The sequence below is a fragment of the Netta rufina genome (genome assembly GCF_964035555.1).
Source record: "Netta rufina genome assembly, chromosome: 22".
NCBI lineage: Eukaryota > Metazoa > Chordata > Aves > Anseriformes > Anatidae > Netta > Netta rufina.
In genome coordinates this window covers 3,373,804-3,514,849 of record NC_140146.1, presented here as the reverse complement: position 1 = coordinate 3,514,849, position 141,046 = coordinate 3,373,804, and the positions used below count along the sequence as shown (strand labels likewise).

General features: G+C 50.8%; 1 protein-coding gene across 1 annotated transcript; it reads left to right on the top strand.

Annotated features, from left to right (window-relative positions):
* Positions 1-75,929: 75,929 nt before the first annotated feature.
* Positions 75,930-138,329, top strand: KAZN (kazrin, periplakin interacting protein). The gene is made up of 8 exons (XM_084300359.1): positions 75,930-76,098; positions 128,821-129,012; positions 133,984-134,120; positions 134,983-135,153; positions 135,647-135,836; positions 136,647-136,777; positions 136,874-136,924; positions 137,581-138,329. Exons 1-8 carry the CDS (start codon positions 75,945-75,947, stop codon positions 137,746-137,748), a joined length of 1,194 nt encoding a protein of 397 aa, XP_084156485.1. The 5' UTR covers positions 75,930-75,944; the 3' UTR covers positions 137,749-138,329.
* Positions 138,330-141,046: the final 2,717 nt, after the last annotated feature.

Below are 141,046 nucleotides of genomic sequence, written 5' to 3'. Positions count from 1 at the left end.
AAGTTGAGACATTAAAGATTTTGTAGGACTGCAGCTTGTGTTACTTGTTCTCGCTGTATGGAAATCCACTCGAGCTGAGTTTGAAGCTGTGCATACAGACATAGTTGATCACAGGATAATATTCTTTACAGAGGATACTCTCTTGCTACGTTTTATAGACATAGTTAAGAGAAAGAATAAGTTTAAATACCAGTCTGAAAAATCTGCTTTGTTTTAGGAGGAGTTTATTCAGGTCTGTGCTCATGAAAATCAATGGCACTGAAGAAGTGTCTTGAATGTGAAGCTTTTGCTCCAAAGATACAATTGTGACAGGACTATTAAGTACTGAATATAGTCTCATTTTAACTCTGATTGTATGAATATATTTCTAGATGCTTATTTTTATTCCACATAAATATGTTTGGTGTTACTGGCCGTAGTGGATTGATGGCTCCCAGTTAGAATTAGGCAGTAGTTGACCACAGTAATGTCAAAATAACATAAATTACAAATAAGCCCAAACATCTGTGGCATGGTACATCCACAGATGACATTCTGACATGAATTGAGTGTTTTAAACATAGAAAAAAAAAAAGGCCTGGATTTCTCAGTCTGTAAAACAAGGTAATAGTGCTTGTGTGCTTCATGGAGTACGGGTCTGGAATGCAAAGGGAATGCTGTAGGAAACACTGAGCAGGGCAGGAATTGATGGTGGGTGCCTCTGCTGGCAGCATCAGTACAGATGCAGCATCTGGTGTGGTCCTTGGTGTCACCTTTATCTGCAGGGGAACCAGAGCCCCCTCCCAGGCTCGCTGAGACAGCTGCTTTTGTGTGAGCGCCTGATAAAACTTGACCATCTGATTTACTGTACTCAGCTTGTGCTGTGCGCTTCCAGTGGTTGAATTTTAGCGTTTTAGAATGCTGTACAAATGAATTTTAGCTTTTTATAATGCTATGCCAGTAAATTTTAGCTTTTTATAATGCTATGCTACTATAGTTTTTTTTTTTTTTTTTTTTAGGATGGAATTGCTAAACCCAGCATTTTGCTAGTGTCACTTCTTAAGGTTTTCAGCAGCTCAAGAAGTCTTCCAAGGAAAGTTACATACTTACTTTAACAGTATCCTCCATCCCTTTTTTCATCTATGAACAGTGAACACAGATACTTTCAAAGAGAGATTTGCAGGTTGCCAAGTTTCATGACTTTATCGCAAGCGTCATAATCATTGCTATTTTTCACATGCAGCAAATACATATTTTTTTAAATTATATTTTAAGTTTCTAACCATCAGGTTAAGAGAAGTGAAATCTTAAGAGCTAAAGGAGAATCTCAGAAGCATCAGCAAAAATACCCAGTTTGGCTGTTTATTTTTTATATCTTGTGATTTTTTAAGGCAGTCTCAGGACTTCTGGTGACCTTCTCTGATTATTGCAACCCCAGTAGATTGGCAAGACGATATTCATTAGTCTCTCAACACTCACAAGGGCACTGCTTCACACACTTCCAGATGTTCGGTGGGAAACAAATCCAGCTCAGTTGTCTTCTAACAATTTCATTTTATTCAAAACCCAGAAAAGCCCTGCGATTTATTAAATTCCCTTCAGGAAGTGTTTTCTTCCACCTTTGACACCGAGGAGATGGAGCATCCTGTTTACGCCAGGAGCTGCTTGTTAAACCAGAACAATTCATAACTCGCAGTTGAACGGTAGGGAAAAGCCCCGCGAGTCCCTCACCCGCGGTGGCATCTCGTGTTTGCGTTTTGTGATGTTTGTGTGCTCCAGTCCTTGTATTTACGGATGGGAGGGGAGCACTGAGGTTTAGGTGACCTATCCAAGGCGGTGGAGTCAGTTTTGGGCACAGTGGCTGCTGTAGGCTCTGCAGAGCCCGGCACCACCATCCCTCTTGCAAGCACAGCTGGGCCTCGCTCCTCTCAAGTCAATTCGGAGCAGCTGGGTGTCTGGCCCGTGCTGCCGTTGTGTTGGCGTGCAGCATTTTTGTCGGCCGCTTCCTTTTTGTCTAAATAAAGTAGCTATTGTTTAGGAAATATAATAGCTGCACAATTAGCTAAAGAGATGACAAGGAAATGGTTACCCGGCAGAAACACGAGAGCAGCAGCTCTGAAGCCGGGTGCCACCGCGTCGTCCGGCTTTGGAAAGGGCTTTTTGGTTCTAGGCGAATTGGAAGTGAGTTTCTCCTGCAGGAGTTAGATTTACCAGTTTGGCATCGTGCCTGCCGCTTTTCTCCGAGCCTGACAATGTTCCTGGCATGGCAGCTTGCAGCTCTCTGGGGAGTTAAGCATCTCAAATATTTCTGAGAACAACAATAGGCAGGCTGACAAAGTTTGGTGGGGTCCAAATTTGCTGGAGGAGCCGTGGGCTCCTTCTGTTCAAAGCACCGCAGGAGCAGCAGGACCCCTCACCGGCTGCTTTGTTCCCTGCTCTCCCTGTCATAAGCATAAACACAGCAGAGGAATTTATCTTCATTTTGGGTCTTTCTTTTGGAGTGAGCGGCAGTGTGTTATTTATTAGTGTAGCTAATAGAGCTTGGGGAGGGAAAGGCAAGTTTTCAGGCATGGGAGCACTTCTTCAGCTCTCTGATACTCTCACAGCTCTGGCAGGACTGTTGCCAGAATAGAAACTTATTGCTGGTTTTCTACGTGACCCCAGGCAGTATTTTAACTAGAGTAAACACCAAGTTTTTTAATTTTTAAAAATTTAGCCAAACTCTACTGAGCTTCACCTCACTCTTCTGGGGCGTTAGCCCTGATTTAGAGAGAAAGAAACTGAGGCAAAACGCAGTGCTTTCCAGAGGACTGATAAAAAAGCAGAAAGCCACAGCAAAATGCAAGAGCTTTTATCTCCCTGTTCAGTGCAGACCTTTGAGGATACAAAATCTCTGGAGTTTTTGAGCATCAGATGGAAATCACATCTACCTGGTGCTCAGATAGGACATTTGGAAGACTTTTAAAGCAAACAACTGCATAAATTGTGACTTTGGTGGGAGCACTCTTTAGTTCCATGAGGTGTTTGTGCGATATGTACAGGACTCGGACAGAAGCCATTTCTCTCACAATGATTCTTCATTTTTGTGGCTGTTGTCATTCAGACAGCACCAGGAGCAGGCAGGTTCCGATCCAGTGTCTAATACAGGAAGATTTGGACCTGTGGTGGTTATATCACCACTACATAACCACCCTCAATACGTAACCACCCTCACCCTCTTCTCCAAAACCCCCAGGCTCTCTGTCTTCTAGCAGAGGACAATTTCTGTTCTGTGCTGGGAGTCCTGAGCTGCCACCCTAGCTGGGAGCCAAATGTCCATGTGTCAGCGTGTCCATGCAGATGGGCACGGATTAAGGAAAGGTCAATTTCCGAATGTGCCCAAGCTTCTACATCTGGCCTTGTGTTCTCTAAGGGGAACACGGACATCTGTCCTTGAAACGTGGCTCCAAAATTCTCATCCTTTTTCTGCTTTGTACTAGGATATATGCTTTTCAAGGCAGGGGCAGTGTCATGAGAAATTTCATAAATCTGATTCCAGATCGCTGGATTCAGAATATACCTGCGTATTTATGGACAGTTTAAAACTGACATTTTAATGGAAATAGTTAAAAATCCAACTTTGAAAGAAGCTCCCACAACATTAAAACAACAACAAGCAAAGCCCCAAGGTCTGAATAAAACACTTCGATTATTAAAGAGCTGTCGCAACCCCACAAAGCTCCACTTCTTGATGTCATTTTTCATTTCCAAAAAGGTCAGATTGGTAAGGAGAAACTAATAAGCTGAAAAAAATGACCAGCTTCATTTCTGGGCATGTTTTCCTCAGGAGCTGCAGGGCCATTTATTGGTCTGATGGCTTTCTTCTGCATCTGGGAAGCTGTGAATGCAGCTCTTTGCCAGTTACATAGAAAATATTTACAGCCCAGAGAGGCCAGCTCATTAGTAATTACTGTAATGAGTTCTTCACAGTGTTTCTCTGAAAGGTGATTGAGCCCCTAATGTAGACACCAGATATTTTTTCTTCAGTTAATGGGGTGGTAAATTATTCCTGCGAGGGGGCTCATTGAATGCCTCCTTTGCAACAAGTTAAAGACTACAATGGAGAGAAAAATCTGTAGGACTCTTCATACCAGCTCCAGGAGAAAATATTTATGGAGCGTTTCAGAGCTGGGTCTTCCTGACGATTCTGCACACAGCAAGAGCGAAAGGTTGGGTCGTGTAAATAGTGATATCACAAGCGAATGGATGGAGCAGATGCTGCAAAGCGTGTTTTCCAGCTGTCAAGGTGCATGGCAGCTCGGGGAAAGGAGAACGGGCTCGATTTGCTCAGATGCTGCCTTGGGATCGTGATGGCCGTGGGGTTTGCAGGTCAGCTTCTCATCGCACTGAGTGCGAGGTGTGCAACCAGTGCCTTACTGGTACTGGAAGGGGGAACACTTGTCTTGAGCTTCGCTTTCATGAAAGCAGATTTCTTCTACTAGCAGATCAATAAATTCATTGATGTGTCCAAGTGCAATTAGCAAATGCTACATGGGGATGCTTCCTAATCAGAATCGTTTACCAGGCAAAACCAAAATGTTGCACATCTTGCACGTTGGGATTTTTTTGGATCCAGCAAAAGACCCATTAACCAACCTCAGAAACATATATAAGGCCAGGCATCAGTTACAGCCGAGCTCTGTAAAGATCTTTTCATACACTGTACGCAGCTGGCACGCTGCCACGTGCCATAACCCCAACGTGCCTTCAGGGTCGGCGCCTGCACCTGCAGGGCTCTGGGGTGGTCCCAGGCCGGGGGCTGCAGCTTTCACAAGAAGGGTCCCAGTTTCTTCTCAGAGCTGTGCAGAGGGATGCAGTCATTGCCGAGGCTCTGAGAGAAGGTTTGGGAACCGGCTGGGATTCCTCATATGGCTTTGGTGAGAAGCAGGTGTATCTGGAGAACATCTTTGTGGTGAGCGGGGTCGTTCTTCTTGGTGCTCACATCACAGAGAAAGTTGGTCTTTGACCGTAAAAAAAAAAATAAAAAATTAAGAGGGTGACCAAATCAGTTTTACCTTCCTTTCCAAAGGAGGTATCGGCTGAGATGGGTCCTGTGGGATGAGGAGGCTCCCACCTGAACACGGTTTTGCTTTGGGGGACCTGAGCCTTGTGGACATCTGTGGGCGACCGGCGTGGCGGTGTGGGTGGAGTGGGGAGGGTGGCAAAGGAAAGGCCCAAAGCGCCTGGAATATTTCTTCCTCTCCGCAAACCCAACCCCGTAGCTGTTACTCGAGAAGCTGTTTTGTAATATTGGGCCATAATGAATTGCACAATTTGCCCACACACATCAGTGCCTTTCGCTGGGTAGTCAGAAACCCTCATTAGAGGCAGGCTTTCCCTGGCAGCCCACACATTAAAGACTTCTCTGTGCTCGGTGGGACAGATTTTCAAAGGATCGGTGCACTCCGTGTGCCTTTTGCCTTTTCTCTCAGAGGGAGCACGTCTCCAGCCGCGGTGACAAGTGCTGACTGCTTGCAGAAAAGTCTGGCTTGAACATCTTCTTGAGTTTTTTTGCTGCAGAGTCAGGTGAAGAGCCCAGGGATCCTTACTCCGCGTCCCTTGTTAAAATTATTACCGTGTGTGTCGTCTTTCATTTAGTCAGTCCCGCTAGCGAGAATTAATTTTAGACTTTGCTGGCTTTTGTCCGTAGATCTCAGGATGTATCATCTACAGTTTATTTTGCACTCATCTGGGCAGTAGCTGGAGAGTGTAAAATGGGACCTCCTGCAACAACTTAATTGCTTCAGCCTCTTTCTCAAAGCAGCTGTTGGCGTGAATGTGCGTGGATACATAGACACGTGTGCGTGTTTTTTCCCTCATCTCTGACAAAAAGCAATAAAGAATTTATTTTCTCCCCTTCACATCCTTTGGGGATTTGTGCCCTAAAGTGTCCTGCAAAAAAAAACAGCACAGCATTGATGACCCACTCTGGCTTCTGGGGGTGGCAAATGGTCCTTGCCTAAAAACCCGCGCCGTGCAGTGCCTCGGATGGCAGCGGCCACAAAAAGCAGCCCTCCCGGAATATGTCATCTCCTATCTCGTAGGTGATGTCGAAGCAGTAACGGAGAGTTGTTACGGTTTCTTCACCTCTTGAAATTGGTCCTCACAGCGAGGAAACATCAAAATTGGAGTGGGAGAAGCTGGGAAGCTGATGGGGCTTTGATAGCTGTAAATTTACTTGGCTGCTTGTCTTGCTCATGGCGTTACTGATGTATTATCAACCTGAAGCCACGAGGACTGATACGGGGAGGGAAAATAGTGATTTTTTTTTTTAAAGGCATCAAGAAGTACCTTTGAAACTGAGCAGAACATACCCATGCTTGTACTTAGGTCCATAGTCAGATTTTTTTTTAATTTTGTGTTATGTATTTGCAAAGAAATTGCCAGGTTTGGTGAAGTGCTGCTCAGCAGAAATAGTTACAGCCTCGCATCGAGGGGGATGCAAAGTCTGCCTCGTTAGCCTTATTGCTTAGATTGTGTGTACGAGGCAGGGAGTTCCTCTTGATTTGAATGAGGAGCATCAAATCTCTCTGCATATGTGATAGGGATCATGGGAGGCTGTGACACAGGACTCCCAGAACACGTGTCGGAAGTTGACATTTATTTATATTATTCTGGTTTTGCTTTGGTAGCCGGAGGTTCAGAAACTCCTGTTTTACTTCCCCGAAGAAGCCTCAGACTGCTTTGTTTTCAGATACAGTTTTCCATTGTCTGCATGTTTTGGTAAGCAAAGTTTAAACATAGCACACAGGCAGATGCTTATAAAATCAGCCCAAGTCAACATGTCAGAATCAGCACAAGTCACTGTTTTTTCCGCATTCATTCTGGGAAATATTTCTTCGGGTATCTGTGGCATCTCTCTAGACTTGGAGAATTGCCAGTGAGAGCAGCATTTGCCCCCCAGGCAAATGGAGCTCAATGCGCCCCAGGCTGCACAAACAGCACTGAACTTCCCAAAGGGTAAAAGGGAAGATAACGGGGATCACGGAGCTGTCGCTTCAGACAAGGAGGTTAAAATAACTTTAGATAAAACAATCTGTCCTCAGGAGGCCAGGAGGGATGGGACGGGCTCAGTGCTCGTGCGTTGGTGCTGGGACGATGGCTTTCAGGACTCGGTGTCTGGCAGAGCTGGGGGACTGCCTAAGAGTGCTGGGGATAAACCCCAATAATAATCTAAATTATTATTTACCGAAGGAAAATGCACATTTTTGCTCAAAGGCCACCTGATTTTTGGTAAAACAGCAGTTTTGGAAAGTTGTACGGCACTGGAGCAATCCTTGTGTGCACATGAATAGAGGAATGCTGCACCCTGATGTTCTCCCTCTCAAGAAATAAAACTTCTCTAAGAAAGCTAAAGCTCCGTGTGGCTTTTATTTCCCTACTTCCATTTTTGTTGGAGGAAAAAAAAAATCACACCAGCACCTTTTGGTGGCATGAATCCTGCCCGATGTGCAGAGGTTTGTAGCATTTGTGCTGGCAAACCCTCATTTCTAGCAGTATGGACAGAGCACAGCAGTTGTCCTTGGGAAGGAGAAAACACAGGCTGAGTACAGACAGTGTACACGGGGAATTTCCAGGGGATTTTGGTCAGAAAAATGAAAATACTGTGCTGGGTTTTGGTGCAGAACTTGTGCCTTGTGGAAGGAGACCAGGAACCAAAGGGCAGCACGCAGACCTCGCTGGACACGCTGCAAACCCTTGTTGCAGTTCCCTTTGCTTTAATCTCAGGGCAGCAAAGCAAGAAAAATGTTCTTGTTGTGCAGGAGGAAGACGTTGTTTTGGGGCATTCAGTCCTTCCAAAGCAAACGCTGTTGGTGAGGATGCTTCTGTGCCTTCACCCCTGCATTGTGCAGACATACCTGCTCTGTTACGGACCCTCTGGGCAAGCTTTGCTCCTGAATAGGTTTCTGATCAATCCTTGCTACTCTGAATTTCATGGTAAGATCTTCCTTGGACAGAACTAGGTTGAATGCATTCCAGTTGCCCGGTGTTCTTGAAACCAGTCTGTCAGGGAGACCTAAATAACGCCCTGCCTTATGCAGAAGCAGCTGGAGCAGAGCAGGGTCTGCGATCTGAGGCACGGCTCAGCTTGCTGGCAGCCACAAGCTTATCGAGGGCTTTTGCTGCGCGAGACACCGGCAGAAAGAAAATACTCTGAAGAGTTACTTGAGCCTCATTTGTTTAATGAGCCTCCAGTAAAGATGAAAGCTCCCCACTTGCGATGGTTTGAAAGCAGGTTGTGTCACGGACTTTTCAAATGGGCAGAAATGCAAAGGTTTGCATTGTGCAGAGATAAATTTTGTCATTAGTTCGTGTCGTTAGAGCCCGTATAAATTGCAGCATCATAAAAGGCATAAAATTGCTGGGGGACTTGTGTGGAACATGGCGATTCTGATTTCTGATGTGCTGCCACATGACTGGGGGCAGAATCCCATACAGGATACCTGGGGTTTGACCCTGGGAGGGAGAATTTTAAAGATTAACAGGGTTTCAAGCACTGATAATCACACAGAGATAAAATAAATGCTATTGTAGGTGATAGTCTTGCTCTGTGGTACCCTGACTAATAAATAAAAAGCCACTTTTACCTGGTTGTGCCTTTTGTGTGGTCTGAAGATCTGGGACCCAGCACATGCAGGGAGCAGGTCTCTGAGCTGGGAGCCAGGAGACTAATTTTTTCGTATTTTTATTCTAGCAGTGACCTGCTACCTGACCTTGAGCAATTTGCTTTCTTCATGGCTATGCAATGCTGCTCTTTAGATTTGCCAGATCTTAGGGGAGAAAGCTTACGGGCTTGTTTCGTAACAGAAGCTTCAGCTGGGGTTTTGTGAATGCTAATATCAGATGAATTTATGAAGAGTAATATTTGCAGCTAACGCTTCCATGTCAACGTATTTAAGTGCATCTTGTTCCCATCCTTATCTCAAAGAGAGAAAATGGCCTGGGCTGCCCCAGCATTTTTCATCCCCTTTCTGCTCTCTGTCTCCCCAGCTGTGGAGTCACTGCACTCCTTGAACGACCAGATCTCCCATTTTATCGTGAACAAGTCAAAAACGCTGGACGAAGACGAAGATGCCTTTCTGCCCAGCGAGAAGGAATCTCTGAAAAGTGCCATGATGCTGATGAGGCACCTCTTAATGGACGCACAGGTACGAAATCAATGCACTCCCACCTGGTACAACAACAAAGGTGCTTTTCTCAGACCCAGAGGCAGCAGTTCCTTTGTAGGGATGGTTTTAGCAGTGCAAAGCAGTCCCTGAGACGTGTTTAAAACAGACTTGGGCTTCCAGAACACACAGCTGCAGCAAGGCCATCTCAGTGCAGGGAGCAGCTTTTGATGGGCTAGTGTTAAATTTAGGGCTGGAGATAGATATACCTGTGGATGGGAATCCAGTGTCAGCCCAAGCAAAAGAAAATCGTTTTGCCACTATGCATCTGTGCTGATGCCACTTTTAGACGTGCCAGACACGCAGCTGAGCTGTCGGTTTAGCCCGGCTCCAAAATGTCAGTTAAAAGTCAGGAAATCTTGCGCAGATGTTGCTTCGTGTCTTTGCTGCTTCTACACAAAATCTCTCCCTCTGTAGGTTTATTATGTTGGAGTGTTTCCTTCAACCTATAAAAAAAGACCCTTTGAAATATTTATTTTATATATATTTATTTTTTATACTGCCCTGTAGTCTTTATTTGCAAAGCCTAGATGGAAAATGGCAGCTGGTGGGGGAGGCAGGGTGGCCAGCCCTCCAGCAGGGCTCACGCTGCCCTCGCACTCACAGCTCTCCAGGGTCAAGAGCTCCACTCCTGGGCCCCTTTCATGGGGGATTTTTCTTGTTCTGCATATTGCAGCTTGTGCCCATCACCTCTCATGAGAAGCCTAACAAGAAAATAAAAGCAGAGGAGATTATTGCTGGAAGGATTAGCTGTGCTGTGTGCACAGTAATCTTACCCAGGGTTTTTCCTGATCACTATCCCATGCCAACCCCAGTTTGCCCTTGTAGTTACCAGCCCGGCTTGGTGCTGATGGCATCACCACAATTAGCCACACCCCCGCTAACCAGATGGTCCCCAGGGCTCGGTTTTCTGCGACTCCCTGCCAGCTCTTTGCAAGTACCTAAATGGGAAATGCAAACAGAGAAAACCACACATTTTCATGTTTTATTCCCATATTCTCCCAGGTGGAGCCTGGTGGTTATCTTACCCATCTCTCTCACTTTCAAGGCCCTTTGGTCCTAATTACTTTAGCTAGTAGGCCTTTTGTTGCATGCAAGAAGTGAGCTGGGAATCCCTGGTGTTAGTGACACGTAGTTTAACTTCGGGTATTCTTGCATATGGAGTGGGGGAAATGTATTTAGGTGTGCTGAAGTTTTAGGATGCTCAGTGCTTACAGTCCAGTAGGACAGATGGACGGGAGAGGCAGTCGACCCCAAAGACCAGAGACACCACCTTAGCAGATGTCCACTCAGGCTTTGTAGGCTACAGAGCTCATCTCTCTTCTCTGTGTCTTTAGCCAAATCACCTCTGTTTTTTTCCCAAATCACGCTTGGGGCATTGCTGCAAGGACGTGGAGAAGATGAAGGGTTAAACTGTGCATTTGGATTTGCACACGCAGCCTGTGCTGCAGGTGGGAATACCTTTGGGGAGTCAGGCGTGAGAGCAGGCAGATGCTGACAGGCGTCTGCATGCTGCAGATGAAATAAATATGGGGCAAAAAGTGCCTATGGAAGAATTCCTTATGCAGGAATTATTTTTTTAGCTCCTGAGAAGTGCTTTAGTGCTTGTTAGCTGTCCTAAATGCATACAAAGCACCGCCTGTATGACTGGTGAAGGAAATGCCAACAGCAGTGGGAATTGCCATGGCATCCCCGTGGGGCACCTGGGTCTGCTCCGAGGCAGGACTGAGCCTTGTTGGGGCTGGGATTTTGGAGCTGGAGGGATGACAAGGTGGGCAGTAGCAACAATGAGCAAGAGGATGGAACTGAACAGGTGACAACTGAACAGGTGACAACATCAGGTACCAAAAAACCCAATGAAATAAATATCTTGGGGAACGGGAGGAACACAAGGCTGGCAGCAAGCTGCCCAAAGAGGAGCATCACACAGGGCTGTGCGTGGAGAGCACGTGCTCGTCGCCCTGGGGCTCTAAGTACAAAGCAGGAAAAACTGTCACCAGCACAGTTGTTTCCTTCCATTTTCCCATTATCCCAGCCCACGAGGATGGGCATTAAACCAGGCTGGGCGAGGCTCTGCACAAAGATAAGCTGCAATCCAGGGTTTGGCCCTTCTGCTTCCTCTCCAGCTCTCCCTTGGCATGGGCCTGGTTCTGGCTGGCAGGTGGTTTGGGGAGAGAACATCCAGCTGAATTTCAGGGTAGGAATTAGCTGGATTGCTAACCCAGCAGAATCGGCTGATGCAGGGGCTGGTGGTTAATGGGCAATCCTTGCTTCTGTGGTGCTGATTTTAAAACACACCCTTGGGGGTGACTGCCTCAAAGTGCTGCATTTCTGATGTGGAGAGAGATCGTACAGATCTTGTAACTCCAAACACCAGCAGGCCAGGAGTCCACCAAGGGTCTAGCTTTGCTCTTGGGTAGGTGTTTTTGGTTTTTTATTTTTTTATTTTTTAAAAGTGAATCACAAAACTGATCAGTGGCCAGTGGTCTTCCACTTTGGACAAATGCTCAGAGTAATTTTCGGTGGGGCTGTGCTGCGGGCTGTGTGCATCCATCCGTGATGACGAGGAGACAAAGCTCCCCAGTGGGGAGCAGAGAAGCCACAGCAGAGCCATGGGCAGTTTGCTCAAGGATTCACAGCTGTGTGATCTCAGAGCCAGAATTTGGGCTCCCTTCTGCTGAGTGTCAGCCCAGTCCCCTAATTAGACCATATTTATTTCTCTGTTGGACTCTCAGAAGAACTGTCTTCCCTGTCTGTCTTGTCACTTGGAGGTCACTTGTTGGCAAAGGCAGAACAGAGAAACAGCCCCTACAGAAAGCCATCTCCTCCCATATGCAGCGGGGCATCCTCACGTGGAGATCTGGCACTGCCTTGAACGTTTTGCATCGATCCTACCCAATGTCACTGCAGAGCAGCGTGGGCGAGTGGAGCACAGAGCTGCTGCTGGGGCTGGCCAAGAGGATGGGATGTGGAGAGGATCCCCCAGCAGCGTTTGGGGACAGGTAATAAGCTCAGTGGAGGCCGTCAGCTCAGATTCTGCCCAGGGAAGACAGAAATTTAATGAAAGTCATTGCAGTCTGCGGGGATCTTGACCCCGGAGGTCTCCATCCAGCCCGGGGAGGGTTTTCTCATCACGAAAACACCCCGCGGGAGGGATTGCTCGCTGCCAGCCACGGAGCATCACCCTCCCTTCGGCGGGGGCTGCAGCTTTGCCTCCAGATTGCTCATTTCTGCTGTTTGTGTCGGGATTTTGGCAGTGCCGGCGCGGGGGTGTCGAGGCGCCGTGTTCCCTCAGAGCACTCAGCGTGCAGTCTGCTCGGAGGGCACGAGAGGGGAGAAACCCAGGGGGGAAACAGAGTAATGCTACGTGAACTAAAAGCTGTACCTAGATAACGCTGCTGTGTAAAAGCAGATCGGGAGGAAAGGTACATTTACGCTCTCTGACATGTTCCAGCCCCCGCACAGTATAGGGATGAATAAACAATTTCGTTTCTGCCAGCCAGCCCCGTGCAGGATGCTATTGCACGGGTACGGCCTTCTATGATAGATTGTCATTGCTGTCAATCACTTCTGACAGTCCTATTATGCCTGGGAAGGATGTTTGCTCTGTGCATGGTGTTTTATAATCCTCAGAGGTAGAATTTTATAGCTGAGCGGTGTTTTTTCCTCCAACGTTTCCCTCAGCAGGATTTATTGCTTCTGAGAGACACGTGACTAGAATCCATTACACCTCCCAACTTTAAATCTTCCTTCAGCAATGCCTAAATTACTTTTTTTTTTTTTTTCTTTTACTTTCTGTTTCTAATTGCTATTGTGAGAGACGTGCCTGGTGTGGAGCAGAAGGTACCCAACAGCTAAGGGCTGCGTCACAGGCAGCAGATCTAATCCAGCGGTTTGCTGAAGGTATTTGTCTAATGAATTGACAAGGTGCACCCAGGCACCAGCAGCAGCCTCGGGTAGGTTAATATTCTCCCTTATAGGAAAGTACGTGTGTTAAAAAAAGCAGACTGTTTCATATTCCCGGAGGCCTGACCTTAAAAGCCAAGCTTTCAGGAAGTTCTGAACATTTAGCTACTTCCATAAAGCGTTGAATTGACTTCAAGTGGATTTAAAATTCTTTGGGAGAACTGCCGTCTTTTCACTCATTTCCTTTCTCGACAAGGTGCGATTGTCATCGGGGCCCACTTGGGCACTGCTGCAGCGGGGATGAATACTCAGAGATGCAATCTTTTGGTGTGGACTGGACTTTTCAGATGTGGACGTACCGTGAATGATGAGTTAAGATAGGATTAGCCTAGTGTGGAGCAGCCGGCTTAGATTTAATTGGATTTCAGTGGCGGACCAGGTGTAATTCAGCGAGCATGAGGATGTAGAGATATTTGACTGCATCCCTGCTGAGGGGCTCATTACATTCTTACATAAAGAAAGAAAATAAACCAGGTGGTAGTGCTGGATGAATTTGTTAACAGAATACTACAGATGTTGCCCCAAAATTTTATCAGGAAGAAGCTTTTCATTTACAGGTGGAAGGTTTTTTGTTGTTGTTGTTGCTTAAAATCACCACCATGAGCCCTTGAAGTTTGACACCGGGGTCCTGCGATTTAATGATTTAAGGTGAGAGGAGGCCTTTCAGTTTTTGCAAAAAGGAGACACCTCCTTCATATGAGTGACTTCTAACCATTCGATATCCCACCAGCTATTTATATATATATATATATTAGCCTCCAACCAGAAAAAAACAAACAAACACATAATTTCTTGAGCTCTTTTCTTCAGCAGTCTCCGTCATCTTTCCCAGACAGACTGTTACCGACACGGCGGCGATAGTAGCTGCAAGACGGGTAGCAGTGGTGCTATTGCATCAGCTGACCTTTAAAAATAATTCTCATTTTCTACAGAGGCCTATTGTACAAACCCAACCGTGTTGTTGCAATATTGTGCTTGCTAGTTAAATGCTTTCCACCATCTGCTCTTCAGACTTGTACCAGACCAAGCTTTAGGAACAAAACACCGTGACCTTTATTTTCATGTGAGTGGGCTGTATTAGTACCTGCAGTAAGAAATGGGAAGGCAGAATTTACCCTTTGTTTCAATAAACTTGAATTGTTTTGAGTTCTGAAAGCATACTTGCCACACTGATGTGTTGTGGGGGATGCAGAAGTCGATGCGACATTAATTCCCCTCTATCGAATAATATAAAGTACAATTTTAACCTGGTGTTCACACATGGCAGTGTTCACAGTTTGTAAGCAGGTTCAGCTTGGAAAAAAGCATCAGATAAAATCAGGACAGGGGAAAGTGAAAAATAAACCTGCTGTTGCACACGCTGTATTTTTTAAATTAATCTTGTCATCCCATTTCCATAAGCAGAAATCTTCTGAGCCCCTTCCAAGCCAGCAACCCGTCTTCTAATGATCGTGCTAGGGCTAGCCTGAAAAGGAGCACAAAGGACTCCCACTTCTCTTGAAGGAGAAGATAAAACGCGGCATCTAGCAAGCTCCATCAAGGCCCGTGTTGTCTCTAATGGCATCATTAGCATGTGTTACACGAACCCGGTCTGTGGCGCCTCTCCCTAAACGTGTACCTGACAACCCGCTGCCTCTTTTCATGGTCTGGGAGAAGAGAAATTGATTTGTGGATTGCTTCTGGTAGCTCAATCTATTAGGAGAATGATGTGCTGTATAATGAAGGGAGATCAAAGGTATCCTTAAAATACTGGGCGCGCAGCAACGTGGATGCTGCTGCCTTTGCCAACACAACCCCACACATCGTTAGGTATCCACAAACGGCCAGGCCTGCAGGAGCCACGATCCCTTTGAACGTCACACCTTGCCTTTGCTTATTATTCATCGCTTGTTTTGAACTGCCTGCAATTTATCGGGTCGTATGGGTTTGGTTTCTCGAGGCTGATTTTCTCTGTCCCTCTGTTTTAGTGGAAGGGAGAGACTTCCCAAAATGTCTGATGCCATTTAGTTAGTGGGGTGGTTTCCTTCCCCCGTCTGGACGGAGGAAAATACAGGGTTTGTGCAGCTCCTGGTGCTTGTCTGAGGAGGCCAAAAGCCCGTCTGGTTCACACCAACCCCTCGCATGTCATCTGCCAGTTAATAATGCAAAGCTAATACAGATCTGAAGATAGTTTTTCTCTGAGTATTTAAAACTGGGAAATTTGCACATGGATGTCTGGTTGCATTTGTTTAAAGTTTTAAGGCAGGCAAAGTAGGAGTCACCAGTTATTTGTGCACATCACTGCCAAGGGCCTGCTTTATGTGGCATTTTACGTAGTTCTAATGCAAAATCCGTCGGGAAGCTTTACAACACGGCCAGCTGCTTGAATATTTGGCTTCCTCGGGATGCTGAAGTCTGCGGCTTGGGGGTGATGCTGCCTGCAGGAAGCCCACCCAGCGTTTCACTCTTGCCGACCCCAACCTGTGCCATCAGCCTGCTGAGTCAGAGCAGATGTGGCTGCACCTTTGTCCTCAGCAGCTTTGTCACCCCAGGGTCACTGTGGTCATTTAGGCACTGCTGTACCCTGGCCAGCCTCCACTTCCATCTTCCCTTGGGGCTGGAGAAAAAAAAAAAAGACATTCTGAATTTGTTTAATCCTTCTCCATACCGAACATGGAGGGAACCTAAATTCAGCTGGTCTGCCCTGCACGGATGGGTGCTGCTGAGGCTGCTGCCGTCCCTTTGCTGCGGTGCTGCAGTGTGCAAACTGGGGAGGAATCCTGCAAGAAAGCCAGCACGTGTCAGGTTTGTTGCAAAGGGAATGGGAATCAAAGAGTGGCCAGTGATAATGTGATCCCATCCTACTCTCCTCTTTTTGCCTGCCTTTTCTGTGAATTGGGCACAGATTTATTTCCTTGACATTTGGGTAAGCTCTCACTAAGGTTTCTGCTTGGGACCATAAGTCAGGGACTTGGCTTTCATTTGCTTCTGCCTTCTCCGTGTTATTGCTATGCAATGGATGGATTCTCCTGCTTGCAATCACTGCAAGAAAATATTTATATCGCTGGGTAACAGTACTGAAAAGCAATATTACATTTGCCATCACCTAAGTGCTGCAAGAGCAGGACTGTTAGTAATGCATTAGGTAAAAGATACTTCAGTACAGTGTCATCGGGCTGCCTCTGATTTCCTTTCCTCTCTCTTATTTTGCTCTCCTTTGGTACTGGAATATGCTCATTATTCAGAGTTAGGTTTGATATCAGTGAAAGCTCAGAGATACTTTCAATATTTGCAACCCTGCAAGAGTGAAAGACTCAAAAAAAAGAATCCCTTCTACAAACAGGAAGATGCAGCCTTGTGTTTAAAGAGTGCAGCAGGGAGTTTCTCCACAGATCTGTTTTTCAATTAATTGCTTATAAATTAATGGAGACTTTTATGTTTTCATTGTTGTCTGGAGGTCATGCCAGGGGAGAGGGTCGAACCTGGACGTTGTGTAGCAACCCAGCACTGTGCTTCATGGGGAATAACATACATATGTGTGTGTGTCTGTAACAGAGAGGGGGTTGGAGCAAGGTAGATGCCTTTCTTGAAGTTATGGGGAACCGAGACAAGTTGAAAGAGGAAGTTCACAGGGAATCCAGATCCCTGAAGACAGTGGGCATTGCAAATCCAGGCTGCACCCAGACAACTCCAAAATCCCCATTTGCCCAACTCTTTCACTCACCAAAGGCTCTCCCACCTAGGAGCAGTTGGCCAAAGACAGCTTTTCAGCCACAGAGACCTGGTAAATGCGGAAGAAAAGACGATGGCAATCCCGTGTCACTTAAGAAGTGATGTATATTCATGACTGGGGGTGGGGGGTGCATGCATGAGCGTGTGTGTAAAACCTCTGCAAGCGTTAATTAGAGTTCATGAGAGATAAATGAAAAGTATCCTCATAAATGTGGAAGGAGCAATTAGGGAGGCTAGAGTGTATCTGCTATCGCAGCGGTTTATCAGCAATGCAGATTTCCAGCTAATAAGCAAAGAAAACACCAATTGCGGAGCAAACAAATGGAACAGAAAATCCTGCCTAGCTTTCTGTCCCCTGCTCTGTTTTCCGAATGAGTCAAGGAAGTGAAAACTCGGGGAAAACGTGTTCTCTTCTCTCCAAACACCACTCGGTAGCTGGGTGCGAGAAGCCTGTAGGAAGGCAGAGATAAGAGGGGGACAGCCCGCGGCGATAAGGCGTCGTCATCCTTATCTGCCTCGAGATGGGCATGGATGGAGCTGGTGTAAAGCAGGCAGCAGACATTCATGCTGCACGGCATGCTGCTAGCATCCCTGCTGACATGGTCCTGCTGTGCCCTGTGCAACCGGGGAGGTGAGATGGGGGCTCCCCTGGGAGCTGGGCTCTCCCCAAATTCAGGGGGCTCGCCTGGCTGCATCGAGCCTGCCTCCTCTGATAGCTTTTGCTTGGGATCCTTTTTTTTTCTTTTTTTGATACTGCTTGCCCCCAAAGGGAGCTCTGTCAGAGCTGCACCGTGGTAATAAGGTGCTGGGATGCCCACAAGCTCCATCCCAAAGCAGTTCCCCCAGAGCCGAAGCCACAAGCTCGCTGCCTGCCTGAGCCCACCCGGGCTGCACACGCAGCCAGCCAAGCTCTACGCTGGTATTTGTGTCTCCAAAAGGCTGATAAATATTTAACGGCTCTGCGAGATGGAGCGTTTGCATTCTTTCCCCATGTATCAACAGTTGCTCTGAGTTCTCGCTTGAGAAAGATGAAGTTCCTTCTCCAGATCTGTGCCTCGGATGCTGGATAGCGAGCTGATTTTGCAAGCAAAAGCCCCTTTGTTTCTGAAAGCTAATGCTGATAGAAGAGCTGGTTTTTAGAAGAGAATGCTGGCCTGCTATTGATACTGGAAAGAGGCAAAAATATTCAAAACAGCCCTGGAAGTTAACCCTGGCAGCAGATCTTGTCCAGATGTTGCAGGCCCCTATACTTTAACTCCTTCCAGGCCCTAGGCGAAGCTGCTCTGCAAAGAAAGCATCAGCACACGTAAGCTCTGGTTTCACTTGCACCAGGATTTGACAGACTCCCTCGATTTTCTCTGCTCTCCAATTGCCAGAGCAAGGCGATGGATTTGCTCGTTGTGAGACCCCATTGCCACTTTTCTGTTTCCCCTGTTGGGAAAAGGTGTCTGCTATTTGTTATGTAAATGTGAGGGTGTAATTTAATTCCCATTATCCTCGTTTTTCCGTGAGTTGGGAATAATACGAACTTCACAGTGGTGGTGTGAGACTCTTCATTAGTTAATGTGTGTAAAAGCTCGGGGATCCTTCGGATGAAAAGTGCTTTACAAGATGCTGTTAATAATAAATATCAAGTAATGCACCTTGGTACCTCTTAGCAATTAATTGGTGCTATCATTTTGCCCAACTCTTCCCCGAATTAGAAGACTTTGAGTGGGACTAAAACAGGGAATGGAGTTGGGACCAATTACCGCGGAACCGGACGTCAGTTTGCGCATCCTTGATTCTCCTGTCATGGGGGCCTCAGGGAAATCTCCATGGATTTTAATGGTGCAGTGTCAGAATTCAGCCCCCGACGTGTCCGTGGGACTGCTGCTGAATAGCCTGCCTTCCCCTGCTTCCTTGGTTGCTTGGTGATTAAGTGAAAAGCAAAACCATGCCAGTTTAATATTAACGTCAATGGAATCATTCGCTCTTTTTGCAAGTTAAATGTTACATGAAAATTTTTGTTATAAGCGAAGCGTAATTTATTTATTTTTTCCTGTTGATATTTGAATTTAATTAACTCTTTTGTTGGAGGTTGATAGCTGGTGACCTGCGCTTTCTGCTTAACCTCCTCGCTGGCGAGCAGCGCCTGGCTCTTATGGAAAATCCAATAATTTGCTGCTCAGTCACCCAGCTCAAACTTTTATTAGATTTCAAGCACACAGCACCTCTAAACGTGGAGGCTCTGAATATGTGTCCCACGTAAATAAAGAGCTCGCAGGGAGAGGTTACCAGGTCTGTCAGAGATATCGGCTCTCCTTTGCTGGGACGCGCGCTGCTACTGCCATGAAAGGTGAAACCACTGAACCCTGGCATGGGAGGCAGGGCAGAGCAACGGTGTTAACTAAGACCTTGCGAAATAACGAATACAAAAGTTGGTGCTCGGCAAGGGGTGAATTTACAGCAAAAGCCGTGGTTTGGGTTGCAGAGGATGGGCTGCGCTGCGGAAAGCGAGCGGTGGTGCCACTGGGGGGAGATGCTGAAGAAGAGCTGGATGGCTCCGTCCTGCACTCCCAGAGCAGCCCAGAGCCTAATTCCTTTTAATTTTCCTCTAATAACATAAGCATTTAACTGTCCCTTGTAAAAGGGGTCTGTTGCAAGCCATCTTTAAACTGATCCCCATTGACCTGAGAGTGCGTGCAGCACCTTCTGGTTGCTGCAGGTGCTTTCTTTAAGCAAGACCACGGAGCAATGAAGCAAGATAAAATAACGAGTGGTGGGGTCTGAGCGCTGAACCTCTTTGTGCTGACACATCACCTGGTTTTTCATCGGGGCGTTGCTGTTTTTATGTCTGATTTGGGAGGGTTTGGCTGGGGCAGGGGGGGCGGGCTGGTGGCTGGTGCTCTTAGCGTGATTTCTTGCTGCCGTTCCCTAATTTGCAAAAAGTAACGAGAGTCCTGTACAAGTGGCTGGTGATGGATGTGAGCCCGGTGGCCGTCTTTCTGGTTTCTTCTTAAAACAATACTTCCTGCACTGCCTGCGAATTAGTGGTTAATGTTTGTTTATGCAAGAGAAATCTCCCCAGAAGTGGCTTCAGGGAAAGAGAATATATGTACTATGTGAAAGCCAAAAAAGTAAGGTTTCCTTTTTGAAATATCTTTCTAATCTCCCTTCTTTCCTGCAATAGTTTAAAAAGACGTTTGCTCTAGGACTCTTACAATAGCCTAGCAGCGACGTTAACAGTTAGAAGCAAGCACATTTGTAAAAGGAACAAACGCAGAGAGAGGTAGCCTGGGGGAAGTCAAGATCTCTTAATTTTCCAGCTTAAAAGAAAAGAAAGGTACAAACTGAATGCATCCCCCCTAAGCCAGGGAGTGCTGCCCCCTTTGAAATTTTGCTCCAGCTGACTTCAGGGTAGCTTCTGCTGTACTTTCAAGTGTGACCTTCCCTCTCTGGCTGCAGGCTGCCAGAGGCTGAGCATGCATCGCCTCTGTTTGCTCCGTCTTTCTCCATAGAGGAATGCAGAATCACCATGTGATGTGAGTCTTACTTAATATTCCCCAATTGTTCCCTTTTCCCTTCCAAATGATGTCAGTCTCCATTATTTTTGGCATAATGGTAATAAGAAGAAGGTCTGTTTCTCTATTTCTCTCTTTTTCATGTGTTTAACAATCTTTGCTCATATAAGGATTTACGTTTTCCTTTTTTTTTTCCTTTTTAGCTGTCTGGTTTAGTCTTACATTGCAAATGACCCAAATAAAATAACGAAAACTGTCCTAAACTGTTACTCCCCAGTTTGTACATTATTAATAATGAAGGCAGTGTAATTAGGCTGCAGAATGCACAGTGAGCACAACATTAAGATGTCCTTAACTAACATCTGTGGCTGATGCTTGTCTTATATTGGCAAACACCACCAAGATTTCACATGAAAACAGCATTCTCATCTGACATTGCTTTTACAGAGCACAGTGGATTTATTTTTTGCTAGCTGCCTGATTAAAAAGGAAAAAAAAAAAAAAAAAAAAGGCACAAAATTCATAGCTTCCTCTGCAGTGAATGCTGGGCTCTATTTAAGCCATGCTGAAGGTACAGATCCTGGTCTCGGTGTTGTTGGTGCTTTGCTGAAAACTTCTCTTGTTAGGGAGCAGTGGGGAGAAATCCCTTTCCAAGAGGTGTTTCTGAGCACGTCCTGCCACCCCCTTGCACATCCCTGGCAAACCTCCATAGCCCCCATCACCGTGCTCAAATGCAGCTGTCTGCAAGGAACGACCTGTGACACCTCTCGTCCCTGGATCCACGGGCATCAAAGGTGTACCTGAGATGTTTCGGCTTGTTCCCAAGAAGCTGGCAGGAGATCTCGCTGTTAAAGCTCGCTCAGTGCTGCAGGAACATCGCTGCTGATGTGCCCCATCGCTACCCTCTGTGACAGCTTTGAAAGCTGAAAGACCAAAAAGGGACCTTTGGAAGCAGAGGGACATTTCCCAGGGCAGGTGTAGCAGCCTCGGCATCTTTGGCGAGGGCTGCGGTTCCAAAGCAAGCAGCTTCAGAGTTGTTTTGAACTCAACCAGATGAAATTCTTCAAACAGAAGCCAAGTCTGGGGAATATTTTCAAAACTCAGCCCCTCTGTGATTTCCTAAAGTAATTCTTTCGGCTTGCAAAGTTACATTCACACAAACGACATCCGGTCTGAAACAGGAGCTGAAGCGGTCTTGGATTCTTCCCGTGTGGTTAAAAATCACAGAATCACAGAATTTCTAGGTTGGAAGAGACCTCAAGATCATCGAGTCCAACCTCTGACCTAACGCTAGCAGTCCCCACTAAAATATGGTAAAGGAAGCAGTCCCCATGATTACAGACCTGTTAAAACCCCTATGAATAATGCACTTGAGTTGCTGTAAAAAAAGCTGTGGCAGTGACACTGTTGCTCATCTGAATGCATGGACTTGAAGGCGTAATTATAATTTTTCCGCGTGGCCGCTTGCCTCTGCCGTGGCTGTGACACTGCTGGGTGTGAGCTGGACCAACCCCCCCAGCTCCAGGCTGTCCGCTCCCTGGGCAGGATTCATCAGAGCCCTTTCTTTATTAATAGCTGGAGTGAAAAGGCTATCTGGGAAGTGCTCTGATATCTTCCTCTCCTAATTCTCCTCCTTGGTGAAGGAGCCCTAAATCAAAATAATTGCTGCTCTGTAGGCATTCGCTTCCACAGGCTTTCTTTCTCCAGGTTCACTCTCTGCCACGCTGCTGTCCCAGTAAAGCTGGTGCAGCAGGGAAAGCCAAATTCCTCCTGAGTGCTTGGTTTAAACTTGGAAAAAAAAGGCTTCAAAGCTTTGTTGCAATCAGCAGCCACTGTCCTTGCAGCCAAACCGTGGACCTGCTCTGCCAGCAGTGCCCCGTGGTCAGTTCCTTGCCAAATCCTCCGCACACACCTGGATCTTTTGTCTGGACTGGAGAGGAGGAGTGAGCTCTGCACAGAGCACAGGTGGCCAAACCTTGCTGTGTGCTGCAGGAAAAACAAGCGGGCTTTGGTAGCAGGTACTGCAACAGAGGCTTTGTGTATGTGCTCATCTCAAATGAGAACCGAAGAAGGGATATTTAGAAAGGGCTTAAAGGGGTTTTAAAATAATGTTTACAGCGAAATGCTGCATGGAGTAACTACGCTCTCCTCGCTCATCTTGTTGATGCAACCCTCGCTGTCAAATCCAACATTATTAGCAGACCCAAATCTCACTGCTGCGCTTACATTACTCATGTGATCGGTGATGACTCTGCACAAACAAGAGAAGAAGCCAGTCCTACAGCGATATTAATGTAGCTGCTCCGCTGAAAACAGAGGAAAAATGCAATGTTTGCAAAAGGGGGCAGGGGGATTGATAGTGCAAGGGATTTTGTTGTGGCACATCTGAGAGTAGTGCACACAATGGAGAGTGAATAAAGACCTTATAAAAATACTTGGCAGCAACTCCTTTAAATTTTTCAAGGTATGAGTTTCTTATTTTAGTTGATTTACTGGTCTGACAAAGAAGTAATCATCATTAATCAAAATAACTCACTCCTACTCTGGATCTGAAAGCTGAAGTTAGATGAAGGTCATGGAAAAGAGATGATAAACTATCTTGGGGCGTTTAATGTTTTGAGTTTATTAGGGAGCCCATTCTAGAGGGGAAACAGGTTTTGCAAATGCTGATTATTTTTTTAATGGATTTTTTTTTTTTTAATTTAAAAAAAAGTAAGGTTCATATCTACAGCAGATGCACAGACGTGATGTTCTTAAATATGCATGAAGGGATGATTTCCCAACCGGTTTTAATAGGAACAGCTACTGTACTGGAAAGCATTTTGTGTTCTCCTGGAGGCAGAGAGGGAAGTAGAGATTTGGGTAAGACATTCAGGAGCTGGGAAGCGGTGGGGTTCTGCAGGTGCCAAACCGCATTTTTTGAGGCCACTTGAGCAACTATGGCAGTGACACTTGGGAGAATCTCTGCTGTGCATAAATGAAGTCTCTGCCTTGTGCAGAAGTCTGTTTCTGTTCAGGTAGGAGCCTTGCCTTGTCTTTCGGTGGTGCAGTTTCATTGCTTACCGAGCAGTTTGCTGGGGGCTGAGCCCCACAGGAGGCGAAGCTGAACGGGCAGCAGCCCAAAAAACCTTCCAGATGCTCATGCTAATGGCTCTTAGTGAGTTCCTTGTTTTGCCTTGAAAGACACTCTGATAGCTAAAACATTGCTGGTATCCAGCGTGGCAGTAAGAGGGTAATACCTAAATTCACCCAAAAGCAATTGCCTGGAGCAGTGAGGGCTGCCAGTGCCTGCAGATAACATCAGCCCACGTTTGGGTACCAGAATTATCAGCAGCTGTTTTGCCAGCAGCATTTACTGTTAAGAAACTAACTTGAGAGCTGGGTACTGCGCTGGGGTAACACAGCGTGTGACTTCAGCTGTGAGGAAGGGCCGCTAAGTCCCTCAGAAATTTTATTTAAAGCCAACCACTTTGTGATTGATGAGGTTTATTTTCTGTTCTCTGTTCTTCCTCCCCCCACGGACACATCTGATGAGCCCACAGCTTTTCATTTAAAAGCTTCCGTGAGGTATTTGAAATTTCTGGAGAATACATGTGTACATTTTTTGCTTGCATAACCAGTGCCGGGGACACTCCCGGGGTCTGCAAGCACTCACGGAAAACAAACTGCAGATCAGCTCCCAAATCCTGGGGACCAGGCCAACGTTATGAAAGCTGTAAGTTATCATATAAATAGCACACACCTATGTCAGCTCATGAATTAAGTTATATTTCCAAGAGATCTCTTGTGGCAGCCTACTAAAATAATATATTATGTGCTCAGAGGCAGCGTTTGCCTTATGCACTGAAAGGGGGATAATTAAAGGCTTCGCAGGTCCCCAGCGTGCCGGCAGCTGCGGGGCCGTGCGGGCAGCAGCTCCAGGACCCACACGTGGCCCTCCCGCAAGGACGGAGCCCATTACCCACTGCTTGTGGGGAATAAACCTGGAGGGCGAACAGCTTCTCCGCTCAGGATAAATACGTAGAAGTAATCCGCTGGGAATCACGCAAAGAAGTGGTAGCAGGTGGCAGCACTTCTTTTCGCCCTTCAGAATATACGTTTAGAGGCAAAATGGAGAGGAGGAGCCAATTAGTGGGATTACGGAGCTTCAAGAGGCAGGTGCTGGCATTCCAGCTAGGAAACTGCTGCTTCCTATTCGACGAGGTGCAGGTGCTTTGTATACAACGCAGGCTTTGGCCACCACGTTGGGTTAATTACAGAAGCAGAGGACAAAAAGAAGTAAGACGTGATGGTGCCTTGCTTCGCAGTGAGCGGAGGACCCATCGGACAGCGTCAGAGCTCAGTAAAAATGGCATTGTCAGAAGGGAGCAGTTCTGTGTGTTCAGTGTGGCAGCTGTGGAGGTGATGTGTCCGTGCAGTGGGATACAGGGAGATGCTGAGGGCTTGGGCACTCTAGTTCTGTGGTGTAAGCGATAAAATGGCAAAAGGGCCTTGGCTTTGAGCAGAGGAATAGAGTTGTAGACGTATGTTCCTCTGTAAAATGTAGGAAAACGAACGGCTGAGAACAAACCTGGGGGTTAGCACCAGGCCAGGAGGCTGAAGCAGAAATTCTTTAGCCTTCTGGCTGCAGCTCTTGCTGGATCCCAGCTGCCTTTCCCTGGCTGCGAAGCAGATGGCTGCCCAGGCAGGGTGCTGGGAGCGAGACCCAGGCAGCGCTGGGAGGGCAGGGGGCGCAGAGCCTGGCTCCTGCAGGGTGAGCGGGCTCTGCAGAACTCAGCAGCAAGCTGTCCTGCTTGAAGAGGTGCCCTCAACCGAGGGGCCAAGCAGTGCTTCATGCGGCTGGGTGGCAGGTTAGAGCCTGAAAGCCTTTGCCACGGGGAAGAGGCAGAAGGGTGGGCAGGAGCCGTGCAGGGCGAGGGGAATTTCTGGGAAAAGAAGGATGCTGCGTGCTCGGCTTGCCTCTGGCTGTGCACGCTCTGCAAACGCAGCCAGCGCTGGCCAGGACCTGAGCGTCAGTTTTCAATTACTCTGGGATCAATACAAAGCGAGACAGGGAAATAACTTTGCTGAACTGTATTTTGGGGCATTCGGGCCATGTTTCTGGTTAGCGAGGTGGCAGCGCTGAACACTTTGGAGTTTGTCTGCAGTTACCCATCTGCCTGGCTGGGTTTTGTTTTCTGGTGCGTAAAAGTCCTGTGGCTTTCAGTTCTGCACAGGATGCTCTGCAGCAAGCAGCCTTCTTCCGAGAAAGCAGAGCTCCTGCGGCCTGAGTAAGTGCCTCAAATGTATTAACGGGATTGTTTCTGGCTATTTTAAGACGTGGTCGCTTGGAACTAAGGGAAAATAGAACTGGTGGTCAAATGTGGTTCCAATATAGAAATAGTTGAGTTTCCTGGCATGTTGCTGGAGCAAATCTGAAGTCAATAGTTTCGAAAAGGTTATAGTGTTTGTAAGAGATGGCATTTTGGAGATACGAGACTGAATGGTTACGGTGTATAGGTACATATTTTTTTAATAGAAACACATTTTTTCACGCTAGCATTTACATAGAGCCGTACAGATGTTGAAGACCCAAGTCCAGCCTTTGAAGGCTGCCACAGGCAACTCACAGCGAAGGCAGGTATTGTTAGAAGCTGTGCACGAGCTTGGAAGAAAAGGCAGCAAGGAAGAGAGAAGGGCTTCTGAAGTGAAGGCAAGTCTCTGGAGCTTTGGATGACCTTCGGAAATGAGTGGATGCTTGGGCTTATTATTGTTAGACGGTGACTTGAGTTATTAAAGGTGAACAGATGATGGGCACTGAAAAAGGCTGCATTTGTTCAGCCCCTTGACTTTCTCTGCTTGCTAAACAGCGCTGGTAACTGGGAGCAGGTGACAAAGTCCCTGAGCAGAAGGATGGCTCAGTAAAAAGCTGCACGAGAAAGAAGCCTCCTGGGTACATCAAGGCCGATAACAAGGGTTTTAAACAATGCCTCGCTCTGTAGGTGTCACGAAAAAGAGGGCAGCCAGAAGGCAGTCGTGTTTCTGGCACAGGCTGGTTGCGAAGCACTTGGTGGTATTACAGTTCTCCATCGCCTCGGGCAAAGGAGGTTAACTGCGATGCCTAGGATAGAAATCTCAGTGCTGCGCTCTTTGTAAGAATGCGAGATCTAAGCCATGCATTTTAAAACCAAATCCCCAAACCAGGGAACAGCTGGAGGTACTCGTGAATGAGCCAGGTTGAGGAACTGGCAGGAAAGTTTTTGAGAGTTTCAGAGCCTCTCGTAAGGAGCTGAACCGAGAGCTGAATCTGAAATGAAAAAGCCCAGAGAGCAGCCAGAGTGATGAAAGAGCCATAATTATCTTCTAACAAAGCAATTAAAATCTGACAAGCAAAGGCAGTCTTGGGCAGCGGAGTGAAGCTGATGGAAGTGGACGGGGCTCCGAGTGCGAGTTTCACAGCGAATCCAAAATACGTGGGGGAACAAAGTGCCTGAGGCCAAACCCTGGGTGACATTCAGGGTGAGTTACAACCCATGGAGCTTGACTCAACTCTGAGCACCTCCCAAAACACCCAGGGAAATAAGAAGCAGTCTCCTACTTGGGTCTTCACTGGGCATTTCATGATTTTCCCTTCTAGGGTCTCCAGTGGCCCAAACCAATTTAGCTAAAGACTATTTTTTTTGGTATTATTTTGTTTTTCTTCCTGGTGCCTTGGCCTTGCTTGCACTTTAGGATGGGAGAAGAGCAGGAAAGCCATTTTGCCACTTGCTGTGGTTTAACTAAGCCTTGGTCCAGAAAAGTTGTTTTATTTTGCTCTTGTCTCTCAGCTGTGAGAAGAACGGCACATATATGTGTGCCTGGCTGCTTTTGTTCTATGGCTGAGCCCCACCAACTGGCTAAGGTGCGAAAACCCAAAAAAACAAACTCCCGTACAGCCCGTCAGCCACGTCTGACATGGCACCGTGTGTGAGCTCCACGTTTTCTCACGTTTGCTAAACCTGGCGCGGTTCCTCGCAGCTCTGGAGGAGCCGTACATGCAGGCTGACTGCACAAATGAATTTAATCATTTGCACAAAATCCGTTTTGCTTCTCCACAGAGTAACGACGCTGATCTTATTATTATTTTTCTTTGCTTTAACCGACAAAGTGTATCTCGTTGGGTTTTGAATAATTAATGCTATGGAATTCGGCTTTGATCCAGCTACATGCCAGGAAATGCTGGGCTACCCAACCTACTGCAAAAACAGCGTTTTCTAGTGCATTATTTTTAATCCAGTGCTGTAATGTGGAGAGCCCTGCAGTGCATTGGCTAATGCGGCTTCTTCTGTCTCTTCATCACAGCGGTTGCCTTGTCCCTAACCTGTGCGAGCTACAAATCCCATTAGTTTAAAAGCAACATCATCCTGCTTGCAAACTCCGACCTGTGTTTGGCTATTAGATATCTCTACATTGTCGGCTTGTAATTGGGGTGTTTTAAAACCTGCTGGAGCAGCAAAACACCATCAGGTGGGAAGCTTGTCCACGCCTGGCGCCATGGGTTTCGCCAGGCAGCTTCCCATTTAGCTCGCTGACTGCTCAGGTCTCCGCAGGGAAGGTCATGAGAGCCGAGCAGGACTTACCTGGGGACTGACCACAAGGGAAATCCTGCCTTTATTTTCCAGAGGAGGGAATATTAATGATGATACCATGCTCCTCTGACTGTCTGGGGATGTAGCAAACAGGGAACACAGTCAATAATATCATCAAATCGATCAATGTGATCCATAACATAACCAGCCCCCTCCCCCCCTTTTTCCCTGCTGTTTGTTGTAGTGTCAAGAGCAATGAGCAGCTCGTTATCGAATAAATGCACATATTTTGCTCTCTTTGTTTCCTACAGAGCAGTTAGGTGGGGAACTTTCCTAGCTTACCACCCTTTGACACAAGGAAAATAAATTTGGCTTAGCGCCTTAACAGTTAATTTTTAAAGACATCGTTCATTAGAGCAACTTAAAGAAAATCCAAATCAAATGAGCTAAATAAGAATGGGATCTCTTCTGCGGATTTATAGGTGGCAAACTAAAATATCAGAGGGTCATGTGTTCATCTGTCAATGTATAATGTAATTAGACAAGATAATTGGGCGAACTAAGCTTTTACTGAGGGCTGAAAAATGTATTAACTTTACTTCATTAGCTTGGATAGCAGTGCGCTGTCGTTGGACATGGGTGTGAGCTGCAAAACTGAGTCTGGATTGAGGTTCAAAGCAAGAAATTTTCCAGTGAGGAGCACGCATCCAGGCAGGTCTCAGAATGCCTTAGGCTCAGCTTACAGGAGAACCAGGACCCTAGGTTTGTCTTCTTGGTTGAGGCAGGTTCAATAACTGAACCGGCAGGGGCAGTTGTGAATATGAGCCTGGGAATATCTCCTGATTCAATCAACACTTCACAAAAATCCCAATGAAGTAAATAATCTGTTCACTTCCATAGCAGCTTTCACTGTGGTGAAAACCTGGGCTCTGCTTCTACCTCTTCTACCTCATTTTTTTTTTTCTTCTTCTCTAAGAAGGGTTATGAAAACCACCTAGAGATCATATACAGGGCCCCAAGCAGCATGAAGACATGGAGACTGGGGCACTTGTTTTGTGTCCCTTCTTCTGCATGTTTAACAGCCCACCCCAATGCTTGCATTCCTTGTGTGTGTTCATGGCTTTACGTATTCCCTGTTCTCATTTTTCATAGCTGGCATGTTTCAGGTATTAAAGGTGAAGTGGTGGTCACAGACCACGTAGGCAAAAAGCAAAAGTGAAGTCAGCAGGAAGGTTTCGAACTGCCACAGAAATAAAAAGCGTGCTGCAGTACTCAGCGATCAAATATTAAACGATGTTGTGGCAATTGTGTTAAACTAAAATAAGCCAGCACATTTAATTTACGCTACCCAAGCTTTCTGTTCACCACGCACTGGAAGTCCTGTGGTAGTAATCAGGCAGCTATATTCAGAGGAAATTGTTGCTTTATGGTTTAAAGTAGAAAGACTCTTAGATAACCACATATTGCCTCCAGCAGGACCCTTCTTTAGCACGTTCCGTGTCTGGAGCAGGGAGCAAATAGCAAAAAAAATTAAGGGAGAAATTGAAGAGCAATGGCCTTGAACTGATGTAGGTCCCTAATTCAGCGAAGCACTCAAGCGCATGTTTAACTTCTAATCTCTGTCAGCTTTGATGAAGGGGTTGTGAACCCAAAAGCTTTTCCACTTTTTTTCCAGTTACACCAGCTGGTCTAATGACAGATATCACTGCAGCCTAGAGCTTCGCTTCTTGGATCTGCAGACCATCACCTTGAACAACATTGCTCCTGCCTTGGGCCACGCAACCTGCCAAGACACATTGATTATTGATGCTTATTGCTTGCTGATGCTTATTGATGCTGCCAGCACATGCTCTTCTTGGACCTGATTTCCAGCATCAGGAGCAAGATTGTCTGGGGTCCTTTTTGCTGAAATAACATGAACACCCTGTTTTAATGTTCTAGCTGAGGACAGAGAAGAGTTGTTTCTCATAGCCGTGGGCTTCCAAGTTAATCAGACAGCGGCGTGCATCATCCTAGCAGGTTTGTTACTGCAATTTAAGCATCACGTAGGAACAGCCACCAATGGCAGGAAGAATGAGCCATTGGTATGAGCCTGAATCCCCTCAAGGCTTAGCATTTAAGGTAATTATTGCACTTCCCCTTCATGTTTCATGTTTGGGAAGCTCTTGGGTAATTACAAAGTTCAGAAGGAAAAGCACATGAATAGAAAATTGGTGTTTTTTGAGATGGGCTTAAAGGTGGCTTTTTGTCTGGCGTGAGCCGTTCTATTAAGCTAATAGACAAGAAGGCAGCCTGGTCACTTATAAATATGGCCTGAGCCATTTACAGCCCCTGTGTAAGCTCATGCAACCAGCAGATGAAGGGATGTCGTGCCTCACCCATGCCAAGCTGGTGTGGTGTGGCTGTAGACGATGCCCAGGTAAGGCAGTGGAGAGATGGCACCGCTCAGGGGAATGAGGATGGAAACACAGCCCCATTCCTATGGAAAACCTGGCAGCAGGGTGTCAGGGGTGCTTTGGGACACCCGTCATTATTGATTATGTGTTGGATAACCCCAGGCACCACCACCAACACACATTTCCAACAGACAGGTATCGGGAGCTGTTCCTGATTTCTCCCTGAGAGTGCAGGAGGTTTTGGAAAGCACTGCTTTGGTAAAGCTCTGCAGTAGGAGCTGGATGATGACGTGTGATGCTGTGAAACCTAGAATTTGAACACGCCAGGTTAATAAACACCAGCAAGTTGCTGTAACTCAGAAATTTAAGGCCTTAATTTTCACAGTCGGGCTGCTAGATCTAATTAAGGCTGGTGGTGCAATTCGCTGGTGGGAGAGTAACTGCCTTGTTTAATTTATCAATGGATTTTGCTAACTTTGTTTATAAAAAGTACCTGCCTTTTTTTTTTTTTTGGTAGAAAAGACAACCCCTGACAAACTGGATAATGTGCAGGGGAGCGGGGGATGAGCACTATTGTCTCGCCAGAACTGGAAACCAAGGCAGGAGCTTGGCTGGGGCTCTTCAGCAACAGCAAAGTTTGAGTTTCTCCCTAACAGACCTCTGTTTAGGGTCGGAGAGCCAATGTACCCAACCTGTCCGATCCTACACGCAGGCGCTGTGTGTTAGCTCCTGTATGGCAGCTCCTGGTTGTTCAGCCTCTGTTCCCAGAAAACATAAATCGTTGTGTTGGGAACTTGAAGGCCTTTGTTTGCTAGGATCCCGTGACACCACGTGGGGAAAGCTTTAGAGGAAGAGCCCCTCCTGATCTCCTCACGCAGCAGTCTCCGAGCAGCCTTGCAGATTTCTGCCATCTGTGGTACGGGGGGTGACCCACAGGTTCTTCTGCTCCCCCTCAGGTGGAGGAGCAAGGCCAGCAGCAGCAGAAAAGCTGGCAGGTTTGAAAAGCCAGGCTGTGGGGAGGAGAGCTCACTGATGTCCACAGTGGGTCGTTCACTGTTATAGATAGGAATATTATGAAGTACAACTGGTGCTTGGCTGTTACCTGGGGTACTTCTCCATGTATTTGCAGGCCATCACACCAAATCCCGCAGGCAGGTTACCGACAGCTGCGTGCAGATGGCTGCGGTTGTCAGAGGGTGACTTCTGCAACGCTGCTCCCCCAGCAGAAATACAGGATGCACAGGCAGTGTAAATGGACTCCAGCACTCCTGCGTAGCACTCGTTAACTATAAAAATTTCCAGAACAGCTTCTCTTTGGCATTATCAGCTTTTCTAATCGCCGCCCCTATTAGGAGATCACCTGGGAGAAGAAAATGACCCTAAAGAAAACTTGCCTGAGCTGGTCGGTTAGGTTACAGAGCTGCTCCAATTCAGGAGGCAGATATCATCTCTCTTCCCTTCCTCTCTGCAGAGTTATGTCCACAATAAACCTGTTCTTTTTAGCCTTCAGGTAATCAAATACCTGCCGCTAAGCGAGTCCCCTGCATTCACTGACCTCTCTGCGCGTGCCAACTGCCTGCTCTCAGCTGGCCGATGTTCCTCATACCAGGGTTAGGGCTGGGCAGCCCCTGTTTCTGCAGAAATAGGTTCAACACCGTGCTCAACCCAAACTTTGGCCAGCCACGGTTGCTGTGCTGCACTCACACAAATCGCCTTGGTATCAGCTACACCAGAACAAGAGCCCCGCAAAGGGACCAGGAACCCCTAGCTTTGCCAGGAGAACCTTGCCACGTTGTTATTTGGCTAAAAACCCCATTGCATGGGGAGAAATTTGAGCTGTAGAGCTCCAGTCGCTGCCCTGCTGTGGCCGGTGGACCCGTCCCCGCCTGGATGGGTTTTGGGGGCTGGGGCTCCTCTCCTGCATCCCTCTGGTCGTGCTCCCTTGTCAAGCAGTCTCCTGCTTGGCTGAAATTTGGCTGTGCATATGCTTCAGGGACTTGTTGCGCTGGGTTTCCCTTCAGTAGGAGACCCCCCAGGTCCTCGTTTTTACCCAAGGAGCTAAAAATCGCGCATCCGCTCTCTGAGCACCCGCTGCTCCGGGGGCAGGCAGTGGGGAGCTGTGTGTACTGCAGGTTTCGGAGCCCATTTAGCTTTGATTTGTGTCTGGTATCTAGGGCAAACCCCGAGAAGTGTTGTGTTTCTTCCAGTCTCGCTGATGTCTGTGATTTTATCTGATAGTCTCCTGGTATTTGGCATGTTTTTTTCCTTAACGTTCCAGCTTTGGCTGTCAATTTATCGTGTCAGGACTGAATCATTCGGTTAAAAATAAAAGCCCGTGTCCCCTGAAACGCTGAGCAGCAGCTGAAAAACACAAAAGCTTGGAGGAAGAGGGAAGAGGAATCTCAAGGAAGTGGAGCTTTTGATTGTGAAGCTTTCCCCGAGCCGAAAAGCGGAGGCAGAGCAGGCAGTGCCGAGCAGCTCAGGAGGTGGGTGGGGGTTGTGTAGGGGTTTCTGGATGGTTCCTCGTAGCTTGGAAAGGCCGGATGGCTGGGTTTTGCAACAGGTGAATAAGAAAAATGTGGGGTTTGTAATAGGTAAGTGAGGTTTCAGCGAGGAAGAGAGGAACTGGGAGTTCCCCTGGGTGCACACTGGGAGCACTGGGCCAGCCCCGCAGCAGCGCTGTCTCCGTGTGAGTTTGTTCCTTTGCCAAATCTCTGTACCAAAAGCCTCAAAATGAAGAAACGCGGAATGTCTGAATGAGCTCGAGCGTTTTTCTGTGGGAAGCACCGAGCTGCCTCCCCAGGTGGGAGCACGCTGTGAAACGATGCAAAGCTAACCAGGGCAAGCAGGGTGTAGGAAGCTCCATCGGAGCATTCTGTGGCACTGCTGGGTGAAGGGGAAAAAGCAGCTCTGCACCTGCTCAGGGCTCTTGGGTGCTGTGCTCCCAGCAGCGTACAAGGAGGAGAATTTTCTTGAGAACACGCAGAGCCAGGGAGGGTTTGTGCACAGCCACGATGGCTTCTTCGGGCACGTGGCTTGGGTTAGAGCTGCATCATTGCAATCCTGCACTTGGGTACTGCAATGGGAGACTGCTGCAGGTCCAGCGCAATGGGGAATACCTGGGAACATTTCTTCTCCTCTTTCTTTAGGAGGCAATTTGCCAGCTGCAGATGTCCTTTGGGGTTGCCTTTCCTCCTCCGTTGCATTCCAAATAATCCCAACTATTTGGGAGAGAAGTGGGAGTTTCTGGCATGAGAACGAAAAGTAGATGCTTAGGGCTCCTTGCTGGGAGCAGTCATGTAATTTGCTCGCAGATCTCAAAGCCTTGGAGAAAATAAATTGCCATTTTTTAAAAGGGAGGAGAAGCATCCTCCTAAGTCACAACTCAAGGCCGCTTCTGGCTTTTTCCACTCCCCAGCAATGCCGTAGTGCACTGGTGCTTGGTTTGGGGACTGATCTCACTGCGTGCAACAAAAAACTTTGTCACCCTGTGCAGACCCGGTGAGCATTACATACTTTGCAAGAGGAATGTAAGCCAGAGTTAGCAGTGTTCAGGGGCTCTGCTGTTCCCATGCAGTCTGTTCGTTTGGGTGCTTCCAGTGAGAACCCATAAACTCCGTGAAAGTAAACCAGGCTAAAAAGGTCAGAAGTGATGTTACCAATTCCCTCCATCTTCCTTACGCCAACCGAAATGCCAGGACTCAAGAATGTCATTATGTAAATGCAAAGAGATGATTCTGCAATTAACTGGCTTCATTGCTTGGACAGCTCTTTAAAGCCAAAACCAATGCTTCTGCTCAACTCTTTGCACTTTTAAAATAGTGGGGGAAGACCTGATTTGAGCAGAATTATTTGTCTCCTCTTTCCGTTCATTGAACTGAAAATCTGTTTTCCATCCCTCGTGTTCGGAATAAAACCCCTCTGAGTGCATGGTGGCTTGTGCACAGTGGTTTAGCTCCACTGACTGAATTCCCAATTGCAGGTGTGTGGCCGCAGCAAAGCAGGGAGGTGCTGTTTCGTCTGGGGCTGGATGCCGCACCAGGGGCAGTGTGTCTGAGGAGACTCCGCTGTGTCTGATCCCCTCCTGCCTCTCCTCATTCCAGGCAGGTTTTTGTTGATGGATGCCAGGAACGGTAAATGGCAGGTAGCAGGGCTCTGCTTTGCTCCTTTAATCATTCCTTCCAAAATTGGTGATTATAACTCATTAAAAGCAACAGATGTCTTATTAATGACTGTTTTGTGCCAGCACTCGGGGCTTCACTGTTGCTTTTGCAGACCCAGCTTGGCCGTGAAGCTCTCCAGGAGGAAGCCCCCACCGTAGCCTGTCCTGGCATTTGCCCCTCACCTGGTGCTTTGAGGACTCTTAAATTCTGAGAAGTGTTTCATTTAGAAACAATTCTCTAAATGTATGTATTTTATGTATTCCTTCTCCTTTTTTTTATTTGCATGGCTAATGGCACTAGCACGGCAGATTTTATCCCTACGTGTTTTATCTGCTGCTGACGCTCATGCTCTACCCATGGTTTCCCCTTGGCGTTGGGTGCCGGCTGCTTTCCCTCAGCAGTTTTCGGGAAGGGAAAATGTTGTGGAGCTCCTGGTGAGGAGCTGCAGATAGGTAAGGTCAGAGGCAGGCTGGCTGGGAGGGCTGAAGGGGATGCAGTAATAGTTTGTTTGATCAGAATTGCCTTCCCACCTACAAGCAGTTAACGTGTGCTGGTCCCTGAGCCACGAAAGCTTGTAACTGACTTGTTTATCTGCTCCTTTTCGGGATGTTTTCATTCTCTGCATAATGCTCACATCCTTTTTGCTTAATCCTCCTGCTTTTGTGTGCCTAAAAGCTTGTGGCAATGGCTCTGCTGGATAATTTTTAAAAATAAATTCTAAGATTCAGGGGCTTGTTTTCCCCGAAGCCTAACAGCATCTGCTTGGGGCTTCATTTCTTTTTTCCGAACAAGGTTGCCAAGTAAGTCATGCTTTCATCCTTGTAGGATTAAAGGGGTGCAGCAAGAAGTCAGGGTGCATCATGGCTGTGAAGGGAGCCGGGCTTTGCATTTCTTCCAGCTCGGAGTTTTCCACCACGTTTTGTACCCTCTGAAGGGAAAATCCATCAAACTGTGCAAGACGAGGGGAAAGACTGAAGCTGGGTGTCACAAGCCTCTTTGTCAAGCTGCACCCCCTGAAAATGAAGAATAGGGAAAAAAATGTTCTAAAGTCTGATGTTAACTGATTAAATACTGCAAAATCACCTTAATGCTATTCTAATATTTTATTTACTATTTATTTATTTATTTTAAATTTCTTAATCCCATCTAAACATTATAATGAACGCCCAGACCAGAAGCCTGCAGAGCTGTAAGCTCAGAATCTAACTGGGGCAAAACGGGATGAAACAGGCAGTTTAATAAAATCAGCCGAATTTTTCCGTGCTCAGTTACAATAAACAGGTCATGAAAAAATGAGCCCCTGTGTTTTCCTAACTCTCAAACTCATATGAGACATACCAAAATAACCTATTCCCCAAGCTGAAAACAGAAAAGTAGGCAACATTTATTATTTTTGCATTTTTCCCCATGCTGTATTGCTTACATCACCAGACCCACACTAGCTGTACTGTCCTGGTTACTGAGGAGGATACATAAAAATTTGCTAAATACGCTTTATTGCCAAAACATTTCTAAGCAAAGTTTAATTGTGCACATTCTGTTGCTAATTTCTCTTGTAAATATTGTGTGATGTGTTTATTTTTTTTTTTAATGTGAGCAGCTGTAATGGTCTGGGAGACAGCTCTAATGAACAGATGTGTATGTCAGAAAAAAAAAAACCACAAACTATTATCTGTCTTTTTTTTCCACCCAAACTTGCTATTTTTTGGCAATTCACATTTTAAGATGCAATTTTGCTGTACACCAGGGATAAAACAGGGGCCTTCAGAAGTGTAAATTTTCTCCTTTGTCTTCAGACTGCTTGATGGTCCCACGGTGCATCGCTTGACCGTGGGCAAAACTTTTACGTTTTCCTCTCCCTTTTTTACCCACCCGTAAAATGAAAACCTGGGAATTTTCTGTTCCAACTGAGTTTCCTAATGTTTCCTTTTGGTCTGCAAGAAGCTCGTATAAAATACATGCGGCAAAGTTGGCTGTAATTCAGTGGAAAATGAGGTGTAGCTAATGCATACAGAGTTTCCAGAACCCTAAACAGTTTACATTAACATAATGTATGTAAGGAAACATAATAAGGAAGGAATTTGGCATCTCTGAACTCCATGGCTTTATTTGACTGTGGTCTAATTCTGGCTTCACCTAAATAATAGAAGCTTTTCTTGTGCTGCGGCAGAGGCAGGATTTGCTCTTTTTGTTCGCTGGTGCTCGTGGCCATCATTCCCTAGAAGGTGTTTGGGAATGGCAGGGCTGTGCAGCTCTCAGAAGGAGCCACTGGATCCCTCTGCCTTCCCTGGGGTGGTGGGATCCTCTCCCAGTCTGCTCCCCTGATAGAAAAAAGCCCTGCTGGTTGGTGGGCGTCTCGCACGCCACCATGTCTTGATGCTGGTTTTCCTGCGAGAAGAAAAGGAGAAGATTTAAATCAGTTTGTCATTGTTTGGGTGATTTTTTTTTCTCAAAACCACCTTTGTAGAAGTGAATACCACGGGATTTTTGCTCCTCTCCTTCAACTGCTCTTTCTCAAGCAAATACATGCCTGTGCACATATGGGTGTGTATGTATATAATAAATGCACTTAGCACTTATCACTTTGGGGGTGTATTTCTCCATCCCCAGTCTGAATTTCCCTTTTTCTTTCCCTTTTTCTTTCTCTTGCCTTTGTTCCTAGCTCTGTCCCCGTTCCTCAGCTGCTCCTTGCCCCCACCTCCTTGTCACTGACGTGCTGCGTTTCAGCACGTCCTTCCTCTCATCCGCCCATCGGTCACCTCGCTGTGCTGTACGTCTTAGGGATCTTTTTCAACCTTGCTTGTAATGGAGTGTCCCAGTAACAGGTCGTTTGGGTGGCTTTTCTCCATTCTGAGGTGAAAGTGAAATTATTCCAGGGTCATTTAGGAGCAGCGTGATGTCCTCCCCAACCTGCGACGGGAACCTGTTATTATGCAGCTTGAAACCCCACTGGCAGCTCCTGCACATACCTCATGCTGCAAACTCATATCTTATTTATTGTCCACCATTTAAATTAAGTCACATTTAGTGTGGCTCCAAGGCATCCTTTCCCTCTTGAATCTCTGTTTCCAATTATTTTCCCCCAGATGTCATTAGCTTGTATTTGCCAGGTTGCATCTCATTTTGTTTTCTGTCTTTTTGGTTAATAACAAAAACAAGAGGGGTCACTTTGAGGCAGTGGAACTAATGGGCAATCATGAATATTAGGGAAGCTTGAAAAATTATTAGGGTGATGAAATCTTTCTCATGCTACATGCTAATGAAATCCCAGCGTGTGGCTGTTTCTGATATAAGCCCGTTGCTAGACTGATTGAAATATCATTGTGCACGCTTTCTTCTAAATATATGTATTCTAAATATATATGCGTTTATCTCGCCATGAAATTGGAGCTCCTTATTCTTCTTGCCGTGATCTCTCATGTGAAAGATATTAGGTGGATGTCTGTAAAATCTCTCGGAGTGGCTGCTGCTTAACACTTTGTGCATCGTCTGGAGGGATCGTCTTGGGGAGCCAGCTGAGCACGCGGGTGCTCGGGACGTTACACCTACAGCTGTGCAGCGCGGGGTGGGACTTCGTGGCCTGCTCACCTACAAGAAGCTGGGCAGAAAGGATTTTTTTTAATTTATTTTTTTGCTAATTTGGAAAGTGCACTCCTTGGAGTTGCAATGAGGCAAGCCTGGCGAGATCAGCCCCAAGCAGGGGAAGATGTGGCCTCCTGGGGATGCGCCTCCCTGTTAAACCCCAGTGCCGTGACCCCAGTGCTCTGCCTCTGCACGTTTCTCCAAGAAATGCTGCTTTTAGCCAGAGCGACCGGTTCTCAGGTATTTATGAGATGTGCTGTTTGCTTCTCGCTCTTCATAGCCATATTAAAAAGTGAATTATTTCCTTTTCCCATTGCCAGGACACACTGGTAAGGCGAGCAAAGCCTTACTGGCATGGCTTACAGAGGTAGCGTGCTGCAGGAAGCCAAGCAAACATTTGGTGCAGTTTTCTGCAGTCACCCAACATCACTGAGGCTGTTTTGTGGCAGGTAGGTGCAGTTGCCTGGTCTGAACTCCATACCTCCAATTTTGTCTCTTTTTTTATTGCTTGGGCTAACAGGAAAAAAGACCAGCATGAGCACAGCTCCTTTGCCTGTAGCCATCCCTGTTCTTTTTAGTCTCACCAACAAGTGTGATAAAGATTGCACCCCTTTTATTTTGGCCAAGCCAGTTCATTTCCTCCTCAGTGCTCCAAAAATTTAAATTATTTGCAGGGAGAAGGTGCCTGTAGATGAGTGAGGATTGCATTGCTTGCAAGGAAAATACACTGAGGAGCAGAAATTGGCTCAGCTGCATGAAGTCCCAGTCTGGGCTGGGACTGAAGTAAACATCTGTAGCTGAATAACTGCATTAATGCAGAGAACACATAATAAAAAGTGCGGATTGTGTGCTGGCATTTTTTTTGATTCAGTACAAGCAAAATTCTCTCCCCAGAATGAATGGCAGCTATTCATGTCAGTGAGAGGAGAGAGAAGGAGTCGGGACAATTTTACTAACCTTTAATAAGGCTCTCAATCTATTTATAAATCGCCATCAAAGTGTGGCTACGCATTCAGCAAGTCAGCAAAATAAAGACAGATGGCAATAGTTTAGCTCAAGCACTCTTTCTTTTTTTTTTTTTTTTCTTTCCCTTTAATGCAGTAAAACCGTTAGGGCTTTTGTCGCTGTTTTGGCTTCGGGTAGAGGCTGGTGCGTGCCGGCGCTGCAGCGAGGAGCCCCTGTGCTGCTGGGAGGGCTGGGGGATGCTCCTGCCCTTTCAGCAAAACCCAGTGGCTGCAGTAACCCCTCCGTGCTGCCCGTTTGACCCCCCCATTTCTCTCCTTTAGCTGGAATCGCAGTCTGCAATCACCCTGGGCAGCCTGACCCTGACTTCTCCCAAGGACTTTGGTCTTTTTGGGGGGCCTGCAGGGAGCTTGGAGGAGGTGGTGTCTGCTTTGTCATCCCCCGCCCCCCTGTCCCCGTGTCCCTTGTATAGGTCTCCACCGAGCGCTGGGCTTCGTGCCCATCTCCTCGTCTGTCTCGCAGGCACTTGGGCCTCTGAATTTCTGCAGTTTCTGTAAAATCCCAGCAGAGCAGATCGCTCCTCTCATCGCACCCAGGCAGCGAAGCGGAGGGTTGACTTTCACGCGGCACCTGCCTTTCACCTCCTTTTTAGTGGCTTTTGATCAAAATCGATGCTTTCTGGGAAGAACTTTGATCTTTTCTTGCCTATCTGCGAGGGACAGATGTGAAATAACAGAGAGTAAATGTTTGGTTACTAAAAAGTGGAGAAGATGCCTTTAAAATTCGTTTCCTCTAATAGCATTAATAGCATAAAGGGTATCCCGACAGTCCCTCCAAGCATCTTAATTTGAGGTGCATCTGCTCTCGCTATTGCGAGTATTTTTAGTTAATTATTAATTGCAGTAGGGATTTCTTCTCAGTCTCAACGTTGTTGTAAAGTGCTTTAACATCACATCGGCAGTGAGACATCGCTGGAGCTTGTCTGGGGCTGCGTCCCACGTGCCCTGCTGTCTGTGAGACCACGTTTTGAGCGAAGTGGGTGCCGAAACACCCCACAGCCTTGGACCTTGTGGCTGTGTTTAATCTTTGTCCCCCCTTCCCTGGGTGCACAGGGGTGATGTATGATGTCCCCTGCTGTCCTTGCACACCCCCAGCACAGCAGCAGGCATGTGTACGCGTGTGTAAGTCAAATCAGCATGGTACAGAGCTTTCTGCCTACCCAATTCCTGGTCCCCATGAGGCTGAGATCTGGTTTCTGAACTGCAGACGGTTGACGTGGTTTGGTGGAAGGGGTTTTACAACATTGCAGCGGTCTGCAAGGTCTGAAGTTCACTTTGTTAACAAGGGCAACACAGATCTCCGAGCTTCCGTACCACTTTAAATAATCAATAAAGTACTGCTAAAAAAAAAAAAAAAAAAAAAAAAAAAGCATTAACAAAGCAAACAACAACACATATGAAGCTTGTCTGCTCAGAATCAGACTTTAGCCCAAGAAAAACCCTGTTTTGTCTACGTGCAATGGTTTGATGGTGGTCCCCAGCAGCTGGGGTGGGAGGCAGCGCTGCAGCAGGTCGCCGTCCGCACTCTGCACGTCGATGGGAACCTTTTGTTCCCGACTGGCTATAAATAGGTGCCGGGTTTTTGTGGCACACTGAGCTAGCTTCTCAGAAATCATCAGGTGAGATGTCTGGCCCTTGCTCTGTCTCCGCCAGGCACGACCATCAATTTTGGCCCTAAAAACTGCTGATTGTGCACATTGCTATGCTGCAGTTTACTGGATCCGAAGACCTCATGCTTATTTAATCTTTTTCTGTTTCAACATTCTCTACGGCGCAAAAGATGAGACGGGTACGCTACTAACTCCATACACCAAAACCTCCTTGGGTGGAAGGAGAGGCTGCTCTACCTTCAGCAGACCCTTCCTGGGTCTCTTGATGCTGGTGGGAACTGTCAGGGTGTAGTTTGAGGTACTGTGGGGTAATTTGCAAGAAGGGAAGCTTTCTGCTTAGCCGTTGAGATAATATTCTCTGGAATTATATTCCGGGAGGCTCCTCCTGATTTTTCACATCACATTAAGCTAACCTCTTTGGCTTTGTGGCATGCGTGTCTTGCAAATGTGCTCCCTTCATAAAAGCTTCAGAAATGCTCTGAAGCCCCAGACTGCAAGGGTTGCAGCAAGGAACAAATTCATGCTATGTTGTCATAACAACAAACAATGATTTGAAATGCAGATTTTTCATCTTTACTCTTTATTTGTGATTGAAAGCTGTGGAAAATGGGGGATTTGCTGTACCGAGATGCTGCCTGTTAGAATAAGAACGTGATAATGGGAGTTGGGAGGATGCCCAAGGGATGAAGAGTACAATTTATGAAGCATCTAAGCCAAGAATTATGTATGTTTATGGGGTTGCCCATCCAGCTATTTCCATCGAGCCTGTAAGACTGGTGTCACTGCAGCAGAAGCTCTTGGATCCCTGGGACAAACAAACGTGACTTCTCGTACCGTGGTTAAAGCACGAGCCTCCAAGCTGCTGATACAACCAGCAGAAATTATAAAGCGCTCGGTGCTCATTTCAGAAGTAGAGTTTCTTCCCCTTGGGATGTTTTAATTGAGTTCTCTGTGTTATTAGCAAATAGCTTTTGCTGCTAACGCAGGGCGGTGTGGGGCAGACATCGCTCTGCTCCCCGGTCTGAGGCAAAGCTCCCTCCCAGCTGCTGAACCAGCGAAGGTCTCGTGTGGGTGCTCTCTACCACGGCTCATTTGTGCTCGGTAAATGCCCACCTGCAGTCGTGCCTGTCCTGTCCTGTCATTGCAAACCTCTGGGATGCTCCAGAGCAAACCTGCCTGGGGAAGAAAAGCATTTTTCCTGTGGCCTGGTGCATACCTGGGACGGTCCCCAGATCCTCCTAGAGGAAATCCCATTGCCATGGGGGTGTTTCCACCCCTCCTCCTCCCCAGGGAATGTGGTTTCTAGCAATTTCTTGCTGACCCTGCAGGATTTGCACAAGCACCAAAATTTGGAGACCTGCATTCAGACTGAAGAGTTTGATTTTCAAGAGCAATGCTTAGTTGTGCTCTTTCCACCTCTCGGTTTGCTCTGCATGTGTGGAGGTGAACAAAGTGCCAAGTTAAAGGCAAAGGGAGAGGAGGGTTAATGGAGCAGAAGTGTTTCAGGGAAAGTTTGTGCAGTGCCAAACCAACAGTCGTGTAAACAACAGCTAACACAGAAAACCTGGGTGGCAAGACAACATCACTGCGTACAGGGGTGCTCCAGAACGCATCCCAGTGATGCAATTTGCTTTTACAATGTGCTTTTGCAGTATGGAAAACAACCCGAGCTGTCACCAAAACATGAATGCTGGGCATTCAGGATCAAAAAAAAAAAAAGTGATCTTTGCCCCGTGAATGGGCAGATAAATAATGGAAGAGCAGGAGAAGGTTTCTCTCCTCTCGTTATCCAAGCAGGCATTTGGCATCATAAACACGTCTGCTCGTTATTTTGCTTTGCTGAGCAGCCCTTCTTCCTGAAGTGGATGAATCACTTTTTCCTAAATTATCCTCTCATCAAACGATAGCGTTATAATTGCCCTGCGTTTATGAGCTGCCCTGTCCAGGACCCCACAGCAATGCCATGTTGTCGTCTTCACGTTTCAAGGCTGGGTTGGGCTGGACGGACTCTGCTGTGCTGTGCAGAGCGGTGCTGCAGGGCTGCATCCCGATACGGCAGCCAGCAAAAGTCCAGTTTCCCCAAGGAGAGGTCGAATGGTGAATTCAGAAACGTGTTAGTGCAGCCTCGCCTTGCCCAGGTAACTTCCAGCCCATTCTGCTGGTGATGCCAGCAGTCCCCACGGAGGCATCGTCTGCGTTAACTTCTGCTGGGGTGGCTCCTGTCCATCCCACTGAAAAGTGGGCATCGTGGGGGCAACAGAGGGCTCAGGGATGCTCTCGCCAAAAGCTTGCAGGTTCAGTGGGCAGGACTGAGAACGAGGTCAGGGGAACAGAAGGGGATGCACCCTTGTTTTATCTGCAGGGGAAATTACCCGTACAAAGGTTTGGAGCGCAGGGGGTCTGGGGCAGAGCTGGTGAAACTCGGCCGCTCTGGTCCCCAGCCACTGCCTGTCCCTTTTAATATTTTATGCTCAGATAATGGGTAATCTCATTCTCCACGTGAACTCTCATCTGTTGTTGTTAGCCTTTTGGGCTTGATTCACTCTCCCTTTGTTACTCTTCATGTTTCGTGATGCCTCAAATGCCAGAAACCTTATTTTCGCTGATAGGATTTGTGATTTCCTTAGTCATCCATATCTGTCTTAGCTCTTTTCTTGTACCAATATTTCTGAGAAGCCGACTCATTTCCTGAGCTTTCAAGAAGGGCCTTTTCTTTTCCTTTTTATTTCTAATCTTCATTTCCTTTTTCTGTCTCTGACTATCCTACCTCCGCTCCCTCACCGATGCTTTTCCTCTCACACCTCACTTTTCTCAGCTTGCCTGGGTAAAATCTAGCAAGTTTGATTTCTGTAAAGGAATAACCGTAAATAAAGTGAATATGCTCGGTATGTCAACACAGACGAGATTCGTTCTGAGCAGTGTAAATATTCTCGAGATCTGAGAGCCCTTGAAACAAATCTTTTCACCGTTTGGAAAAGAAGGAGCTGATCAAACGTGCCCGTCTCTGCGGAGCGCTGGCCAGGCAGGCAGCACACATCAGCAGCCTGCCGTCACTCTCAGACGTGTGCTGCTGGCATCACCGATAGAAACAGCTGTTAAAAAAAAAAAAAAGGGAAAAAAATTTGAAAAAAAAAAAAAGACCAGAAGCAAATCTCAGCTCCAATTATTTCTAGTGACAGGTGCAATCTCCAAAGCTGCAGAGATTTCTGCTTGTTTCAGATAACGCCCTCCGTGCTGGATGCCTTCCTCAGAGCCTCTTCCAATTTTGCTTTCCCGGAGAGCAGTGGGGTGGCTGCGTGGCTGTGGGCAGGTGCTGGGGGTCCTCCGGCTGCGCTTTCCTCCCCTGCAATGTTCTGCACTTTGTTTGAAACCTAAGAATATGAATTCTGTACTTTTGCCTCCTTTTTCTTATTTAAAAATAATTCTGGAGTAAATAATTCCTGTTTAATGATAATCCACTGGTTAGGATAAGTCACTGCTCTGGCTGCTGCAGCAAAGGCAATGGCTTCATGTGACAGATTTATTTGCTAAATCACACGGTGCATTTTGTCCCTTGCAGTGGAATTTATTCCCTTCTCCCTCCCCTGTAGGGTCACAGTTTTTCAGCCTCTCTCTTGCCCATCTTTTTTCCAACTACCAAGGCAACACATTCTTAATATTTCAGCAACATCTATTTCTGCTGTCAGCAATCTGATCTCGCCGTATTTTCTGAGGCCCCTTGTGTCTCTTTCAATGATCCTTTTTTTGTATTCCACACTTGGAGAAAAAAAAAAAAAAAAGTTGTTTGTCTTACCCACCAGCGCCATTCCCATTTTCTTTCCCTTGCTCTTCTCCCCCCCCGTGCTCCCTTCACCCCATACGTGGTTTGCTTCTGCCTCAGCCGGGCCAGGGGCTCCTCTCTCCGTGTTGATTATTTCTGCCCCTCCCCGTCCCTGCTCCCTGCTCTGTGATGTATTTATTTATCGCTCGGCAGCTCGCAGCCAATTCCAGGGCACGCAACTCTTTTTCTCAGGCTGTTTTCTCCCCTCTGATGGCCTCGCTTGCTTTCCGCCGCCAGCCTCAGCCCGAAGCCGTTGCCATTTACCGCCCGTGAGGAGCAAATTGCACACCTTGACTAATGGCAGGGGCGTTTCGTTTGCTTTGTACGAGCTGCCGATGCGGTCGGCGGTCCGTGAGCACGCACCGTGCTGGGTTAACTAACACACCCCAGGGAGAGGTGGACGATTCTGCTACAGGCACAAAAATGGGTTTGGATGGACAAGACCGATCAGACGCGGATGAATTAAAGTCTGCCGGGTTTAGGGTTACAGAATACCTGCGCTGCACTTCCTGAGCAGGTTGCAGTTGCAGACAGGCCTCCATCCAGCCATAAATTTGTATTCATGAAGGGAAGTGTCTCCTCCTCCTCGTGAATAAGACATGCAAGCTACCGCAGTCCTTCTTTGAAGGCTTAAACAGCGCGTGGCACAGACGGTGCCCGCCGCAGCGCTACTCCAGCTGCACGAGGGGCGTTCTCCAGCCGAATAAATCGACGGAAAATCCCAACGCAGACAACACAGGTCGAGATGTTTTCACTCGTGTTAGCAGATCAAAGCCAATACGAGGCTTCCCATTAAGGCTGCTTTACACTGAACACGTGCATTCAAACCCTCCCTGCTTTGTTTACAAGAAGGGTGCTAGCACATCCTAAATCACATCCCGCTTTGTACGTCTGTGAGCTGAGGGGCAGGGCTTTTATGGCTGTGCTCCTCCAGCACAGCCAGGATGGGATCGGTGGGTGGCAGGAAAGCTGCTGGGCTGTCACCGGAGGTGGTGGCATGGGGCAAACTGCACCAGCGCTGCAGCGCTGGGGCCACTTGGTTTTCTCTGTGTTCTGCCTTCCTGCCTGGCCACGTGGATGAGAGCAATAACGACGGGGAAATGGAGTTATTTTCCTCCAAAGTGTGGGGATGAGCAGGAGCGGCTCGGCCAGCTCAGGTCACCCTGGCTCTGCGAGGACTGCGAGTGCCGGTGTGCTGGCAGCCAAGTGCATGCGTCCTGTACAGCGGCACCGTTCTCCCAAACCAGGAACATTTGCTCAGGAAAAGGAAGAGCCATGTTCCTGAGACTCACGGCACTGGCAGGCCGTGCCCCGAGGCACAAAATGTCTTTGTAGAGGCCAGAGAATCGGGTTTATGTCCAGGGTTTTTTGTAAGAGCTCGAGGGCTCTCCTCCTGCTGCGGTTTATTGAGTATTCATGCATAAGATCGATGAGATTTGGTTACGTGCAGCTTCTTGAGCTCCTGTTTTATTGCTTCTGGGTGGAGGGGAGCTGTCGCACTGAAGCGTTCTTGTTCTGGTGCAGACCTGGAAGCCGTGGAAGGTCGTTGTCACCTGAAGCTTCCTGAGCAACTTAACAGCTACGAAAAGTTAATTTACTCTAACGAACTCTGGATAAAGACTCAGGTTGCTTCAGTGCTTTGTCAGGGTGAATCTGTGCCTCTTGGGTTTCATCGGCTTCTGGCCAACACCACGCTTGATACTTTGAAAGGCCTTGAAAGGAGAGGGTTTGTAGGATGAGGACAAGGAGCTGTGGAGCAGCTAAGCCATACGAAGGGCCTTGGGATGGAGAGTGAAGTCTAGAAGACATGCCAGCCCTCCAAAGAGCTTCTTATAAAGGGTTAAAACACGCATTGCTATTTTACTTGAACACAGCCTTGTAGATGCTGGGATGGTTTTGCACAGGCAGTATTTTAATTAATTCCTGGGGTAAGAGGTTGTTGGTGGTGTTGTCTTGGAGCGGGACAGCCTGGAGGGGCTCCCACCTCACCATGTGGGCAGCTGGCTTTCAGGTAAGAAACAGGGCTTGAAAAACTGGCTTTTTTCTGCTGAGTTCCAGGAATGCATCAGCATTTTGGTGCTCTATGCTCCAAACAGAGTTAGCGCTGGATTTACTGCCTGGGATGTGTTTGATCACAGCTTGAGGAGCAGCAAGGCACGTGGCAGCTGTTCCTGGCTGCAAGGGATCCCAAATCTGGTTTTCTTTCTCTAGCTCTTAATAGTGCATCGTCCAGTGTTTTGCCCTTTTCCAGTAATCAAATGGTCTGCCTGGAGCTTCTGTAAAATCTGTGGAAGAGTCCAGGTTAGTCGCTCTTAAAACTGGTGGCTTTTAATAGGGGAAGCAGCAGAAGCGTGCCTTTCCTCCTGCCAACCAAGCACGGCGTTTGGAGAGCCAGCCCACTGCGGGGAGATAAGGCAGCTGGCCCAGAAACCACTCGAGTCCTTCAGATTTTCCCTTGAAGTGCTGTGGAGAGCCATCCGCCGGGATCAGAGCCTGGCTTCCCACCTCTGGAACAGCCACCACGGGTAATCCCAGCCGCATCAAAACCCGCGAGCAGAGCCTCCATTCTCCCAGGTGCTCGGTGCCCCGTGGCTAAGCTGCTTTTGTGCACTACCTGCCCTCCCAACGCCTTGCTACGCGCCCCGTGCCGAACAGGTGGCCTTCCACTGGCAAGGAGAGCACACGAAGCGTTTCCTAATCCATTTCCAGCAGCGTCAGAAATCGCTGAGAGCCACTTCACAGCGAGCTGTGAGGAGAATTTTTAATTCTGCCTCTTTGCAGCACAGGATATTTTTGGCCTCTGTGACTCTATTATGATGCTAAGTAGTCTAAAAATGGCTTTTTTTTCCCTGCTTCCGTGACTTTAGATCAAATACGGCGTGTCATCTCTTTGCCAGCAGATCGTGAACGGGGTACGAAGTCCTGATGGCATGTGCAGCAGCAGAGTCGCCCGCAGTTGTCTGAGCGGCGAGGAGCATCTCTGGCGGTGTCAGTAGGTCTTTGGTTTATGCAGTTCAAACAATTCGCTCATCTTTTAAAGCTCCCTTGGGTGTTTCCCTCCAGCCAGGGAGAAAATCCTCTGTCTAGGTGCTCTCAGGTGCAGCTGAGCAGCTAACAAAGTTGGTGGCAATGAACGTGGTTCGCACGTGGCTTGGAGGTGAAGGGTGCAGGGTGCTCATGCCACTCGCTCGTGTCTCCATCAACCAGCCCAGGAGTGCCAATTTCTGTCGGTAATTTTGGCAGCGTCGCAGTTATTTTTAATCAGCTGCTTAAAGACCTGGCGGCTGCTTGCCAAACTCCTGTTGTAGTTTCAATGGAGCAATTTGCTCTTCTGCTTCCCACTGCGCCTGCTTCCATTGCACGACGGTATCTGAAGCGTTGAGCTGTGCAGCCTGGCTGAGGACCCCGATACTGCCAGGCTCATCCCAACACCCACCTACAGGTCTACACTGCCACGGCGTTCTGCAAACCTTTGGTGAGCATCAAATTTTGGCACCTGTTGGAGATGAAGCTCATGCAGGCAGCGTGGAGACTACAAAGGACAGAGTGCATTTCCTCCTTGGATTTCGGTGCCCTCCTGGCTCCTCATGAAGGTGGTTTCCCCACCAGCTGCGCTGGCAAAATGAGGTGCAGAAGCTTCCACAGCACCGCAGGTGCTCTGCTTCCTCTGCAGGGGTGCAGAAAACTTGGTGCTGGTGGATGCGTCCTGAAATCCCTGCAGCCCTGAGCTGCTGCTGGGAGAACCGCCACGTCGTTTTTGTTTTAACTTGATGGGTTTTCGTGGTATTATTGTTATAGCAACCATTAATCATCTTGCAGCCTTTACGTCTCCGTGATGGGGAGGACAAAAGATATGCAAAAGGGCTCATAAAGGGAAAATATATCAGTTTGAGACAAAATTCCCTCTGCTCCCAGAAGATGCCACAGCAAAATGGATTGTCACAGCCAAAGCAAGTGAAAACTACTTTGCTGGTGGTGCTGGAATATTTTTTCCTGCCTGGCCATCAGAGCACTAGTGCACAGTTCCATTAAAAAGCAAGGTCTGGACCCTACTGGGGGTCCAGAAATACAAAAGTAATACTCAGTAGCATTTGGGTGCATGCACCACTGTCCTTTTAATGGGATTTAGCAGATGGGCTTGGTAGCTGCGAATCAGAAATCTTTCTGCAGAGCAGCATGCCCTCACGTAGGAGTGGCAGCAGGGGAATCCAGATTTTTGGAGTCTGTTCCCAGCTCTGTTGCTGGGAATCTCATCCTGCTGAAAAGCCCCTTTGGCTCTCACCTGCACATAGGCTCTTAAATTCCCTGAAAATACGTTTTCTCTAACAGCACCTTTGGAAATAGCTGGGCTTCTATAGCAACTTCTCCCTGGTGAGTTCATGGCACTGAAAGCGCGTTAATGAATAGGGAACCTGCAACCTGTCTGCTTCTGTGTGCACGCTGGAGCCTCAGGAGCACTCAAACCAGTGCTGCTGGGCAGAGGGACCTGCAACGGGTGCAGGGACAGTGTGGGAAGCTGCTTGTATCCCAGCAGGGTGCTCCATCCCCTGCTTTTCCTCCTGGAGAAGTGTGTCTTCTCTTCTGATTTGAATTTCAGATCACGCCCGTGGCCTTGACACCGAAAGAATATGAGTATGAATATGCATCGCCCTCCCCAGCCTTCTACAAGGAGGCTCCGTGCCCCGGAGGAGGTGGCACAGGAGAGCTGAGCCTTTCTGAAGGTGCTCCGGGGTCCCTCCGTGCAGGTCAGAGGTCTGCAAGCACAGGGGGAGGCACAGTGGGACATCTGCAGCCAGAAGAAACCTTTGCCTGCAAGGGAAACCTGCCCTGACCCTTCTGGGCGAGGTAAGGACACCGAATCCGTGGGGAGCCTGCTCCGGTCATCCATTTAAGAAGTGTGCCACAAGTCAGCGCTAACGAGGGCTGAAGCTCCAGCTCAGAGCCCAGCCCAGCAGCTGGTCGCACAGTGCCTCATTAGCTTTAACGCTAAAAACTTCTGCGAGAGTCGGCGCTAACAGCTCGCTGTGTGTCTGCTCATCTAAGGAGGCTGCAGCCCAGAAGTTCAGACACTCAGATCCTGCAGGAAAAGGTTTACGAAACGGGATGAGGCGATCCAAGCTGCTAAAATTCAATCCCCAGTCCCTCAGACATCCGTCCTCTCCTATTTCCCTCCTTGTTTCAGCCTTGTTGGACTCCTCCTATCCCCAGTTTGTAAACTGTTGGCACCGGACGCCTGCCTGATGTTGCAGTTAATGATGCATCTTCTCGATACTGCAAAACCCAGAACTCCTTCCCGTTGCTTGGAGGCTTGGAGGCAGGCTACCAGCAATTTCAATCCAGCCCCTCGTGGTCCTTTTCCTGAAGTCCGCCCAGCCAGCAGGGGAGACCTGCTCGCAGCTGGAAACTATGGGAACGTCCTGCAGCAGCTCCCTGGGAGATGGGCAGAAAAAGGTTTTGCTGTAAGAGCAGAGGAGCCAGGGTGCTTTGGGGACTGTGCTGTAATGCAGGCAACACCTCCTGGAGGTCCCTGCTCAGCTCTGGTGTTTGTGCAGCTCGTGCCTCATCCGAAGGTTCGTTGGAATCTCTGTGTTTTTGAGGCCCAGCCCTCATTTTTCATTGTGGTGTTGCTTCGTTAAGCAAAATGACTGCAGTTTTCCTGTCTGGCTGAAAGCTTTATTCCTTTCAGTAAAACAAAAAAAAAAAAAAAGAAGCCCTGTTTCTCTGATCCTGAGCTATTTGGCAGCAGGTTGGATATCACTGTATTCACAGGAGATGTTATTACCAGAAATACAAGCAGGTTATTATTACTCATGCTCAGCCTGGCTTTTGATGGGTCTCTCCAGGATCTACGTCTATTCACCATTTATTTTCATTAATGATTCGGGTGATATAACAGATGATACTGTTACAAACCTTGCAAATGATAGAGGGTGGAAGAGGCTGTGAGCGCTCTGGAAGGCAGGACGGGCTGAGATGGAAGTTGGCTAATCGTGCTGCTGCTCTGCACAGGCTGAAATTCGGGATAAAGGGTAGCAAAGCCTTCCTCCGAGGAAGGACAGATCCGAGCTGTGAAATGGGGAATGGCAAACTTGGCAGAAGCGTGTGCTGCAAGTATTTAGGGTCTGTCCTGGAGCACAATAAAAAAGTGTGGCTCAGCAATGCGGTGTGGTTGCTAGGAGAAAAAGCAAATACCCTCCTCAGAGAGCAAGAGTGCTGTATGGAAAGTCACTGCTCGGGGGTGTTTGTCATGGGATGCATCAGGACTGAGTTTCGGGGGAAAATCCAGTGCCTGTCAGGGTGGTGGGACCCAGGGGTGGTACCTATGGAGGCTGTAGGGTCTTTGGGTGGTGCAGCTGGTGGCCCTGGGACCTGAGAGCTCCCTGCTGTGGCATCTGTGCCTGCCTGCTCCTCGTGTCACAGTGCCAGCGATGCAGCTGGCTCACGGCGCAGCAGTAAACATGCTTGTGCTGCTGGTATTTACAGCGGGGTGTCCAGATAAAAGCAGGTATTTATGTGCTTGCAATAAGCTGAGATCTTTATCCGTGCAACTGCTCCTGTTTTGCCTGCGTAGAAGGGTTTGGCATTCTCGAGCCTTTACATATTTTATTCGGAAAATAAACCTGGATCTCCTCGAGTTCTTTATGTCTGAGCGAAACAAAATCCGAAATTGCTTCAGAGTGTTGGAGTTGTGCTGCCTCGAGAAAAGGTGTCTTTAAGGGGAACCAGCCTGAGCTTTGCTTGGGCAAAGTTAAGCCCTGACTTTCTTCCCCACTGTCAAAATTAGAACCAGCTTATATTTATGAGTGATAAAACAAAATCAGAGCTTCCTCCAGGGTCACTTGCTGGGGGGGAGAAGGAAAGATAACTTCAGAGCCAGAAAACAAATGCAAATCTACTGGAACATCCCACCACCAAGTTGCCTGTGAGTTATTTATGAAATAATAGTGCTTCTCTTGGGTGTCATCATTTCTCATTTTTGTTCCTTAGCTTCTGCTCACTGTAGTGAAACATCTTAGGCAAGTGGAAAGACAAAATCTTGGCTGAAAGCAGGAGGGATGGCAGGGAGGAGAGGGACAGCTTCCCTTCCCTTGGCTAGGGCAGCAGCCAGGGCTGAGGACTAGTGCCAGGGCACTGCACGGGGATGTGCGGTGTGAAAACTCGCCCTGCTTGTGCTAATGCAGGGCACGCAGGCAGCATTGAGCAGATCTCTGCTGCTGGGCTTCAAATTGAGGTTTGCAGATGCCTGGGAGCTTTGGGGCTCCTTTACGGGGTCTCTAGGATGTGAGTAAGAAGGATGTGGAGCTTAGGGACGTGGCTTAGTGGTGGATGTGGCAGTGTTGGGTGATGGTTGGACTTGATGGTCTTGAGGGTCTTTTCTGACCTAAAGGATCCTGTGATGCTGATGGAGAATCGCAGGGATCCACAAACTGAAAAATGGTTGCAAGCTTTTGTTTTAAACTCCATACATACATTCTTTTTTTTTTTTTTTTACATTTAACTGCATTGCTGGTGCATGAAAACACCGATTTCATGTGGTGGGCAGTGGGCTAGTGCTTCTCTAAGATTAAAATCACTTCTAATTTATTTCCTAGCTTTAGCCTGTTAGAGGTCTCATTTTGTTAGGGCAGGGGTGACCTTGGATTTTTTTTTCCCCTATCATTGGCAAAGTTGTTCTTTGTTAGGTTTCCACTGGAATAAGACAGTGTCTGATTCTGTAAGTTTCCTTTTCAATGAACTACTGGCAGAGATCCTTGTGAAGGCTTTCTTTTGAATACATTCTTGGCAGAGCTCTAGGTAATGAGATTTCCACTGAATAAGCTGTTAGCAGAGCATCTTTTAGCTCGGTTCAGAGTTTGAGACAAGCCCTGAGCGTTGCAGGGTCCCTGGTTGGGTCTGGTTGTGGCACGGGGCAAGGAGCCTGGTGGCTGCCCTGCTGTGGCTGCAGAATGGGTGCATCAGCACTTGTCCACCTGGACCCTGCTGAAGCACAAGCAGAGCTTGTAAAATCCCCAAAAGCCATCAAAATGTTTTATAAGGCGCAGTGACAAGACTATTGAGGACAAACATTTCTGTCCCTGTGAGTTCAAATCAGCTCCAGGCTTACTGTTCACAGTGAAGAGGGCTGATCTCGAGCATGGCATTTTCAGGTAACATCTATCACGTCTTAAGAACTTGTGTTCCTCCTGCCTGTGCTCCTGGAGATTCTCCATCTCATTCCTTTGTTTGATTATTGAGGGGAAAAAAAATTGTACCAAGTGTCCAGGCATTGTGAGCAACACGTCCCTCCTTCCCCTCCCAGCTGTCATGTCCCTGTTATTCCAGCTTTCCATCGGAGTTTGGGATTATGAGTGGCAGGCTTTCATGCTGCAAACCTTTACAATGGGATTAAGCGGATAAGGACAAGCAGAAAATGATTAGTGCTCTCCTGGGAGCCTTTAATGGCGTTTAGAGGCCCTCGCAGAAGAAGCATCTACCGAGCTGTGTTGTGCAGGAAGAAGCTGGCGCTTCCTTTAGCACTGATTTTAGAGAGGCTGCAGCTCTTTGGGTAATAAGTATTGATTCCTCAGAGATCTTGTGAGAATTGTCAAGTGAATAGACTTAATCAGAAGTGGGATTCTGGCTGTAGAGCAGAAATTACATAGAAAATCACACATTTCATTAACTTCTTTTTTAGATGAAGTGAGGTAAAGTAAGAAGTCCCCGTTCCCCTCCCTTCCAGTCCTGCTGCCCTGCAGGACCAAAAGCAGCATCTTGCTCGCACACAGTGCCTTTTGGTGAGGAAAACACCCTCAAATCCTTCACGTGAGGTCCCGTGCGTCTTTCCGACCATGCTGAGATGACCCAGGGGCTGCAGGGGCTCCCTGAAGGGAAGCCACCCTTGTCGTGCTTGGACCCGATGGTCTCTGGAGGCCCCTTCCAACTCCCCAGTTCTGTGATTCTGTTTCACGTGGGCTGTACAATCCTGTCCATGCTGTGTCCTGCTCAGATTTATCACATATGTGGGGCATGGCAGAAAACTGGGTCAGACGGGAATGGTTTCCCCTTGCTCCCCGTCCCAATTACTTCATGTGGCAAACTGCGACTTGATTTTATTTATTTTTTCCCCTTCTCCCATTGGTTCAACATAGCTACCATGATGACCAGGACTTTCTGAAGCACAGCTGATAAAAGTGAGAGGCTTAAAGTTTGCGGCCCTCCCTCGATGCTGCCATTCAGGAGCAGCAAAAGCAGTGGGATGGATGAAACTGTGCCCTGCTAAGGGCTGAGGAGGAGGCAGCAGCGAGAGCAAACACGAGGTGATGTGGGGCTGGGCAAAGCTTCCCTCTGCTCCTGGCCACGCTCCTCCGACAGGCATGTACAGACCTCTGCTCATCTCCCCAGCAAGTGCTGCAGCCAGCAAACCCTCCGAAGCAGTGCCATATTCAGCAGGCTTGTTTTGTGTGTTTTAAATAGCTGCCACAGGGAGCTGCAGTCACTTCTGTTCAGTGAAATCTGATTATTCCAACAGCATTCGGGTGTCAACATGGCTTACACTTCTTATACAAAACAGTCTGCTGTACGGGGTGGGATGGATGTACAAGTAAACAAACACACGCGGAGCTCTGTGAAGAAGGAACTAATTTTACAAGTCTGCAAGGCTTCCTTGTTGGAAGCACGACCCAAGTGCAAGGCACGAGAGGAGCGAAGGTGGCTAATGGGTCACAAGGAATGTCACCCGCTGGGGTTGGCTGCCCGATGCTGAAAGCAGCAGCTCCTTGGAGAAACACCGGGTAGCAGGATAACGTGGCTAGCAGCCAGCGCAGCCCTTGCATCTTCACGTGCTTCCTAATTAAGCCCTGGCTATTAATCTGTCTCCCTGGATTAAAGTTCTTCTAGGAAATAGCAAATTAACGTGGGGCAGCATGAAGCAGAGGCATGAGGTTGGGGAGGTTTGAAATTAGGTGTCATCCAGCCCATGTGCAGTAGAATTGGGCTGGTTGTGGCTGAGGCACGGGGAAGGCTCTGGCTTTTTTTAGTTGATCCTAAAGCTGTATGGGCTGCTCTGTTCTCCAGTGCCCTTATTAAGGGTGACTACAGAACGAGCTGGAAAAAAGGATACAGAGGGACATCATTGCCATGCAGGGATATTTGTCTGCTCCCTGGTTCTAGGCTCTAATCCTCACAGTGACTCATCCTCTCATATTTTTTCACAAAGCTCCTGGCATTGCAGCGTTATTTACCCAGCTAAATCTGTTTGTGGAGCTCACCTGCCCTGTGCACCTCTCGAGCACAGAAAGCATCCTTCTGCATTCACCAGCTGGCTCCCAGCAGGAGAAAGTCTCCTCCTCTGGTGAAATTTGGGTGGAACTTTTTGGGAAGCAAAAACTTTTTTTTGGGAACTTTTTGGGATGTTCGGTCAGTGAAAGTCACACAAGGCATGGGAGCTGAGGGTCTCGGACCCGGGGAGATGATGCCTGCCTGCACAGAATAAATTCATCTACTTATTAGCAAAGGATTTAAAATAAAAAAACAACACATGGTGTTGAATTCAGGTCATAACCTGAGCACCCCTGCATTAAAACCCTCTTCCCAAGGACTCTGGGAGTGGCCGGCACCTCTAATAAATGGGATCTGCGTAGCCTTGAGGGTCTGTGGGTTTGGGGTGACCTCGCCATTCCTGGGAACCTGCATCCTGTGGAGCTTGAACCCCAGTGTAATTGTGGGTGCTTTGCGCTTTTGTGCACATACCAAGCCTCTGCTGGCATGCTGCTAATCCCCTTCATCTGCTCAGCTCTTCACACCCCATTAGATTCTGAAATATTTGGGACCAGGGCTGTTTTCCATACGATGTGCAGCAGGAAGGGGGGTCTCGGAGGTGCTTCCTGGGCACGGCCACAATAGATATGATTAATGCGTGGCATTGCGATGTGACTTCTATTTAATTTGTGGGCGAATGGGGTGGTTAGGAAGGAGCTGTTCAAATATTACATGGCCTCATGGCAAGCCTGGATGAAAGGGGTTCTCTGCTCGGTAGCAGCTACCCCTACAGCACCAGCAGCACGAGGCTCGTGTTGGCCTTACCATCCTCAGTCCCCCTCTGTCCTACTGCATGGGGAAAAAAGAAAACACACACACACAAAAACCTACACTTTGAGAGAATCTGCCTGAGCGCAATTTTCTCTAAACACCTAATTTTCTACCAGGCCAATTGCACCCATTTGCTAGCACGCAGCCGTGACACCGTAATGACTTGTAAAGCACCGCTCTGGGTGCTCTGCTGTCTGCGTGAGAGCGGTCGTGGCACTGAGCCGCTCCGTTTCATTCTTCCCTGGCCCAAACTGCTCGCAACATCCCGCTTTTATCTGGCTAGAGAGCCTCCCGGCACCTTGTTGTTTGGGTTGGACAGCTGTAGTCCATTAGCAATTGCCCAAGAGCTGAGCTCTGCCTCCCAGAGAAGCTGAACGCTCCGGTTGCTCATTTTTCCTAGGCTGAGATTTGACTTGGGAGACTCCTGAGCACAAAGACGGACTTCTTCCTTTGGCTGGAAGCGTGGATGGAATTTAAAGCAGGTGGGGAAGGATGCCATAAGAGCTCTTGCTGTTTCTCACCTTCATTGTGCTACACGCCTGGTGTAAAAGGACGCATCGCTGGTACTTCAGACAAGCTGCATGGAGGGAGAGACCCACAGAGGCCAATAGAGATTCCCATGCTCACCTGATTTCAAAAAGCACACGGAAGAATAGAGGAACAAAATTAAAAGTAGTAAAATAGGGGAGAGGGACTAACACATCTCTGGCTTAGGAATTTAGCATTAACATTGAGGTATTCTGGACACACCAGCAGGATGTCTGCTACGTTTAGTGGTAGCTTCGTGGAGCAGGTCATGGATCTGATGGACACAAGCAATGGTCCTATATGAGCAGATGGCCTCGTTTTATTTTTCTGGTGGGCATGAACATGTGTGGCTGAAGCCAAGTGAGCACGGAGTGTTAACGTGCCCCCTTGAGCACCATGCTGCTGGCTGCCCAGCCTGGGAAGCGATGGGGATTTCCTTGTACCTCCTGCCCTGCTGGGCCCTAACTGAAACCTTCCGCTGGAGGAGATGTGGAGGCACTTTTGGGGGACGTGGGAGCGAGCATGTACACGCAGGGGTGGTAATAATACGCCTGGTGAAGGCTTCGTGTGCTCTGCCTAATCCTTTGTTTGCCCTCATTCTGAATCAGCTCTGAACAGCAGCCATCAGGTTAATGAAGGGGAGGCAGGCAGCGCAAAGCGAGCCGAGAGAAACCGTCGGGCTGCTGTTTGGTGTTGCTTTTCGTTTCTGCTTTCCCAAGAGAAGGAACTCTCAAAGGTGGGTTTGTGGTGGCTGGTTTTGATAGCACCTTGCACCCGCTGCTGTGTCCTCGCAGCAGCCTCGGCCCCGGCGTGGTGCTGCTCGCCGGAGCTCAGCCTTGGTTTGCCCGCTGCAGCGAGCTGCTTGGTCCTTGGCATCACTCCCCGCTCTGCTTGGCTTCTCTCGGCATCGGGTTGTGACTCCAAGGATGCAAAGCAAGCCATTGCCTGCTCCCTCAGGATGAACGGCCACTTTTCGCACCAAAAAAATGACTTGCAGGTCTCTTCTAAGCTGAGTTTTCTCCTTTTAATTGAAAGTAACCTTTTTTACTCCATCTCTGACCAACTCCATCTCTAACTGCCTTGTCATTTTGTATGTTATTTGTAGTCTTAAATAGTTTTTCCTCCTTTTCCTTTCTCTGTCCTCACTTTTAAGTGGAAAAGTTTCAGTTTTTTGGGAGTTTTCATGCCAGCTCCATGAGTAAATGAAGCTAACACTGTTCAGGTGCCAGATTTCTGCCTATATACCTTTAGAGCTGATGGAAATCGCACTGTTTCCATTATTTTTTGCTGGCCACCATATTGCTGGATGCATTTCTTGACTTGTGACATCCCGGTCCAGCACTACCTGGGCCATGGTGTCTCATTTGGGAACCACCTCTCCAAGTGGAGAATTCCAGTACAGGCACAGAAGCAGCTCTCACACGCTGGAGGGATCACCCAGGTGCCACAGGTCTTTTCTTTCTGCCAGATCTCATCTCACTGGGAGTGTTTTTTTCTTCTCTTAAACTATTATAACAAATCCCATCGATTTTAAGTATAAAAATCATCGCTTCCAAGCACGCTGCATCCTATGGTGTAAGAACACGCAGTAATGAAACTTTTTAGGTCATTAGTTCATAATGATCTTTTAAAAAAAAAATCTCCTTTGTGTAAGTACTAAGAAGCTATTAAGTTGTAGTTATTGACTCGGTGGACCACATGAGATTCAATCTAATGGGGCAAAACAAAGCTCAAAATATGTTCCTAAATATTTATTTCTCACCTCCGGCGTTGTTACTGTTCTCCCAAGTAAATAATTTGGCCAATTACACGTTTCTGGATACGCGCTGCTGTCGCACAAAAAGCACATGTGAAAACTGCTGATTACAGCCGAAGAAGGCTTTTTATCCCGAAAATCCCCCTCAGTGAGAAACTGTTAAAATGCCATTAACCCCGCAGCCTGTGAACGCCCTGACTCCGAGTGTTTGGGTGCAGCAGGGTAATTCCCGGCTGCCAGCCCCAGTTGCCAATTTCTTTTCTGAGCATCTCTCCGTTCAGTGCAGCAGGACTTTCCTCTCTGAGTAGGAAAAGATAATCACTTCGCACCCAGTAAGTTAGTTATAAGGTAAAACCTGCATAAATTGAATATGCTTCTTAATAGCCAAAACATCCCTGGCCTTGCTGCCTGCAGGCTGGGGACTCTCTGGTTGTCCTTTCCCCAATAAAAATTATTTCCGCCATGCAGTAATAAGCATCCTGGATATCAATGAATGTTAATAAGTAGTATTAAAGATGATCTGCCCTGGGGTTAAAAAAAAAAAAGTGAATCATGGGATTATTTGGTCCGACACATTTTTTAATGTTTTTCTCACGTCTGCATGCGTTGCCCACGTGCCTGGAGACCCCAGGAGGGATGCTTTGTCCCCTGTAGCCAGCATGGCTTCAGCGCCTGGCCATTGCTTCCTGATTTACCTTTTTTTTTTTCCTGTGAAAGTCCTTAAAAACCCTATTCCAATCCCTCCTTGGTCTTCCTGGCATAAACTGAGCAGCTCAAATTTGAGTGGGTGACTGCAAAGTCAGATTTATGGGATCAGGCCTCGGATTCCCCATCCCTTCCTTCCCAACACATCTGTCTCAGGGCACCGTGTGCCTGCTGATCTTCTGGGTGGCTGAACAGGGTGGTACATTAAAAAAACAGGGATCGATGCCCTGTGTAAATGCCTCAGGATCAACCTTTCCCTTTGTGTGTTTGTACATACAGATTAGGTATGTTGCAATAAATCAATGTGCACCATTCGTGCGGAGTTGCTGGAGGTTTCTCCAGGCTGCAGGGATAAATCAGAGGTTTTATCACTCTTTCATCAGGAACCATCGCGAGCTATTGATTAGACAGTGAAATGTCCCAGACAGCTTTTGATTATTGTGCCTTCAGCTCCTTAAGCCTCGCTGAGCTGAATTTAGGCTGCCGGGGGCACTCTAGCACCTCTTCCCCCACCGATGCCTGGAGGACGAGGATATTTTATCCCCTTCATGAAATGGCTCCGCCTTGGGTGCAATATTTCTCCTGATCCATCAAATCCGAAGCAGACTGTAATTATGGAAAATTAACAACTTTTAAAGCGTCTTGGCAAATGGTAGCCATTTGGAATTCATCACCATTTTAATTGGACAGGAGACAGGGATGCTCGGCTCGCTGCAACGCTCCCCATCTCCCACCCACGCGCGGAGGCTGCTGCAGGGTGCCCAAAGGAAATGAGCCGTGCTGCCTGGTAAAAGCCTATTTAAGCGATCAGCCATAGACTGGCTTGGAGTATTCAGCAGTAAAACAGGTTTTCTAGAAAATGAGATCGCCCCTGGCACTGGTAAATCCATTCGGAGAGTCAGGTGGATGTGGTGATGGTTGGGAGGCGGTGGGTATTTCTCTTCCTTAATAATTTATATAATGAGAGGCTATAAATTAAGTAGTTCTGAAACATGGGAGCTGATCCTTCTCTCGTCCCAGTTCTGTACCTGGTTCAGTCTTGCTGATTTGATTGGTTTGAGTCCTGGGAGGGGAAGGTTGGGTATAATTTCTGAGATTTCACAGAAATCCAAGCATCTTCCTGGGGATGTGGTGCTGCCCATGGCCAGCTCTGCTCCACCACAAGCCTCGTGCTTTGTCCGTGGATGTCTCCTCTGGGCCAGGAGGTGACCAGGAGGAGGTTTTCTGTCTCAGGTGTCCCAGACCTAGCTTTTGGGGAGCGCAGCCAAGAGCATACCTGAACCAAAGTGCTTTTCCAAACTAGGATTTTTTTGAGGGGGGAAAATAGAAAATAATTGCAGCCTCCAAGGAGGCAGCAGGTTGCAGGCAGCATTCCCTACTTTTGCTGTGTGCAAAAATTCTGTTTCCTCTGAATGAAGCAAGATGGAAATCTGTGTGGTTTTGGTAAATTAAGCATTACAAATGCTGCGACCACCCATCCCCCTGTACTTAAAAACAGAAAAAAGCAAGCATGCAAATTGTCTCACTGGGTATCTGCAAAGAAAAACCCTTGTGAATCTCATTGCTTTGTCTGCTGCTTTGCAGACACGGTGTCTGGACACAGGAGGAGGTGGGAGCGCGTTTGGAGCTGCTGCACCTTGGTGTTCCCCCGTTCTGCCTGCGGTCACCTCCTGCAGACCAGGCAGGGCAGCAAGAAGCAGGCTTTGCATCTCTTGATGCTTCGAGGCAGGAGCGATGCTCGAGCACAGCACGCAGCCTGGGTCTGGGGAAGTGCTGCAGGGCGAAACCTGTGGGAGCCGCAGGCGTTTGGATCACCAGCCCTGACCCGCTGAGCACTGCAGCCTCTCTGGGGTGGCAAAGCCAAGCTGCAGCGTGGCACAAGTGGGAAAAACAGGGATGGAGAACCCAGGCAATCCCCATGGGTAGTAGAAAGCACAGGAGCTGCCATGCTTTCAGGCCCTGATGGCATAAGAGCCTGGTGTGCACTTGAGGCACAAAGACAGAAGGGGAAGGCTGGTGTCGTGCTGGAGTGCCCCTTGTGCCACGTTGGGCTGGCTTTCAGCACGGCTCTGGCTTCTGATTAAAGCAATACAACGTGTTCTGGCAGCCGGCAGGAGGCTGAAGCAGTTCGTGCGATGTGAAAGGTAAGAGATGCTTCTGAAAGCAGAGACAAATATTGAGCACATCCAAACTGGAGCCAGGTCCCATCTCTCTTAATCTGACTAAACAAAGCGGTAGATAAGGCTTTTGCCGAGCAGGAATTTCAATTACTCGCAGGAAGTTTTCAAATTAAGGAGGAGGAGGCTAACAATGGAAATCATTTCCTTAGGTTTTGAGTTCTGCGGCGTGACGAGCTGGTATTTAGGAGTGATGGAAATGATAAGGAGCCCTGCAGCCCGTGCTGATGCCCGTGCGTGGCGGCTCTGTGCGGGAAGCAGCACCTGGCTGCTGCTGCTTTGTGCCCCGGTTTGGCACTTGGGGTGGTGTGAATGAACGGTGCTCCCTGCTCACCATCAGAAAGGGGCTGTGTGAACATGGAGATCTTAAAATAATAACTTGAAAAAAGAAAAAGCTGCAGGAGGAAAGCATCAGCCTGGGAAAGGAGGTCCTACAGCCCTGCTGCTCTGTGCTCATGGTGGTGGTGGGATCCTGGCTGTGATGGGACTGTGAAGGTGAATTCAGGAAGCCTTTAGGTAGGACAGCACTGGGATTATCTTGTATTTTTCCTAGAGTCACCCCTTTCGTTCCTTCAGCCCCTCATCTTTCATGGTGCTGTCCAATTCCCGTACCTCTTCCCCCGTGCAGATGCAGGTGATGCTGTTGAAGCTGAGGTCTTCTGCAAGAGAAGCAGGGAATTTACCTGAAGCCCTGTATCCAAAAGCAGGTTTTTATTCCTTATTTTACTACCCGAGGCAGGAGACGTGGCCCAGCAGCAGGAGGGAGGCAGCCAGGAGCTCAAGGTGCCATCTCCAGAGGCTCTGCGGCTCCTTCAGCCCTGCCAGGAGCTCCCTGACCCTGCCACGTTTATCTTGCCAGAGGAAAATAACAAATGCAGGAGATGTCAGAGGCCACCGTGGCACCAGTCTCTTGTCATTAACACCAGATCAGCCCGGGGAACGCTGCAGGTCCCACGAAGCCTCTGTGGAGGCTCAGTCCATGCCTAGACCCAAACAGGGAGCTCATATTCTAAGCTCTTGGCCAGAAACTACTTTATTGAAGAGGCTAAAATAAGCCTCAAATACTTTTTCCAGGAAGCTAAACGTGAGCCATCCTTTCTTAATTAAAAATAACGATGTTCAAAAAAATCACTGAGTTGAAATGGCAGCAGGGGGTTGGACCAGAAGACCTCCAGAGATCCCTTCCAACCTCAACCCTTTTGTGACCATCAGATAAAAAGTCCAGCACTGGGACATCTGAGGAACTTGGATGATTAGATCCAAAAACCATGGAGCTGTGCTCACTTTCCCTGGCCGCTCTCATCAGATTTTTAGAGTTAGGAGGTGGTGCAGGAGGATGGGGGCAGGAGGAAGCCCCCCTTTTTTGTTGCTGACCCCATCGCAATCATCAGAGCGGCGTTTGTACCTATAACACTCGTGCCTGAAGTCAAATTTAATAAAGCTTCTAGCGTTTTCAGAGTTGTTTTATTTATTTCCTCTTGTGGTGTTATCACCCTCCTATTAGGCGGCGGCGATGCCCTGGTTGCCTTCAATCTCTTTCCATCAGGCTGCCGCATTGATAATCAATTTTTCAAAGCATGTCTCTTTTTTTTTTTTTTTTTTCCGGCTTGGAATTATTTGGATTTTTATTAAATAAATGTGCATTTGTGGAGAATGGAAACTTTGCTCCTTATCAGGATCATCTGTCTTGGTGAAATGACTTGTAACAGCTGTTCCATGAAGAAAATCTGATAGAAACACTCGGAAGGGATGCAAACACAAACATTAGTCACCATGGGAACAAAAGTTGCTGCGAGATGGCTTCAGAGCCTGGGTTTCCTATATGTGCCTTATCCCAGATATTCACCGGGGATTTTGCCAGCCACTCTACTTAAATCTGTCTAGGAAGGGCTTTGCTTGTGAGCATACAAATGGCTCTGCAGCGGCACAGCTGAATTTTGGGACCGTGCAGCCCTGCTACTAAAAGGGTCATTGATCGCCAGCAGCTCCCCGGGGCTGGCGAGGGGCAAAATAGGTTGTAAAATATTGAAGGATGAGGCTAAATTTTGGTGCTCCCATCTGCCAGTCCTGTGCGTTACCATCATACATCGATGGAGGATGCGCTGCCAGAGGGGCTGCAACTAAAAAACCAAAAATCAGTGCCCCTGTTGAGCTGCATCGTGAGGTAGCCCTGACATTGTGCTTATTTCGGTGATCTCCAAGGGTTGGGGTCTGGCAGAGGGGAGCTGGCCAAGAGCTGCTGAGCACCGGCCGAGGTATTTGGGATCGGGGCTGTCTGGGAGCATCCTGCAGGGTTCCAGGTGGCCGCCCGGAGGAGCGCAGCGTCTCCGCGTCGCGCCGAGCCCTTCCTGCGAGGGAGCTGCTCCTGGGGGCTGGCGGGCCTTCGCTCTCCTTTTTGCAGGATTTCCAAGAAAATCCGCAGTCGCCATGGCAACCGCTGGCTCCATCCGCGGTGCTCGCCGAGAGCTGGTGGCCGTAAATCGGGGTGCAGGGCTTGGCAGTGGGGATTGCTCCGCGCTGCTCAGCCTCTGGCTGCGGTGAAGGTACCCAAGGAGCAGCCCCGAGGTGCGTGGTGCTGCTGCTGCTGCACCCCAAGCACCAAATCCCTTCCCTCGTGCTCTGCCTGCCCCATCGGGGTGACCGGGGAAATCGTTATTAATTGTCCAGCATCTGCTGGGGCATCCGCCCCTGCGCCCTGACCTCAGCACGCAGCTCATTCTCTGCCTCTACCCGCAATCCTCTTTTCAGCTTCACCTTTCTCCCCACACCCTCTACGGGCATTTATTGCTTGCCCCCCCAAGTGCAGTGATGCAGACAGACCTCGGAAGGAAAATCACCTCAAATTCTCAGCCGCCCCCGGGAAGATTTGGGTCTCGGCTTCCTTGCCCCCCCCATGCCCTTTGCAGCCCGTTTTCTCCCAGCACATCCCTCTCGCACCAGACCCAGCAGAATAAATTACCCCGGCTCGGTCCCCGACCGGCCTCGTGCCTTGCAGCCCTTATAGGGAGCCCTTTAGGATGTGTGAGCAGGGGGAGCTGCCTCCTGGGTGCATGAAGGTGCTTGCAGGGACTTTAGGGGGTGCAGGGAGAGCCCAGGAGTCTCCCCGGTGACTTGCAGCAGGGGGAGAAGGGCTCGGAAAAGGGAGGTTTGTGTGACCTGTAAGGGCCCCCCTGCTTTGCATTTTCTCTAGTTATCAGCCCTCAAAGATCTCCTTTATACAAATAAATAAATAAATAGAACTGAAAGGATTTGTGATTAGGAGAAAAAATATATCTTCTTCTTCTGCCTCCCTTTTCTTTTGCCTGTGCATTAAGCCCAGCTCAGCAAAGCGCCGCCGTGCGAGCGCACCCCTAAAGGTGCGTGCAAGGTGCGATGAGATCCCTGGCGACAAGCATCCCTGGGTGGCTCAGGATAGACGAAAATGCTACGAGAGAAGGACATTGCTCCCCAGAAGACGGTTACGTGGTGGTGGCGTGGCTGGGGCCAGTGTTTAACCTGGGTTTGTGCAAAGCCCGACGGGCGCAGGCTGGCTGCATCTCCCCATCCAGCATAATCGGCTCTTTAATCTGCTCGAGAGGCTCCCGAGGGCTCAGGCAGTGCTGCAGACCAACCACCTCCCTCCTTGTGACGGGGCTGGTACAAAAAGAAGGGGGAAAAGGCGCATGATGTGAATTTATTTGCATCCCCTAACAATAACGCAGTCATTCTGCCTGGGAAGTGCGTGTCCTGCTTAATGCCCCTTTATGCGTTTTTTTTTTTGCATTACGCCCGAGCGTTCGCTAATTTATTTGCAGATTGATTTTTGCAGAGGTGGGAAATGAGAGCGAGAAAATCCCTTTATTTCATTTGATTTTGACTACTTGGATGGGCTGAATACACCATGTTGGAAAACACGGGCTCCCCGAGAGTCGCCGGAGCAAGCCCTGAGCCCCGCTCATTGCATTTCCTGGGGAAATTGCTGGAGGAGCTGCTCTCACCCAGCCTGGTTTTACCCCTTCCAGCTCAGAGCATGGACCAGTCCTGGATGCAGGTCCTCATCCCAGCTCTTCCACACCAAAGTGTCCAAATTTGGGTATTTACTTTTAATTGAAAGCCTCGGGTCCGTGCTGAGGTGCCCCCGGCTGACTGCACTGGAATTTTATCCATTTGTATAAATTGCACCTGGAAAACGTGGACTTGTTTGGATTCTGAAAAAGGCATCTTATTTCAACTCTGCTTGCGAGAAAAGGTGCTGGTGCGCGAAGTAATTACATAATAAATTCGTTAGAGGAATATAAAGCCATAAAAGCAGTGGTAATGGTTTGCAATTTAATAGCTGAATTGTAAATGAATTTTCCTCTTGCAGCTTTAATGCAGCAGGCTGCTACAATTAAGGGAACATTCTTTGGGGCGCCTTTAATTTTTTGTTGTGAAGTTCAGTGTCATTAATTCTCTCATTTAAAGAAGCCGTGGACTTAACCACTTCAAGCCAGGAGCCAGCTTTGACTTCCTATGCAAGCAGCAGAATTATTATCCTGGAGAAGGTGTTTTTGGGCTGTTGGGCACAAATTTTGTTATGGTAGCTACCTGGTGGAGTTGCAGTGTGTGCTGACCTTACTGCCTTCAGCTTGTTTCCGACAGCATTTGGGTTTCTTTTGGGTTTTATCATCAGATTCTTGTCCTGCTTGTTGCACTTGCATCATTGCAGCTTTCGATGGCTTTTCGGTGGCCGACGTTCAGAGGAACCGCTGCGAAATGCTGCGTCTGACCTGCCTGCGAGCATCTTGGGGGTGGTTTAACGTTTGGTAACTGCTGATGGTGTGCGATGAGGCTGTCAGTAGCACCTCCTACTTCCATGGAGGAGCAGGCAACTGTTGCACCGTGGCCTTGTCCTGAATGCAAATTGACACAAGCAACCCGAACACAGCAGCGGTGCTGGTAATTAAAAGCCAGAGCCGTAGGCACAGGCTGGGAAAGCCGACGGAGAGCTGACGCTGCTCTGAATCCAGCTGAAAAGAAATGCATGAGCTCCGTGCATGTGCTAATGCAATTTTCCCTCTCTTGTGCATCCTTATTACTGTAACCGGAGCTGCAAATTCAGCTCTCCTTTTGTTCATCAGCCCGTAATAGTTGGTAATTTGCTGGTGCCGGGCTGTGGGTGCAATGTTAAGAACCCACCCCGTTTCCAGCAGGGAGTTGACCTTGCACTTATTTCTCCATAATCATAAAAAATTTGCTCGCTCAGTGCATTCCAGGCTGAAGCAGGGAATAGCAAGAAAGAATTTAGTGCAGATTGGTCTCAAAACGTGCTCTTGATGTGCTTCCTCCCCCTCTCCAAAGGCGCTGGGTGTGCAGCGATGTGGTTTGCAGGCTCGTGCGCTGTGCTGCATGTCAGGGTGCCAGGATGTGGCAGGGATTTGTCATTTAATTCAGTATTTTGCAAAAAAAACATCTGCAAAGTCCAGCGTCCGATCGGTGCTGTCTCAACCGGAGGCAGCTTTGCTAGGAAGTCTTCGGGATATGGATCGTTTGTGACCGAGCTGGAAAAAAAAAGGGCCTCATATTGCAGAAAGGGCAGCCCATTTTTGCCAAGGGGGAAAAAATAAATAAATTTGGGGCTGTTTTGGTGCCTTTGGATCTCTGCTCCCCAGGCAGGAATCTGCTGGAGGAGGCAGCGGGGTTGCGTGCAGCCGTGGGTGTCGCTTTCTGAAGCGCTTAGGGCTGCAAATTGTGGAGTGGAAAATAGAGGAGTCCATTGTAACCCCCCCACGCCCTGCGAGAGTGGAAATCTGAGCTCCCTGCTGAAAGCTGGACCTTCGACGTGGGATTTCAGACAAGAAAAGGGCGTTGGCGAGGATGTTTCCAGCTAATTCCCATTCCCCAACTCCATCTCAACCCCATGCAGGCTCCCGGCATTTGAAGACAGCTCGCACCTTCCTCAGAGCTTCTTGGAGGAAGAAACTTCGATCCTGCAGGAACGGGTTGATGCCTCCAGCCCAACCCTTGTTCCTGACCTCGAAATCTGGGCTGTCCCTTCGCCTCCGAGGTGGCCCAGCCTGGCCGGAGCTGTCACACGTCACCTCTGGTGCTGGCAGTGGTTGGAGGCAGCGGTTGTGCAGCACCCAGCAGGGCCCTTTTATCTACCGAGCGCTCCCACAATATAAATATTTAAGTATAATAAACAATTATGATCAAGTTTCTTGGGTGACTGCACACAGCGAGTGAATTTAAAATTCATTTCCCATGGGTATTCAGGCTTCAAATTCACTTTCTGTGGATGTTCGTGCTAATAAAACCCCATTGCACAGGCGGGGAACACAAGAGAGATGCAAATATGACAAGGGCAAATTTGCTTAAGAGTTCAAATGAATATTCACCAACTTTTTATTATTTTTAAGTATTCATCCCTATTTGCTTTAAAAAGATTATTTTAGCTTCACTCTGCGAGCTCAGCGAAGCATGCATTTCACAGGTGTAATATATATTTTCTCCTGCTAGTACCAGTTTTGTTGCTAGCAAGCACGAAGCGCGTTCAGGATGTGCTTTATCTTCGGGAAAAGTCTCTGCTAAACCACAACAAGCTCCCACCATCGTGGTTAACATCTGTGTTTCAACAGCTCTCACAATTTGAGGCTGTCTTAAACAAGCCAGGGTGTGTGCTTCAGCTGCGTTCTCCCTCCACACAAAACGTTTGGGGGGGGCTGGGGGTCACCACGTCTCCTTTTTTTCCCCTGGCAGAGGTGGCACTGTTTTGACATCTTCATTTGATTTCTCTCCTAGAGCTGAAAGAGATGCAAATTAGCAATAATGAATATTTTCATTAAAAGTATCTAGACATTATATCTGAGAACAGGATAATGACGCTGCTGCTTTCTATAAAGCACTCTGAAGCAGCCCCATGCCGTTTTATTTATTTATTTTTTTTGTCAGAAAAGATAATGTTTATTAAAAAAAAAAAGTAATTTAATGTAAGTGAAATTAGGGTAATTGCTAATTATGTAACTGCAAATGAGGCAGATCTTAATCTTGAGGCAAGCTGGACTGCTGAACTGCCAGCTTGAATGGAGAGCCATCGGGAAGCCGGGAAAGGGGGCAACCAGAGCGTGGGCATCCGTGGTGCTCGTGCTGGCTTTTTGGTGGAGTGTGGATGGCAGGAGCATAAATAACCCCGTGTTTTAATACCATCTGTCCCAACAGCTGTACTGCACATGCCTCGGGCCGTGCCTCATCTCTCAGGCTTCACCTCCCAGGTTTTGTCGTGCCCGCCTCTGGCCAAGCTGTGCTCAGCGTCTCGGCACAGCTCCGCCGTGGGCTTTTTTTTGGTGGGGAGAGTTTTTTTTCTTTTTGCGTGCGTGCTGGAAGAAAGTTAATAACGTGAAAAATTGCCCTAAAGCAGAGTGCTGCGTTATGGAGTCACTGACTTTATAGGATAAACATATTACCCTCATTCAGGGTGTGGGTATCGGAAAAATTAATAGCTCTGTGGATATATATATCTTTGTATCTATAAAATCTACTGACAGGGAGCAAATACGGGAGCTTGGCAGCTGTCCTGCTCTGTGTAATTGCCACGGATGGCTTTTACGTGCATCACCTTCCGAACATCCCCCTCCTACCAGCTGGGCCAGCTGCGCAACTGGAGGCTTGTCCTGAGGAGCCCTGGGGTGAGGGATGTGCTGGTGCTCGGAGATGGATTTAGATTTTTCTAGGGAATTTGTCTTTAAAAAAAAATAAAAAAATAAAAGTGTTTTGCATCCCTGTTTTTTTTCCTGTCCCCTCTGACACCACCCGTCGCAGCCCCTCTTTGATGGCTGAATTCCTGGCACGAGCACGCCAGCTTTCCTTCGGGTCCTCCTTGCTCCACCAAGCCTTCAGGTGAAGGCATTTCTCTTCGCTCCACTCTGCCAGATTTTGGGAAAACTTCCCAGCTTTCAAGAAAAGCTATTAACAATATCAGTAATTTTCTCCAACTTCTTTTTGCTGCGGCTGTCTCCCTGGCCCTGGGCATCCTGGAAATAGCTTTCAGCCGGGCTGCCTGATAAGGCTTCCATCGTCCTTGCTATCAGAGGCCCAGGCTCCTCGTGATGTGCCGGCTGATGCCCGCTGCTGTCAGTCCAGGACTGCAGATTACTCACAGACCTGTGGCAGCTCACAGCCGGTCAGATTAATCTCAAATTTTCCCCCAAAGCGGAGGAATTGATAAGAAAGCCTTGCCCAGCCTGGGGATGCTGGCAGAGCAAAGCACCTTTTATTTTGGGACAGGCCAGAAGCAGAGCTTGCACGGCCGAAGGTGCAGATGCTTTACGGGGTGGTGTAAAGCCGCTCTTCCAGCCCCAAACCAGCACCCTAAATGAGGAGCTGAGGGAAGGCGACCCCTGGCACTGTGCTGGGGAAAAAGGAGCAGAGGGAGGCGCGGGGCCGGCTCTGGGTGTTGGAGCTGCCGGGTAGCAGACACAAAGTAAATGCCCTCCTGAGCTGACAGCACCTCCGTTTGATCTCTGCCATGGGCTGACTTAGGGCCAGAATTCTTCAAAGGCTGCTAATCGCCTCGGTATTGATTTCATACTAAGATGCTTTATCACGCTTGCGGTTGTGTGGTTGGGGGTTGCTGTTTTTTTTTTTCTTCTTTTTTTTTTTTTCTTTTCTTGTTTTATATTAATATATATCAATATATGATATATATTAATATATATATATATGATATCAATATATGATTAATATATATATCAAAAGCCGAAAGGACTTAGAAGAAGCACACCCCCTCCTCTGCCGTGGCTGGGTGCCGTGTCTGGGTACACCGACCACCAGCAGGTTTCAATAGTGACCCTTCAATCAGCCAAAAGGTGCGGTGTGGCAGTGCCTAAACTTCAGCTGGTTGTTTTTTTGAACGCAGCCCTCAAGGAGAAAATGTGCTGAGCCCGTCTGAGCCGAGACAGCACCACCAGCCAGGCCGCCGTGCTTAAAGCTCTGCACTCCCTGCCTTTTAACCCTTCTCGCTGCACCCCTGGCTGGTTGATTTTGGGGCTCTACCAAAAATGCCCATCACGTGAGGATGAGCTCTCCCGAGCACAGAGCTGCACGCGACCATGAATAACGCTGCAGTTATTTAGCCAGCATTATCTAGGTGTATTTTAGAGCTTTCGTAATTTAGTGGGAAATGCAATCGCATGTTTGTTCATCTTGTGCAATACAGGATTAGTCCACCCTGCTGGTAGCAGTAGGCTGGTTTCCCATGTGTCATGCCCTACCAACCCTGTTTCCAGCTTGATTTGCTGGGGAGGGAGAAAAGGGCTGTTGTCCCACTCATTTTCCCCGGGATATTTTTGGCCACGGTTGCACTGGCTGGGTGCGGGCGTTTATTGCTGCCTCCTGCCCAATTCAAGGCTCAGGTCTTGCCTGTGATCTGCCAGCCTCAAGCAGGGGAAGCATCTAGAGGGTCATGAAAACTCAAAGGCATCTGAATTTCACCCTGCCTCCTGCTAATGTCACGTCTTGATAGGAATTGACTTCACAGGACAAAGAAGCTGTCAGGCGAATGCTGATGCTGTATTAATGGTAGGGTGCATTGACCCACCCAGCGTGGCATCCTCGTTGCCAAAGGAAACACAGAGGCAACCCATAATCACCTTTCTTGCATCTGCCCCACTAACACCTAATTTAAGTTTATATTTGTCTGCTGATTGATCACAGGATTTTTTCCTGGCACCTCTTATGCTGCTATCCGCGTGGTTCAGAATCTCCCGATTCGCTCAAGTTTTTATAAGATCCCTGTAATAGCGGCTGAGCAGCTGGTGAATGGGGTCTGCAGAGCAGATGTCTCCGTGGACTTCCCATCCTCTTCCCAAGAGCTGATTCCTTGCTGTGGGACTCGATCTCCCAAATCACCCCTGCACTTTTGCAAAAACCAGCCCTGTTTTTCCCATTTCATTTGTGACCGGGGAAGGAAGGCGAAATGGCATTTTGTATGGACTTTGCTTGATGCGCATTCTCCTTGCTTCTTATCTGTCTCTTTATGTATGGAAAGGTATTTTGGAAATTCAAGCACTTTTACCAAATTAACATGCAGCTTCCACCATTGCTACCAAGCACGAGGGTATCGTGCATGCAGGGTTTGCTCTGCATGCCCTCTCCTTGCTCCTCGTGCAGGACACGCGCTCCCACTGCAGGCTCTTGTGGCCACCAGCGTAAGGAACCTGAATTATCCCAGCGCCATCATCATCATCACTTCTCCATGCCACGAAAGGAGCATTTCACACGTGGTTTGCAGCAGGGGATGCGTTCAAACAGCAGGATGGAGTTTTGGCACGGTATCCACATTGACCCTGGGGATGAGGATGAGGAGGAGGTCATCCCACAAAGAGCTGCAGCCCCTCCACAGCGTTTGGCCCTGCAAGTTTCACCAGCTTTAATTCCCCGTTTAGATGCAAATGGAGTAACCCTGACCTGGCGAGGGATGTGTAATGGTTCCTAGGTATCAGCCAGGGAGAAAACCTGATGTCTTCCCATAAAAGTTCAAGTCTAGGCTTGGCCGTACAAGGATTCATCGGATTGCTGCAATTCATTAAACAAATGTTGGGTTTAACAGAGCTGCACATAAAGGCTGGTGCCATCGATGCGCTCAGCTGTGAAATATGCTATGGAAGTCATTTGTTTGCGAGGGGGCTCAAAATCTGCTTCCTATTAACATAAAATGGGTTTACTGGAGACAAATCCCTCGGATCGCATTTTTCTCCATTCCCCTTTCCCAGGGGGATTCCTCCAGGTTCACACCATGGTAACTGGGGTGTGTCTGCGCCGGGAAGTTAGGATCTCGGGTTGCTTTTGCTGTGTTCACCTCCTATCTGGCCACAGCAAAGTAATTCCCCCAGTTCGGGACACTGTATGACCAGGAATGGGTTTATTTCGGGGGTCCCCTCCAAAGGTCAACGGGACGCGTTCACCCGCACAGCAGCTGGGATGGGGACGTCTCCTTGGGGCATCGTGGGGTAACCAACACTGACCCCAACGTGGAACCTGCCCATCCTTGGCTAGCATTTGATCCCCTTCTTGTAATGTATGACTTCAGTAACTTATAAACTGAAGCACAAATGTTTTGGCTTTGGCACATCCGCAGGGCTTGCATTAGGATGCCGCGATAACTCCAGCGGGGGAAGCAAAGAGCCGGTGCTCAATACTTTAAGAGGAAGAAGGGAAGGGGGGTTAAACGCAGTTATAAATAGACAAATAAAAACGTGACCTTCGTAGGAGGAAAAAAATAAATGTAGACTTCAGCAGCTATTGTAACTTGGGTGGAAATAGCTTAGAAAAAGTGCTGGAAAAGTTCCCTAACTTCAGGCCTGAGTTTGCTGGTCTCGTGGACGGTGGGATTTGTTTGGGGTGTGCTTTCTTGGCGAATAAATGACTGCACAGATGCCTCTGGTGACATTTGGGCCAGGCCAAATTGCTGCTGTTGGCACTGTGGCAGGGCAGGGCCTGGCGAAATGGAGGAGCAGCTCAGCCCCCGGGTTCGTCCCAGCCACGGAGAGTCAGCTCCAGAGGCTGCGTTGGAGGAGGCTGGTGATGCTCGCTGCCTCTCCAGCTGGGAATTGTTACTGCAAACAGAGATACGCCGAGCAGATGAGGAAATAATGTAAATACACCGAGAGAAGGCATTTTTTGTGTGTGCTCATGGAATGACACACGAGCAGATAAAAAGCCATCAGCAGAATTTACATAAGCCCACACAATCTCAGAGGTCATCGTGCTGGAGGACGACATGTAGAAATTCATTTTTATTAAATTCTGGCTGACTGTTTAATTGGAAAAGAAAGGATTTAATTGAATCAAGTCAAAGGGCCGTATTAGATTATGTTCATTCCTAACACAAAAGGCTTTCTCCATTTAGTTAAAGTGGTTCCTTTGCATACTGTACATATTAAACTACAGAAAGTGGTAATCAATAGCAAAATGAAGAGTTTGGAAAGCCCGAGCAGTGCCCAACCCTTTTCCACCTCCTAAACCTCCTCATCTTCCCTTCACCAAACAACTTAGGCTGAAGTGAGGGCAAGCAGGGTGGGCAGTGTTCTCAAACCTTCCTCCATCTGTGTTTATGCCATCCAGGTATTTTAAATAGCAAGCTGGAGTGTGATGCTACTACAGGAACGTCACCCAAAACCGAGGGGTTTTTCAGCATTTCAAGGATAGCCTTGCAGAAAGATCCGCACCACCAGGGACTCCTGTCCCTTAGGGACACTGCGGAGCTGTTGCGCACCCAGTCAAAGCTAGAATAATACCAAAAAAAAAATAAAAAAAAAGGCAATTTGGGGAAATAATATGTTTCTAATTTTGTCTATTTAATTAGCTCTCTCTCTCTTTTTTTTTTTTTTTTTGTTAATTCTAAACTAATAGGAGAAAGGGAATGAATTCATTTCTTAATGCTTCATTTCATCCCGATCTTGAGGACTTAAGCAAGGGCTTCGCCTTCTGGCCAGGAATCAGCACAGCCCCAAGTCATCCTCAGCTGTGGTGCTTGCAGGGCACCTCACGGTCCCGGTTCCAGCCCCAAAAGGAACCCAGCAAACCCCACAGCAAACCCCACAGTTTCCAGCCAGGTCCGAGCTGTGCTGCCTGCTGCAGAGCTCGCCCATGCCTCGGGATCGCCGCACCCTCCGGTCAGGGGAAAGCTCAGAGAAACCAAATCCTGCTTTGAGATCAAAATCCATTTTAAATGGACCCAGCTGTTCCCTGCGGGGACAGGAGGGGGTGCACGGAAGGGGAGAAAGTCTGCGGAGATGTCTTCAGGCTAATCTCCAAAGGACTTCAAGCAGTAAGGGAGATTTTTAAAGCAAAGTAATTAAAATGTGGAGTCCACAGCAAAGTTTAAGGAATGTTTATTTATTTATTTATTAGATACCGTACACTAGCGTAGAAATTCTCTTACACTGGTAAATTAAAAAAAAAATAAAAATTAAGCATTGCCAATATAGCAATTCGACCAGTCTGTTACTGAGGTTAGCCTAAGAAGCTCAATTTGGGCTTTGCTTCAGCAGCTGAATGTGTTCTCGGAAGACTCAAATCAGTTTTAACCCGACTTTTTTTATGATAAAAATAATGTGCCTGTGCCTGAAAGCTGACTTCATTTCTGCTGAAGTTCAGGTTTTATTCAAGTGCAATGCCCAAGTTTTTGCATACTCGGTGCTGCGTTTGCACGGGCAGGTGATCTGCTGCCGTACAAAACAAGCAGAAATTGCAGCAATACTGATGCAAACCGGGCATTTATCTCAAATTCAATTTCCGTACGTGCTCAGAGAACCTCACCTCTCGCACATGTACCTACAGAGAAGCCAAAGGATGTAAGAAAGCACATTTATTCCCCTTGTGGGTTCTTCACCCACCCTTTGGGGCACAACACGTGGTTTTTATCCACACTTGCACCCACCCACACACACACACGTGCTTGCTCTGCAGCTCTGGGCGAAGACACGCTCTGTCCCTGCACAGCAGCAGAAGCCAAAGACATGCCCCAAACTCCCAGCTTTTTCCCCCAAAAGCCTGGGTTTAGGCAAGCATTGGAAGGGTCTAGTGAATCCCTACAGATGCAGGCAGGGCTGTTTTCCCCTTTTTCCAGTGGGGTTGGGATTTTCCCTGGGTCCCCACATTGGCTGCCTGCACATAGGTTGCTTTTTTATTTCCCCCCCCCCCCCCCCCAAAAAAAAATCCTTCCAGTGGGATTCCCCCCCCCACAAAAAAAAAAAAAAAAATAAAATCAAAAAATCAGTCCAGTTGGATTTTTTTTTTAATGTTATTTTCCGGTCAGCCCATTTTCCCTCTGCCTGCTGCGCACAGCCTCGGGGCATGGCCGTGCACCCGAGCCCAATTAGCAGAGAGCCGCTTAATTAGCGCTCCCGGGAGCACCTGGCAGCCCGGCCGCACTGCAGCGCTCCCCGCAGCATCCCGGGGGGGGGGGGCACGGGACAAATGCAGCGGCTGCCGCAGCGCTGCCCGCCCCCAAAATCGCCCCCATCCCCCCCCAAAAAAAACCACCACCACCCCCCGACCTTTGCACACCCACTCCGTGCTGGGGGGGCCGCAGGGGGAGCAGCAGATAGGGGCACCCCCCCCCCAAAATCTGTTTCCTTTTGCACCCCCTCGTACTTGTGCTGTTCCCCCATAGCACCCCCCCTTGCACATTGCTGTTCCCTTTTGCCCCCCCCATTCCCTTTTAGGCTTTTTTTTTGGGTTGCCCCCCCCCGCACAGCCTCCCTTCCCTTTTGCACCCCTTGCACTGTTCCCCCTTTGCCCAACCCTATTCCCTTCTGCATCCAGTTTTGCACCCCCCTTGCACAGCTCTATTCCCTTCTGCACCCCCTTTTGACCCCCCTTGCACAATCCTATTCCCTTTTACACCCCCCTTGCACCCCCTCATTTAGTCCCCACTTGCACAGCCCCATTCCCTTCTGCACCCCCTGACACCCCCTTGCACAACCCTATTCCTTCCTGCACCCCCCTTGCACTGCCCCCCGTGCCCAACCCCATTCCCATTTGCACCCCCTTTTGCACTGCCCCCCTTGCCCAACCCCATTCCCTCCCGCACCCCCTTACACCCCCCTTTCCCATCCCTATTTCCTCCTGCACCCCCCCTTGCAGAACCCAATTCCCTTCTGCACCCCCTTGCACAGCCCCCCCGTGCCCAACCCCATTCCCTGCTGCACCCGACACCCCCTTGCACAACCCGTGTCCTTTCTGCACCCCCTTGCACGCACCCCCCGTGCCCAACCCCGATCCCTTCTGCACCCCCCGTGCCCAATCCCAACCCCAACCCCATTCCCTCCTGCGCCCCCTTACACCCCCCATACCCAACCCTACTCCCTTCTGCACCCCCCTTTGCCTAACCCTATTCCCTCCTACACCCCCTTACACCCCCCATACCCAACCCTATTCCCTCCTGCACCCCCCTACACCCCCCATACCCAACCCCATTCCCTCCTACACCCCCTTACCTCCCCTTTATTCCCTCCCACCCCCCTTCAACCCCCCCACACCCCCCTTCTCCCCCTCCCACCCAACCCCTCCCTCTCCTCTCCCCTCCCCTCCCCTCTCCCCGCCCCTCCCCGCTCCCCCCGCCGCTCCCGCTCTCTCACCTCTCTCCTCCTCTTCCTCCCCCCGTCCCCCCCCTACCCCTCCCCGTCCCCGTTTTTTCCCCCCCCCCTCCCCTTCCCCGCACCCCTCCCCAGGCCAAAATCCTGCACATGATGGACGACAACAAGCAGCTGGCGCTGCGCATCGACGGGGCGCTGCAGGCGGCGGGCCAGGAGGTGACGGCGCTGCGCGCCGAGCTGGCCGCCACCGGCCGCCGCCTCGCCGAGCTGGGCAGCGACCCGGCCATGGAGCACGGCCCGCAAGGTGGGTGCCCGCCGGCTTCGGGGGGGACAGCGCGGGGGGGGTGGTTTAAGGGCTGGGGAGGGTGGTGGGTGATCGGGGTTTATGGTATCGCGGTTTGTTTGGCGAGGAACAGCTCTCCAAAAAAAGCGCCGCGCGCGCTCTCGGCACCCAAGCTCTACCTGCTGCCTCCCCTTTCGCTTTTTAACCCCCCTCCTTCTCCGTTTTACCCCCTTTTCTCTCTCTATCCCTTCCTTTTCTCTCTTTATCCCCCCGTTTTTCTCTCTCTATCCCCCCCCCAGCCCGATTTACCGGTTTCGTAATTGGGGAGCCGGCCGCAGCCATCTTCTCCCCGCCGGCATCGCCCGGCCCGGGGAGGCTCCGGCTGCCCAGCCCCGAGCTGCCCCCCCCCAAAAAAAAAACACCATGGGGGGCAAAACTTACCTTCGAGGGGTGAGGACACATCGCTTCCGTGCCCCCCCCTCGGGTGCTGACCGCCTGGGGGGTCCCTTTTTGCCCAGCGAAGCCCCAACCCGGTGGGACCCGGGACGCAGCCGCCTCTCGGTGCCCCCCAAGGGGCTGCGGGTGCCGGGCTCATCCCGGCCCCATGGCTCGGAGCCGGGCTGGGCTCCCACCTGTGCTCCGGGCACGGCTCCGGGGCCGATTTCCTCGTTCCTGATGGGCTGACGGGATCAGCCGACCCCATGCAATGCGGGTCGCCCTTCGGTGCGGGTCGCCTTTTGGGGTCTGGGTGGCCGGGGTGGGGGTTTAAAGGCAGCGGTGTCCCCGGTGGGCATTGTTGGCGGCTGGTGGTGTGGCTGCAGCTCGGTTTGGAGGGGCTCCTTCGGGGGGTTGTTGCAGCCAACCTGTTGGGTTCAGCTGTGGCGAGGGGGGGGTACACCTGTTTAATGGGATCCATCGCCAGGAGGGGCTGAGCGGGGTGCTGGGGTGCATGTTGGGGTGCTGGGGTGGGTGCTGGGGTGCTGGGGTACATGCCACGGTGTTGGGGTGCGTGTCGGGGTGCCCAGGTGCAAAGTTGTGCCGGACCCCATTGCGCATCGCGGACCCGCACCCCTTCCCAAATAACCCCCTCGGCCCCCTTCCTGCCCATACAAAAAGCTGTGGAGGGCTGAGAGCTGGAAGGGCCGGGGGAAACCCTTTGGCTGCCCTTCCCTGCACCTATTGCTGCGGGTTTGGGGTTTGGCTTGGGCTGGTTCCTCTCCAGGAGGCTGCTGCGCGTGTGTTTGCGTGGAGGGGCAGTGCCTCTGCTCGGCAGCGCGCCCCGGCGAGGGAGGGATTTGGGGTGGTTTGCCAGGGGTCAGGGTTTCTTTTTTTTACCTTCCTCAGAGATTTTTCAACCCATTGGGTGATGGAAAAGCACCTCTGTGGTTTCCTTTGCTGGCAGCACGCTGGGAAACAATTGGTGTGCTGTAACAGCGCTGAAGAACTGCGCTCTGTTCCCCAAAGGTTCCCCGTGTAATAACCCCAATCCCACCTGCTTTGGGGTGCTGGTGGAAATACCAGCTGCTGTAGGGTGCCAGGAGCGCTCCCATCCTCGGCCCGGGCACTGGAGCGGTTGCCTTTGGCAGGGCAGGAGGACCCGGGGGGCTCGCTCCAGCCTCCAGATGTCAGCAGGCAAATTTCATCTTGGTGTGCTGGGGGCCAGCACCGAGCCGTGTAGCTCTGGATGTTTTTTTTTTTTTCCCCTTCCCCACGTGTTGAAGAGGCTGGTATTTAAAATGCAACGTATCCAGCCCAGGGGAGGAATGGTTGGTCTCAGCAAAAAAAAATAATAAATAGACCCGATTCACTCCGTTCTGGGTTTCCTTTCCAAATTTTTTACTATTATTTATCCGCGTTCTCATACATTGCCCTGTGCCTGCTGCTCTAGGTGGGGCCGATGTGTCTGTAGGGAGCCTTCTGGTCTCCAGGGGTTTTTAGGATGATTTCAGAAGGATGGCTGAAAATGACTCCGAATAAGTAGAATGAGCTGTGTAAGTAGGAGGGTCGCTGAGCTATTCGGATTAAGCCCACGTGCTGTGGGAGAGCTGGAGGCTGGTAAATGGGGTGTGGGCAGCCAGCAGCCCGTGGGGATTTAGGGTTTGGTGGGGGGGGGGTCTGCTCGTGACGAGGTCCCCCCAGGTGCTTTTGGCCGTGGTGGTCTCGTTGCTGCCACCGCTGCAGGGTGGATGTGCTGGGTCCGGTCTGGGAGTTAGGTGAGCTGAGGGAAACGTGTGCCTCCGTGCTCAGCTCGCTCAGTAATTAACGCTGCCTGGGTGAAGTGTGGCGTTCCCATAATTAGGGAGCAGCTTGAGACAGCTCGAGGTAATAACTGCCCCTTTTGTGCCAACCGCGACTTCTCCTGCCGTACCGTGCCATCTCCGCTCGCACGCGGGCAGCGGGGAGGTAACGCTCCGAGGGCTTTTTTTCTGCAATTTGTAACAAAACTGGGAGAATTCAGCCGAGAGAGACGGACTGCGTGGTGGGCGTGCGTACGGAGGTGGGGATGAAGCCGCGTGCTGTCACAGTCCTGAGCAGTGAGCGTTAATCACCCAAACCCCTCGCTCCTGGCACCTCGTTTTAACCGGCGAGTTTGCTGGAGACTTATTTTGGCCGTAGCATTATCTGGAGGTGACTGCAGAGCGGTATTCACGTCGCTGGCTCCTTGTGGGGCTGCTCTTGGTGCTTCTGGGCCTGGGTGTCAGCACCCGGTGGCCCAGCTCTGGTTTGCACCTCAGGGATGGTGGGGACGTGGGTGGGTGGCAGAGCATTGGAGCTGTGGGGGCTCCGTGGCCCCCTGGCATGCCAGGGTGTGCTTCTGGCCTCCTGGGTGAAGTCCTTTGCTGAATCGACGTGAGGGTTTTCAATAATTTTGAGTAGCAGCAAGGTCTCTGGGGAGATGGGAAGTTTGGGGAGCAAGGCCAGGCCGTGCTGAGCCAGGCGCTTGGGCCATCTCGCCTGCTGCTTTTGCTCTCCTCTCGGCGTTAAATGGAAAACACCTTAATTAATTAATGTTGGCAAAGCGCTTGAAGATGTAAAGTGCAATCAATAGCCAAGTGTTATTAATAAGACCTCGATCAGCGTTTGGCTCATCTCGCTTCCCATTTCAGCACGTCAGTGGCACACAGTGCTTTCCATGCTGGGGTCCACCGGCGGTGGCGTTTTTTTGTGTGCTGCCAAAATTCGGCTGGAAAGGGCGCAGGAGCTGCCTCCTGCTCCTGCAGCAAGGGACTCCTCCTCGCTGCGCAGCGATCGTGGCCACGTGTGGTCACGTCCTGGCTGTTGCTGCTGGGCCAGGAGGACCTTTGTGCTCGTGGCAGCCTAAAATAGCGTCCTCTTGTTCTCCTTGATCTCTGTCCACTTCCACTGCTACAACACGAAGACTTTGACTTCTGCCCAGGAGGTGAGCAGTTACCTCGGTGCCGTATCACTGTTTTGTGAATAATCCTCTGGGGCTGGTGAAAACGTGCCATTTTCATCTTCCCGGGTCTTTTCCCTGCTGTTCTTTGTTCTTGCAGAGCCTGAGAGCTGCTGCTGTAACACAACCTGAGGAATTCGGATGCTGCAGTCCGGTTGGATGTCGGAGTGCTTTTGCACCGTGTGTATCGCAAGATCAAGGTCTTGCTGTGCTGTTACTACAGCTGCACGTGCTGGGAAGTAAATGTGTCGTAGTAATATTCACCTGGCTGCTTTAGACTCAAGCATCGGGCTGCAGCCAGCACTTCAGGTCCCCGTCACACCTTAGGTTTTGAGGATGTTAATTTAAAGCCTCTTTATGCATTCAGAGTCTTTCTATTCAGAAGTCTCATTTGGCATGGTTAGCATGAGATTTATGATAATATTTAGATTTTCGTTCCTTTAAAGCCCGACCAGGGGAGTTTTCATGAAGTGCCTGAGGATGAGTGAGCTCGAGGAAGCTCCGAAGCTGGAGAAGGACAGGACCCAGGATTTCTGGCTCCCCAGCTTGTAGCATGACCGTGAAGACGTTTGGTGCTAGATTCACAGGAGAGGAAGGTATAAGCAGGCTCTGGTCTTAATCCTGGGGAAAGTTAAATGCAATTTTCTCTTGGATTCGGCCACTCAGATAACCACTGGTGGGTCTGGGCATCCCCCAAAAGGGCAGTCCTTCATCCCATTACTCACCCTTCGTTACTCCAGCTGCTCAGCGATCTCTGGCACTGGGGCCAGATGATGCAGAGAAATCTGCCTCCCCAGTATGAACCTCTCCAGGTTGCCCAAAATTGGATATTTATCCTCTCCAGGTTGCAGCAGGGAAGGAAGGGCCTTGCCCAGCCCATAAAGCCGGGTGCCTTTCCTCCAGGTGCCCACGCTGCTCGGCCGCCAGCGAGCGGGGCCGTGGCACACGGCGTTAATCGAGGCACTGAACTTCAGCACGGGCACGATGCGCGGCCCTGCTTCCGTCTGCAGCTTGTTAAAATTCAATTCTCGTAATTCCTTGTTGACAGCGACGCGTGAGATAAGGGAGCTGGAGGCTGACGCAGCAGCTTGCACAAGCAGCGCGCACGGGGCGTGCGGAGCGCCGGCGAGTCGGCTTCCCCAGGTCCTCCTCGCCGTGCGAGTTGTTGGCGATGGGAGAAAGGAGGAAAAAAACTCATCCCAGCCCTCCCCCGACCTAACAACAGGACGTGGCTTGGGGATGGGACTCGATCATCGAGGTTCTCCCCAGCCCTGGTGATTCTGTGATCCTAGCAGGGGTCATTTGAGGCTGGGGGGGTGAGAGCTGAGGCTTAGTGACAGCCCCTGAACCAACGGGACGTGGGATGGTGCCAGAGGTGTGGAGGAGGCTGGTGCGTGGCTGGGAACGACCAGCTCTGCCCATGCCTTTGGGGGCGATGCTTGCTGGAGGCTGTGGCCCCCGGTCTGAGCCCTGGTGCCTCTCAGCCTGGCTCTGGCCACACGGGTCGAGGAAGGGGTCTCGCTTTTCAGCCTCGAGTTTTACGAGTGAGCAGCACCACGGCTGGTGGCGGTGTGGGAATGGTATTTGGTGCCAATAAGGTTTCGGTGTGCTCCGTGGGGTGTGGAGGAAGCAGGCGAGCGCGGTGCCATGCCAGCGCCTCCCTTCAGGTTTTCCTTTGGCTCCTTTTTACAGCAGCGAGCAAACCCCCGAGAGCTGGCGATGCTGATGACAAGTAGGTTTCCGCAGAGCGGATGAAGCAGGGTTGTGCATCTTCTGCAGCACCATGAGGCCACGGGTGGTGTTTGGGTTTTGTAAGCCAGCCTCTCTCTTTGTTTGCCTTTTATTTCTTACACAAACATGGCATTTGCAGAAGTGGCCGTACCTTCGTGACCGTGAAATGCCATACAGCAGCTACAGGCACAGGAGCGGATGAAAAAAAAGAAAAGACAGACCCCAGAACCAACATGGTTCTGGATATTCAGAGGGGGAAAAAAAAAAAGTTATATTCTTTTGTGCCAGATTTATCCAGCGATGGCCGTCGTGGCTGTTTCTGCAGCACTCGGAGGCTCCTCATGGCACGTGTATTTGCCCGAAACCCTCGGTGCAACGTGCGGGGTCCTGGGATGAGCGGTCAGCACGAGCTGCCCGAAACAAACAGCGCGCTGACGTGCCAGCTGGATTTCCTGGCCACCGTCCAGCAGGAGGGTTTCCTGCGCTCAGCACACGCGGGCAGGCGCATCATTTAAGCACCAAGATGATGACAGATGAGTGCTGGCAGCGCACCCGGGCGCTTGTGCTCCAGCCCGTTATTTTTAAGCAAATTGTCCATCATCCTCCCCTCCAAAAAAAAAAAAAAAAAACCACACAAAATTGTCAGTCCCGTCGGAGGGTTTTTTTTCCAGGATGTTTCAGATTGCTGGGGGATGCCGCTGTAGATCAAAATTTGCTGTTGGCATACGGGCACGGGAAGCATGCCCCTCTTCTGGGGGGAGATGTGCAGAGTTCGGGGTAGAAAGCAGAGCAAATGGATTTGAGGAAGAGGTTCGAGGAGCTGAACTTTGATGGCTGGGTTTAGGCAGTCTAGACGCTCTCTTTAAGTTGCAGAAAGGGGAAAAGATCATCTTAGAAGAAACCTAAAGAGAGAGCTGTGAAGGGTTTAGTGGGCTACGCTGAGCTTTCCAGTAGGAAAATGGCCAAACTCAGCTGTGCTCTGAATTTTAAACAGCGCCTGCTCTGCCGAGGCCAGCAGGAGTTTTGCTGCGATTTTGGAGCGAGCGGGACTGGCTCTTCCCAGCACCTTCCTCCCACCATACCTATGCCCCAAACTATTTTTGCTCCGTTTCTGACAGCTATGGGAAACGTGTGGGAGCAGAGCCAAGCCGCTTGGCTCTAGCAGCATCCCAATTCCTTCTTGGAGGAGGAAAGGAGAGGAGTGAGCTCAGAGGGCTGTTCCTGTGCCCTGACTGTACTCTGAAAGTCAGCAGGGCAGGCTGATTTTTTAGCACAGCTCTGTAACCTGTGGCATGGGATCTGGGCGCTGGTTTAGGGGGTGTATTTCCCACTCCTTGCTGCGCACACCCGCAGAGCTGTTCTGGAGCGACTCCTTTGGGCCATGAGGAGGAGGAGAGCCCAGCTCTGAACTGCTGGGCGAGGGCTGGCGGCGTGCTTTTGTCGTTCTGGCCAACAGCGACACGTTGAGAAACACAACTTCATCCTGCAGCTGCCAAATATTGGGGGAATATTCCCCCCTGTGTGCATCAGCGTTGCTGTTTTGACCAAACCCAAGCACGCCCGGTTCTTTGCTTTCTGTTTGTCAATTATTGCATTATCTGCTCAGGCAAAGCCTGTCGTTTTCTCCACCTGCAGCTTAATTCCCTGCGCTTTCCCACCCCCTGTAACGGATCCGGAGTTGTTAAGTGCCCGTGGCCAAATCCTTCCTCGTTTCTTCCCTGCTGCAGCCGGGGCTGGGGCAGGAGCAGGGGAACCGCTTCGGATGGCGACGCGCTGCGCTCCCGCTGCGTTGGCATCAGGTGATTGAATCTGCAAAGCTCAGCGCTGACATCCCAGCCACGGCAGCTCGTTTCCGAGCCACGTGGGCTGTCGTTCAGACGGGCTCCAGCTTCCTGAACGAGCTCTGCTCCTGGCAGAGAGGGGTCCAAAAGCGGAGGCTGGCGGAGAGGGCTGCTGGAGGGAGCTCCTGTGAAAGCAGGACCAGCGCGGCCAAAGCGGTGCAGCCCCCCTGGGACAGCCACCAGATTTACAGGGTTGTGGTGACGTGGGTCTGAGAAGCAGCAGAGGGCCACCTAGTTAGTTTTAGGGCTGGGTTTGATCCCGTGAAGGCCTCTTCTGGATGTTGCAGTAGAAGCCAAAAGGTTATTGCAGGTGCAGTGAATTTGAAGGTATCCAGCTGGTCGCGGAGCGTCAGCTTCGGGGGGAATTCATGCAAAGCCCTCAAGTCCCGGGGATGTTTTTGTAAAACCACTGCCTCTGGGTGTGGGATCTGCAGGGAGGGGGCTCCGTGCGCTTTGCCTTGCCCCCACCTTTGCAGAGAGCCTTTGTATGCGCTGCTCCTCCCCGGGCACGCACCATTTCCAGGGTATTTTGGTAAATGATCCAATTTGAGGCATCTCCTGCACATCTTATCGCAGCGCTTTCTGAGTGCGTTCGGTAGGGACCGGTCTCATTTGGGGCGTAATTCCTCTGATGGGTGCATTTACTCTGCAGTGGCAAAACCGCTTTGATTCAGCGTGGCAGGTGTGGCGAGATGAATGGGAAGCACTTTCCTAAATGGCTCTGAATACCTTGTAGGTTCCTTATGGGTTCTTTTCATTTAAACGGCACGGTGTGATCTCGGGCTGAGTTTTTTTTGAGATTTATTCGATGCTGTCGTGGTTTTAGGGGTAGAGAGCTCCCTGTGCTGCCGTGGTTAGCCTGCTGTGCCCAGCGCAGCTGTAGCTGCTGAAGGTAGCCCGATGCCGAATCCTGATATATTGAATCCTGATATATTTGGGATCGTTTTCTATTTGTTTTACTTAAGAGACAGGAAGAAAAAAAAAAAAAAAGGATAAAAAAAAAAGCCTGGAGAGCTTTGCCTGTTAATTAGTCTGACAATAATTTGATAATGACCACAGTGCAGGATTAAAAACCCATATGCAGATAAGGCATTAACTCCGCTTGCTGGCAGCATTAAGGGCTCCAGATAGCATCAAAGGAGCAGAGCCGGCTGGTGCGTGTCGACGACAGCCCGTAGATAGCCTGCTGTCGGCAAGCACACCTCTGGCCTCATCACCGAGCACGTTATCCAGCAGGTGGGAATACTGCACGGGGCCAAACCCAGTAAGTCCTCAGCAGAGGGAATTTTGGGCGACCCGCTCCAGTTCTTCGCCATCGCCCGTGTGGGGTGGAAAGGTCTGCGGGGGGTTTTGGCACCGGCGTGGCTGCAGGGAGCTGCCCCGTGGTGCAGACGTGGTTTGGGCTTTTGGGTGGGCAGGAACCTGTGGCAGGAGCTTGGGCTGGGTCCTTGAAGTCACCCAGATACCCGCAGAATTGCCGGCGTTGGGTGCTCCAGCACGGCCTGAGCTGGGAGCCGCCGAGCTTTGGGTTCCTCTCCAAGAAGGAAAATGATCTGCGCCTTGAGGAGCCGACCTGATGGACCTGGGTCCCTTTTGCTCACAGCTGCATGTAAAGGCTGCAAGTGGGGAATATTTTGCTTTATTGCACTTTTTGCCAGGTAGCTCTCCTTTGCTAGCTCATTTTTGGTGGTTACCAGAGCTGCAAGTCCAAACTGATTTTGCAGCAGCGTTTTCCTGGACTTGCATTAGGAAGGGAGCATCAATGTCTTTGGGCCAGTACAGAGGGGAGCAGAAGCAGAGAAGTCAGAGTGATGCCCTCAAGATATTTTTGAGCTTTTCTTGGTATCAATAGCCACTACCTCCTATCAGCCTGAGCATCCTGAGGGAGGAGGGTGAGTTAGGCTGGCTGCAGGTGGATGGCACGAGCGGACGTCATCGGTGCCAGAGCTAATCGGTAGGAAACCATCAAACACACGCTGCTTCCCCTGGGCCGTGTTTTCAGCATATCTCGAATTTCTTTGTGTGTGTATCCAGTTCAGAGGGTAATACCATCAATTAGACCAACAAGAAAGACGAATAAAAACCTATAACCCTCTGTAGCACACCAGGTTTATCCCTGATTAGCGGGGCTGCTCTGATCTCATCGTAAATCTGTGTACGTGTCATTAGGAGAGCAGTATTAAATTGGTAATTAACGTCGCCAAATAGTTTTCATCATCCGCTCTGTTGAAAAAGAGGAGAAAATGGTAAGGAAAATAACGTGGCGTGGAGCGTGGGGTGGATGTCAGGTGGAAGCACAAAGAGTGTCCCATGTCCCAGTGTCAGGGAATGTTGTTCCTGTATCGGTGGCGAGAGGAGGTTCAGGAGTCAGCAGATGCAGCCCCCGTGTGGATGAGCCCCCCGGGGCCCTTTCCAGCATGGGCAGAGCACAGAAAGCCTCCGTGTGCCTCCGTGTGTGTGTGCACAGCTCCAGGAGCAGCAGCATGAGGTACGGGAGGGCATCCAGAGCAGAACTGATCCCTCAGATCCCGGTGCAGATGCCGCACACAACGCTGCGTTGTATCCGTGCACTCATGCTTGGGCTGGGTAAACGCTGTCCTTGGCAGCCAATTTTTTCCAAATTTTAGCCAAAACTTTTGCTTGGCGAAACAGCAGAAAGCGCGTCTTCAATCTCTGGTGCATTTCCTAATGGTAGGAGGGGAAGAAGCAGCGTGCGGGGAGCTCGAGCAGTCGGGGCGCCTTGCTCCGGGCGCTGTTGGAAGCTCGCGCCAGGAGCCGCTGCGCCACCCTGACCTGCTGGGATCTGCCTGGGCGGGCGCTTCCCTTCCTGGCTGTTTATTCAGGCAAGCAGCAACTTGCTCGATCCCTTAGTTTGCCTCTTAGAAATGATGATGAGCCGGGAAGATTTCCTTTATTTATTTTTTTATCTTATTTTTTTAACGGTGGAAAACGGTAGGATGGGCGGGAGGCTTTTTGCTGCAGATGCTAATTGCGCTTGAGTTTTTTTCCGTGCTTTTCCTCGGTGCTGCCTTCCAGCTCATTCCCGTGAAGTCGAGCAGCCTCTCCGTGTGCACGCCGTGGGAACGATGGATGGAAAGCAGCCGCTGCCCTCCTCCTAGCAGCCATCCATGGGGAAGGGCACCGGTGTCCTGCCTGCTCGCAGCCGAGAAGCTCGCGAGGTGTTTGCTGGTTGCAAACGTTGAATCGTGAGCCGGGGCGGGCTGTCCCTCCGACAGCTCCAAGGCTTGTCCAAACGGGTCGGAGCAGAGGGCTGGCTTCTTCCCAGTTTTGTTTTTTTCTGACATCTCAGGAGGAGAGGAGCGGCCCTCGTCTCTCCCTGCCGCCTCGAGGGTGAGTTCAGGCTCCAGCGCCGCCACTCGGGGCAGGAGCTGGGAGGCGAGGTGATCCCACCCACAGCCCTAATCCTTCCCGCTCGCTACCTCATCAGCTTAATTAAGGGTTGCGTCGGGTGAAAGCCGTCCCGCTTGCGTCACGTTACGTCTGTTACGCGTCTGCCAGCCCAGCCTTTTCCCAAGGGTGTTCCCGGCGCTGCTCGTTGCCCAACGCGTCCCCATGACCTGCTCGCGGAGGCGCCTCTCCTGTCCTCGCCCTTGCGCGGCTCGGGGGGTCCCAGCTCGCCTGCCCAGCTCTTCCCGGGGCTCCCTGGGGGCTGCGACCCGCTGCCAGGACCCCTGCGGTTGTGGATTGCTCCAACAGGACCCCGGCGTGGAGCTCCTCCAGGCTTCGGAGCCTCCAGCGCTCCCAGGTGAACAAACCCAAAGGTTATTAACGCGTTCCCCGTTCGTTAGCAATTAAACAGGTTCTCCTGCGCCCCTAGGAGCTCCTGGCCGGCCAGCGGGGTGGAGGAGCATGGGGAAGAAGGAAGAGAGGCTTTCCCACCTCGGTTTTTGCACAGCTTGGCGCTGTTACGGGGCTTCCTCTGAAGTTGCTGCTGGCTGGATGCGTCGCCCTGCGTTGATTTTCGGTTCCTGATGCTTCTGCTGGGGTTGGTGGCACGCACGGAGCGTGCCGGAGAGGTTCCACCGTGCATGCTGGTGTCATGGGTGGGGGCAGCTCCGAAGGGCCTTCGGATGCAGGTAGGGCATCCCCACGGCAGGTCTCCCTCCTCCATTTCGAGCTGGTAAAAACACAGTAAAATACAGGGGCTTCCCAGCCGGAGCTGTTCCTGCTGTGTCCGTGTCTCGGTGCGTTTCATCCCCTGGCTCCGTGTCCCACCCCGCAGGGGCTATCGCGGGTCCAAGCAGTGTGACTGAGCCCAACGGCACGTTTGGTTTATCCACTCTTAATGCCCTGGGTGAAGGGGGAAGCACCACGTTAATTAGGTTCGCAGGGAAGCACCACGTTAATTAGGTTCACGGTCGGTGAGGAGCTTTGAACCCAGGCGCCGGGCGGGTTGTGGGGAGGGCACTAAGAGCAAGCGCGGGCGCTGGGCCTCGGGCTGAATGAGAGTTTCGCCCTTGGCTTTGGGATCTTGTGTGTTTTTATTTCTTTTGGGGGGGTTTAGGGATGGAAACAGACATCCAGGCTTCACCTCGGGTTGTGTTTGGCTTTGTGTGGGGGCGTTTTGTCTCGTTGTGCGCACACACACCTGGCACCTGAGCTGCAAGCCAGCAGGAGGACGCACTTCCAGTTCAGCTCGGACCCAAGATGGGTTTTTTTGGGCACGTACCAAAATCCCCAAAGTCCAGCTTGCTTGGTTAGCATCTCCACAAGGATCTGCTCATGCTGCAGCCGTTCCTGCAGGAGATACGAAGCGCCCGGCCAGCCTCACGACCTCGGTGTGCGCGGCTGCGTGCTTCGAGCCAGCTGCAGGGGGGCTCAGCCCCTGCCCGTGTAGCGCTGCCACCCCCTCCCCTCTTCTGCTTCCTAATTGTATCCAGCTGCAACGCTGCTAAAAGTGAGCTCAGACAGAAAATATTTTTGTGCAAAAAAATGTTAACGCGTTTTTTTGGAGGTGGAAAGGCTGTTTTGTTGTGGGTTTGTGTTTATTTTTTTTTGCTTCGGGGTGCAGCGGGGTGCTCTGGGTGCATCCCGGCCGTGCTGGAGGCACTCGGGGTGGTAGGGGTCAGGCTGGCACGTCCTGGGGAGGAACAGAATAGACGTGTTTGGGTGGAAGGGACCTTCCGAAAGCATCTCCTCCAGCTGTGGGGCAGCCCCACAGCCTGAGCTCAGCGCTGGTGATTCAGGGCTGGGTTAAGTACAATGAATTTTGGACAGTAAATGAATTGAACAGTCTGCACAAACAGCGCTCAGGTTACTAAAAGGATGTTTTAAAGTAAAAGGAAGAGCTTTGCCAGCTCGTTATCTCCTCCGTCAGAAGAAAGATGTTGTTCTAGAGATCAGTGACTGTTGTTGAGTCCTGTTACACCATCTTGCAGACACACACACCCACACAGCTTTTTGGATTTCTTTTATTTTTAAAACATTTTGCAGTTGATAGTGGGTTTTTATTTTTTAACCGCGACTTTCTTTCCCATGCTACACAAAGATCTAGCCCCGGGTGTGACTGGCAGCGCGTGCTGCCCTGCATCCCATTCCTGCACTGCCAGGGCCGTAGCGAGCTATGGAGACATCTGAAGGTAAATAAATACTGATTTGGGTGCAACAGGGGAAAAAAAGCAGCCCGAGAAGCTGTAGGGGATGCGTCCACCTTGGGATGGTTGGAGGCTGAAAAGAGGTTGAGGTCTTGCAGGGTCTTACAGCCCGTGGAGAGGGCTGGAGCCTCCTCTTCTGGGGAGAGATCTTGTATTCGGATCGCGCTCGCAGGGCTTCTTTTTTTGGTTTTCTGGCACTTTTTTTGTTTTACTAATTGCGATTGTTTCACGTACCTCTGATCTATTATACTTTGTAATAAGGCACGTAATTCATTATTTAAGTGGCAGCGCTCTGATAATTAGACGGGTTATTTTTGTCGCTGCTGATTAGTTGGTAAGTACAGATTGGATGCTGGAAGCCGTGCTGCGCTCCCCTGGTATTTGGGTTTTGGAGAGGGGCCGTGGCAGCCCCGTGCCTCGCAGCGGGAGGAGGGTGCTGCTGGCAAATGGCAGCAAGAGTTTGAAAGAGTTCAGCACTTTTCCCCCCAAAAAAAGCTCATGGTGCTGCATAAGGTTAGGAAGATGCTAGCAGATGTGAGCTGAGGCATCCTCATCCCAAATGTGGTTTTGGGGACGCTGCAGGGCGAAAACCCACTGAGTGCTGGAGCTGGCTGTGTTCTAGGAAGGCTTTGTCCCTTCCCAAGTGTAAAGCCACGTTGTTTTTTACCCCTGGAATTAATTGCGTTTGTGGGACAATGTGGGCTTTGTCCCTGCGGCCGGGGGACGCTTTTTCTTCTCGCTTGTTCTGTGTTTGGGATGCAGGAGCTGTTTGCAGGATTAGGGCTTTTTTTACTTCGTTCTCAGACTGCCTAATGAAGGGTGTGGTGGGCGAGGTGGAGCGGGTCAAATCCAGAGATGTACGGGGTGAGATGCTCGGCGCTCCCCGCAAGCCAGACGGAGCCAAGCGGTTTGCACACAAGGAACTGAGGACGTGTTTTTGGAGCCGTAGCTCTCCGCTTTCTCCAAGATGATGCGAACCATGCTGCTAGGAGAGTTTAATTGGAGCCGAGCCATCACATTATTCGAGCGCGGATTTCTGGAAAGAGGGAGTAAAAGGCAAGCTTTTGTGTCACTCGCTCGTCCCTTCCAAATAAGCTACAGGGCTCTGCTCGTTTGTGTCGGGATGCTCCTGGTTCAGCAGATGGCTCCGAGCACAAACAGCCCCGGGGATGCCTCCCGCTGCCCGTGACCCTGGGGACGGTCGGAGCTGTGTTGGAAATGAGCAGTGATTAGGAGATGCCTCGCGTTTTTCTTGAGCAAACACACGTGGAGTGGGAAAAGCCAGGGTGAGCTCTGTGTGGTTATCGGTGCTGCGAGCGCTCCTCGGGCGAGCCCCGAAACGCTGGGAGGCTTCAATGCTGGGTGCTTGGAGGGCACCGCTGTTAAATGTTGGTCTTGGCAGCCTCAGCGGCGGCAGCAGAGGGTTCGGGTGTGTTTCCAGAGTCCCTGTGCCCGAGGATGGGAGCTGCAGCCCTTGGGATGCTCCCTGCTCACATAGTGGGGTGTCTGCGAGCAGCATGGGCTCCGGGGTGAGCCTGCGGGGTGCCAGGGAAGCAGCACGAGAGGAGGATTTACTGAAAAACTCTGCTTTTACTCTAGGTTTTCCCATCTCCCTCAATTTTTGAGACTGATGGGCTGTGGAAGTACATTCGGGGCTCAGCATCTGGGAATAGGGGGCAGGAGGGAGGAGGAAGTCCAGCGATGTCCCCGTCCTTTGCAGCCCGGGATTTCCAGCTGCTTTTCCCTGGGGTGGGGGTGTTGGAGGCAGTGGGTTTTCACAAGAACCAGCTCATGCTTTATGCACGATCTCGCTGCTGCTAAAGAGGGGGGGGTCAAAGTGTAAGTCAGTTAAGCGGCTGGATTGCCCTGCTGTATTTGCCACGGGATAATGGAAAATTCCTGCGAGGAGCCTGCTTGATCTGGGGCCAGAGGAAACAGGATGAAGTCTATTCCACTGCAAAGCGATAGAGGAGCGCGCTGCCTGCCTTCCGCTGCCTGCTGCCAATGTTTTTATGGGCTTGGGATCTAGATTTTGGGAAGAAAAGTAAACCCACGTTATGTCAACCTGCGGTCGTGCCAGGCTTCTCGCCATGCGTCCTGCTTTGTGCCATCCCTTTTGTACAATTTCGGGGATCTGCACGCAGGAAGGCAGCGACAGCCTCGTTTTTGGCTCCCTGGGCTGCCAGGAGGAAAGGATTGCAGCACGGGTCCCCTGCGGTCAGTGCCCTGACCCCACATACCAGCACCGCCGGGCCTCGGGTACCAGCGGGAAGCTTTTCGGGGAACCCTGGGGCCTCTTGGCTTTCCACCCAGCTTCGGGTCCCTCGTGGGAATTTCAAGCTCGCCGTCACGTTTTGTGGATTTAAAGGGAATCTTGGAAAACTGGTGCCTAGAAGAATTCTTTGAAAGAAACTTTTGTTATCTCTTAGGGCCGTGCCAGAGTCTGTGTTACGAAACTATTTTGTGCCACAAGGCTTTGCAGGGAAGGCCTGAACTTGGGTTCTTAGGCTGTTATCGGTAGTCAGACTGCTTTGCACTTTGATAGCACCTTTCATTCGAGGAGCTGAAAGCACTTTAAAAATGCTAACAAATTGAGCTCCCTGATAGCTCGTGAGTGCAGCTCTGTACAGGAATTTGGTCCAAAAGCGTAGCGAAGTCCATGGAAAGACGTCCCCAAATCCCACAGTCTGTCTGTCCCTGCAGCTGGAGCTAATGGCCCGGATGTCTTCCCATCCCAGGACCCCTCTCCATTTCTCTGGAGGGTTTTTTCCTTGATGTTTTTCTGCCTGGCTCCACTGTTGAGAAACACATGGGGGGAACGGTGAAGTCACGGCAAGATTTGGGGCACCTGTTTCGTGTGCCACTGAGCCCTGCCTTAAGGTCGGAGATGCAAGAGGCACCTGGGTTGGAAACAGCCCTCCTGAGCTCTGTTCCTTTGTCTGTTGGGGCTTTGCCATCGGTTTCAGCCTTTGGGATCAAGCCTCGGAGAAGGCAGCTCCCTGTGCTTTGGCCGTGGCTGTGGACAGGAGCCGCAGAGCTGGCTGTGAGGAGCTGGGGAAAGCCACCTTGGGGTCCGGTTTGTGGCCACCAGCCGGACTAACGGGAGGGAATTCCTCTTTTTCGTGACTGTTAGGTAAAAGATGTGCTCTGGCAGAGCCACACGAGGCACTGGGGATGCCTGACATCCCTTTCCTCCTCCAGCAGTGCGCGGGGTCGTGTAATGCCCTGAAATCTGCCCAGCCGTGACGAGCTGCGCTCTGCGCTCCTTGTCGCCCTGCTACATTTTCCTTTCTCCCCTACCTTACATTAATTGTCTTTCAGAACCATCTGATTGCTGCTCTGATGATTTTTTTTTCCAGCGGATAAGCCTGTTAGAGATAATCTGGTTTGCTGAATTTCCCTTCCTCTAGGCGACCTCCTTAATAGCTGCCTCGGAGGATTTCATCTTGTTGGGAAACAGGACGCAATTCTGAATAAATATTCCGTTTCTTCATGGTTCTGCTGCTGATTAAGGTCTGCTCTTTCTCCTAAATAAACTGTCACATAAAATACTTGTGACAAGGGGGAGCTTTGGGGATGCTCAGCACGTGTTTGGTACTTCTGAGTGAGTTTCCTTGGCCAGTATGGTCAAAACCCAGCATGGATTTTGGTTGTATCCGTCTCATCTTTCAGGAGCCAAAAAAAAAAGGGGGATAGGGGGAAGAGAAACAAGGGAAAGGCCTATAATCCTTAATGTCCCCTGTAGCACAGAGTGCTAAGACACTGTGGGATATCCCCAATGGAAAAAAAGGAAAAGACCAGAGGCACGTTCCTCCTCCTCTTACCCTGTTCCCAGCTGTGGAGCAATCAGTGGTGTCATTTAATTTCAGGCTGTTACCCGGCTTCACAGAACCCGATACGGATGTTTGCTGCCACCTTTCCTTTAGAAAAGCTCATTTTCTGCTCTCCTAAAAACAAACCTACCCCTTTTTTTAGTATGTTCTGCACGGGTATATATTTTTTTCCCCTGTCCAGCTCAGCGCTGGTGGAGGGTCAGGGGCTTACGGTGCTGTTCCTGCCATTGCCAGCGAGTTGCTGAATGATCTGCAGCAATTCATTTGATCTTTCTGCACCTCGTTCTCGCAAATAAGGATGCTGGTAATAACTTTCTATTGTTAAGGCTCCGGTAATAACTTTGCATTGTTAAAGCTCTTAAAGCTCTTGCATGGAAAGTGCTGTATGGGAGTTAGAATAATTATTGTCATCATTTGCTGCGAAGCCACTGCAAATAAAAGTTTCTACAATAATGGACCTTCGTTCTTGGTGAAGGGAATTATTAGAATAATTGTGGCTGGAATGACCAATAAATTGTGAATAAAGCAAGTGCTCCTATTGAATTTATATTCAGTGGGGAGCTAGATGACTGGGAGATAGGCCAGGCAGGTAGAAGGTGCAGTGCTCCACTTGAGCCTTCCCATACACCAAGTGGGTCCCTGGCACATGTAGGCTCTGAGCTGTTTGGGGCATTATACTGAGCACTCTACACACACACACGGAGCTTCTTGGGGGCTGCAAGTGCTGATCTCCTGCGAGAAGGCAGCTCCAAGCAGCGGCAGCTGCATAATGCCGACTGTCGGTGTGTGTATGGCACCCCGATCCTGCACCATAGGTGTGTTGGGGTGAGGGAGAAGGAGGTAAGCTTGCTCTACGAATTTCTGAGCCTGGCTCACACCCTCTCCCTTATTGCCTCTAATTTACAGCTTGCTAAAAATAGGTGATGGAGAAGACTTGGAGCTGCTGAGACAGAGCAAGACCGTAAATCACTTGACAGCTCATTTCCTTATAGCAAATACCTTGGTCTTATGACTATATGTTTAGATTAAGGAAGGAATAAAATGTAGCAGTCATTGCCTGGTTCAGTAGTGTTTCTTTTTTTCTTCAGAAATAATGGTATGCATATGTGGGAGTGGGACAAATCCTGCAGTAAAGGCCTGTAATGTGCATCAGTTTGCGTATGTTAAATTGCCACAGATTTGGGGGTTTTGGCTGCTCGTTTGGAGAGGTGAGATGTTGTTAATGCCGGGGCTGGGCTCTGAAATGCAGGATGGCGCTCAGCTCCTCGGGAGGAAAATGATGCCTGTACCGAGCGTGGTGATGCTGCTGCGCCTGGTTATCCTACCAGCCCCTCTCCAAGATGATGGAGAGCCGTGCGATCTAAAACCGCCTGATTTTCCCATCTGCTCAGCCCCTTTTAGCCTCAGATTTCACCCAATTTGTTCTCCGCGATCCTTTTGAGCAATGCTCCTGCAGCCAGTGGGAGCTTGGCCAGTAACTTCAGCTCGGGCAGCAGCGAGACCTTGGCTGCTTCCTTCCCCTGCACCCCTGAGGATCTCCAAAGGCTTTGCCAGCACTTTCTGACCCAGGCAGCAGAGCAGCCAAATCGCCCTTCCTTTTCCCGATTGCTGCCCTTGGGGGGATGAGACCCAGCACTGGGGGTTGTGCCAAAGCTCTGTGATGTGAATAAGGCTCACAGGATCCTCCCTGCTCGGAGCTGTTAGCGGGACCCTGCACCGCGTCTCAGAGCAAACCTTTTGGCGGTGCTGTGCGTGGCCGGTTGTTGGCAGCATTAACAGCAGCTTGGGAGACACAAACCCTGCTTCCAGGTGTGACAGGGCCCTGCGATAAGATTGTGGATAAAGCTTCTCTCACCCGAGCTGCTGTTCCTCAACCTTAACCTTTGCAAGCCAAATGCTGTATGGCAGCGAGGGGTTACAGCACCGCCTCGGACCGGCGCTGTCTGCATTGCACGACAACCAGCAAAAGGAGTTATCGGTGGTCCAGGAGGCCGGGAACAAATTTAGGGTCCCGATCTTGCATGTGCTCATCCAGCTAATTAGCTTTGCCCATTCAGCCCGTGGCACTCGGCCTTCATCTGCTCAGGACAAGGCGCGTGGATGCGCACTGCAGCGCGCTCGGCTGTTGTGGGTACTTCGCTGCTCTCCTTTGAAGCAAGAAACGGTCTCTCCATTACAGGATGCTGGTGAATTTATTATAACCCAGGTGAATTTACACTTTTCAGTCCCCAGGTCAGGCATAGCCGAGCTTGGCTGTTGTGGCCGGGACGTGTCAGCTTTGGTTGTGCACATTGGCAGGTACTCGTGGGCCAGGACCTTTCCCCCCAGTAATTAATCTGCTTGCCCGGATCCTGCAGCCCTCTGCTCCTGGCCAGGCTCCCTCTTGTCATTCCGGTCGTTCAGCAGCAGACGTTGCAATAGAAGTTGTGTTGCAGTTCAAGCTACACCTTCATGGATGTGGTTTCAGGATCTAAGTGCTGACATTAGGCTGGGATTGCTTTTTTTATTATTATTTTTTTCTCCTGCATTTGAACTTGAAAGGCTCTTTAATGCTCAGTTCGGTGTTCCTGTTTTGCTTTTCAGGCTCCTTATTATTTCCCCTGGCTTCAATACCTCGTGCCAAGTCACTTCCAGGACTTGAACTCGAATTAAATTCAGTAGCTGGAAGGTGCTGAGCCTCACAAACGCATGCGGTGATTCAGCTCCCGGAGGAGAAAGGCTCAGCCTTGGCCGGGGCTGCCTTGCACGGCGAGGAGCGAGGCGTGGAGGCTGTGGCAGGCTGTTCCCCGTGCCGTCCTCCCATAACATCCCGCCCGCGTGGGCAGCGTTGAGTTTTGTCTCCTTTCCCAGCCAGGCTCTCTCTGAATCTTCATCAAGCGCTAATTAGCGCTGGTTCCCACCCAGCGGCGGGATGGCCAAGGTTTTCGAGGAAGCTCTGCAGCTGCAACTCCGCCGATGGGGCTGGAGCCCGTCACCTTGGCCTGGATCAGAGCAGGTGGTGGGGGCACAGGGCAGGATCTGCTGCATCTTCATCCTGCTCCCACTGGGGATGCTTTGGTGGCCTCGTCCTGCACAACGCGGGCTACCACCGGGATGGGCTGGGGACCGATGTCACCCTCTGCTCAGAAATTCCCCCGTAATCCCCTCGCCACCCTTACCCAGCTCAGCAGAAGTCGTCCTGCGCTCGCTGTTGCTCCCCTCTTATTTCTCCGTGCGTGCCTGGGATTCTTGCTCTCAGCTCAGCAGCAATAAACGAGCCATTTGCATAATGAACGGTTTTAAAATCCGCAGCCCTGCGGTGCCTTGAGCCGTGCCCTTCAGAAGGGGCCTGTTCTCCAGGAGAAGGTGGCATAATTCAAAACGCTTCAATTCCTCTGGGGAACGTAAGTTAGGGTGGGAAGCACTCGGGTTATTTTGCAGCTGATTCTTTGGTGCTTACGTGGTGCCCTTGCTCTGCAGCGCGTGTGCGTTTTGGGCACGTGGAGATAATGCAGCCAACTGCTTTGTTACAGCCATGGGGGGGATTAAAAGGGCAAGAAATGGGGGAAAAACGCTGCAAAAAGATGCTCCATTCCAATTTCTGCCGGTCATTCCTGCGGGAGAAGGACCTTTGCTGCCCGTGCCTTATTTTATCATGCAGGGGTTGCCTTGGCTCCTGGCTGGGGAGGCAGCTTCTGGGCGCTGCTCTCACTCACTCCATGATAAAAACAGGCAGGCATGTGTAAATTGCTACCTGTATTTCCTTGAGAGGATCTGAAAAACAAACAAAAAAAGACATTCTGTTCCGTGCTCTCCCCTTCCCCTGCTTTTCCATGTGTGTTTTTTTGCCATCCTGGCAGTAGCTTTGGGATAAATGTTCCTTTAGCACATTGCTGTGCATCCTCCACCTGCAGCTGGGGCGTCCCCCCCTGGGTTAGGGAGGCATTTTTCCCTTCACCGTTGGGATCGTGGAGCAAAAAACAGGGTGAAAGACCCCTGCAATGAACCGTGCCCCTCCCCGAAGCTGGAAGTTTTCTGCTGCGCTAGCACAGCCGAGGAGCCCTGGAGCACGGCGGGTGATGGGTTTCATAACCGCTTCCCCTGCCAAAAAGAAGGATGAGTAACGAGCAGCGATAACTCTCCTGCAAGCATCAGCATCCCGCTCAGGCTGATAAAAATTTGCTCCCTTTCAAAAGGCCTTAAAACGCTCTTTGTGACGCCGGGGCTCTTGTATTTTCAAAAATTCTGCAGGATGCTGGTTTTCCTTTAAACTGCTTTAAATTGGTGTTTGTTGAACTCGTCGCGAGCTGCTTTTGAGGAAGAAGAGCTGGCTGTGGTTTGGTCCTTAATGGAAAATGAATGTGCCTCGAAATCCAGTCCAAAACCCATAATCCCTGCCCCACACAAGAAAACTCCACTTGAAGGAGTAAATGTAGGGGGGAAAAAAAAAAATAGGTTGGATTTAATTGCTTTGGATGCCCTGTTCCAGCCGAAGTGTGAGGAGACGATAAAAGAGGCAATTTAAAGCTCAGCAGCAGCGTGTTGGAAACACCGGTGCTGGCGCGCTGGGATGCTTTATCCCCAGCCCATCTATGCTGAGCTGAGCTAAATGGTGAGCGAGTCGGTGGCTGAGAGCAGCGAGCCTGCGGCAAGGTCACTCGCTGCTTCCAGGATTTTGGATTTCCCCCCGTGCTGGGGCTGCGAGGGGGCTGCTGCAGCTCCTCTTGTGCCTGGGCGCCTCGTGTTGGTTCACCAATTCCCCATGCCGTGTCCATGCACCCGAATGGCTCCATTTAGGGCCCAAATTGTTTTATTTTTTTAAAGGCTTATCCCTTTATAGGCAAGCGATAACCTGGCAGTGCTTCGCTAGCAAAAATTAAGGAGTACATCTTCATCACGGGGCAGTTCAGCTGGCAAACGGTGGTGGTGGTGGAGCTGTGGCTGTGAAACTGCTGGGGAAATTATTCCATCGCGGCGTGCTGGTAGGTCTGGGCAGCGAGCTTGATGCCCCTGCATCATCTCGGGATGTAAGAGACCAAGTTTACAAGGCCGGGCTGGGGTTTTGCCTGCAGTGAAATGCTCTCGGAGCACCTGGTCGCCTGCTGAGCATCTCCTGGTTGAGTCGTGATGCCCAGTGTCCTCCAGCCGGGTGCCCCACGCTGGTGACGTGTGTCCTGCACACCCAAGGAAGGGGGAAAGCAGGAGGATGCCCCAGGGAGCGTGCTCCTTCTCCTCCTGCACAAGCCTCACGTTTTCTCCGGGCTCTGGAGGTTGTGCACGGCTCTGCCAGATAAAGGCAAAAGTGAGGGAGGACGGAGGAAGATGAATCCGCTGCTTTCGTTATCCTCTATGCAAAGAACATCAAAAGCACTAATGGAAAAGGCTTTTTATATTTTTCATCAAAGCACTTGTTAAGATTTGGCAGGCTGATTTCTTATCAGTAAAATATTTATGAATGGAGCAGCTGGGGTGCTGGTTTAGGAAGGCTGGGAGTAAACGCTCCCTCCTGCCTCGGGAAATGTTTTATTCCTCTCGGTGACTTTTTCCCCCTTTGCTTTGTTCACGCCGCTTCTGGGAGAGGCACTTCAGGGTGAGCCAGCACCCAAGCCTGCTGTCCCACGGAGCTCCCGGAGCGTTTGCAGGGTGACAAGCCCCAAACCCACCTTGGACCTGGTGCCACGAGCTCTCTGGCCGTCTTTCTCTAAGACAGCAAGTGCTGGTGCCTGCAGCAGCTTTGGCTTTTTAGGCCGTGTAAGCATCTTTGGGACACTTCAGCATCTTTTAAGCATCCCGAAGCTACTTAGGCAACCCAGAGCCAGGTCCCCGTGGGGCAGAGCTGCTGCTGGAGCAGCTGCCACCACCCCATCAGCCCTGCATGATGTGCTGCTGCAGGCTGCCTGCTCTGCCTCCTGATCGATGCAGTGGCTGCTTACAAGTAAAATAAATAAAAAATAATAATCCTTCCTCTTATCAGGGCTTGTCTAGACTCCCGTTTGCACTAGCTGTTCTTCCCGGGATGCTTTATTTTATATACAAGCAGGTTTGGGAACAAAACTATTTGCTTTTTGCCTTGCCCATCAATGCAGGTGTCTGCGGTACACTAAACCTTTGAAGAGCTCTTGACTTCTACAGCTAATATAACGCATCCGTGGTGCTTTCCTCCTAAGAATGGTGATTGCACTGGCCTGAATGAGGTTTTTATCTCCTTTTCCTCTCCAGTAATTAGACCTGCACACGTGGAGGGAGTATGAAATGATTTATGAAGGTGTTTTGATCCCGGTTTATTAATTCCTAATCCTGATTTATTATTATTCTTTCTAATTCTGCATCGTCACTTGGTGAGCAAGGTAGTTCAGAAAGCACGGGGGAAGAGCTCATATTGAATTTCCCTTGAAATACCAGGTGCTTAGGAATAAATGGGCTCACAAAGGGAGGCCTGCAGCAGTTGGGCATGGCGAAGGAGGCTGGGAAGAGCAGCAATAGCTGTCAGCATAAAGCATTGTCACACCTCATGGGCAGTGATGCTCTTAATTTATTACTTTTTTAATATGTTTTTCCTCCTGGCTTTGTCCAGAAGAATGTAAATCCGGTGACTGGGGAGAACCCGGGGGTTCCGAGGCGCTGTTTAAAAGGTAAAGCTGTGCTGCCATCAGGGCGTTGTGTTCCTTAAACGTAGATCCTTTGAAATGCAATTACCTCGGTCGCTGAGGGATGGGAGTTGTGACGGTATCAATATTTATAGCATGTAAATCAGCGCAAATCAGGAAGCGCGGAGCTGGAGTGGCTCTTTGCAGTTTCAAAAAGTTGGCTTTCAATTCAAGTTTGGACCAGATGCGGAGGTGGAGAAGCCCATGAAAATCTGAGCAGTCGTCTGAGCTTGTTTCTGTTTGGGGGGTAAAAAAAAAAATTGCATGGATGCATTGAGAGAGCATGGAGCTCTCAACCTGTGGCTGATGTGGTTGAAGTGCAGCCTCGCTGCTCAGCCCTGGGGCCATGGCTTTTGGCCGGTGCTCGCCAGGGCCACCCACAGAAATGAGGGGTTGGAAGGGGCCTCCAGAGACCACTGGGTCCAGCCCCCCTGCCAAAGCAGGTTCCCTAGAACAGGCTGCCCAGGGAGGCGTCCAGAGGGGCCTTGAATGTCTCCAGAGAAGGAGACCCCACAGCTCCCTGGGCAGCCTGTCCCAGTGCTCCGTCACCCTCACCGTGAAGAAGTTCTTTGGCATGTTGGGGCGGAACTGCCTGGGCTCCATTTCGTGGCCATGGCCCCTTGTCCTGTCCCCACAGCCCACTGAAAAGAGGCGCTGGTCAACGTGGAGGTACTCAGGTACTCCCCTGGCTTGATTTTCTGTCACGCCCAGGAACAAGCAGTGATGGAAATGCTCGGTGAGCCACGAGGAACAGCAAGGATGGCACCTGCAAAGGGAGCAGGGGTTCAGGCAGGCAATGAAAGCTGTCCCGGAATCCCTCCTCCGTGCTGATTTTCAGTGTTATCTTCCCTCCGTTGGGTTTTATTGTTTGTCATGATAAGGAGCAACTGAAACACGTAAATGTCGTGTGTTTGGGGTGGCAGGTCGGGGGGGCCAGGCTGGATGTGGAAGGGTGAGGGGTAAATTGGGACCGGGCAGGATCTGGGACTTGGCTCGGGTGGAGCGTGCTGCGTGGGATACCTTGGCAGGCCAGAGTAACTCGCTGGGTTATTACTGCCTTATTTGTGGGCTGTTTCTCTGCTTATTTTACTTTTATTGCAAAAAAATCCAAGTGATGCCAAACTGCACTGGTCCTGGCGCAGGCGCCGGAGCTGTGCGGTTGCTGCGGGCATGGAGGGCGACGCGGGGAGCTGCAGGCAGCCTCGGGGGGCTCGGGGAGCACGCTTTATTCAACAGAGGTTGCCTTCACATCTTGCCAGCAGCGTGACAGTGGCTAAATCACCTGTTATCATGCAAAGAAGAAAGCTGTTGTCATGAGCAGAAGAATAAAAGCCTGAAATTTGGGGGAAGAGCACAGCAATTTGAAGGAGGCGGCGCTCCCCCGGTGAAGGCAAGAGGAGGCAGCCCAGGGGCCGGGAGGGACCTCCTGGTGTGGAAAATGTGTGTCGTGGGGCTGCTCGTGTAGGGGCAGATGGAGTGAGGAAGGGTTTGATCTCAGCTTCATGGGTTTGGGAGTATGGCAGGGATGAGTTGGCTCTGGTGGTTCAAGGAGGATGTGGTGGGGATGCTCGTGGGTGCCTGCTCGGGGCTTGGTGCAGTGCAGGGCACAGTGAGGAGCGGTTACGGGGTTGGGACGATCTTCCTTAAAGACCAGCCAGCGTGGCAGCAAGGAAAAAAATCATTGCAGACCCAGATTTCCACCCTGAGCTCCCTGGTTTGTGAGGACCACCAGCAGGGCTTTGCTCAGAGCCTGGCTGCAGTTATTTGATCTGCGGCTCAGCTCCCAGCCCGGTGTGCAGTCAGAGCCCTTTGCACCAGCACCGATTTACCACAGCAATCCTTCCCGTGCTTCCCGAGGTGTTCCTACAAGCGCTTTGACCTCCTGCAAGGTAAACAAGCAACATGAACGATGCTTCTTGTACCCTTTTGATGCTAAAAAGTTAATCCCTTGGTCCCGGCCTGTTGTCTCTGCGTGGCTGTTGGATATAAAAACACCAAGCAAACAGTCGGGGAGGATGATACGAGGTGGGAGCTGCATGACGAGCAGTCTGAACCCTGCACGCAGCGGTGGGTGAAGCCACGAAGCATTTCCACGAAGCTCCATGCTCCCCGATGGCACTATCCAAATAACATGAATAATTAAGGGCTCGGTGCCTGATTTCGTGGCGTGAACCGACACGCCGGTTCCCGGGGGGCAGCCGTGTTTCGCCTGGGCAGCTGTGGCCCAGCAGGTGGATGTCGCCCCTGCCACCGCGTGTCCTTGGGGGCCACAGCCAGCACATGGCGGGGAGGAGCGGCCGCAGCGCCTGAGCGAGCACAGCGGGAGCCCCTCGGAATAGTTACAGACCCTTGGTGGCAAACCCAGATGGGATGGGACGAAACGAAACGGCTGGGAGCAGCGGAAAGCAGGGCTGGGTTTATAATCGTGTAAATAAGCTGCTTTTATGATTTTTTTTTTCCCGTTCTTTTTCAAGCAACCAGTTGTGGTTTTGCAGTGTTCTGTATCTCAGCTATAGGTGCACCACGTTACATGAACCAGCCCCTACCTCCCTTTGCCTGCACTAGCAGCAGTAGGACATCCTAAGGACATCCTAGTAGGATGCCCTAATAGGATATCCTTCCCCAGCCACCTCTCTGCTCTGTCCTATCCCATATTTCTTGGACCTACTCCACCAAATTCAGCCCCGAAGGGCTGGTCCATTTGGCTGCCCATGAGGCTTCAGGGGTCATTTGCAGCCAAAGGGATGTCTTAATTAACTGAGGGGCTGAGAATTTTTGGCTGGTGGGGGCCAAATGTGCAGCGAATGCCCATCTGTGCCTGGTTTGGGGAGTGCAGCCGGCAGGACGGCTGTTGGTGACGCCAGGTGGGTCGCTGGCATGGTCCGAAGCCAAAATCTCTCTTGGTCTCTGGGAGGATGCTGCTGGGGAGGAGCTGCTGAGAAAGGAGAGGAGTGCTGCTGGTCGGGCTGTTATCAGCGATGGTTAACCAAGAATTGGGAGGAGGACTTGTGAAAAAAACACTGGAAACAAAGCTCTTACAGGAACAAAAGCACATTGACGGGAAAGGAGGATTGGTAGTCTGGGGATGAAGTGAATGGCTTTTCCTATAAATCTGAATTTCGGGTACAAAAGTAGGCTTTAATTCCTTCAGCAACTATTGCAGCGGACAGTGCTCTGCAATAAGGTCCTTCCAGCAGCAATATCGCGTGTGATTGCTGTGATTTAGATTATATATGTGGTCGAGAAGAGAGGTCGCTGCTGAAAGCCTGCTGTAATAGGCACTGTGGAGCCTTCTCTAAGGATAAGGGTTTTTTAAGTTGCTGTAAAACATAAGGATAAAAGAAATCAAGCTCATTTTTCTCCAAGGACCATAACATCCTTTAAGGCTTAATTCGGCTTAATATTTTGCCCGTCCTCTTCAGGCTGCGCTGCCAGAGTTACATCTATCACGGTAGTTTTGGGCATTTAGTGAAGCACTTGAGGTCTGTGCTCTCTCTGCCTTTTCTTTCCTTGTTGTGTTTTTAAACCAGCGCTGTCAGCTCCAAACATGCAGCACAACATCAGGCAGGCAGGATTGCAGCCTGAGCTCCATTTTCAGTTTGTTTTTCACTTTTTTGCCGTTTCGGGGCTGGGTGGAAGTCGCAGCTTGTTGGCCAGGCTCTTGCGCTGTCCCCTGCCCACACCGCGTCTTTGGGGTCCCCAAGGACCTGGGCCAGGAGCTGCCGTGGTTGTGGTCCTGCCAAACAGAATGAATTTCACATATCTGCCTCTTCCATCAATATTTGTGTCGGGGAACAGCTCGTGCAATCTCTTAGCAAAGCCACCGTCTCCTTTCACCGACCTTTTATTTCTTCTGGGGTTGGAATATTTCTTCTGTAATACCCTCTGCGAGGAGTGCTGCGAGTTGGTGGGGAGCTGTGAGTGTCCAAGTAAATGCTTTCTGTTTTCTTTCCCGGTCTTTTCTCGGCGTGGTTTTATTCCAGCTATCCCAGCACTTCAGGACAGCGTTGATAAGTTTCTTATAAACACCCGAGGAGGAGGGCACAGCGGATCGTGCTCAGCATTCTTTGCAGAGGAATGGTGGAGGCCGCTTTTTACTGGGGAAGCAGAAAAAGGATCGGATCTTCATTAAGCCACATTCCACAGCAGCAAGCAGGGTTTGTTGCTCTGGTGGTCATCCACAAAACCCAAGCTCTTCTGGAGCTCTTTCGGTCCTCTTTGCCCCCTGCATGCCGTGCATTCCTCGTGTCCGGATGAGCTGGTGTCTGGTCTGTCTCATTAGTTTCTCGTGACCCTGCTGGCTTTTTTTTGCCATTTCTCTGGTGCTTTTCTCCTTAGAGGAATTCCCCTTTCTTCCCTGAGTCTTGTGCTCAGCTTTCCATTTAGGAGAAATGCCTGAGCACGGGGAAATGGGAATAATTTCGGTGACTCTGATGGAATTACAGAGTGTGAGCAGGGCTGACCGGAGTTCCCCACTGTCATCTTGCTCAGCGTGTTGGTTAAACCCACACCCAGGAAACATCGTGTACATAACCTTGCTTTGGAGGCACCCCAACACCCTTCTCCAAAGGCACATTTAGAGCCCAGCAGGATCACAGCGAGGGACATTATGCCCAGAGCGTGGCACCTAAAAATGTGCAATCGTTTGGTTTTCTGTTGTTTGGTGGTTGTTGTTTTTTTTTCCACGAATAATACTTTAGATCTTTAAGATGACATAGTGGGGATCGCTGTAAGATAAACACTGAAACCAGAGATATTTGTCCTTGCAAAGCTCCACGGGCGGCTCGTGAGGAAGGGGGAGATGCATTGACTTGGACAGCTACTTATAGAAAACAGATGTGCAAGTTAGGAAACACAAGCGATAAATCTGAGCCCATATGGCAGCCCTCTCACGAGTGTTTAGAGTCACAGCCGGCCGTGAATGGCTCTCAGTTTCTCTCCTGAAAGGGGAACTTGCTGTCTCTTGTAAGACAGGAATACGGGTTGGTTTGTTTTTTCCCTCCCCCTCGACCTCCACTCTTGTTGGATGGAGCAACCCGTGTCCTACAGATGTTCCTCGTGCGTGGAGGAGGAATATATCACCAGGAGAGCTTTATGCAGGCTCTTCTGCAGCCGCCAGGACTGAAGGCACAAGGAAGCAGGCAGGATCGGCGCTGCTTGGAGCTGCTGCTGCTGTGGGTGGCCTTCAGCAGCACCCACCCTTGGGTTGGCGTTTAAGGAGTCGGAAAGCCTGGTTTGCTGCAAGGAAAGGGCTCCTTGGGTGCCCTCAGCCTCGCTGCAAGGCTGGGAGCTTTCTGCCTCCTGCTGATGTGGCCAGGACCCCTTTCATGGTGGGCTTCATGGAGGTACCTGCGGGCCGACACGTGGTGTTCTGCCACCTCGCGTCCAAGCTCTTTCCCTTTCTCCCCTTTCCCAAGTTGACAGAGACACTTCCCAAGCTACCTAGTTTTCTCTTCTTGGATTTATTTATTTATTCTTCTGCCTTCATGGGATTATTTTTTTTATTATTTTTATTTTTCTCACGCCTATCTAAAAGCTGCTTTTCAAGCACGTTGAGGCTTAGTGGGCTGCGTAACCTCCTCTGCAGTGGGAATCCCGTTGTGCAGCCCTCCGCCTCCTCCCAGCCCCTGGCATCCCCTTCTCCTCGCTCCCACTGCAGCCTTTTGTGCAGGAACCGTAACGGGTTTATCAGTTATTGTCTTCTGTGTGCGTTCCATGAAACCGGGAGTCCTTTCCCCACAATACCATAAGGAGATTAAAAAGAAAGCCCAGATTTATGGGAGACAGAGAATGAATACATTTATAACCTGAAGAAGGACTGTGGAAAAATACCCTGAGCCAGTATATTGGACTTAGGATCCTGGTTTAACCTGATGGTTACCATTCAATGGTTTTTTCCCCCATTTTTTTCCATAACTTGAAGGCAGCACTCGGACTGGCACCAGGGAAGGAGAAAAATGCACTGATACAAGGGAAAAAAACACACAACTCTATCAACTTGATTACAACATTTCTTGTTTTCACCAAGAAAGCACCTGCCCTCTCCTAGGGTCAGCGTTTCATTGCCGCATCCCTCTCTCGTGCCCTGGTGATGGAGCAGTGTCAGTCCCTGGGTTTTTGTCATCTCCTTGGGCATCAGGGCTGCTTGTGTCCTGGTGAGCTGGCGTCCCTGTTGCTCGTTGTTTTATTTCCTTCTCCTTTTTGATGTGTTGCTGCACCCTAAATTAATTTCTTGCTGATCCCACTCACAGCCCTGTTGAGCGAACCGGTCTCTGGAGGGCTGCATCGTTAACACTGGCAGACAGCATGATATAGTCACGCACAAAAGGCCATAAAGAAGGAAAAGAAGTGCCATAAAGTTATGAGGGATGCTGGCTGAAGCCTATGCCCTCTTCTAGCGCTTGCCAAGAGACCTGGTTTGGAAGGAGAACCTCGGAGCTGAGGCCATGGGCAGGAGGAGTGCCGGTGGATGAGGTCCCGGCCGGAGCTTTGGCTTGCCTTGGTTCCTGGTTAACATGGAGCAGCGCAGCCCCAGGGCCACCCACTTACTCCCCAGCACAGGTTTGCCTGCAACCACCGAGTAAGCCAGAAATTTCTCATGTGCTCCTCTCCGTCTTGCTTTGGCGTCTTGCACCGTGCCACGAGGAGCGGGTCTCTAGGAGCAGAGCCGCCCATCGGCCCCGCTGGTGCTGGGCTGCAGCTCTGCCTGCCCCACTCTGCGGTCCAGCTCTGCCAAATCACTTACCAAGCTGCTTACTAATGCTGCTGGAACCCTGTTGGTGAACACATTTTGAAAGCTGCCCCCCCAGCTGCCGCTCCTCGCCCCGAGCACTGATTTAGGCGCTTTGCAGGCGGCATTAAATCAAACAGATTGATGGTGGTGGGCCCTTGCCTTTGGTTTGTCAGCAGCAGCAGTTCATTCGAGGGCAGGGCTGACTTGCATCCTCCGGATCCTGCGTGACAGCGCAGCTCGGAGGCATTGCTTTTTTCAAAAGCAGCAGGCGAGCAGAGCTGCACGTGGCCATCGATGGGTCTCGGCTCTCTCCAGCACTTGGAAGGACAACGGCCAGCGGTAGGAGTCATGCTGGGTGCTGGGGGGAGCACTGCAAACCTTGGTTAGGGTCAGAGCTGGGTCCTTGGCCGGGACTCTCCAGGCTTGGGTGGACTTGGGCTGGAAGCAATAGGTCCTGGTCCTGCTCAGGTGGAGCCCGCTTTCTTTTAGGTGTGTGCTGCAGTGGTAGAAAGAAGTCGAAATGCTGCCGTTCAGGAGTCAGGGCTTCCCATGGCAGTTGGCATCGCCGAGCATTGTTTGTATTGATTGGAGTAGAGGCAATTAAGAGGCTCCCACTGCTTTCACTGGGAGTTTTTCCTGCGTAAGGAGGCTTGAAGCAGAGGGGAGGACCATTACAGGGCGTAAACACGGCGCAGGCAGGCAGCTGGGGTCTGGAGGCATCTCGCAGCCTCGTTTAAGCCTGAAATACTTCTTACCGACTGGCACGGGGTCTAAGAGAAAACGCCAAGGAGCACGTGTGGCTCAGCAGGGGGGCTCACGAGCTCTGCAGCACGTGCACAAAATGTCACCTTACACCCTGGACGAGGGCTTTTGCTGCTTATCCTACAGCGCACGCTTCTCAGAGGTTGGTTATTCCAGACTTGCTCTTGAGCTCATACCCCACACAAGTCCTTTTTCTTTTGGGATTCATGTCAGGGAGAAGGAGCGATGAAGCCGAAGCAGTAAAAAACAAAGAAACAAAAAGGTTTATGGCCCAGAAGAAAGAAGTCTCGTGGCATCTTCATCGTCTGCACCGATGGTGCCGCTTCCCATACGTCTGTCGCATGCTCCAGGTTGGGTGTTGGTGTCGAAGGGAAGCCAAGGGCTCGGTCCTTGGCTGTCGGGACCTCACTTCGTTCCCAGCTAGGAAATAGTTTCCTGAGTTTCCTGGCAATAGCTCACGAGTGTGAAATGTAAGAATTTGCGACGGGTTGTAGGAAGTTAATTTGATCACTTGGCAAGGGGGGGCTGGGAGGGCGGGATTCAGTTTTCATGTGTTTTTTAAATCAATGTAATTTTATCTCAAGGGAAAAGAGAGTGGCAGCAAACAAGCTTGGTTCTTAACGTGGCTCTTTAAACACAAGGATAGATTAAAACTAGACATGAGGAAGAACTTCTTCCCTGTAAGAGTAGAGGCACTGGAACAGGTTGCCAAGAGCAGCTGTGGATACCCCATCCCTGGAGGTGTTCAAGGCTGGATGGGGCCTTGGCCAACCTGATCTGGTGGGTGGCACCCTGCCTACAGCAGGGGGTTGGAGTTAGATGATCTTTAAGGTCCCTTCCAACCCAAGCCATCCTGTGATATTCTGCAGCAGCCCTTTGAGACACCAAATCTTGTGTAGACAATGTAAGCCTTGATGGAGCTGGACGTCTCTTAATTCATTAGCGTGCCCGAGAGAAGGTTTGTGTGAAGATGCTGGGGAAAATAATAAAACGCAACCTCCTTGTGCTTATGCTGCAGTATGCCTTCTCTCTTACCCAGCATTTCTTGCTGGAATTTCAAAATTCATGTTTTATTTAGCAGTAACATGAATAGTCATTTGTCTGCTCCTGTAATGCTGCAAAACTCTTGAAAAAAAAAAAAAAAAAAAAAAAGATAAAATAAACAAAACAGCAAATGTGCTGACTTTCCCCAGCAATGCAATGTTATTGTGGGTAGATCGTAGCCTTCGGGGGCCTGTGCGTTATTCAGGTCACATGAAATCACAGGGCCACAGAACTGGGGGGTTGGACGGGACCTCCAGGGATCATTGGGTCCAGCCCCCCTGCCAAAGCAGTTCCCTAGAGCAGGCTGCCCAGCTCCAGAGGGGCCTTGAATATCTCCAGAGAAGGAGACCCCACAACCTCCCTGGGCAGCCTGTCCCAGTGCTCCGTCACCCTCACCGTGAAGAAGTTCTTTCGCATGTTGGGGCAGAACTGCCTGGGCTCCATTTTGTGGCCATGGCCCCTTGTCCTGTCCCCACAAACCACTGACAAGAGGTTGGCCAAATCCCTCTGTCTCCCACCCCTCAGGTATTTATACACATTGCTGAGATCCCCCCTCAGCCTTCTCTTCTCCGGGCTGAACAGCCCCAGGTCTCTCAGCCTCTCCTCACAGGGGAGATGCTCCAGGCCCCGTACCATCTTTATGGCCGGGGCTTGTCCCTCGCACTTATTTTCTCCCTTGTATTTTTACCAGAGCAGCTGTGGTTGAAGGAGAAGTTGAGGAGAGAAGTGCAGAGGCTGGAAACCCTTTGGTAGCATGTGTTATGGCTGGAATTTCTGTAACTCCTTGCTTTTATCTGACTTGTGCAGGTGGTGCTAGGCCGGGCCTCTGGCTGAAGCGTTGTGTGCTCGGCCTTGGCCGTGGTGCTCCCATCCAGGTTGTGTCTTGCAGAGCACTTGCCTCTTTCTTCCTGAGCTCTAAATCATCCATATGCATCGAGTCCTCCCTGTTTGAAATGTTTTGAAATCAAACAGGAATCGCAAAAATGTATTTACCATGCGTCTGCTACTTAAAAATATGTATACACTGGGTCTCATTTTCACATGAAAACGATGCTTTTCCTCTCAGCTCTGAATCTGTTGGCACGAGAACTCGGTTGCTGCTGTAATTGAGACAAGGTGGAGGAAAACATGCTGTCTTTTGTCGTGCCTTCTCGTGCATTCAGCAGCTTTGGGCGTGCTGATGCTTCTGCTGAGGATTTGTCTCCTTTTAGCAAGGGGACCGAGAGCGGGGGTACCACCGAGGGGTGCCTAAACCTCGGTTTAGAAACCGAGGCTGGCTCTGCAGTGTGCGATAGCGGCTGGGAGCATCCAGTTTATCCTGCGATGCTTCCCCCTTTCTGCTTTGTGCCGTGCCAGGAGAAACTACTGAAGCCTGTACGGTTGGCAGAGCAGCAGCAAGGCAAAACAAAGCAAAATAGGGGCTGCGCTTGGTGCTGGTCCAGCCACGGGACCAAACGCGGTGCTTCTGCCCTTCTTGCTGTGCAAAAGGAACAGGACAGAACCACTGAGAAGGGCTCGGTGGCTGCAGTGGTGTCCAGCCCCTGCCAGAAAATAGAAGTGCTGGCACGCTAAGCCTCTTGTTTGCTCTAAGCTGTTTATTTTGCTGCTAAAGGCTTTTCAGATCTATTTGGCTGAGTGGGTGCAGCCAGGGGGACCTCACGGTCTGATAATTCCCTCCTGTCTGTGTCAGATACACATATCGTGTATATTACATACATGTGTGAGTATATATATAAAATAAGCAACATACCTATAATTTCTGAAGCATACATTCACTAAATGCACGTGCATTTGTTGATGGGGAGCAAGAGGTCTTTGCCTCCTGACAGCGTGCAGGAAGGCGAAGCCCGGCTCTGAGGCCAGGTCCCCTCGTGCCAGGTCAGCACAAAGCAGGAACACAAAAAGCTTTTCTGGAAGGCTGGCTCAAATCCATTATAATATTACTAAACACCATAATCCTGTGAGCCTTTGCTTTGTAATGCGATAATGAGTTATTAAAGACTAAAGCAGGGGAAGCTGGGGAGGGGGCAGCTGCGGTTCAGGGTCTTTTTTACCTTCCCTGCTGCTGGCTCTGCCTCCTGCCCTGGCTGGGTGATTTCTCGAGGTGATTCTCCATCCCTGCAATGTTGCAGCAGTTTTTCAGCCACCTCTGCATCGGCTCAAGTGCTCCATATGTTTCTTGGGAACGTTGTATGGTTACCAGTGGGATGAGATATGGTGCTGTGCAGAGTGGGAGTACTGCTGAGGGGGAGGGAGGCAGTTCTTGCTTGGGAAATGAAGCAGGAATTAAAAAATATATTAAAAAAAATACAAATATAGCTGAACAGCATGCCAGCCATTCTTTGCAAAGCGTCAAACTTTGGGTTTGGGAGCGTTTGGCAGCCCTGGGCTATATTCAGAGTAAAGGCAGATACATAATCCCTTTACCCCACTGTAGTGGGACGTTGGGGCACTATTTTCTTGTAAAATACCCTTTCCGGTAAGATTTTTCCTCCCTTTTCTCTGATCAAAATTGAAGACCTTGCAACACCACATTTGTTTCTGTCTTTTTTACATTTTTATAAGCTCTCTTAGCGCAGCCTCATCCCTTGGGCCACCCTAGTGCCTTCTCCAGCCCTGAGCACGGTGCAGAGCACCGTTCTCCAGAAGAGCTAGGACACGCATTGCTATCTATCACCAGCAGCCTCTAAGCCGATAAAGATCTTTTTATTATTTTACAAGCACAATAATTACCACCTAGAGATGTTTTCCTATAGCTTAAGTGCTCTGCTCCTCCTCTGGATCCACGCATTTGCCCTCAGTCGCTCGCGTGCAGCCTGCAGCAGGCAGCTTTCCCCCAGCGCGCCGAATATCAAAGCAGCCCCTTTGACGGGTTTTTTGATGCGCTTTTTTCACCCTGTAATCGTCGATGCAAAAAAGAAAAATGAAGGAGGAGGGGAAGGAAAGGGGAGATTTGGATTGATTGCTCTGGCACTGGCTAATTACTTCTGTAGTGAAAAAATCCTCTGCCGTGCCCCTGGGGAAGCCGGTTGTGGGGCAGGGCAGGGGTCTGGGGCTGGGCATCACCAAATGAGCCCGAGCTGGTCCTTGCCTGGTGCAAGCTGTTGTGTGTGAGCACCTTGTGCTGGGGGGACGAGCATCCCCTAGAGCTTGCGTGCTCCCAGCAGGGGAAAATCCCCGATGGGATGAATGAATTTGTTTTTATCCAAATCTGGCTGCAAAGGGATAAGGTGGGAGGTGGCAAAAAGTGAGGAGTTGTTTGCCGTACCGCAGACAATCGTCTCCAGGTAAATCCGAGCGGAGTTGCCATCTGGAGGAAAAAAAAAAACATTAATTTCCAGGTAAAGCTGAGCAGATTTCTTGCTGGCGCAGGAGAGGGGCTGTGGGTGGGTGTAGGAGCCGCGGCGCTCGGTGTGCGCAGATGGGTGCGTGGGAGGGAGAGAGGGAAATCACCCCGGTGCTTCCTCCAGGGTGTCGCTGCTTGAAATGCGGGTACCTGAGATGGGCAGGAGAAGGGAAGGGTTTGCTTCAGGTGTGCAGCCACTGCCCCAACAGACACGGCTTAATGCAGAGCATCAGGGTCCCCTCTGTCACCCTGCTGGGTGGCCACGAGGTGTCCCCTGTGTGGTCGCGTGGCCTCTGCCATCCTCCTCCTCCTCCTCCCGTGGCCATGTCACCATCGTGTCCCCGTGCTTTCGGCAGGCTTGCCACTGAAAAACCACCTCTGCATCTGCTTTGGGGCCACTGCAGGGCAAGGCCAGGCTGCCCTGCACGTGCCAGCTCCAGCTGAACGTCCCTGTTAATCCGGGGCACGTTTTTCCTCTTGGATTTCGAAAACGCGGTCCTCGCCGTGATAGCTCGCAAATGAGCAGCTCCGGGTTTTCCCGCGGCGATGTGCACCTATCAATTTATTTCTCATTAAAAATTTCACGCGCTGCCATAAAAGCCAATAGTGAGAAAACACCGGGGCTTTATAACCCGCTAAATCAGGCCTCCGCTTGGACGTACGGCTGCCGCGGGGCATCATTGGGATTCAGGAGGAAAATGGATCAGTGCAGGGTTTTCTCCCCATCCTGGGTCTGTAGGAAGGGCAGCACAAAAGCAGGAAGAAAAGCACTGCTTTCAGTGACCCCTACTAAAGAGCTGGGCGAGCAGGAGAGGAATCGATCTCTGGATGAGCTGCGGTACAGACAGCTTTTTTTTTTTTTTTCTCCTTGCGCATAAAAAGCCAGGCACGCTTTGGTTCGTCATCTGGAGGGAGTGTGGAGCAAAAACCTTTTTAATTAACAGCGGATCGGCACCTTGCTGCACCAGAGTCACCCCTTAAAGGTGAGGGAATTCGCTCTGCCCGTGTGAAGGGGGATTTGTTGTTATTCTGGTCTAACCCCATTCCTTGCAAACTCCCTTTCACTTGCTGCTCTGGGAAGGGCTGAACGCTGCCAGCGGGGCTTGCTAGGAGGCAGCGTGATGCCCCGAGGGATGCTGCGGGTCGGGGGACTTGTTCCTGCTGAATTGGCTCTCACCGCAGCCCCGCTTTTCTCTAAGTGCAAAGGAAGGAAGAAAAATCGATTCCCATCAGCTGAGCGCTGCCCTTTGATTCATTGCTGCTGCAGGAAGAAATTCGTTATCGCACGCTCCTGCAAGGGATTGCTTTTGTGTTTGTTATTAGGGAGAGATGCTGGAACTGCCCCAGTCCTCCAAACCCTGATATTTTGATAACCTTTACCATCCAGAGGACATCCACTCTCCCCGTTTTTATTGCACAGGTTCTCTCTGACGAAGTAATGACAGGCATTTATTCCTTTTTGAGCCCCGAGATCGTGCAGAAGCGCGGCATGGGAAGGGACTTGGTTCCGATTCCAGCCCCGGAGGGACACTGGGATGAAAAAAAAGCCCTTGGATGGAGCCAGCTCGGGGCTGTCCCTGCTGACAGGCACACGTGCGATGTATTTGGTGGCGTTTTTGCAGTTGGCACCGTGGGGGAGGTCTGGGCAAGAGCAGCAAAGCCGGGCAGCGCCGTGTGTGGGGTGCAGGGAGTGGGCTCATTTTGGGTGAGAAAACGACGTTTCGAGAGTGTGCTGCAGCGGGGAGGGCCAGAGTTTCAGGTGGTGTGGTCGGATCCGTAGCTGAACTTCGAGGGCAGGTTCCCCAAAAAAGTCACCTAGGATCAACAGTTGGATGTTTTTAAGTTATTTTTGTTTTTGACTTTTTGTCCTCAGCCCATCTCAAAACCACGGAGTGTTAAAATCAGCCCGCCTCCACCCTTCGCTTACTCAGATATCATTTATTTTTGCAGCTTTTTGCATCGTCAACAAGCCATTGGTTTAATTCCCTCCGAATTCGGATTTCTTTGGGAAGGGAGGTCAGTGTAGGCTGCAGCAGTTGATTTGATCCAGGTCTTTTTTTGTGCGATTTGATGTGAATTTTGGTCTAGAGAGCCCAAGAATTGCAGCCTGTGTTGTTTCACTGGTGCTTTTTGGCCTTCATTCGCGAAGCGTGCCAAATATCACATGGCAACCCTACATAAAACTCCAAAATAAATAAATTAACTAATTAAAAAAAATAAATAACCCAAGATGAAGACAAGAGGGGCTTGCCAAGGGCCAGAACTTGTGAAATGTTCACGGAGCAAGTTTCTTTCTGTGGTATCTTGCGACATGAAGCAATTTAAAGACTACATAACGTTCTTTCAGAAGATGATAATTGTGCCACAGGTATGGAGAGCCTTTCCCCAACGGCATCCCCATTTGGGATGGGTTCAGCCCAGCCTCTCCTGGATGCCCTCGTTCAGTATTTGCTCATCCTTGAGGATGCAAAACTCCAAATATCCCCTGAACGGCTGGGAAACTCTCTATCAGTGGCCTTCCTTGCCTTCTGGAAGCCAAAAGAAAAGGCAAAACCTGTGTTTCTTGTATTGATTTTGCTCGTGGAGCCTTCATTAGAAAGCAGGAAGGACGGGGATCTGTTGAAATGAATTATTAAAAATGTCGTCCTTTACGTTTCCTTCTGGTCTGATGTGCAGTATCGGAGAAAGCAAAGCCTCCTTTCCTATGATAAAGGCTTTTTTTAATCTTTTTTTTCCTCCCAAGAAACATTTCCAACCACCAGGCATGCTTTTACCGCTTTGCAATAACTCAGCGACCATCAGATCTGTGCCACAAACCCTCCGAGAGCAGCCCGAATCTGCGGGCGGTGCGCGCCTGTTTGTTTTGATACAGCAAAAACAAGGGGGAAAGGAACAATTGGGCAGGTGAGGGAGAACAAAGGGGCTGTTTGTGGAGCCTTGTTTTTAAGGGTTACGATGAAAGCACCCATCAGATGAGGCTCCGATACCCAGCCCCGAGACGCGCACGGTGCTCCCCGAGCACAAAGCCCTCCTTTCACGGGCAGCTCAAAGCCAAGATCTGTGCGGTTGGGTTGGGTTTGGGTTTGGTTTGGGCTTTTTTTCTTTTTTTCTGGCGCTCCCAGGGGAATATTTGAATGACGCCGGGCTGAATTTCGGGCTGCCTTCCCCACCTGCCAGCACAATCACGGCAGAAAGGTGCGGCTGGCAGGCGAAGGCGGCTCCGAGCCTCGTTGGCCTCCAGCTCCGAGCGTGCAAAGAAAACCCGGGGAGGCTGGCACGGTGCAAGGAATCCCGGTTTTCCCTGGGACATCAACTCTTCATGCAAAATACCCGTTCGTTATTCTTATTAAAACACATCCTGGGTTCAATCTGAGGAAGGCAAAAGGCCGTGATGGATTTGCCCCGTGCTGCTGGGCAGCGCTGATGGCGATCGCCCTGCTGGAGCTGCCCTCGATTAATTTTCTGCCAACAACAGCGCCCGGTGGAGCAGCTGATGGTTTTTTTGGTCCCTACACCTTTGGGTTTTAGCGGTGCTTGCTTGGTTTGTCCTGACGCAGGGCAGCAGGGCCCCTGAAACCAGAAACCTCCCTGATGGTGCCTGTGCCAAATCCCCCCAAAAGCCCTGCTGCGGGTGGGGGGAGCAGGCAGAGACCTCAGCAAGGTGCAGAGCGTCGGGCAGGTTGGTGGTGCCAAATACAGATTAATCATCCCCAAATGTGAAGGGAACAAGTTTTGCTCTGCCTCGTGGCGCTTTTTGGAGCTGTGTGCTCCGGCTGCTGCAGCCCCTTGGTGTGAGCTCCTCACGTTTTCACTTGGATGCGCCGGGCGGGCGGAAATTATCAGCAATTAACGTGCTTCTGATGAGATAGCAAGCCTGACTCGCCCGGACCTGTTCCTTCCCTATAACCTGTTCCCAGCTTATCAGGGAGGCTTGCAGGAGAACGAGAAGGTTTCCAGCACGCAGGGTGATTTGGTTTCGAGGGGCAAAGAGCTGGGGGGGGGGGGAACAAAAACCCACACAGCACCCCTTGCATCTGCTTCCTGCATCCTTGCAACCTCCAAGCGCAAAAATGATGCTGGGTTTGCAGAGTGGAGATCTGCAGGGAGGGCTGGGCAGTGCCCAGGGCTGGATTTGCAGCTGGGCATCCTCAGAGCCCCGGGTACCTTTGCAAATTGTGCTGCCCGAGTCCCCAGACTGCTGCCCGAGCCCCTGGACCGCTGCCTGCTGCATTCAGCGCCTCTCCATGCTCTGCCCGTTGTGCTCTGAACCTTTCTCCCCCGCTGCAGCGGCCGGTGAGAGGCAGGAGGAGCAGCGTGCACGTTTTTCCCTCGCTGCTTGTTTCAAAGAGGCTTTGTAGATAGCGATCTCCCCTTCATCGCAGCGCTCGCAGCGATGAACTGAGAAGGGCGGAAAGAAAACAAAACAAAGCACCAAACGTACCCAAACGCAGGCTGCCAGGGGTGCACGTTTCCCCCCCGTTTCTGCAGAGGAGCCGTGCAGGTTGGTGCCTGCTCACTTGGCCCCAAAACCAAGCCTCCCTGCCCCGCTTTTGCACCTGCAGTGGACAGCGATGGGATGAGGATGTGTTTAAGTGGCTAACGACGCTGATAAAGCTGGGATTGACGAAGGCGGCTAAATTCAAAGGGGTTTAGGCACCTAACCAGCTTAGGGGCTTCTGGAAATCCCACTGAGCTCTTTGTATCTGCTGGAGATGTCCCCCCAGGTGAGCGGTCCCAGTGCTGGGCACATCTCCTGGCACCCCCCCTGCACGGCTGCGGGGTTTGCATGGGTGCAAATGGGGAAATAAATCCTCCTTCCTCCTCCCTCTAGGAGCCCCAGGGTGCCCGTAAGGAAAAATGACTTCTTTTTTTTTTTCCCCACTCTTGGCATAGTTCTTTTCCATAATGCTCAGGTATTCGCAATCCCCTACAGCACCTCCCTTCCTCGTGCCTTTTGGCTGGAGTGGCGGCAAAGAAAACCTGCCAGGGAGCAGGAAGAAAATAGAAATAAGAATCAAATACAACATTTAGGGGGAAAAAATGAGGTCTTTTAAGCATGCTGTGCACCTTGGCAGGTCCTCTCCTTGCGTGTCCCTTCCCACGCGTATTCAGAGCCTCCTCAGCTGGCAGCTCAGGCGTGCAGCTCCATTTTGCCTGGTTTCTGGGGACCCAGTCCCCAAATCCTCCCCTGGGTCCCACGCTGAGCTCTCCAGCCCCCTCTGGGATTTGTTCGGTTCTCTGTGTGCAGGAACGAGCCTCTCACACGCAGCCCAGCTTCGCCCGGCTCACACCGAGACGCACAGCCTGCGGGGTTTGTCTCACGGCGGAGAAAACACTGCTCTCTGCTGCACTTGGCAAAGAGAGGAGCGAGGCAGAGGCACAGATTGTGTTTGCTGCTGGCGGTGCAGTTGCCAGAGGAGGCACAAACCATTGCACACAGCGAGGGAAACTCGCTGCGAGGCGTTTCAAAGAGGTCGTGGTGTTCCTCAGACGGGTTTTGGTGTGATCCTGGTTTGGGGCAGCCGATGGTGCTTCGATGAAGTGAACTGAACTCGGCCAAGCTGGGGTTGGATCCCCTCGATCCAACCAGCAGGGGTTTGGGCAGCCAAGGGGATGCTGAGCGGGTGGGTTTTGAGGCTGTGCGTGCACCACTGGGGCTCCTGCGTCTTTTTGGGGCTTGGTTCTGTGAGGACATGGAACGCCTTTTGTTCTGCGGGTACCAAGGTCTCCGTCCATGCAGGGTTTCGGCTGAGGAGGAGCAATTCTGGCTCGCTAAGGGGGTGTTGTGTGGTGGAGGTGGTGCTCAATAATCCCTCTGCTCAATCAGCTCTGGCAAACGCTTCCCTTTTTTTACAAACGCTTACTCTTTTCCCCCCCTTTTTCCCTGTGTCATGTGTTAAATGAAACCACGGTTTTAATTTCAAATAACTTTAATTAAGGCTTCCCCGTGTATAAAGCCTCCACGGTCACTGCTTGACCCTGCTGCCATGGGTCAAGCCCATGCTTTTCCTTTGGCCCCACACCGCTGCTTCCAAACAGGCACTGGTTATTTGGTTTAGAAATAAAAACACTCAATAATTAAATAAATAAAACTTGGGTATCTAAAATATAGGTTTTTAATTCACATTTGCATGGAAACAGACCCTGTGGTTCACCAGGGCTGTTGGGGACATTGAGGACCTCTGCCGTGGCACCGTTACGCAGCTGCCTTTAACCAGAATATAGAAAAAAGTGTTTTGGGTGTTTAATTGAGAGTTTTACGGACACGTGGCTGCGGATCCTGCTACAAAGCCCTTGAATGGATGTAAAACCTAGCGATACCTGGGCGCAGGTGCTTAAAAAGGTAACGAAACGGGGCATGGGGAGGAACACGAGGTGTCTGTGTGTGACCCCTTGGTGGCACAGGAGCGGGTGAGTTTGGGACCGTGGGTGCCAGAGCCCTTTGTTTGGGGGAGAAAATGCAGATTTCTGTGCAACACAGCCACCGGGGGGCTTTCAAGTGACTTCTTTTTGGAAAACTTGTTATTTTTGTTCTCTTTTAATTCGTAAGCTCAGTGCAGAGCTCACCAAGGGTCTGCTCTGAGCTCGCTGAGCTTCTTGGACTGGATGCACTGGGCAGGCTGCCTTGTTAAGGAGGCTCCTTGGTGACTCCTTGCTCCTCTTTTTTTCCCCAATAAAAGCGAACCAAGGGCTGCAGGCAGCCCCCGCTATCAGTGCCTTCAGGGATTTGATTATTGTCAGGGATCCACCCGGGCTCATCACTTGTCTTTGCACTTTCAATCTGAATAGCATTAACTCTAATGGAGCGATGCTATTTTTAAAATTCCGTCTAAAATTGCCACTCTGACACAGAAGCAGGCACCGTTTGTGTTGTGTTTCCCTCCTCCCTCGCCTGCAGAAATCGCACCCGGAATTTCGAGACAGATTTTGGAGGTTAAAACTTCCCCGGCGAAGCCCAGATTGTTTCCTTCTCAGTTGTCATTTCGGGACGGTTTTGTTTTCCTTTCAGATGGCATCAAATATTTGTAATCCCGCAGGGACTGCGGCGCGAGGGTGAATCTAACTCCCCCAAAAATAATAAAAATAAATACATGTAAAAGGGCTTTTTTAGCATTTCGGAGCAGCGCGGCTCCCTTGCAGAGCCCCAGTGCCCGTCGCATCGATGTGCTTATAAAGAAATAATAAATGAGCCCGATCCTGCCTGCGCCGAGTCGGATGCATTGCATTCTCCCGTTTGTTGATTTTTCCTCCCAAATCCCCGCGTTGTGTTGGCTGTTTCTGTTGTTCTTGGCCTCGTCTCCCCGGTACAACAATATTGGTGCTGGGGAGGTGCCCGGGAGCAGGCTGCCGAGGGCGATGCGAAGGCAGGTGCACGAGGTGAAGCTTTCTGCAAGGAAATAGCAGGAAAATTTTATTTTTATTTATATTTTCTTTGCTCGAGTAATGCGTCAGGAACACAGGCTTCAATTATTATCCTTGGTCATGTTTGAGTTGATACGAGTGCTTCTTGAGTGCTTCTTGGGCTCCTTTCTCCTAGGGCTGCTCATCGCTGGCCTCGGTTTCCAACCCTAGCTGGTCAAAAATGGTTTGGGAAGAGGGGAGGTGGAGCCAGGAGCCAAAATCCCGATGCTTTGCTTTGAGGGGGAGCATGGAGAACTCTCTTCAGTACTGACAAGTGTGAACCTTTGAGCTGAAAGCTGGGCTTCTCAGGGGTTGACTTCAAATTGAAGCTCGGGAGGGGATAGAAGAAGACCCCAAACCCAGCCAGCGCCGCAGGGTTGTGCTGCAGTGACACAGGCTGGCAGCTCCTCTTGCTGCACATCCTGTCCCAGGAACCTTCTCGCTGTTTCTCCTTCTCCCTTGTGTGCTCTCACCAGCGGTGCTGCTCGGCTGTGCCAGCGAGGGCAGGATTTACGCGTGCCCCTTGGCAATGATTGCTCCATCCCATGCAAAGGGATCTTAAACAGGGGGTAAGCCAGCATTGTCCGGCCATATGGGGTCCAGAATTGGGGGAAATGTTGCATTTCCCTGCAGTTTTGTGTCCTCGCCTGAGTTAGGCTGCAGAAGGAGGCGCAGCACTGGAGCTCTGCAAACCGTGATAAAACACCTCTGTAGTGCTCTGTCCCTATGGAAGATCCAGGGGTGGCCGCTTGGCACCCGGGGGTGAATCACTCAGATTTTGGAGGAAGGGCAGGCAAAAGCACCCCAAGTGCCCCAGATTCAGTTCCAGATGCAGGTTCAGGGATAACAAGCAGGAAAACCACCGGAGATGCCCAAATGGGTTGAGCACCCCTCCTTCCCTCACCCCTCGGGTGCTGGGAAGGTCTTTCAGCTTCAGTTTTTCAGGCAAATGGGGAAAAAGTTTATAGAAACGGGGCTCTTTCTTTAGGGGTTTTATCATGGTGCTTTTGAGAATGAAGTCTTCAGGGCTGGACCGGGAGGGGTGTCCATGAAGTGCACTTGGAAGGTGCCCAGATGTTTGTGCCTGACGCCGTCTCCGCCTTTAAGCATGAAGACTTCCAGCTAATGCAACATGGAGAAGGGTTAAAAATAAAACTTCAAAAGCATCCAGAGGAGAGCCAGGCTGTTACGTTGACGTTGGCCCTGGAAGCATTGTGCTGTGTGGTGCTTTTCCCTTGGCTTTTCCTCGCTGCTCCGTCGTTCAGCTCTTTTTGGAGCCGTGGTGCCAGGTGCTGTGCTCTCCGTGCTGCAGTGCAGTCGTTTTTCTCTCTTCTGTGTTGTCCTCAAAGAATTGTTCTGCCCCCAGCCTGGCGGTCAGGGCCGGTACTAAATGGATGGGAGCTTTTCCTTGAAGGTTAACTCCCCGCCTTGCAGGGCGGTGGGCAAGGAGGGGAGATGTCTCCTGTCCCTCTATGACATCCTCCTGGGCTTCGGCCCCGACCTGGTGACGTGGTGAGGTGCTTCTGAAAGAGCAGCTTGGCCCGAGCAATGCGGTGGCACTCAGGGTAACCTTGGGCAAACTGTGGCCAAATTGCCCCCGGCTCTCGGCATCGCTGTTGGGGTGGTGCTGGTCCTGCTCAGCCGCACGAAACCCCAGGTTTGGCACCTTCCATGGCCATGAAATGGGTAGGAAAGGGAGCACTGCCAATCCTCTGGGTTTTCCCCTTTGGGGTGGAAGGACTGGGATGGAAAAAGCAGCACCAGCATCGCCAGCTCGGTGCGCCCTGGCTCCATCACCACCCGGGGTGCAGGATGCAGCCCCTCGGTCCCCTGCTTCTCTCGCAGGTGCTGTTGTGGCCGTGCTGCTCAATGCAGTGGCTTTGCCAAAGCTGTTTGCCCGAGCCATTAACACTTGCTTTTAATTATTCAGGTCGCCCCTTGGAAATTTAGTTTTTCAGTGGAGCTAAGAGGCTTTGCAGGGGAGGCTCCAGCCACAGCGGTTCCTCCCCGGAGGAGCCCTGTCTGCGTGCTGCCAGCTAATTGCTTTTCTTCGTTAACCTGTGTCTTCCTCCAGCTGATGAATTGCCTTTGATTGATTTGTAAATATTCCGTGGGTAAGGAACGGGACGAGTGCCTGCTGCACTTGGGTGCTACAGGTCTGCCCGCTGCCAAGGCGTTTTGTTTTATTCTGTCCCAGAGAGGAGAATTTTCCTTGAACTTCGGATTAATTTACCTCTTTTAAGGTTAGTTTGGGGATTTTGTTACAGACGTACAGACTGCACGACTCCTTGCTTGCGAGCTGCACATGTGAATCTACGTTTGCATCCTGTGTTGTTCCTACAAAGCATCGAAATGGTTCACAGGTGCGTGGCTCCCAGTTAAACACTGCCCTGAGCCAACCCGGACTGGAGTTGCTGCTGGTTTTGTGCCTCGCAGCCCTGCTGGGGGCAGGGGATGGTGCTGGCCTGATGCACGCGTCCAGCTCCGCACCCAACCACTGTGCCTCACCCCAAATCGTAGGGGCTGGTGGTGTAGGGGCTGAAGCTGAAGGGTTGCTTTGAAAAATACAAACAGTTTTTAAAAAGGCAGCAGCATCTGGGGCGTAAAGACAGCGCCTGAAGTTGAGGTAGGCAGTTGAGGTCGTGCTGCCCACCTTCAGCGCTATTAAAATCGCACATGCGACCGAGGATGCAAATCAGCCAGGTGATTTTGGGAACGGGAGCACGTTTTTTGCATACCTGGACATTATTAACCTCTCGGGGTGGGTGTCCCCATCTGCTAGTCCCCAGCGTGCGGCCGGTCCCCTGCCCTGTGCCGTAGGGGCCGCTGGCCGTGCACGGGCAGCAGTGTGCCCGTCTGAGAAATGGGCGAGGAGCTCCCAAACTCCAGCAGATACTCACAGGAGCTGGGGAGCTGCCGTGTGGCAGCACCTCGATGTACAGGAACTTAATTACGCTCTGCTAATTAGCGGCGGCCCGTCGAGCATGCTGCTGCAGCCGCCGGAGCGGACGCTTTATCGCGGCTTTGCAGGAGCCGTGCGATTTCGTTGTCATCACGTATGGAAATGTATGCGCTGCAGCACGGCGCAGGGCAAGGTTTGATGAATAATGGAAAGCCCAGAATAACGCTGAATCTATGTTAAGTGTGCTTCCCCCCCCCCCAGCATTTATTTTTAAAAGGAAAATAACAAATCCGAGGGCTTCAGGGCTGCCGGAGAACCCGCATTTCGCTCCCTGCAGCTGGTGCAAAGTTTGTTGCAAAGCTGGGATGAACTTTTTGCCAGCCTGGAGGCCACAGGTTGGTAAGAATCTCCATTACAGAAGCAAATACTGAAAACTCAATAGAGTTGCCCCAAAGTGAGTGCCAAGCACAAACGCAGCATGCTGATGCAGCACAGTGTGTCCCCGTGGGGCGGTGACGTCCTGCCCACATCCACGGCTCAAAAAACATGCAAGATAAATTCCCAAGAGTGCATCATTTTTATTTTTTCCCCTGCTTACTGTCTGATTGCTAATTAGGATGGATAATTTCTATTTGTTTTCTTTTTTTTTAACCAAATCCCGTCTATTTTGATCTGTATCATTTTATTTTTGCGGGCCATTATCTCGCTCTCATTACAGCGTTTTAGCATCTGAATGAAAACATCCTAAGGACGCCAGAAGTCGTTAGGCATAAAATTCTGTGACAGCAACCATCATTCTGATGATAAAAAAAAAAGGAAAAACAAAAAGAAAAAAGTGTGATGAATTGAGGAAATCAAACTTTGAGGCACCAAATCAGAGCATCCTTGGGAGTCAGCACCCATTTGTCCTCCCTGGATGATGTTATTTTTAAGAAGGGGAAAATGAACGTTTATTGATTATCGAGGTCTTGGCTAAAAGTTGGCAGGGAGAAAAAAAAAAAAAAAAAAGAGAAAGCTGCTCTGTTTTGCAACATCTCCTCGATGCATTTTTTTATGACGGCGTAATCCAACGGGAAGAGAAACCGAAACCGGAGCTGGGTTTTCCCGTGCCAGCCCTACCTAGATCCACATGCTGAGCCTGGGTTTCATTATCCGCCAGCTGCTGTCGGGTGTTTCGGTGAGATCAGCGCTTTTTGGGGTGCCGGTGCTGGCCTTGAAGCACTTTGTGACCCCAGCTTGTTGCCCCTGCTTCTGTTGGAGGTGTTTTTTTTTTGGGGGGAAAGAGGGAGATTTGGCTTAGCCTTGAAGGAATTGGGAGATGTGGTGGTGGTCTCCCAAGGGTGGCTTGCTCCTGCACCCCGGCATGGCTCGAACACTGGTGGACCTCCAACTGGGAAAGCTGGGGGCACGTGGAGGCTGGAGGCTCCTGGAGGTTGGAGGCTGGAGGCACGGGGCTCGTGGAGGTCGCACAGGGCACGCAGCGATTTTTCCCCGCTGGACATGGGGAGAAAGAGCCCGGCCCCTCGCCTGGAATCTGCGGGAAGTGACTCAATGGACAAAAATCCAGCCTCCGGCTGCTGCTTCCTCCCCTCCCGCAGCAGCTGCCCGGGGAGACGGGGATGCAGCGAAGGCAGCAGCACCCCGCAGCCACGCAGGGGGGATCTTTGCAGAAACTCTTCACTCGGCGAGGTTTGGCTTTGGGTTTCCCATCGCCTTGCCAGCTGCAAGGGTCGTGGCAGGGCAAGGAGGGAATGCCCACAGGGTGGCCGCGTGCAGGGGATGCCATCCAGTGTCCTGCAGCCCCTGCACCGTGTTCCTGGGCTGAGCGTAAATTTGAAGCAGCCTCTCTGAGAGAAATTGAGCCCAAACTGCCAGCTTGTGCCCGGTTTCGTGACTTTTTCCACTGGTGGCATCGCTCGAAGCACTGCGGGTGCTGCGGGTGAGGAACGGGGCTTGGCCGAGCCCGAACCTTCCTCCTGGCTTACTCACGGGCTCCCTGGGTGTGGAGCACCCGCTCCTGGGTGCTCGGGGACTCGGGACACACCCTGGCCTGGGGACATCCCCCTGCACCTTGCTCCATCCCCTGTCACCTGCCGGCAGCGCCCGCTTGTCCTCGCACTGCTGGCTTCACACGGCATCAAATGGCCGGGGAAATGCAGCCCCCGGGGGGGGGTCCCGGCTGCCTTTCACCCCCGTGGTCCGGGTGTTTTTTGTCCGACCACTCGCACCCATCACGAGGCTGCCCCTCGGGGTTGTGCCTCGGTTTCCCCGCAGCCAGGTTTCTTTTGCAGCCTTTGTGCAATTTTTTGGCAGAGCCAAGGGAAGGGCGCCACGTGCGGCAGCGCTGTCCCCAAAACATTCCCAACCTGCAGCGAGGAGCCGGGCACCGGGAGCACCCCGGGGTGCCTCTACCTGCCCCGCATCCCTCCGGGAACGTGGGTGAGCAGAGGGAGAAGCTCCACTTTGAGGGTGCATGAAGGACACGGGGTCACAGCGGGGTGGCACGGGGTGTGGAGGCGAGGAAGGCGCTGCCTCCACGTGCCTCAGTTTCCCCAGGCCGGCCGGCTGCGGGGATTGTTTCCGCCGCCTTTCGGTTCCTGGCGGTTCACTCCCGGGCCAGGCCACTCCTCCGGCGTGACATCAGGGCCGGGAGCCGCGGCGGGGAGGCGGTGGCGGCGGCGGTGGCGACGGGGCAGCGGGCGCCATGAAGTCGGAGCAGGAGGAGCGGGCAGCGGCGGTGGCCCCCGGCGCATCTCCACGGCCACGGCGAGGGACGGCGGCAGCGGGCGGCGGGGACGCGCGGGGCAGGATGCGTCCCGGCCTGGCCCCCGTGGGTAAGGAGGGAGGAGCTCCAACTTACTTTTAACTTCATTTTTTTTTATAATTTTTTTTCAAAAATATGTTTTGTTATTCATTTTTTCCGCGTGCGGAAGGAACAAAAAGCCGCCCGCATGCACGCCCTGCGGGGCGCGCGGACGCTTACAGGGTGTCACCGCGGTGCCACCGAGGTCACGGCCCCGCTGCCCCCAAACCCCCCCGCCTTCCCCTCCCAGCCCTGTGTGTGTCGGGATTTCAGCTCGTCCCGAGGCGCTCAGCCTTCTCCTCCCCCTGACAAAGATATTTTGGGGAGGTTTAGGGGTGCCTGGTAACTCCGTGGGTAGGTTCTCCCCCAATTTACTGCCCGTTGGGATGCACCGAGAGGGGGAACGCTGCCGGTCCCCGTGGTGCCTGGAGGGTTAGGGGTGAACCTGGCTCAGGTACCCAAAAATGCAGCTCCAAAGCAGAGCTGCTCAGCTCTCCGGACTGGTGGGGTGCTTGGTTGGGGCTTAAATCCTAATTTTTTGTCTAATATTGCTCTTTAGCCTGTGATCCCTGTGTCCTAGGAAACAGATGTGTGTGTCTGTATGGAGAGATGTTTTTATAAGTTTATTGTATACACACACAAATATAAAACCCCCGGGCCGGGGCTGTGCGGGTGGCAGGAGGGGCCGAGTTTCACCCCGTGCCCTCCGTGGGCATGGACCTGAGGGTGAAAAATGGTGAAAATGGCAAAAATGGTAAAAAAGCAGCTCCTGCCTGAGGTAGGAACCGCGCCACCGTAAACCCCACTGCAAGAAAACCGATTGCAGTCCTTTTTAATAGATGCCCTCTGATGGCAAAGGCGTGCGTGTAGCGGTGGTGTCGGCTGAGTTACACGGGGAAAAAAATCTTCTAAGTGGATGTTCTGAAATTGGTGCCTGGTACGGGGCCAGGAAAAGGTTCCCTGGCCTGGGGATCCGCTCCAGAGCAGCCAGAGATGGGATTTGCAGGAGCTGGAGGGGAAAGCTCAGCTCCGAATGCTGTACGGAGGTATTCGATGCAGATGCTTCGAAAAATTAGAAAAAGTAATAATAATTCAGGGAAAAAAAATCTATTATTTACATTGTCTGTTAACGCTAATCAGTGCTCAAAGCATAAAGGATGTAGGATCCGGCAGTGTCATGGAAGTTTAATGCTATCAACTAAAATATAATTAACAGGCAATTATTTCGGTGTGAATGGTAGTTTTCATCAATTAGGCTGGGAAATGTCTAAATTGCATTAATTTCACAAGCTGCCCGTTTGTGGCAGCTCTGAAAGCTTCGGGGCTGGAGGAGGGGAGCTCCCGCCGGTTACTGCAGCGCCCCGTTAGGAGGCAGGGCACAAAACCACCCCAAAAAATTAAAAAAAAAAGGCTGAAAGCAAAAGAAGGAGAAGGCAAAAAACGAGAAAAAAAGGCAGAGGAAAGTGTGTTGCGGCAGCTTTTTGCACAAGGACTTTTGCAAGGGGTGGGATTTGTGCCTGGGGGCTGCCGGCACCCCAAATCCACCTTGCAGATGCTGTGGGGACTCGAGCGTCGCTGCGAGCCCCACCACCAAAACCCGAGCACCTTTGGGTTGAATATGAGCGGGTTTGGGTTAAAAGAGCAACCACGGCTTTGCGCTAGCAGCGGCGGGGCTGGGGCTGGAGCTGTGGATTTTGTTTTTTTAGGTCATTTTTGCACAATTCCAGAATCCTCCCAGGGCTGCAGGGGTGTAGGGGCTGAGTCAAGGTTCCCAATAATTTTTGGCCTTATTTTCCCCGTTATTGGGATTTCCCAAGGAGGTCGCTCAGCACTGCCAGCAAGCAGCACCTTTTGGGGCCCGTGGTGTTGCTTTAGGTGCTGAGGCCTCGAGGTCCTGCTTTGTCCTCTCCTAACCCCGAGCTGCAGCATCCCTCACACCTAGTCACTCTCTTAGTGCACTCTATATTTTTTTCCTTAAGCATTTTCCTAAGGAGACTTGATGAGAGGAGGGCATGCTATAGCCTACGTTCCCTACATGAAATTCCGGCTTCTTTCCCCAAAAAAAAACTTTAAAAACCTTTCTGGGATCAGCGTGGCGGGTTATTGCCTTTAAACCCGTCTCTGGCTTCAGCAGCAGAGGCATCCCCCAGAGGCAGGGAGGAGGACAAAACTTCTCCAGGGGTTGGAGCAGCTCCTGGCGTGTCTGGTGCTGTTTGAGCAGAGCGAGATGTTGGGATTTTTCCCCTCGAAACATGGATTTTTGGGCTGTGCTTCTCCCCATGGGTATATATTAGTAATACAGAGCTGGTGTCTGTCGTGAAATGTCCTCACCGCGGTTCAGGCTCGTTCCCTCAAACCAATCCAACTGTGCAGCTCTGTAGAAAAATCAGCTCTTTAACAGTAAAATATATTTTTTAAAGTTTTTAAGAAGTTAGAAAATCGATAAAATAGCTTCCAAATAAAATCAAAAAGCAAGGGAAGTTACGCGGCGTGCACGAGAGCAGCTCAGTGAAGCCCACGTGTGCTCCACGGGTTCGGTCTCGTGCATTTGTTGCACTCGTTGGCCCTGCAGCTGGTTGTGGGTCTTAACTTGAATTTCTGCAAAAGTTTTCACCTCTGTCTGCGGGGCTGTGGTCGCGTGAGGATGTCTTGGGCACCGAAGCAACCCGAGTTGGGAATTACGGCGCGGGGGGGACCCAAGGTGGCCGCGGTGCGCTCCCTGCCCTGCCCTGCGCGCCCTGCTCTGCGGTTAATCATTTGCCAGGGAACTGCCAACCGTGGCTCCCAGGACAAGAAAAAAGCCAAACCGAAGGTGAAAATGAATCAGGGGAGGGAAAAAAGGAATTAAAGGCGATCGGTGGGTTTGTGGGGTTGCCTGAGCGAGCCTCGTGCCCAGGGCGGCAAGGCTGCAGGGTTGGTTGTGCAAGCAAAATGGGATTTGGGGGGGATTTTGGGGAGGCGAGCGGCTTGCTGCAGATCCTCGCCAGCACCCACGTGCATCCTGCTCCTGTGTCCTGTCCCCTCCGTGCCTGTCCTCGCCCGCCGACGTGCAACGAAGGCGCTCGGTGGCACGGTCTCAGAAACACACCCCTGGAGCACACCCTGCGCGCCCCCAGTCCGGGCCCTGCCCCTCGCGTTTTCCCCGGTTTCCTGCACGCCGGAGGCCAAAACTCAGGATTTCTCCAGCCCCCTGGGAAACGGGAACATGGGCAGAGCTGAGCCAAGCTCCTCGGACGCGTATTTATTCAAGCTTTTTGCAAGGATTTCAAGAAAGCACTTTGGACTTTAATGAAATCCCCAGCCCGGAGCTCGAATGTTCCTCGTTAGTGACTTTATTGCTAAATAATTTACAGAATGAGGCCTTGCCAGTTTTCATAAGGGAAGCATTTCAAGTATGCAAACCAGATTTTATGCCTTTCCAGAGCAGCTGCTGGCTCGGGCACCGAAGGGACCCGGGCACCACATCGGGGTGCAGCAGTCCCAGGGGCTCGCCCCAGCCCTGGCCCTGGGCAATTTGGGTTTTTCCTCCAGTTTTTCCTCCACCTTTCAGGAGGGTGGGAAGCAGCCACACAGGTAGGGGTCACTTAGTGCATTTCTGCTAGAAATAAACTAAAAAAAATATAATAATAAAATAAATAGATTTTGTGCCAGAGTGGCTGAGAGGTGGCATGGAAAGGACCGAAACACAGCTGAGTGCAGAGAGAACATCAATTTATTTTTTTTAGATTGATACAAGTTTTTATATTTATATATATATAATATTTATACTCTAATTCTTTTTTTTCCCCAGGACCTGTAACATGCATGCTGGGGTTTCTTTTTAGCACAGGCTTTGGGTTTCAGGCTGCTGCCATGGTTTGGGGAGCCACGGTGCAGTTATTCAGAAGCACCGGCCCCAAGCACGCTAACAGGCAGAAATGGCCATTTACGCTATTGCTGGTAGTTGGTTCACCCAGGGGAGTTCTTTTTGCTTATGTGGAGGGACAAGTCAAGTTAATTTTCTTTTTCAAAGAAGGTGGTGGAGCAACAGGACGAGGAAAAGCACAGGCAGGCTGCTCGTGTGCTCGAAGCGAATGGGTTTGGATGGCAACGTCTGGCTCCAGTGGGCCAGGGAGAGGATGGGAAGGGGAAAAGGGGGCTGTGGGTACAGCTTGGAGGTGAGAGAAAAGCACCTGAATGCGGGCTGGGACGTGCCGAGGTGCTCACAAGAGCAGCTGCTTTGCTGGGTGTAAATCTGGGGAGCATCGCGTGGAAGCAGCGCCTTCACCTACCCAGCCCCAGAGCAGGTGTTGGGTTTTCCTAAACGCATCCCGAGCACAGCGCAATGCTGCAGAGCTCCTTGGCCACCCAAGCACCCGTCCCTGTGAGACAGCAGCTCCAGTGGCTCCTGCTTCTGTGCTCTGAACATTTTGGTGCACCTCGGGAATTACCTGGATTTCAGGTTTTTCAGGCGGTTTGGATGGGGAAAAACTTCTTGATTTTTCTTACTATTTATTGTTGCTTGGACGGTTGGACTGATGATCTCGGAGGTCTTTTCCAACCTAAATCATCCTCTGACCTCTTGTTAAGTAACTTATTTCCCACTCTGTGCTGCTGTGTATTGCTGTGTAGTGTGACTTGTTGCTGCTACCCATGACTGGGTCCTGAGCGGGCGGCGCTGACGTGCCGGCGTTGTTTTCCCTCTCCCCCAGCGCTGCTGCGAGAAGAGGTGGCCCAGCTGCAGGAGGAGGTCCACCTGCTCCGGCAAATGAAGGAGATGCTGTCGAAAGACCTGGAGGAGACGCACGGCACCAAGTCCCCCGAGGTGCTCTCGGCCACCGAGCTCAAGGTGCAGCTGGCACAGAAGGAGCAGGAGCTGGCGCGCGCCAAGGAGGCTCTGCAGGGTAAGGGCTGCCCCAACGGGGCTTTTTTCCAGATGTCTTGGAACCCCAGAGCATCACCACGAGTTAATGAGGAAAGGAGAAGGCATCCCTGGTGTTTGGGTGAGGTGGTGCAAGGGGGGGTGTTGGATACAAGGGGTGCTCCCTGAGCATCCTCGCGCTGCCCCACCGGCGAGGGCAGCGGGTTGGGGAATAGGGAGCACGCAGTGCTCGTGGCATTGCAAAGCTCTGCTGCTAAATGTAGAGGAAAACCAAGCTGAAATGCAGCTGGAAAATGTTGCGGGATGGGCTTGGGTCAGATTTGAGGTCCTTGGACCCTTTAGGAGGGGAGCAGCAGGGCTCCTGGTGATGCACGCGTGCTTCGTGCGTCCTCCCGCGGGGAGAGTTCGCTGCGCACCCCAGTGATGGGTTGTGCAGGGCAAAACCTCACAGCGCAGGTTTTCCTCCCCAGAAATCCTCTTTCTGCTGAATAAACTGGAAAGGAGTACAGGCAGGGTGATGTGGGACCCAGCGTGGGGGCACTGCACGGGGCTGGGGCTGGGAATGGGATTTGAGGGGCTGGGAATCACCCCTGGTCCCTCTGCTTTCTAGTGACATTGCTCTTTGGGGATGTGCAAATAAAGGAATTGGCCCTTTTTAGAAATTTCTCCTGTGTTACGGGGCTTGGAGATGTTTCTTGCTGTTTGACCAGGCAGGTTTTTTTCCACTGTCCATGCAAAATCAGATGTCAGGGCAGAGAAATCTGAAGTCTTGGAGGACTGATAGTTCTGCACAAAAAAATGAAAATGCAAAGTGCTGCCGGGTGTGCGTGAGCAAGGAGCTTTCCCCCACTCCGCTGGCTCAGTCTCCAGCAGCAGGAAATGCTCTGGGTTTTGAACACCACACTCGGGGAAAAAAATCTTCATTAGAGGAGCCTCGGTCCAGGCAGAAGTGCTGATAAATGCAAAAATATGCAAAAGCAGGATGGATTCAAGACTGTTTGGAAAAAAAAAAAAAAAGTCATTTAAGAGGGTTGTACACGCTTCTGCAGAGGACAGTGCAGAAAAAAAGATGAGATTGGCTTGAGAATCAGGGGTGTTTAAGGAATATATATATATTTTTATTGGGCTTTTACTGGCCTGCTGGGATTTGTTTTCCAGGACTTCCTGCAGGTGGGATGGGTGGGATGAGGGGGACTCGGCGGTGGAACAAGAAGTGGTTTTAAACCACTGCTGCTTCCCTCCCCTCACACACTGGAAAGCTTCCCCCTTGCTTGGAGAAGCTGCTGGTGCTGGATCCGTCCCCACGAGCTGAGCAGAAACTTGATTTCCTTCCCGTGGAGAGAAACGCGGCGAGAAACGGAAGGGAAAAAAAGGGCAGAAACTCCAAAAAAACGCATCCGCCGGCGTCGCCGACTGGGGAACTGATGGCTGCGGGTTCAGGAGCTGCTGCTAAACCTCTCCAGGCTTCTCCGTGGCTCAGGATCCAGGCAGAGGGCCTCTGAGGCCACAGCCTCCTCCCGGGTGGCTGTGTCACTAGCAGGGAAGTGCCGGGGAAGCGATAGGGAAATCCGTGCCGGCGGCTGGCGGCGCGCCGGGAAGTGCCGGGCAGGCGGCAGGAGGGAAGGGGAGGCTCCAGCCTCCTGCAGCCCTCCAGCGTCTCCACAAGGGTTTGGTTTCGCCGTGGAGAGGACTGGATGAAGCCACCTTGGTGCTGAGACGCGTCCCCCCAGCACCGAGCCCTTCCTGCAGGGAGCAGATCTGTATTTATAGGCGCAGGACGGGCTGGGTCTGACGTGGCACAGGATGTGCTGGAGCGGCTCAGACCGGGGTTTTGTTTTATCGCTCCTTCCTCTGGGCTAATTCCATCGCTTGCACCTTTTTTTTTTTCCTGATGTCCAAGAAGAAATCCTCTCGTGCTGCGTCACGTCCTCCTCTCCTCCTCCAGCAACATGAACCGGCACAAACCCGGCACAGCGTCCCCTCCACGGGGGGTTCTCAGCCTGGTGGCCTCCGTCCCGTGCCGGTGGCTCCAAGCCCTGTCCCCTGGTGGCACAGAGCTGCTGCAAAACCCCACCATGTGCTCCTTTGGAGAGGTAGCAAAGAAATTGGGGATGGGGTCCCTGGAGGTGCTGTGAGCCCAAATTTCATTCCGGAGCGAGGGGCGGCGCTGCCAGCCCTGCGCGGGGTTGCCCGATTTTATGGCTTGGTCACGGTGACAACATTGAATTTCACGGTCGGGATGGGGAAACAGGAGAAATGAAGTGAATGTTAACGCGACAGGATGGCGTTGCGTGTCCCTCCTGTGCAGGGCTGCTCATTTTTTCCTCCATTACCACGTTCCCGAGGTACCAAACCCCAATCATCAGCTGAAGACTCCCCAAGCAAACCTGGGCGAGGTGATGCCACCACCACCCGGCTCGTCGTCTCTCCATCCAAGATCAGAATTTTAACGTTGAAAGGGAAGGCGCTATTTCTTAACAACCATCATTTTAGGAGGGGAAACGTCTCTTTTTAGCAGGCGTTGGCTAATTTCCATCCAAAGAGGCCAGAAAGGGACCCGCAGGGTGGCGGCACCATCGCAGCCGCGTCAATTTTGGCCGTGCCGTGCCGGGCAGGTTGGGCATCAGAGGGACAAGCTGCAGGCACCAAGCTGCACTCAGAGGGTGACAGGGGTGGGATTTTTGGCTGGATGGGCTCTGCCCAAAAATGTGATGCCTGCACGACCAGGGGATGTGTTGTGAAAGCCCAATCGATCCCCTTGGGGCCGCCCTGCGTAATGAGCCGGGCTCGTTTGCCGAGGAGGTACGGAGCTGCTGGCAGCCCGGCTGGCTTTTGCATAACTTTCTATTTTTCTCCTGCCTCTTTCGATTAATTTCCTATCAGCTGCGCTGGGAATGAAGTTCTCAAACGCCCGATAAATCTTTTTTTAAGCTTAGGAGCTCATCGGCTCTGGAGGAGGGCGAGCAGTGCTAATGTGAGTGGAAAATAAAAGAGTTTATTTTAGCAAATCTCTCAAATACGATCTGAAACGGGTGTGGAGCTGTCCTTGGGCACACTCGCTGTGCCGGTGCAGCTTGGCAGACCCCAGCAGAGAGGTGTTCGACCAGAAACCTTTTCCATCTCTTTTTCCCCGTTGCTTTTGGAGGGGCAGGGCAGGAGCAGCAGGACACCCACGGCGAGCACCCACGGGGCTTCAGGTTAGCTCTGCCCAGCGAATATCAAACCTCGAGAGACCACGTATTTGTCTCCTTGTAATACTTCTGAATGTTTTTTATTGTTTTCTTGGTTTTGTTGGTGGGTGCAGGAGTTGAAGAGTTTCCCATAAACCTTTAAGGACTCCGAGTGCCCCCAGGAGTGGAAGCAGGCTGTGTGCTGTGGGTACCGGCCGGTTAATTAACTTTGGTGGGAGCCTTTTGTCACCTTCAGCTTCAGAGAGTGCAAATCTGACCTAAACTTTTCTAAGAGCCTCTCATTTTCCTTGAGAAAATGAAATACACACGGATGGGTGTGGTGGAGTGGTGAAGAGCTCGAAACCAGAGGGGTTTGGTCTGCAGGCATCTCGCCAGCCCCTTCTTTTGCCTGCCTGGTTTTGGGGAAATTTCCCGTTTCTGTGAAGTTTTGAGCCCTCAAATATGGGAGCGAAGCTGCTCGGAGGAGCGCTGTTAGGCTGGAGGGGGATGCTGGAGGGAATTGCCCTGCCCGGGGAAGAAGCCAGCCCTGCTCTGGGGAGCTTTCGTATTTTTGGGGGCTGAAAATGCTGCTCGTGGGGTCGGGTAAATCAAGAAAAACCCACGCGTGGGGATGGGGCTGCAGCATGATTGCGGCAGCCTTGGCTGCTGGCAAACTCAAGGAGAAGCAGCACCTCCTTGCAAAGGCACCCGGAGAGGATTTTGCTGGTGTTTCACGTGTGCCCGTGCAGCCTCTGGCTGTTTTTTGGGTGACTTCTGTGTTTGTTTGGGTTTATTTTATTTTATTTTGATACAACAGGACACCTTGCAAAGCTCGCCTGCTTGCGAAGCAGCGAGGGCGATGACCGCTGCAGGGTCGAAGGGTGTTTAATAACTTCCTGCTCTCTCAGGGCCGAAAGGCACACGGAGCCTTTTTTTTTATTTATTGCTTTTCACTTTGTTGCAGCCCGATGGCTCAGCCCTTGGGGTGGGGAGGGCTGGGGCTGCAGCAGGAACCTGGGTTTCTGCCGCGGTGCCGAGGCGTGGGCAGGAGGCACTGAGCACGACGGGCACCCACAGCTCCCCCCAATGCATCCAATGGTTTCCCCTTACGTTTGCTTGCTCCTTGTAGAAATGTGCCCATTTTTTTACCCATCAAAATAGACAGAAATGGGTAAAAATCTCAATCCTTGCTGCTCAATTCAGCTGCCTGGGTTTATTTAGCCAGGAAAAGCATTTTTCTGGGCTAAACCCTGACACTGCAGCACCAGTTTTGCTCCCAAATCTTTCCTGGCCACCCCGTGGTGCTTTTGGGGCAGGGTTTGGAGCACGTGCTGCAAGGACGGAGCACCAAAATGATCACAGCCCCAGCGGTTTTTAAGCACTTTGGGGAGTGGTTCTCAAGCAGAGCTGGACTTTGCTGCCATCCTTCAGCTCCTAAATGATGCAATGCCAGACCTGGGCATGAATTTACCATGGCCACAAAGCTGGCGATGAGCACCCTGCCCCAAACCACTCCGATTTGGGGTCGGAGGAGCTGGTAGGGGCAGGGTGCGAAGGATTCGCTCTGCTCGGCGCATCCCATGCAGAGCAGGCTGCCAGGGGTGGGTGCTTCACCAGCCCTCGGGTTGCACGGGGTCCTCCAAAACCCTCTGTTTTTGGCGAGGCAGAGGGGGTTTGGCGAGACGTGGGGAGGGAGCTGGGGGCGCTCCCCGCGGTCACCGCTTCGCCGCTGGGTCCTGGCGAAGCGGAGGTGCTGGAGGGGGGAGCCCGGTGGCTGTTTTACCCCAGTGGCTGCTTTTTACCCCCGTTTTCTCTCCCCCCAGCCATGAAAGCCGACCGCAAGCGCTTGAAAGCCGAGAAGACGGACCTGGTGAGCCAGATGCAGCAGCTCTACGCCACGCTGGAGAGCCGCGAGGAGCAGCTCCGCGACTTCATCCGCAACTACGAGCAGCACCGGAAAGTGAGGCCGGGCGCCGGCGTGAGGCCGTTGGGTTTTCTTTCATCGTATTGGGGGAAAAAAGCAGCAAAATGGGGCTGGGCCCTTTGCGAGCAACTCTCCTGCTGCAGTCCAGCCCCTGCAGCAGGGGAATGGTGAAGAAGGGGAGGAGGATTTATCGCTGATCGGTGATAAACGAATGAGGCCAGAGATTGTAATTAGCTGAGCTGGCTTGGAAGGCTCAGTTGGGGTTTTTTTTGGGTGGGTTTTGCTTTTATTCAGTCTTTTTCTGCTGGCTGAAAACCTAAGGCAGCTCGTTTCCGAGGACATGCTTTACGTGGGGCCCGTAAGGTTAGGAGCTTGTCGACCGCACAAACCGTAGCACGTTGCTCGATTATAAATAGCATTTTTCTGGATGTTTTATGGACAGAAAGCTGGGGGGTGTAGGCACAGCTTCCTGTTGTGCTCGTGGTTTCCCTGCCTGGAGCTGTCCACCAGCGCGAGCGAGCGTGGGAACCCGGCTCGGGCGGCTATTCTGGGCTTTTTTCCATGCAAAGGGAGAAATTTGCTATTTTTGAAGGCTGGTGCCAAAGGAGCAGCACTCGCAGCCAGCTTGGGGTAGGCCGGGGAGAGCCAGAGGGACATTTTTCCCCTTCTGTGAGAAATCCCGTGCAATTCCCAACGCGAAGGGGCACTGCAGGGAAAGCAAGCAGTTGGGTCGAGGCGCTGGTGGAGGTCTTCAGCTTTTGGGCACGGTGCAGGCATCCTGATTGGGGGAGCAGGCATCTGGTTTTGGGGCACGGGGTTGCCAGTGCCTGTGGGGGAGAGCTGGGGGGGTCTCTTTTGGCCGTTACCCCATCCTGATGGCTTCCCCGGCTTGCTGCAGGAGAGCGAGGACGCAGTGAAAGCCCTGGCGAAGGAGAAGGACCTGCTGGAGAGGGAGAAGTGGGAGCTGCGGCGGCAAGCCAAGGAGGCGACGGACCACGCCAGCGCCCTGCGCTCCCAGCTCGACCTGAAAGACAACCGCATGAAGGAGCTGGAGGCCGAGCTGGCCATGGTGAGCTCAGCCCCTGCTCCCACATCACCCGCCCGTGCCCTGGCGTGGCCGTGAGCTCGAGCTGCAGAAGCATCCGAGGGTCAGCCCCATGCACTGCTGTGGGCTCCTGGCTCAGCAGCTCGAGAGCTTGGAGACCCCGGGGAGTTTTGATTTGCTGCAGTATTTTCATTTTTTGAATTTGCTGCCGTATTTTCATTTGCTGCAGTATTGCAGGGGGGTGTGTTATAGACCACCGTGAGTATCGGGGATAAACGTTGGCCCCAGCGCTGGGACAATTGCACGTAGCATTGACTGCAATCACTGCTTTGTGGCAACGCTAGCAGAAAAAAAAAATCAAAAACATGGATGGAAAAGAGCTGGGAAAAGAGCTGGGGGTCCTTGCTGCAGGGATTTGGCCGTTCACCTGCAAAGGGCAGGGTGGGTGTTGCACCACGCGTTGCTGCCACTCCTGCAGCTCCAGGAGACGTCCCTATTTTTCTTCCCCCCCCCCCAGGCCAAGCAGTCCCTGGCCACGCTGACCAAGGACGTCCCCAAGCGCCACTCCTTGGCCATGCCGGGCGAGACGGTGCTGAATGGCAACCAGGAGTGGGTGCTGCAGGCCGACCTGCCGCTGACGGCCGCCATCCGGCAGAGCCAGCAGACCCTCTACCACTCCCACCCCCAGCACTCGGCCGACCGGCAAGGTGAGACCCCGAGACCTGGGCACTCAAATCCGGGGGGTTTTGGGGTGAAATCTGCAGCGGGAGCAGCCTGGTGAGCCCTGCACGGCCGTGGCTGCCTTGGTTAGGGTGGAAATCTGCTCGCCAGATGAGTATCGGCAGTCGCATCCAGAGTTTGGCACAGTGGGCTGGGGCTTGCATGGTTGGCACAGGTTTGGGTTTTGCACAGGTTTGGGTTTTGCACAGCTTTAGGTTTCCCACGGGTTTGGGTTTTGCACAGATTTGGGTTTTGCACAGGTTTGGGTTTCCCACAGGTTTAAGTTTCCCACGGGTTTGGGTTTTGCACAGGTTTGGGTTTTGCACAGCTTTAGGTTCCCCACAGGTCTGGGTTTTTACAGGTTTGGGTTTTGCACAGCAGGCCAGGGTTTTGCACGGGGGATGCTGGGGTTTCAAATAGCATCTGGGTTTTTCCACGGAGGGTACCTGGGTTTTGCACAGGTTTAAGTTTTGGACAGCGGGCTGGGGTTTTCAACAGGGCATGCAGGGGTTTTGAATAGGATCTGGGTCTTTGCATAGGGACTGCTCGGGTTGTGCCTGGGTTTAGGGTTGGCACGGCACGCTGGGGTTTTGCAGGGGGGATGCTGAGGTTTGGAATGGGATCTGAGCTTTCACACGGGTGGTGCTGGGGTTTTTGCACGAGGGGACGGCTTTCACGTGAGCTCTGGGCTTTTGCACGGGGAGCTGGAGGTCGCGCAGAGGCAGATCCGTGCCTGAGCTCTGCCTCCCACCCGGGGGGGTGCTGCTGACCCCCTGCTGCCTCCCCTTGCCTCGCAGCGGTTCGGGTGAGCCCCTGCCACTCCCGGCAGCCGTCCATCATCTCCGACGCCTCGGCGGCAGAAGGCGACCGCTCGTCCACGCCGAGCGACATCAACTCGCCCCGGCATCGGACACACTCGCTCTGCAACGTAAGTTTTTGGGGGCAGCAGGTGGGGGGTGTCCCTGTGGGGTCCCCCGTGCTGCGTTCGTGCTGTTTCAATGCCCTCCGTCCCCTTCTGCTGCAGGGGGACAGCCCCGGACCGGTACAGAAGAACTTGCACAACCCCATTGTACAGGTAGGGCACCGAAAACCCTGTGCCAAAAAACCCCGGAGCCCTGCGCTGGGGGGTGGTTGGGGTTGGGGGTGCTTGGAGGCAGCAATTTCACACCGCGTGCTTTGGGTTTTAAAAAATAATAATAAAAAAAAAAAAACTGTTGGGAGTTTTAAGTCTGGGCTGTCCCAGACTGCAGTGATCTGTCCCCAAATCCAGCTGAGGTGCCGGCTGTGCTCTGAGCCCACCACAGCCTCCGTTTGTTATATATTTTACCCCAAAAAGCTGGGATATTCACACAAGAGCTGTAAGCAGAGCCTTGCTCTGGCCGTCCCTGTGTAGCAAGGATTGCTTTAGGAAGCCGATTCCTCGGGGTGGGGAGCAAGATTTCCCCATGACTTCAGATGCAGCATTTCAGGAGCTCTTCTTGGGGTCTGCACCTCGTTATCCCTTGGGACCAGCACCTTTCTGGGGACCTGGACTACTCAGCCCGGGCAGGGAGGGGTGCTGGCACCTCCAGAGCTTGCTTTAAGCCCAAAGAGGGCTTAAAAGAGAAACCCAATTTGCCACGGGCAGGGGGATCAGCGCCAAACTCAGAACCAAACCCCAAAAAGATCCCAGCTCAGCGCTGCCTTCCCTCAGCTCACCGCCCGTTTCCCTACCCCCTGTTCCCTTTGCAGTCTCTGGAAGACCTGGAGGACCAAAAACGGAAAAAGAAGAAGGAGAAGATGGGCTTCGGCTCCATCTCGCGGGTCTTTGCCCGGGGCAAGCAGCGCAAGTCCCTCGACCCCGGGCTCTTCGACGGCACGGCCCCCGACTACTACATCGAGGAGGATGCGGACTGGTGACCCCGAGCGCCGCTGTGCATCCCCCCCAACCCTGCGTGTGCATACCCCTGCTGTCGTGTTGTAATTTCCTTCCCCCTTTTTATTCCATTTTATGTTTTTTTGGGTTGTTATTTTATTTTTGCATTCCAGCAACTCTTCCTTCTTTGTCCGTCGCTTCGTTTTTTTTTTTGTCGTTTTGGGATTTTTTTTTTATTTTTTTCGTTTTCTCCCCTCCTTCTTTTGATGAAACTTGAAACTTGAAGGACTGCTGCGTGTCTGTAAATAACGGGAATCTCGTGCACTTTGTGCTTGTGACGTCTCTTGTCCGAAACCGCTGTTTTCCGGAGCCTCTGGAACCCGCCTTGGAGAGGGGGACCCCGCCGTCTTCAGAGACCTTAAAAAAGAAAGGAAGAAAAAGAAAAAAAAAAGCCACCAAAATCACGTTTGCCGTGATGTCCCCCTGGCCAAAATCCGAGGAGGCAGCACCCGGGCTCGTCGTAACGCCTGCCGGTCTGGAATAAGTGTTTTCCCTTTCCTTGTGTTGTTTTAATTTATTTGCACAAACCCAGAGAGGAGCTATTCTAACTAAATTATTGCAGAAATTTTGGGGGGGTTTTATATTTTTCCATGTTGGTGGGGGAGGGCTGGGGGAGGACGAAGGGGCTCTTTGTACTGTACTGTCCTGGGGCGCTGCCCGCGGGCGGGAGGATGTGGATGGGGACCGGGGACCGGCGCGGTCGGACGGCCGCGAGCATCCTCGTCCCGGCTGCGAGAGCACTTAACGCCTTGGAAAAAAAAAAGACAAAAAAAAAAAAATACACACACAAAAAAAAAACACAACCTCAACGTTTTCTGGGAAATAAGGCTTCTCCCTGCTTTGTTTTTCCCGGATTTGGGGTGCTCGCCCTTCGCTGGAATTAAAACTGGGGGGAAGCGGCGCGAGCTCAGAGCCGGGGGCAGGCGGCGTCTGGGTTTTGGGGCATTACTGGGTTTTGGGGCATTATTGTCGCCGGGGCGCTGGGTACGGCCACGGAGCTCACGCTCCGAAATCCGCTTAAAACGCCCCAAAATCACCCCGCCGGCAGCCGCTTCCCCCCACACACACACCACTAACACGCGCTGCGCTCTGCTTACGGCAAGTACCTTACGCTTTAACGCTTAACGATATCATTTGAAGCTCTTAAAAAATGTATGAAGATTATTTAATAACGCTGCGATCGTGTATTGTTTTTCTTCATTTCGGTAGCGCCCGCCCTGTGTCGAAGGGGATATTTTGGCTTACATCCCACAGCCGACCTGCGGCCGCCCTCGTGCTCTGCGTTCCCTCTAACGTGATGATGCTGGGGGGCCGCGGCGGTGCTGGGGGTGGGCCCGGTGGCCTCTGTCCCTGCAGAGAAAGATTTTTTATACATTTGTCCTTTTTTTTGTTGTTTTGTTTTGTTTTTGCTCTTTTTTTTTCTCTTCCCTCTCTTTGCATTTTTCTAATTTAAACTCTCAACCAACAAACCAGACGAGCAATCTCCTTGTTATCAAGTAATTTCCTTTGCATTTCAGCTTTTTTTTTTTTTTTTTTTTTTGTAAATTAGGAAATAATTCTTTAAAAAAAAAATAAAAAAAAAATGACTAAGAGGATGATTTATTTAAAAGAGAACTTCGAGAAATAGCATATGGATTATGGGTAACATTAGATTTAACTTTTTTCCCCCCGTGAGTGGGGAAGAATCCTTGAAGGCATGGATGCAAATATAAAAAAAAATAATAATAAAAAAAAATATAAAAAAATCTAAATAAAGCTTATTTTAAAGTATGGAGGAGCTCCCTGTGGTGTAATTCCTCGCCGACCTGCCGGTGCCAGGCAGAGATTGGGGGCTGATGTGGTGGAGGGAGGGCCCTGGGGTGATGGGGGGGCTGCGAACGGGTCGTGGGACCCGTAACGTGGTTCTCCAGCTCTGTTAACTAACATGGTAATGGGGTGTTAATTGGGAATAAAACCCATTATTGAGGTATACTGATGAGCAGGTAAGCCCAGCAGCTTTGGGGTGGGGGTGTCCTGCACCCCAGGGTGCCCCAGCCACGAGGCCGTCCCCATCCCGCTTTGGATTTGGCCTCGATGCCGAACAGGAGGAAAACGCGTTCTCTTCTGGTTGTTTTCCGCCCCAAATCTGGAGGGATTTGAGGTCAGGTTGTGCGAGTGAAGGGTGAATTTGGGACCTCGTATTGCCCCGTATTTTGCCAGCGTTGGGTGCCTGCGGGCTTTTGGGGCTGGAGGATGGAAAGCATCAGACCGGCAAGAGGGCTGCTGGGCCATAATAAAAGCTTTTTGTGGCTCAGTCCCTGGTTTGGTGGCTTGTGCCAGCCCCCAGCCACAGCCTGAGCGCTTCAAGCAATTGAAAGAAGGAAAAAAAAAAAAAAAAAAAAAAAAAAAAAAGGCATTTGCTGCCAACTGGCTCTCCGGCTCTGTTAACTAACATGGTAATGGGGTGTTAATTGGGAATAAAACCCATTACTGAGGTGTACCTATAAGCAGATAAGCCCAGCACAGACCAGGGCTGAGGCTGCCGCACGCGGAGCTGTTTCCCTCAAATATTTGTTGATGTCCTTAACTTGCAGCCCTGCAGCGGGGCCAAAGCCAAGCCACGGCCCTAAAAACCTGCGGTGTCAGCGGCAGCGTGCCCCTGTCCCTGTTGCTCCCAGGATTTTGGGGGTCTGGGGGTTTTGGGGGGCTTGTCAGAGCAGGAAGCCGACTTGGAAAAGGTGACCTGAAGGGTTAAGGCTGCAACAGAAAAACCCAAAGCTGCGTTTTCCCTGCTTTGGGGAGGACGGGCACTGGGGGCTGCAGGAGGTTTTCTTCCCCTGCTGCATTTCGCCGCGTCCTCGCTGCGTTCCTGCTGCGATGCTGCCATCGTGTGAGCAGCCCCGAGCCGCAGCCCAGCGCCCTGCTGCCAAGGCCCTGCGTCGTGGGAGCCGTGCACCAAATCCCCACCGAAATCTGGCCGTGGCTGCCCTGCACCCAGGAGCTTGAGAATCAGAAAATCAGAAATCCCCTGAGGACGCGGGACGTCGCCAGGCCCCGCTGCTCTATAGGGCTGTGTGAGCCGGCGGTGCTGGCGCCGTTTCTGCGTTTCTGTGTTTGCCCAGCTCTGCGCAGAGCCCTCGATAAGAAGCAGCTCGGAGAGTTGCCAGCCAGGACGTGGAGGTGAGAGCTGGGCAGGTTTCCTGCAACTCCCTGTGCCTCGTGCTGTGGGCAGCAAGGAGCAGAGGCAGTTTTGGGGATGGTCACGATCTGTGGGTGCTGGGGACACTGCTGGTGGCACCTCTC

Coding starts and splice junctions, on each gene's coding strand:
- KAZN (XM_084300359.1), top strand. CDS start 75,945: ATGATGGACGACAACAAGCAGCTGGCGCTGCGCATCGACGGGGCGCTG. Junction 134,121..134,982: donor ACTACGAGCAGCACCGGAAA/GTGAGGCCGGGC, acceptor GGCTTGCTGCAG/GAGAGCGAGGACGCAGTGAA. Junction 135,154..135,646: donor TGGAGGCCGAGCTGGCCATG/GTGAGCTCAGCC, acceptor CCCCCCCCCCAG/GCCAAGCAGTCCCTGGCCAC.